General features: G+C 44.5%; 3 protein-coding genes across 15 annotated transcripts in view; all 3 read left to right on the forward strand.

Moving 5' to 3' along the window:
* The window catches only part of IPMK (inositol polyphosphate multikinase), a 14,635-nt gene extending 13,620 nt beyond the window's left edge, over window positions 1-1,015 (forward strand). For all 5 annotated transcript variants that reach the window (XM_061565353.1, XM_061565355.1, XM_061565354.1 and 2 more), the window contains one exon: window positions 1-1,015. This exon is cut by the window's left edge. The gene's annotated coding sequence lies outside the window, so the exon portion shown is untranslated.
* Window positions 1,016-6,241: 5,226 nt separating this feature from the next.
* On the forward strand, window positions 6,242-120,740 carry PCDH15 (protocadherin related 15). 9 transcript variants are annotated; one of them, XM_061565304.1, is made up of 39 exons: window positions 6,242-6,335; window positions 14,082-14,175; window positions 21,094-21,153; window positions 32,943-33,069; window positions 51,365-51,466; window positions 55,235-55,249; window positions 55,680-55,745; window positions 63,235-63,395; window positions 64,549-64,704; window positions 67,224-67,340; window positions 68,606-68,716; window positions 69,169-69,339; window positions 71,416-71,524; window positions 74,160-74,272; window positions 74,815-75,021; window positions 75,758-75,892; window positions 77,602-77,751; window positions 79,387-79,580; window positions 81,773-81,905; window positions 83,645-83,724; window positions 84,504-84,597; window positions 84,895-85,023; window positions 86,045-86,350; window positions 88,452-88,670; window positions 91,155-91,271; window positions 92,223-92,363; window positions 92,636-92,748; window positions 94,009-94,118; window positions 96,228-96,368; window positions 97,288-97,415; window positions 99,844-100,053; window positions 100,811-100,899; window positions 101,746-101,922; window positions 104,595-104,813; window positions 107,087-107,197; window positions 113,400-113,424; window positions 114,326-114,402; window positions 115,426-115,567; window positions 116,707-119,448. In XM_061565304.1, exons 5-39 carry the CDS (start codon window positions 51,385-51,387, stop codon window positions 118,801-118,803), a joined length of 6,645 nt encoding a protein of 2,214 aa, XP_061421288.1. In that variant the 5' UTR covers window positions 6,242-6,335; window positions 14,082-14,175; window positions 21,094-21,153; window positions 32,943-33,069; window positions 51,365-51,384; the 3' UTR covers window positions 118,804-119,448. The 9 variants fall into 9 exon arrangements, with proteins under 9 accessions (XP_061421288.1, XP_061421290.1, XP_061421296.1 ...); XM_061565306.1 differs by lacking the exon at window positions 21,094-21,153 and having other exon boundaries at window positions 116,707-118,830; window positions 119,272-119,411; XM_061565312.1 differs by lacking the exon at window positions 21,094-21,153 and having other exon boundaries at window positions 79,438-79,580.
* Window positions 120,741-126,821: 6,081 nt separating this feature from the next.
* Window positions 126,822-140,466, forward strand: LOC133350721 (voltage-dependent anion-selective channel protein 2). The gene is made up of 9 exons (XM_061565380.1): window positions 126,822-126,998; window positions 127,899-127,970; window positions 128,444-128,493; window positions 133,331-133,483; window positions 133,786-133,838; window positions 135,528-135,755; window positions 138,082-138,232; window positions 139,136-139,193; window positions 139,476-140,466. Exons 2-9 carry the CDS (start codon window positions 127,904-127,906, stop codon window positions 139,565-139,567), a joined length of 852 nt encoding a protein of 283 aa, XP_061421364.1. The 5' UTR covers window positions 126,822-126,998; window positions 127,899-127,903; the 3' UTR covers window positions 139,568-140,466.
* Window positions 140,467-144,179: the final 3,713 nt, after the last annotated feature.

A 144,179-nucleotide genomic window follows, 5' to 3' on the forward strand; every position in this document is an offset into this window, starting at 1 on the left:
TGGAGCCAGAGGGTGATGGTCTTGTCCTGACTCAGTGGCTGTGGAAAATGAGCCGAGTGATCTGGGGTATGCATGGCAGGAGTGCACAGATTTGCTGCAATGACAATTACCCCACAAACAGAAAATACAAAGCTTGCCAAGAGTGGTTGGTTTAAGGGTTTGTTTTGGTTGAGAATCTACTGTACATAAACTTTAATATGGATGACAGATTCGCTTATTCTTGTTGAGAATACTTTATTTGTGTTTGCAAATGTTTTTTAAATATTTTATTTTCAAAAGTGAATGTTTAAATGTGTGGCATTTAGTAAATATGATCGGGCAATTATTGGTGTTTGATGGTTCATTATTAATCGTGACGATGGTTAAGGATGACAGCCGTTATTTAAAGAGTTGAATCATTTGAGTGGATTTAATTCAATGTGTTTTCATTGGTTCTTCGCGGTGTGTCAGATTGCTATAATTCTACGCTAATGCTGATTAAAATTACCTCCACTATTTTATAAATGACTCAATTGAAATTGCCTCTTCACATGAGCAAAGGGGACGCACTCCACTTTAGTGGCCGCATACTGAGCCAGTGATGAAAATTCCGTATTCTCGTGGTGGGGACAAGTCTTTTCGGGAGGATGACCACTCTTAATTTTCCAGAGCGGTGCTCATTTTTATTACCTCCAGAGGGAGGACGATGGGTCGAGTCAAATGCTGGCTCGGGTTTGAGGCCTGTAAGCTGGCACTTAGCACATCGCCAGAGTCATTTTTATTTGTGAGGATTGTTTTTGTCGGTTATCAACCATCTACACCACTGCTGTCCACCATGCCGTCTTGCACGCCCCGTGAAGAACGATGCTGCGCCACACCGACTTTCACAGCCCTGAAGCATTTTACATTATAAGCAACAACAAAAATATATATTTTTAAAAATAGCAAAACATAACTGGAATGGATTTACTGTATTTAATATGCTTCTCAGTTTTATTTAAATTCGCAATCAAAAGTCAATAAACTATTTTAACAGTCTAAATGTGTCTTGTATTCCGCCTGAGATAACATAATGCCTGGTCTTGGTGACGCTGTTATTTATCTGCCTGGCGTGAGCGAGGAATGGGCAAGAACACCGACATATCGGTCACATCGGGGTTTAAGTTCCGATGGATCAATGTTTTAACATCGATGTTTATCCCTCCGATAATAACATCGTGACATCCATGTCGTCTTGATTCCCATGTTGTGATTTTTACTCTGAAGGAGGAGGAAAAAAACAAACTCTCACAACGTTAGTAGGAGGTGTGTGTGTGTGCACTGTCTATAGGTGTACCATTTATGTTCTGGAAAATAGGCGTACGTTTGCTATTTGGGTGTTGACCCTTGAAAAACAGCCTCCTGCCACTGTACATTTTCTTTGAAATGTATGTTTTCTTTTCATCCTGGAAATGAATGTAATTTTGTGCACAGTGTTCACCGAGTAACAGCAGCCTTCTATATTGGTATTACTGTATATGTTTTGTAATTTAACTTTTCACAATTTTTCCAACAAACTTTGAAGTGAAGGGAGCTGCCATGGTGTCGTGGTGAGATCGCTTGATCTGCAATCCGTAGGTCATCAGTTTCATTCCATCTCCTGGAGTTCATGTCCTAAATCATTGCATTCATGACTAACTTTCCACTGAAAACCCTTACCAGTACTTGACTTTCAGACCCGGTAACCCGATTATAAGAACGGTTACCGGTTAACTCTTACCGACTCTACTGAAAACGCACGTGCGTTCTAGACTGAGGAGCTGGTGTACCCGGACAACATTCTTGACGGGGGATCAAATCACGATTTTCACAAAGGGACGACAGCCTTCATTGAACTCTTCCAGCCAAGGCGAGATGTTTGGTATCCTCGTAGACCAGGGGTCGGCAACCAAAATAACAAGAAGAGCCATTTCTTTCCAATTCGGTACAAAATTCAGTATTTCAAGAGCCGCAATGCATCTATGTACTTACTGTACATACGTACATATCGTCAAGAAGCAGCCCGTAAAGAGCCGCATGCGGCTCCGGAGCCGTAGGTTGCCGACCCCTGTCGTAGACAGAGTACATACCCTCTAGAACGGCAGAGGAATGTCACTTCTCTTGTAAAGTCGGTCACTTCTCTGGCGATAAACTCATGAACACGTTGTCCCGGAACTGCATCATGGGTAAACAACACACGTGGGCCAGACAGACGGTGGTCGACTTGATCGACACGTCGCAGTCGCGTTGGAGCAAAATCACGGGAATGCGGTTTTATAGGGGCCGTCCATAAATGACGTCACGCGATTTTGGACGATTTTTGACCACCCCCCCCCCCCTTCGTCACACGGCGTCACAAAAAGTCAGACCCACCCTTAAATATGACGTCACAAAGCTCTGCCCCCCCCCCCAGCCATATTTCCATTTTGAAACTAAAACATGCTTCAAATCGCTTTAAACTATTGTCATTGTAGTGCGTATTTAATGTGGCGCTGCACTCTGATGTTGTCGGAGAAAACATTTATTAAAAAGTCTATTTAATTAAGTAGAACGTGTTGTCTATATTTAAAGTTGCCCATTTTGATGTGACGTCACATTGCTCAACCCCCCTCGTCACACATCGTCACAAATGTCTGACCCCCCCCCCCCCCCCCCATGTACGTGACGTCTTTATGGACGTCCCCTTAGCCAGAGCAACGTGCGCGGTGTGTGATGGTGCTGGTGGCGCGCATCGTGATGTGTCAACACCACTGGGGGGTGCTCCAGAATCGTTGAAGTGGAAGAAAACCCACACAACCATTGCGGTGTGAGCGATGGAAACGAGTTGAGAGTGATTCACGTTTTTCACGCCGTGAAATCGTATTCTCAAATGAAGCACTCGAGTTCGTTATGTTCCAAGCATGCACCCAGCAGCAAACTTATTTTTGAAACGATTGTTTCAGCAGCTGCCGAACCGGGAGATGGAATCGAACCGGCGAACTTCTGCGTTTCGAGTCCAGCGCGCTGCTGATCATTAACACCTCGGGAGCTCTCTTCGCTTCTCAGTTACAAGTTCAGTTTCATTAATTAGGTATAGCCCTGTGAGCCATTCGTCTCTTGAATCGGGTGCAACCGCAACAAACAAAAAACATGAACAAAAAACATCTTAAAGTGAATATGTGACTAAGTGCAAACAGAAAATCCAAGTAAAGACAGCAAAATATTGCAGAAAAAAATCACCGTACACCAACGCTGTGTGCAAAAATCCCAGTGGGATGCAAGTCAAACAACCAGACATTTCTTTGTGCGGCAAACCGGTAACCGTTTTTTTCCTCTCACGCGGTTACCGGTTATGCATAGAAATAAAGCGTTACATCACGACTCCTGCTGATGACAGGTGTCATAGGGTTATCGCCAGCATGTGCAGGATCACCAACATCTCTCCCAGATATACTTATCTCTAGATACACAAATTATTGTTCACGTGAGATAGGAATTCAAGCGATGAGGGTTAAACGTTACCCACAATTTTTCTGGTGCTCATTTAAATATTGAGATTTGACAACTGGCACCAAATGTTTCCCCTATGTCGTCGTGAAACAGCGTCGCGTTCCAAAGCTCGTCCCCATGCGCTCCATGCGTCGCCCACACGCGCGCGGTTTTGGTGCCCCGCGGATGTTGCAAAGTTAACAACTTATACATTTTAAATGTGGTAACGCATACTCTGGCCTATCGTGTCATGATGATACTGGTCTGGTTGTATTCCTCGATAACCATATTTGTGTGTACTGCACTGCATAATGCATGCACATTATAATGATACAAGTGAAGGGATTTTATTCACATTACACACTCAAAAGACTCCTTCCTGGACCGGATTATAAAAGTGTAGACGCCACCCATGAAGCATGGGCAGTTGTTGGGACACATTTTGGAGACATCTTTACTGAATGTTTACACAAAGCGGAGGACACCTCAATCAAAAAGAGTGATGAAACTGACTTCAATACCGGAGACCACAGCCTCTGATCGCCCATATACAGGTATCCCTCGATTTACGAAACGGATACGTTCTTCAAATACCACGCATGAAACGAATTTAATATAAAAAAATGAGGGATGTGTTTCGGACAGTCATTACAACTTTGCTCCGAATCGAAAACTATACGCATGTATCAGTTTTACAATCTAAAAATAATAACAAAAGGCAAAAAGATTAAAACGATTAAATAATGACTTATGTATAATGAAAATAAATAAATATTTTTTAAATCATTTTGTATTATGTAAGGCCCACTGAGCTATACATTATAGCTATTTTTCAGAAGCGACCTGGCCACAAATGACAGCTCATCCCAGTGGCTTATCATGTGGAAATTTATATCAGCCAAATACTCTGAACACATGTTTCTAAATGTGGATTGAAAACACCGAAGTGCCCGAAAAAAATCCACGCGACCACGGGGAGAACATGCAAACTCCAAATTTCCAGGCATCAGGGTCGGGATCGAACCAACAACCTCCTTTTCAGGGAACTCACCAAAAGATCTGCACGTTGGAATTATTGGAAATGTGATGTTGGAGGTGTTACTGTTGCACTGCCGGAATTCCGTGGCAATATCGCGAATGGATGATGCAGCCTCCCAGGTGCTGCTGCTTTGTTTGATCTCATGGCGCGTGCCGCTGTGACATTTCGTAAACGCGGAAATTCGATTTCGTTCAATAAAAAGTGGCCAAAATTTGTCAATTGCGTTCACTCGAAATTTCGTAAACCGAACGTTCGTTAATCGAGGGATATCCGTTCACATTGTTGCCGTGAATGTTGACGTCACAGAGAACAAGATACACACATAACTCGTGGATTGGGGAAAGAGGAGGGAAATTGGCGATGATGATACAACGACGATTATAACACATTGAATGTCTCTTGTATGCATATCGACCAGTAATTACATTGCTTCAGTTTTGCTACGCAGATGATACATTTTCTTATACTATTACGAATTGTTTATGCCAAGTTTGCTGCAGAATGGAATGTCATATCATCACAGTGGAAACCTGCAGTCACGTATTCAGCATGCATGCCCACGATGATGATATAGCACATTATGATTTGCGATTTCACACGCAATTCACATGAACACCGGTGGCACACTGAAAATCACTACTGACCGTGCATACACCTCTACGGTGTGCATTTGCATAGTGTGATGCTCGATATAACATGGCATACACAACACCCGTAAATTACATACCGCGCCTGCATGTTGGTCAAACAGAAAGAATTGCACGAACACATGTGTGACGCCTTATTGAAGGTCCCCCCACCCCATACGGATGGCCGTTTCCAGCGGATTGGATGTGCATCGACAGCACGACAGCAATCACCCTTCCAGAAAGGGGCCGCCTCGACGCTGGCCCGGGTTGTGTGTGTGCGTGCGGCTGCTGCTGCTGCTGTTACGCTGGGTGCCGGAATTGCAGACGCGGCTGGTGAATTGCGACTCGGCGCGTCTCTGGGGAGGGCAGTAAGTTACGCAAGCGCGGGTTGCATTGCAGCTGCGATGGGACCAGATCTGCTGAATAGCGTCTCGCGCGCGGCATTAACATCGTAACAACCTATTTGTTTTTTTTGTTCTATACATAAAGGGACGTTACCCCCGAAACGTTGTCTATTATTATTATGTATTTTAAATGTGATGCTTTATTTTTTTCCATTCTCTTTAAGGCCACGGTGCTGTTGACGAATGCGTTCGTGTGCGTTGTTGGTGTTTGCGCGCGCCGCTACCAGCACGAGCAGCAGCAGCACCACCACCACCAAATCATTAATCCGCAGCGATGGGCGTTTGGAAGTTTCCAACTAAATATTTGCCTCGCGACGACATCGTCGGCAGCGGCTTACATCCCGAATTGCGTCACAAGCGAAGCGGCAGCAGTCGTTAGCATAATTGATTGTGATGAGGCCCAGCATGCTCAACTGTGCAGGCGATCCCAATCAACTTTAGTGGACGCGCCAGCGGAACGGGGAAAGTGATGCAGCCCGGCGTTGCGCATCCACGTTTACATTTTAATGCTAACATTGAACAACAAATCCTTCTTTTTGTAAAGCAGCTTGTGGTTTAACCTTTGCAGAAAGGTTCTTGCTAACAGGCTCATGATTATTGCATGAGGAGTTGCCAGGCAACGGGGACTGTGCACGGCGTGCGGAGGAGGAGGAGGAGAGGGGGGAGGTGCTCTCGCTCTCCTCTCTCCTCCTCCTCCTCTCCGCTCTCACTCATCCGCTCTCTCGCTCTCTCCTCCGGCGTCCCGCGCCGCTCTCCGTGTGCCCAGACTGCCGTGCTCGGCGCCCTCCCAGACACAAGGTAAGAAGTGGCGTCCGCCCGCAGCCGTCGGCCAACATCTTCACCTCGGCACCGGTCCATCCCGTGTGATGCCCACGCCACGGCGTGCGGCACAACAGTGGCGGTGCTTTGATAGCTCTCACATGCCACTGCATCTCGAGATGATGGTGGTGGTGGTGGTGGTGACACACAGGGAAGGGGCATGCGCATCGCGGGCATGATACGGAGGTGTCTCTATCGCTAAAGGCGGGTGCCATGGATGTCACTTGAGAGCCACAGGCAAGAGGATTTTCGGGTGCTCGACCGTGCGGGAGGATTCCAGGTGAAGGAGAGCGACCTCTGCCAGAGTGGAGGCCGCTGCTGGTGGTGGTGGTGGTGGAGGGGTTGCTGGATCAGCGAAGGAGCACGTGTAAGGGTGTTGAGCGAGAAGCGAGAGGGAGATGGATGATTTCGCACGGTTTGAATCCCACAGTGATATCGACTACATAGGGTTGAAAACAAATTAGTTTGTTGCATTAACGGTGACGGAATAACGAACAAAATGTAACGGTAGAAAAGTGGTTACCGATTTGCCGCACATACGTGGATGTCTAGCAATGCGCATAGCACGTTTATCTCTTTATCTGAAGACAAAAAACAAAGCTGCCTCCACCACAGTTTATTGATCAACAGCGCACTGGAGCTGCGGTCCAGAGGTCACCGGTTCGATTCCATCTCCCGCGCGAGGAAGCTGAAACATTGGAGCAAGTTTCTTTCACCCCTCCCCCCATCAGTAGAAATACATTCACCACGCTTACATCGACCGCCCAGGTTAAATACCGGCCGATCGATGTTGTGGTGGGGTTCAGTGTGGACACTCCGGCCTCTTTCCAGATGCCCACTCAGCGTGGAAGAGTCGAACAGATGCCCCGCTCGAGCTCGTTCGCTGCCAGCGCCGGTGGCGCGCACAAGCACGTGCAGAGCTGCACCACCACCACCACCATTACCTTGCGTACTGGGGAACGAGGGCACATTTCACCACGCGGTGATTTAAGCCACCGTACGGCTTGTGCCAATTGGTGAGTCCGTGACTGACACTCCACTGGAAACGAGTTCGGTGCCTGACATTCAGGACGGGTAATCGAATCTGAAAACGGTTACCGGTTTACCGGCTGCTATTTGACAACCCGAGTCATATACTACATATGCATCCTGCACGCTCATCGCACCAGCATCATCATCCCACTCGCATCATCATCATCATCCCACGCATGCTGCCTCCATCTCCATCATCCCACGTCACTCCCCAAAGCTGCTTTGGTCGTCTTATTCAAAACAGATAATCTCACAATCCGCCTCCATCACATATCTGTTCCTCCGCATAAAACACGAGCATTTATTTTTACACATCTTATCAGCCACATGTCCCTCCCGGTAGTGCATCATTTCAGTAGAATCAGTTCAACAGAAACTCTGGAATCGTTTTTGACACTCAGTGCCTCATCAGCAGAGCGCCGTGTGGCCGTGTACAAAAAATAATTTTATGTTTGATGTACAGGAAGAGATATGGCAAGGAGGCGGAGTGTCTGCTGATTTATTGTGGTACTAAACTATATCAGGGCACATTTGGTAACATGCGATGTACATGCTGTTTATGCTGGTGTCGCCAAAAGATGCGTGTTTATAGTCTCAGTTCTACAGTCTGCAGCTTATCCGTTCTCTTTATGCGCGCAGTATTTTATTTACTTACCGTACTGCATGCAACATATTCCACCCTGTACACTTGAGTAGAGTGAGATGAGAGGGGGGAGGTATGAAAGTGCGTGAAGGGGAATAGAGTGAGATGAAAGGGAAGAGGCAGGAGAGTGCGTCGAGGGGAGTAGAGTGAGATGAGAGGGGAGAGGCAGGATAATGTATGAAGGGGAGTAGAGTGAGATGAAAGGGAAGAGGTAGGAGAGTGCATGGAGGGGAGTGGATTGGGATGAGAGGGGAGAGGTAGGAGAGTGCGTCGAGGGGAGTAGAGTGAGATGAGAGGGAAGAGGTAGGCATGAAATGACTATCTTGAAGATGGTGACGGTGCTCACGTAGAAAACAAAGACCCCCCTTATAGCCAATAACATAAGTGCTGTTTGCGAGCACCTATTATGGCCAGCACGGCACCCGAGGGGTTGAGTGACCAGCACCACGCCCATCTCTCTGCCTTTTGTCTCCTCATTTATGCTACTCATTTAAGGTGGAGTCGTCCTAGGGGAGGCCCAGATCCGGTTCAGATTTTCGCTGCTGAAATTGGCCATGGGCCACTGCGCTACGTACCGATGAGCGCTTCCCTGAACTTGACTCATTGACTCCTCCACCCGTGTTGAGTACTTGGTCTGAGACACTGCTTCATCTCATCCACCACCTGCAGGTCACAACAACATACTCATCCACTCACTCGCTCACTCAACCACTAACTATCCTACTCATTCACCCAACAACCCATCCACTCACTCACTCACCCACTCACTCACCCACTCACATATCAACTCACCCACTCACTAAATCACTCACCTACTTATCCACTCACCACACTGCAGGTCACCTCACTTATCTTTCTGCTTCTTACCTTGCGCTGCTCCACTTTGAATTTCCTCCTCCCATCACCGTCTCTTTCTTCCAATCGCTCATAATAATGATAACCTTGCTTAATACAAAAAAGCGTGTTCTTATCTTAACGTAATTTATATGACTGTCATCTGTTACAAATTCGATGGTGCTGTGTGTTGCTGGCCACTTGGCGTCTTGGGCTTTTGCTCAACAACTGTGTACAATAAATGCATATATATATACTTTATATAAAACACACACGAGTTGAGTTTGTGTAGAAAGTGGGGGTGATTTTCGCATCAATCGTGGGTGGAGGAGGCCCTGACTACAGACCCTGAGTGTGCGGGGAGCCCAGTGCGTCTCGGGGGGTTGCGAGTTTCGTGGGGGGGAGGTGGCGGGGAAGCGGGGGGGGGGGGGGCCCTGTAGCATTACCCACAGCCTGGGCTCGGTGTGTTTCCTACTCGCATTCAGTTATATGAATGTGAATGCGGAATTGCCGGTAAGAACCTCTCTTCTATTCTATTGCGTATGATGGACGTATGTTCAGGAGCTAAATGGTCAACGTCGAGGTCTGTTGGCCACGACGAGAGGGCTTCAGCAGATACATCGTGCAGGTTTGCTCTTCCTCCTCCTCTGTTGAAGGAGCACATGCCACAGTGGGCATGCCTAAGCCGCTTTGTTCGGCCGGATCGAGGAGGCTAAACGGGAGCAGCACGGGCTAGAGAAGAGATGGAGTGATGTGGTACAGGAGGACGTGGAGCTGAGTGGACTTGCCAATGACTGGTACCAGCGGTGTCAAGATCGGCCTCAGTGGAAGAGACTCGTGAAGGACGCAACTGGGCAGTTGGAGGCAGTCGCCCTCCAACAACAACGGGGGGCGGAGGAGCGACGCTCACAACAACGAGTGGAGCGCTGGGTGGATAAAGCACAGCAAGTTGGCGCAGTAGGGGGCACAGGTGGTGCATCAGCCACTCGTCTTGGTCATCTGTCAGTCGACCCGTGGCACCTGCCCCGTGACCTCCTGCCAGCGGGCGTTCGACACTTCACGTGGCCTTAAGGTGCACATGGCCTGGCACAAGCGTCGTGGTGACGTCACCGTCACTTAGTGGCGAATGGTGGTTGTTGTTGTTACTCTATGGCAAGGCCGTAGCCAGGAGGTCAACATTGGGGGGACCAAATCTTCCAGGGAGTCTGGGGTCCCCCTCCAAAAAAAAATCTAAATTTGAAAACGAATTTCCTGCCATTTCCTGCCTAAAATATAAAAAAAATTCAGTAACACATAGGATGGACTTTTTATTTAGTTTTTACAATAATGTCTAATAGTGTATTGTATTACATTGCTCTGTTTTTCTTTTTTACCTTTTCTTGTTTCATTGTATGCAATGGCAGAGATTAGGGATTAATAAAGTACAACCATAACCACAATCATGTAAACAGAAATCTATTTTATAGCAATATATTGGGGGGGGGGATATTTTGAGCATATTTGAAAATTGGGGGGGGATGTGTCCCCCCCAATATTCAATTATAATTACGGCCAATTATAATTACGGCCTTGCTCTATGGTCCATAGTTTGGGTTTCATGGCCACAGTCGCACTATTGTGGCTTGTGTGTTTCATTATTCTGGACTTCCTCGTTGTTCCACTCCGTTCGCCAGTGTTCTTCCTGCTGCTGCTGCTGCTGCTGGTGCTGCTGCAGCTGCTGCTGGTGCTGCAGCAGCTACAGCTGGTGCTGCTGCAGCTGCTGCTGGTGCTGCTGCAGCTGCTGCTGGTGCCTCTGCAGCTGCTGCTGGTGCTGCTGCAGCTGCTGCTGGTGCTGCTGCAGCTGCTGCAGCTGCTGCTGGTGCTGCCGCATCTGCTGCTGGTGCTGCCGCAGCTGCTGCTGGTGCTGCTGCAGCTGCTGCTGGTGCTGCTGCAGCTGCTGCTGGTGCTGCTGCAGCTGCTGCTGGTGCTGCTGCAGCTGCTGCTGGTGCCTCTGCATCTGCTGCTGGTGCTGCTGCAGCTGCTGCTGGTGCCTCTGCAGCTGCTGCTGGTGCCTCTGCAGCTGCTGCTGGTGCTGCTGCAGCTGCTGCTGGTGCTGCTGCAGCTGCTGCTGGTGCTGCCGCATCTGCTGCAGCTGCTGCAACTGCTGCTGCTGCAGCCCATTCTCACCGCCGTCTCCTGCGTTTGGTGCTTGGTCTGAGTCAGGGGTCGACAACTTGCGGCTCCGGAGCCGCATGCGGCTCTTTAAATAAATCTGTTTGTGGAGGACCGCCTCGTATTCGCGTGCATTGCGGCTCTTCAAATATTGAGGAGTTTTTTTTACCGAATTCGAAAAAAATGCCTCTGGTGGCCGACACCCTGGTCTGAGCAGTTGCCATTGCGTCTGCTTATTTGGCGATGTTGCTGCTGCTGCTGTGTTGATAGTGACTCACAAAACAAACTGAACATATTGGTCACCTTGCTATTGAGGAATGTGTAAGGCAGGGTTTACTGAGGAATGTGTTGGAGTTCCGTGTGGCTACGTGTTCTGCGTTACTATTCGCGAACGAGACCGCGGTGTTTTCTGATGCCTGCGCCGCGGTGCCGAGATGTTAACGACTTCGCCTGGTATATAGGTGGTCGTGATGTTCGAACCCGACCCAGACGCCTGCTGTATATTTGTAATGTGGATGTCTCTCTCTCACCGTGGTCGCGTGGATTTTTTTCCGGGTCCTCCGGTGTTTCCCTCCACATTTAGAAACGTGTAGAAACATGCTTTCAGAGTAAGTGGCTGCTATACATTTCCACACGATATCATTTGTGGCCAGGTCACTAATGAAAAAGAGTTATGCATTATAGAGATTACCTCGTAAAATACATTAAAAAATAATATATTGCCATGTTACTCGAAGTGGTGTTTCATGTTTTCCCTTTTTGGTTTGTACGTCACAGCAGGTAATATATGCTGATCAAAAACATTCTTAAATCATCATATACGTTGCCTTTCGTTTTCAAGATCAGTTCTCCCCAAACATGCCTCTTTATTCGATCCACTTCTGTGTCCCATCACTTCTGTCGTGTCCTGTCTGTCTGCAGCAGTTTCCTGAGCCGTGTCCCTCCAACAAAATATCTCCGATCGTTTAGGCAACTTGTTTGCTTTGCTCATTTATACCGGGCCCAATGTTGGAAGCCTTCTTTATTCACAGATATATCGATGTGTATGGCAAAGCGATTTTTTAAAAGGAGTTTTTTTTGCAGGTGCATTATCGATAACGCTAAGAAGAGACATTTACAACCCGATAATCGGACCGCACACACGTTTATTTACACGCAGGTCGATATAGAGTTCCGTTGTCTTAAATTCTAGAAGAAATTAAATCTGAAATTGATCACCTTCACTTCCATTAATACATCACCACCCACATCACCATGACCACCCACATCACTATCACCACCACGTAAACCAACAAAGACAAAGATCCCCCGTATAGCCTTAAAAGACGTTTGAGGCAAGTGGTGTTTCCGAGCGCCTATGAAGGCTGGCACGGCACACGAGGGGGTGGATGGCCAGCACCACGCGCGACTAGCCCACGTGAGGATGTTTACGCAGTGCACCAGGTACTCATTTTAGGCTGAGTCGACCTAGGGGAAGCCCAGGACCGGTTCAGATATTCGTCACCAATGTTGGCTGTGAGCGGGAATTGAACTCGGTTCGCCGGGTTCCTATCGCAGCGTACTGTCTGCTTTACTAACGCTCCCTCTAAATAAATCAACACTCCCACCAATCAGCACGGCCCCATTACTATCACCACCTCCATCAATATCACACTCATCACCGCCACCCACACTCATCACCGCCACCACCATCACCCCCTTCACCCCCCCATCACTATTACCACCATTATTATCACCACAACCACAACTCGCATTAAATCACCACTGTCACCACTGCCATCACTATCACCTCCCCCACCACCCCCATCACCATATTACCAACCCATCACCACCACCAACAGCCCCAGTACACGTTCTTGCTTAGTCAGCAGAGCTCAGCACTGTGAGTCACACAGCTTCATGGCTCACAGCGATGATGCAGTGGGGCTACCCCGGGGTTACTCCGTGAGTGGTTTATACATTATTTCACCAAATGACTTAGCAATACAAGATACATGACTTGTTAATAGCCCCCTTTGAGCCGCTTAAACAGTTCATTCCATGTGTTCACACAAGTGAGGATTTAATATGGGTAACATTAACATATTTAACAAATGGCTTGGTGATACTGCGTTAGCGGCGGTGCACAAGGTACACAAACAGAACAGTTCGTCAATAGTGCAGTGTACAACAAAGATGGGCCATGGTTATATATAAGGTCCCTCTGAAGGCAGTGTTTTTGGACGAATGTGTTGGGTTTTGTTCGATGTACATCAGGCCGCGTGGTTCAGCGGTGGAGTGTGCAGCTCGCAGTGGGAAGGGGACGAGTTCAAATTCTGCCTGGGGGACGACTCAGCCTATTATCACTCTGTGGTCGATAAAATGAATATGCCGCTCTGCGGGGAAGTCAGCAGTTGTCCTGTGGATAGACTCACCCCTGCCATAGGAATGTGGAAATTCCAGCACTGGCACAGGGTTGTAAACACGAGATGAGCAACTGCTTCGAAATTACTTTGGCTTGGGTAAGTTAAAGTAAGCAGTGTGCAGACTTCGTCCAACAATGGATTGACGAAGCTATGTAAATTACTCTGCCAAAATGTATTCTTACCTGGCACGTGTAGTGAATGACCTAGATATTGTCGCTAGCTGTAAATCACGTGCAAGCACATAGCGCATGATGCACATGTTGGCAGAAAGGCAGATTGTATCTTAATTATTTCAAAATATGGCCAAATTGCCATTGTTGTGTTTTACGTGTGGTTTGGCTTTTACTGCTGACTCCTTTGTAGAAACTGATTTTTTCAACACAAGAATCAGACGCAGGATGTCCCCAAACGCTGTCCACGGAGTAACGTCAATTAAATAACACCGCGCCTCTTCCCTGTGTATCTCCGTTATAATTTGTAAGCAAGCCGCGACCCCCTCCCCACTTTGCCCACATCTCTCTGCCTGGCATCGCGCCCTACCGTGTGCGTGAGTTGATCATTTTGCTCGCCCACTCCCCATCACGCTGCGATCGTGTATCACTGATCGATCATGTGTTGTGATTTTCGTCCTGACACTGACCACAGTCCCTCTCGTTGCAGAATGGTGGACATCGCTGCAGCGAGTTCATGTCGAGTGTGCTTTGTTTGAGCCGGCGAGGACGCAAGGGACCAGGGGACAGTCTCGCGAGCAATAGTGAGTCACCACAATAACAGAAGCAATAACACGACAATGACATCAAAACAAGAACAGCAATGCAGCTAATAGAAAACAGGGGATTTGAAACAACTGCATTACAGAAGAAATCGAAAGCAGTGCGCTAAACATTATACGTGAAACGAATTTTCTGAAATGAAAGTTGACTCGGACAAAATTACTTTAAACGAACCTTCACAGTAAAGTTACTTTGCAGAGACATCAGCACGGACTCGCGGTGATTATTGCGCCGAGTGTGCGAACAGACAAGGGGCACTCGTCAAATGGTACAACACGATACTGCAGTTGTGAAACGCATACAATGTTTGGGGGTGCTGACTTGGCCCAGTGGTGCTTTGTTCCCCTGCTTATTGCAAAGGCTCGCGGTTCGAATCCTGCAGTCTACCCTGGTTATTACCGCGGGTAGATTCACTATAAATCCACGCCGTCTGCTTCACAGTAAATGTTAAGAATCAAATTCCGTAATTCACAAGAATAGGCGATCGCGTGCCGGTGTCAGGGTCCAAAAAATAGAATATTGCCCGCACATCACTCAATTGGAATTTGCGTAGCAATCATCACACCTCTACTTGCAGACTCGTTCCCGCTCGCAGGTGCGGTGCCGAGTCACCTTTTGCCACACAGGGACAACTGCCACTGGGGGTGCCCTTGGAATATTTGAGATGAGACGCAATGTGCAGTGGGAACTCACTGGAAGGATGCTGGCAGCACAACTTGCTCACTGTTGTGTTTGCATTGCTCCCATTCCAATGTTCATTCGCTCATTAGTTTAATAAGAGGTGACATCCAAATAGTAATCGTGATAAAGGTTTTTAGGTTAGATCGCGTAAGTATAAATGTGTCGTTAACCCACCACGACCACCACCAGACACAGCCAAGCAGTGAGGTTTGTTCTGTAAACAAAGAGTAAATCCACTCTCCAACACACCGGTGGGTTGAAGTAGTAACTAATTGGCATGTTTTGTTTACGTGACAAACCTTACTGGTTGGCTGTGTCGGGCGGTGGCGGGTTCACATTTTCGTACGAATAATATTAGTCGTGAAAGCCTACGTGTCAGACTGATTTAAATAGTCAGTTTGCATCTTTAGGCCTTTGAATATTTTGCTAAGAATTTGTCTCATTTTTTATTTTTCACACAGAATGGTGTTTGTGTATATGTTGAGCGTCTTGCGATTCCCTTTAATAAGCTTTAACTTCTCTGGCGATGTTGGACTGTAACTGGCATTGCACCAACAAAACTGACACCTTTTTTACAAGGAGTCATGTTTGCATTGACCACAATATCTGCGGTCGGAATGCAAACAAAAAACACAACTCTGATAATATATGCACTGTCCTTGAAATTGATTGGTCCACACCCGAGACAGCTTTTCTTAGAGCCTAGTCTCACATGGTGTTGGACCAGATGACGCAAAGGAGGTTCCAATGGTGGCATTGCACCACTCTGTGGACATAGCGAGCACCGATGGCTATGCTCATGTGGCCTGTGATTCAGCACTGTGAAGGCCGTGAGGGTTGCTGGATCACACACACATCTGTGAAACTCCCTCCCTATCCGTGGGTCGCCATCTGCAGGCATGCCACAGGGTATGTTGGCAGTGCAGCACGTGGGTTAATTTCCATCTGGACGAGGACTGAGTGTTACTTCTTTCACACGCGCGGATTTCCCCTCGTGTATTAAACACTCATTCATGGAGTTGGCCAAACATCCAAATATATGACCACGGAGCTTGGGGGTCGTCCATGAATGACGTCACGCACCTAGGGGGGGGTCAGACATTTGTGACGATGTGTGACGAGGGGGGGGGGGTGATAAATGTGACCTCACATCAAAATGCGCAACTTTAAATAAACATAGACGACACGTTTTACTTAATTAAATCGACTTTTTCATAAATGTTTTATCCTACAACATCAGAGTGCAGCGCCACATTAAATACGCACTACAATGACAATAGTTTAAAGCGATTTGAAGCATGTTTTTTTTGGGGGGGGGGCAGAGCTTTGTGACGTCATATTTGAGGGTCTGATTTTTTCTGACGCCGTGTGACGAAGGGGGGGGGGGGGGGTCAAAAATCTTCCAAAATCGCGTGACGTAATTTACAGACGGCCCCTTGGAGACAATTACTGACAGTGGTTCTGGCTGCCTTCCCGCGTGAGTCTGTGATTTCCTACGCCTCTGAATTATTGCATCACTGAGCGTGAACGTAAACTGTGCACGGAACAAGTTTGCCATATTTATTTACGTATTGATCACGTACTGCGTCTCCAGCACAATGAGATTGAATTGCATGGACTCCGCGCGTTGTTAGAAAGCAAGAGGCAAATCGAGACTGCGTCATCTGCGCACCCAGGGATTCTGCGCACCCTTTGCTTCTACAACCACCCACCCAGCAGGACCGCGACTGTGTAATTTGAACATTGTGACCCTTAAATTTCGATTTAAAGCTTTCGTGACTGCAAGGATTCATATTCTTAGGTTTTTTCGGTAAAGTCACGTAGGTAAAAAATGTAAATTTATAAAAATAAAATAAAATTCACGACGTTTCGGAGGCAACACAAGCTTCCGTCTTCAGGTGGAACCGTCACAGCACGATAGCTGTATCAAGTGATAAAGTGATACAGCTATCGTGCTGTGACGGTTCCACCTGAAGACGGAAGCTTGTGTTGCCTTCGAAACGTCGTGATTTTTATTTTATTTTTTATATTACTTTTATTATTTTTTACCTACGTGACTTTACCGAAAAAACCTAAGAATATGAATCATTGCAGTCACGAAAGCTTCAAATCTGGGATTCATATTCTTGGTTCTTTCAGTAAAGTCACGTAGAAGGGAACCAATAAAATAATAAAAATATAAAACAATAAAATTCTCACGACGTTTCGACTGCAACACAAAATGTTCTTGCTGTGGATTTCACACCTGATGATGATTGCTTGTGTTGCAGTCGAAACGTCGTGAGAATTGTATTGTTTTATATTATTATTTATTGTTTCCCTTCTACGTGACTTCATCGAAAGAACCAAGACTATTGTGACCCTTGTTTTGTTGTTGCTATACCTCATCTGCGCTGGTCTGTTTGGGTGGCCGAGGATTCCCACGCGGCCCAGGGAACGCACCAGGATCAGGCAAGGCAGCCCCCCCCCCCCCCCCTTGAATTACCGATCTTCGCAGGGTTAAAGACTTCGGTAACTACGACGAGCGCAATTAACAGTTTCACTAACGCTACGACTGCAAGTGCACTACGGTGGCAATTACTTACAACCATAACAATGAATATCATCGCAATTATCAAGATGTGATATTTAAAATACATTAATGGCTTGACTTTACACAGTATTCTCTTGGTGCATTTTTCCCCCCGCAAAGTTCGTTACAATTTTTTATATATTTATTTTTTGCTGCCCCTCTTCTTTTCGTATCTTTCATTTCCCCTGCTCGCTTGTGCAAATAATCAATGCTACGCGAGTCAATATCTTTCCATCATTGTTCCCTCAACGAAGGCTGCATCCTCTCCCCTTGCTCAACCCCCAGATGCCGTTGTTCATGCACGTGCCCTGACCTTTTCTATAGCTTTTTCATTTTACCCTTTTTCCCTGTTGGACCCCAAGCACTTTTGGCACTGTCACAACAACAGATGTTTTAAATCCTTCCCACGGTACGTCCGCTTCAGACTCCTCTTTCACTGAGAGTTAACCTTTTAGAAGGATAAAAAAAACCTTCAAACCTCTGTCCTCAATGGGGCCGTCGCGAGGCCTGGATTTGCGAGTGGCGTCCCCACCTTTCCCGTCAAAACCCCTGCAATAATTCTGCAGTCAGCCTTGGTCGATATAAAACTGTGCAGTATTCTGTGTAATAAAGTTCATCACAACACCGGTACCAGATATTGGTACAAATCAGTTCCTGCCCCCCGGAACACACAGATGCCAATTCCCAGACACTTCAGGCCAAACCCGGGCAGATGGTAACCCTAAGTGTATTTGCAGTTATTAAACTGACCTCGCCGATGCCTTCCAATAACTTCCTCCAGGTGTCAGAATGTTTGCTCACATGGGTATTAAACCCTCCCAACGCAGCGGTCGATTCCAAGGCGCCACGGTCACTGAAGACAACATTGAAACGCCTTTTTTACATTCTGCCACAGATGCGTATCTATGCCCGAGGCATCGGCAGCCACCATCATCATCATTCCTTACCTCCTGTTGACAGTTAGCGAAGCCAAAAGGACCCTGGGATTCATGGGTTCGCAGACCCCTTTCATTTCTTTGTTGAGAAAATGAGCCACTCTGTGCTGTCGATATCCTGCCCCAAGAAGAGACGTGTCCACCCCACGTAATGGCAAGAGCTGGATAGAATGAGCACCAAAGAGAGAGAGAGAGATGTAGAGACAAAGGCAGCGATGCAGATACAGAACACCGAGAGAAGTAGAGACACATATACATATGCAGCACACACAGAGAGAGGTAGCGATATTCAGATACGGCACACAGAGAGAAGTAGAGACAGATATTCAGATACAGAACATCAGAGAGAGGTAGAGAGATACAGATATAGCGCGTGGAGAGATATAGAGAGAGATACAGACACAGTAGACAGAGACAAACGCAGAGATATAGTACAACTCACACACAGAGAGACAAAGAAGCAGCACACACACAGAGAGTTAGAGACGAACACTGGTGACGTGAGCCACCTAAACACGGCCTAAAAAAACTCAAGGTGTCCCGGATTCATGAAGAGATAGGCTGATAAGGGATGAACGAACCAGCAACTTGAATTCAAATTCCCCCCCAAAAAAACAATAACGTGAACTATCTTCTAAAAATCCAATTAGTCGCTCATCCATATCGTGTCTGGATCGCTCTCCTCTTGCGTAACACCACCTTTGTTTTGTGTTTCCATCTCTCTCTCTCATTCGCTACAACTCTGTCTCCGTCTGTATCTTCTATCATCTCACGAGGAGTTCATTAACAGAATTTGGACTCCCCAAATAATAAGTTCTGCCTCGGGCCCACCCCCCTAATCGGCCAGGACCACCTAGGGGTGCACGCACCCCCCGGTGGTGTGAGATGCCCTTTCTGGGGGTGCGAGACGTGTCCAGATTTTTTTAGAAGGTAAATTATCGAAACATAAATTAAGCACGGGCACGGAAGTACAACTACTTTGTTTCATCAAACCTATGTATTTATTAACATTATATATATGTTTTACGATTGAGATCCGAAGGGGTGCAAGGCTGCAGTAAAGGTTAAGAACCACTGACCAAGACCGTTCGAGTCGCTGAAACGTCGGACAATCCAGCGCTACCCCCCACGTCACGACGCTTTCCCAAGTGTCAGTCTTTCCCAAGTGACTCCAGATGATGCTCCGTCCAGCTGTGTAGACCGGCTTCATCGTGGTCACCCTCTCCTGCGTGCCCCGTGTCCTGGGGTCCGGCAGAAGGCTTCCTCTGCTCTCAGACTCAGAATCTTTATTCTGACCAGAGGAATCCGATGAGCTATAAAGCTCTTTTTTACAGATGTCCGGTAAGCTAAACGTACCCAAGACATTTCAGATGGCGGGCGTCCTCTAACGACGGAACATTAGCGCCGGTAGACCGGCTCATTGGCTCACGTGCTAAACAACTATTCAAAGTCAAAATTGTCTGCCTGTTCCGTTGAACATTGGACAGATAGCTAAGCTGCGTTGTCAGCCCCGCCAAACCAGCAGTGTAAGGGTTGCATTCTCACCCGTAGGGATGCAGGGATTGGTCTCTCCTCAGCGAAAACCACAGAGGGATTACCGACCAAGTCAATCCTTTTGGCCGGCCATCGAACAAAGACGGTTGATCGCATCGCGCGCTTTCAGATGCTGTCTGGAATGCTCTATTTGGAAGCCACTGGAGCTATGCACTTTTAAATATTTAATATTGAAAAGAATTTCTTTAGAACTGTTTTTAAATCCTTTATATTAAGTTCACTTGCTTGCTTGCTTGCGCGCTTGCTTGCTTGCGCACTTACGACCGTGCAAATATTTCGGTCGTTTTTTAACCCACTTCCCGTGATCCAATCGAGCTGACATTTTCCACACAGACTCGTTGTGCGTGACAATTAATTTTCGTGAATTTTTTTCCCCCAAATTTTACACTTTTTAGGGAAAAAAATGATATTTAATTACCAATTGCTTAATGGTGGCAGGCAATCATCTGACCCATAGGTGACAGCCATCTCAAGCCAGAGGACGAGAGGACTCTAGCCGCCACGCATATAAAGGATTTATAGTGAAGAACTTTGTTTTTACGGGTTAATTTTTTGTGTTTAATTTGTGGTCCTTCCCCCGCATCCTCCTATTACATGGTTGGCTACGTACGGTGCGAAAGAAGTTCAACCTACGTACATACAAACATACGAACGTGCACCGCTGCCTGCGTCACGCCGCACGTGGGTACAGGCGCGCATACACTGAGATCTTCTTCTTGAATTAGAATTGGCTCTATTAATGCAGGAATCGTTCATTTCTAAGCACGTCACGTGTTTAACAGTCATCGGGCGCGTGCAGTGTGCAACTAGTTAATTTATTCTTTGGTTTTTTCGGTAAAGTCACGTATAAAAATAAAATAATAAATTAAATAATAGCATACGACGTTTCGATTGCAACACAAGCAATCATCATCAGGTATAATGAAATAGCGACATAGAATATAACCAGAAAACTATAGACAGACATATAAGCAGACAGATATCACCAAGATACATAGAGAGAGCAACCCAGGTACAGAGAGAGGTGATCGTCTCTGTGGGGTGGCCTTAAATAGACAGAGGGGGGCGGAGGCAGAGAGAGGGAGTACTCATTGACATGTAAATGTTTTCCCTACCCCCTCCCTCTCTCTGCCTCCGCCCCCCTCTGTCTATTTAAGGCCACCCCACAGAGACGATCACCTCTCTCTGTACCTGGGTTGCTCTCTCTATGTATCTTGGTGATATCTGTCTGCTTATATGTCTGTCTATAGTTTTCTGGTTATATTCTATGTCGCTATTTCATTATACCTGATGATGATTGCTTGTGTTGCAATCGAAACGTCGTATGCTATTATTTAATTTATTATTTTATTTTTATACGTGACTTTACCGAAAAAACCAAAGAATAATTCCTGCAGTCACGAAAGCTCCAAAATTAGTTAATTTATGTTTGAATTGAGAGTAATTTGGTTCACGCGGATAGGCAAAGCGTGGTGGTGGGGGGGGGGGGTTCTTACAACCCACCACCACCACTCACCGAGTCTCAAGACTTATTTAGGTCCTGCCAAATTTTCCCAGTCGGGGGCAACTATTGCTACACGTATATATATTCCAATTTAGTAATTTGTGGCGCATTTTAATTATTTATTTCAGCCGTGATGTCGGCATATAATGTCCTCTTTCGAATGACGTCACTGGATATTGAAAATCCCACTTGGAAGCAGACAGTGCCTAATATTGCTACGGTTAATACACCCGCAAGTGTGGAAGCCAGCCATGAACCTCTGCAACGAGCTGCGAATTTTCTACCGCTGGGTAATGTCACCGGCCCTTAGGGCCACGGAGCCTGATGGTGGTTCCGGATGCCTTCCCCCGCCGCTAATTTGTGATTCTCATCGCCTCTGAATGATTCGCTCTCAGAGTGAACACAACCTGTGCACGTTCCAGATTCTCAATGATGGCTATCATGACTTGTGTAGTGGATTCAACTGAGTCGCAGACATACTCTTGGAGGCAACAGATTTATTTAACACCAACACACGGGGTAACGGCCCCTGAACAGAATAACAACCTGTGGTGGTGACCACCAGGCTGACTACATTAATTACAGCGTAACTAGCTACAACGGACCAGGACCAACAGCTCAGGTCCAGGTCCACGTGTTGGGGACTTGTAGAACGTCGACGAAGGTTTCTTCAGGATGAACAACAGCGCCGGTCCCTCTGGGGGACCCGGCTTATATTCTGGCTCCGCCCTTGGCCACGCCCACCTTCCAGAATCCTCCAACAGGATCTGCACCCCGACCACGTGACCACCCCTAGCCCCTGCTTGGGGCCCCGTGGTAGACTTAACCGGTCACGTGTCCTCTCGGGTCAACCAGAGTGCCACGGCCTTGAGTAACCCCATTTCCATGGACAGCACTCCCACACCCTATCCTGTAGGTGCCGGCACTGCACGCCGAGCGTGGTGCCATCCAGCGCTCCTCTAGGGCCGGTACTGCACCCACATCCTCGTGGTGTCCACGATGTCAGTACACCGCACGCCGTGCCTCTCTAGGGCCGGCATTGCACAGTGACATCCCGAGATGTCAACACACTTGCACCAACCGGCGGCCAGAATCACTGCTCGTATTGCGAGAGAAGTGAAAGACATCAGGCTCGTGTCGACTTCACAGCCGCCTCCTGTGGGATCGACTGCGCGAAAACAGGTGAATCCAATCGACCTGGGGGCGATTAAATAGTAACAATGCTCCCCTGATTGGTGGGAGAGGGCATTCGTTACCCAGGTTGTGGCTGAGTAATTGGCTTAGCTGATGCTGCTGCCGCTCTATAAAGTGGCTGTGGAAGCCAGAGAGGGAGAGAGAGGAAGGCAGCGAACTGTGGCTGTCTTCGCCTGCGTGTGGCTGATGTTGATGTACAAGGGAGGTCCTATTTTTTGTTTGTTATTTTGCTTACATTACATCAAACACCCATTGGTGTGCAAAAATATATTTGGAATTAGATGGGAGTGACAAGACATCTGGACCACCCTATAGAGCAGCAGTTTTAATTTGGCATGGATGTGGTTGAGCCTGATTATTGCGTCAGTAGTAGTGGCGTGGTGCAGCATCGCTGTGATGATTGTGGATCGGATCTGTGGAAAATTCAAAACTCTCCTTGCGGTGTGAGGCTACTGTGGTCATCCAGAACAGACACATAACGACTCGATGCGCCATTCACGAACACTGTGGCTGTGTGTTGCTGCCACTGATGCTGATCATGACGATGCTAGGTATGATGATGGTGATGATGTTTTTTTGAGATCATGTAAGTCATAAATTCAACTGCGCAACAAATTATGTTTTGGAGCTCGCGCAAAGGCACTAAAAAAACCGTTGCAACGACCAATAAGACGTGTAGCTAATGGCAGTGAAAGGAAAACAGCACCAATGTATAACATAAAATAATAGTTTGTACCATTGTGAACAGTGGCGGCTCCTGCAAAATCTCTCAGGGGGGGCAAATGTCTGGATGATTGATAAGGATAAGGTCCACCCATGCAACAGCTTAAGCATGTAAAGGCAACTTCACTTCTTTAATATTAATGAAAAATAAAGTGACTCTTACAATACATCTTGTTTGTTTCTATACTCACTATTAAAACAAACCACTAAAGTTTATTTTATTAAAGATTCCACTAGGTGGCCACAAATTATATTGTTGGATGAAACGTGCTTACTGTATGATGACGTAAGCACGTATGATGACGTAAGCACGTTAGGGCGAGCCCTCCCGGAAGCCATAGAGAATGCATTGGAGCGCCCCCCGGTCGAAAAAAAACATCTTTGAATGTAAGTCTATGGGGCCACTCGGGGCGATTCTCAGCCGGAGTGAAATCGCCCAAAAAGAGGCGGTACTCCACAGAACGTGACATGACGCTGATTGGACTATATCCAGAGGCACAGTGACGGCTAGCGTGACTCTGTGGTTCAATGACATTGGTGGTGCGTCGCCCAATCGCCCTAATGAAGAAACCGCCCCTGATTGTGAAGACTTTCATATCTGTCCCGCCACACAAACATCATATCAAGTTTTAACATATCTTGTCAGTCAAACTGCATTCTGAGAGCACACAATTCCAGAGTTTGCTTGTGCTGAACCAATACTCCTGAAATGAATTCACTCCCAGAAGGCTGTGCGGCTGATTGGATTAGTAATTTATGTATTTATTTTGTGTGTGGAGGGGCAGATATGGGAAGGAGACGCCGCCGTGGAAAGATGTTAACTACCTCGCCTGGTATACAGGAGGTTTATGGGTTCGATCCCGACTGACGCCTGCTGTATATTTGGAGTTTGCATGTTCTCCCCGTGGTCGTGTGGATTCTTCTCCGGGTCTTCCGGTTTTTCCCTCCACAATTAAAACATGCGTTTAGAGTATTTTGCTGCTATAACTTTCCACGTCATAAGCCACTGCGTTGAGCTGTAATTTTGCTTATTAAAAGAGCTATGTAGCTCAGTGGGCCTTACCTGATAAAATAAAACATAGTTAATAGTAATAGTTTTAAAATAACATGATTTCATGGAGGGGCAGTGGGGTAGTCTACCTGAGATGAGCGAGTGAACCGGTAATGAACGTGCCGGAGGTTTTGTAAAATCTCTGGACCTGACATGGGTGACTGCATTTGAGGACTGCTTGCCCTTCCCAAGTCATGATCATGCGTGGATTGAGCGGTAGGAACGCGTCCCTCGGGGTGTATAGAAAACTCTTTGTAACAGTACCGTTGGCGCTCGTTTTGAGCTGTAATTTACTATCGTACAGCAGCAGCTGGTGGATGTCTCATTTACCCATATTGTTGGAGGTGAAAAAATGTTTATATACAGTAATGCAAATTCGTATTTATCAAAGTGCATAATTGTTTAAAATACAGTCACACTGAGCGTAGGCCCAAAGGAGCAACACCTCAAGTGGCCAGAAACAAGCAGCACCATTAAAGTTATAATCGGTAACAGTTAACGCGTTTCTTGAATTAATTATGGTGCTTGGGAATAGAGACAATGGGAGGGAATGCCAAAGTGGAGCAGTGGGAGAAAAAAGAAGAAAGAGAGGTGAAGGGACCTGCATTGTGGTGAGTGAGTGGGTGAGTGAGTGAGTAGGTAGGTGAGTGGGTGTGTGAGTGAGTGAGTGGGCGAGTGAGTGAGTGGGTGAGTGAGTGAGTAAGTGAGTGAGTGGGTGGGTGAGTGAGTGAGTGAGCGGGTGAGTAGGTAGGTGAGTGGGTGTGTGAGTAGGTAGGTGAGTGGGTGAGTGAGTGAGTGGGTGTGTGAGTGAGTGAGTGGGTGAGTGGGTGAGCGGGTGAGTAGGTAGGTGAGTGGGTGTGTGAGTAGGTAGGTGAGTGAGTGAGTGGGTGTGTGAGTGGGTGAGTGAGTGGGTGAGTGAGTGAGTGGGTGTGTGAGTGAGTGGGTGAGTGAGTGAGTGGGTGAGTGGGTGAGCGAGTGAGTGAGTGGGTGAGTGAGTGAGTGGGTGAGTGAGTGAGCGGGTGAGTAGGTAGGTCAGTGGGAGTGTGAGTGGGGAGCGGTAGTGTCGCGGTTAGTACGCCGCGCTACGAACGCTGCGACCTGAGTTCCCATTCCCGCTTACGGCCAACACACCAGTGACCATTATCTGAATCGGTCATGGGCCTCCCCTAGCTTGACTCAAATGAGTACCTGGTGCGGCGTGTAAACATCGCCACTAGGGTGACAAAGGCGGCCGGGCCTGGTGCTGGCCACCCACCCCCTCGTATGCCGTGCCGCCCTTCATAGGTGCTCGCTAACAGCACTTGCCCCAACAGTCTGTCAAGGCTACACGGGGGATCTTTGTATTTTTGTGAGTGGGTGGGTGTGTTGTTGTATTGGTGGATCACTGTGTGGATGAGACGAAACAGTCAGTGCCTGGTAATTATATATTTGTTTTAAGCTGACTACATGTATCATATTTTGAACTGACATTTTTAATGTTTCAAGGGTACATAACATCTCATACCAGAATGTGTCTTAGGTTCAGCCATTATTAATCTCAAGTGATTCATGGGTGTGCATACATGAGTATACAATATATTGTTGCAAAACTATTTTAATAACCCACTGATGTCACCCGTGACTAGGAATCAAACCCAGGTTCGCGAGTTTCATAGCGTGGTGCACGCTAATTAGGCTTCCCACCTCTACGGGCTTTAGATGGACATCCCGTGAATTGGCATCCTTGTCCAGGTTGCAGGAATTCATTTGTACCGACATCTGATGGCACTGCGTTGAACTGCATCACGGTAGAACTGCACACTTCTGATTGACCTATGCTGACGGAGAAAACGCGTCCGCGTTTGATCTCCAGTGTAAACTGTGGCTCCGCTACTGATTGATCGGTGATGGGGAATGGCTCTTGAGGCGTAATTGGGCACTCAGGTGGAGACTGTTCTAACGGTGCGGCGAGCAGACATGTGCAGGAGAGACACTCCAAACGCAGCATCACCGACCCATTTGTGTCATTTTGAAGACAGCTTCTGCAGTCGTCGAGTCCCCGGCAGCTACAGCAGCGAAAAGCAAGCCTCTGAGCAGCCGATACCAGGCACAGCTTCGAGTTGTAATTGTAACGTCTGCACTGTTTGGGGAATTAGTCAGGACAAACAGCTCATGGTAGCAGGTGCACAATGTAAGTGACAGGCGTAATACGGTTCTGCGCTGAATGAGAATTAATCTCGTGGGCTTCGTGCAAGGTGGCGATAATGAAGTGGGTATTATTAGTAAGGCAAGGCCGTCGCGATGTGTATGAATAGATGTTTAAAACATTACTCATGGTGGTGCGGAAGCGTTGCGCGCACTTTTTAACAATCTTAGGCAAAAGGAACGGGGATTGATGCGTTTTTTTACGTCCACCAAATGCAGTGCTGAGAATTGTTGAAGTGCTCGATAAAATATTAGGCTGAGGAGGATTTACTGTGCTCTCCAAGTAACGGTGTAAGTCCCACGAGTAAGATGTGCTTACGTTGTGCATGTTGCGTCTGAACGCTTTGCAGCGGTGGAGGGGAGCCTCAATTAGGCCGAATACCCACATCTGACCGTGGCAAGGAAGTGTTGTAGGTTTAAACAGGAAGAGGAGCTTGTAATGGGTCGGGAACATTGGCGGACGGAGAAAGCAGGGCATGCAGACAGGCATCCAGAGGATGGAAACCAGGAGGGAACACGTGAACTCCAATGGCGGGAGACGGCAAAAGTGGACCTCGGAAGTTGAGTCAATTTTACAACAATTGCGACGGCCAGCAAGAGGGAGCAATGGTGAGGTGTGGTGGCATGAACAGCATTGAGCCTGATGACCTTTCCACCTTGATTCTGAGGGAAGTCAACCTTAGTACTAAGACATATGTTGAGACTACAAAAGAGCGTTTGGCCTATCACAACTCCTAAGGGCCAAAACGTCACGAGGCCAGCAACAAACTGCACTATCGACGTTGGAATAGATAAGTGTCGACACCTTCTTGGTTCTTTTGGTAAAGTCACGTAGAATGGAAATAATAAAATAATAAAATAAAACATAATAAAATAATTCTCACGACGTTAATGTTTAATTTTTTATTTAAATGTTTATTTTATTATTTTATTATTTCCATTCTACGTGACTTTACCGAAAGAACCAAAAAGATGAATCCCTGCAGTCACGAAAGCTTTAAATCGAAGTGTTGACACGTTTCCCGAATTCAGCAAAGTTGCAAAAGCTTGGGAAGAGATGATAGGGGAGAATACCAGAAATCCCAAAGAAACACAAGAAGCAAGTTGCATGTTTGGATTTACAGTGCGACGAGAGAGCGGTAAATTTCGATTTAAAGCTTTCGTGACTGCAGGGATTCATCTTCTTGGTTCTTTCGGTAAAGTCACGTAGAAGGGAAGTAATAAAATAATAAAAATAAAACATAATAAAATAATTCTCACGACGTTTCGGCTACTTGTGTTGTGGCCGAAACGTCGTGAGAATTATTTTATTATGTTTTATTTTTATTATTTTATTACTTCCCTTCTACGTGACTTTACCGAAAGAACCAAGAAGAGAGAGTGGCACCGGTGTCCTGCAATGTGGAAGCGGAGGCCGCGGTGAGTGGCCGCACATGCGTAGGATGGAGGGTCAGAATGGGACCTGAGGATCAGCAACCGAGGGAAGGCCCAACCGTAGGGCTCAATACTGTGAGTGGACCTTGCTGATAGTGTGGACTATAACAGCTGCCAGGTCTGGCAGCAATAAAGCATCGGTAGTGAAGTATGGAGGCACCAATGAGATTGGGCTGTGGTGACCTCTTCACCGTGATATCGACTGCATTGTAATTAACATGCAGGCGCTCGGCTGTGTTGATTTTGTTGATCAAAATCAGTTTTGCGAAAAGCACTGCATTCTGAACTCGTCTGCATATTTATTTCATCCGTTTGATCCCCATCTCAGTTCAATAGATACTAAGGTCTACACATTCTGCTGGGCTTCCACCGTTATCTTTACTCATGCAACTGTGAACAGAGAAAAAACCCATCGGCTCCGAAAATAATCGAATATTTTTATGACCGTTTTTATATATACATTTCAAAAACCAAGAAAGCTCCAAACGTTGTATATGTCTTCCAGGGCTTTCAATAAGAAATTCTGCATTAACCTTGACTTAAATCCTGAATGGCCATGCACATTTGCTATGAGCTGGCCTTTTATGCAGTGCACAGCAGCAGAGGCACATCATGCTTCTTCATGTTTCATTCACAGGATTGGGGGGAAAAGGCCAAATCCGCTGATGAAATGTCACGTTAATGTGTGGCGCTGAGATCCAAGGTCTCCATTGCAGGCAGCCGCCATCATTAAACAGAGTTCTCATATCTTGAGATACGTAAAAACGACGTTTATTTGTTGAGCACGGACAGATGATAGAAGGAATCGAATTTGTCTGCTTGTTTATTTTGATACCGGTATTCTCCACAACAATGGTCATGCTTATGTTTTTGTTATGTATTGTATAGTTTTTCTGTTGAACTTTGACCCCGTATCTAACAGAGAGGGTACTTGCCTATACGCGTGTGGCAGTTCACAAGCATTAGTTTGAAGCTAGCCTGTCTCAGGATCAGAATATTTATTTATAAGCAATTTTTCACAGATGTCCAGTAGGGGCGGTCAGAAAGTTACAACAACACACAATATGCTGATGGGACACTGAATGTCGATTCCGGTTGAAAATGTTGCCTTGCGTTGAACCAATGTTGTTGAAATTATGCACTCCCAGTAGGCCATGTTGTCGATGGTCAGGTGTTAAAACACTTTTATACCTTTACGTGGAGGGGCAGGCGTGTGACGGAGGCCAACCGTCTGCTCGTTTTATTTTTTTGTTCAAATGTGTAGCGAGTTGATGGTCCGATTGCCAAAGGGCTGCACGGAAAAAAAAATCCATCACATTAAAATTGTTTTTTGCATTTAATGTAGCGAAATTTAAGCTCTGAGAATGAAACAAAAAAACGAATATCGATTTGACTGTAATGCAGCAAAACAGACTCTGGGCGGAGCCGTGCGGGGAGTCGCAGCCTTGGGGGTAGAGACGTCCGCTGAGCATTCTCTTCCGCAGGCGTTTGGAGAAGACACGGCCAGATTCGCTCCGAGAAATTTCCGATGTTATTCGTCATCTCGTGGCAGAATGGCAATGGCGTGTTTGGAATACATTGGGGAATACATTGGGGACATTTATTATTATTTTTTTACCTGAAGAGGCCAAAAAAACAAAAAACCCTGTTACGATATCGGTTGATATCCCAATATTCGCATGAGCAACTGAATATTCTCAATGTATAATTAATTTAGCTGAGATTTGCAACATCCAATTAAATCTCTTTAGCGTTTCGTTCGATATCGGTTGCTATTCAATCAATGATTTATCTGGATATGGTTAAAAAAATTAAAGGTAAACATTTTGCCAGCTTGAATAAAAATACATGTTTTTACATTTGTCTGATATTCGAGACCTATTTGCAAAAGCAATGTAGCATGCATACGTCTATACAAATATTTTTAGTAACGTTTTTTTCAAAGTAATATAATCAATAATCACTTGTGACGTTAATTTAATTGTTGAAAATAGTAGTTTTATACCAACACAACGTATAATGCTGTGCATAACGAGAATCAAATTATCTCCTGCTCAAATCAGCACTGAGACGGTGATTAACTCCCGTGTACAGCCCTGAACCAACACTATAATTTCCGCAAGTCCATGGAACAACCACTGTTGACTTCTGCGCAAAGTGTTACTGTATTTATTTTGTCGACCGCAGAGGGATGATGGGCTGAGTCAACCCCCCATCCAGGGCTTGAACTCGCACGCTTCCCATTGTTTACTCGACCGCTGAGCCACCGGGTGCAACATAAATGTTTAAATATAAACTTAATTTGGAGCTTTCGTGACTGCAGGAATTGCTCTTTGGTTCTTTCGGTAAAGTCACGTATAAAGATAAAATAATAAATTGAATACTAGCATACGACGTTTCGATTGCAACACGAGCAATCATCATCAGGTATACATGAAATAGAAACACAAATCTAGTATACTTAGAAATGTAATGTAATACAACAGGGATTTTGCTAGGTTATTTAATTCAGTTTGTCTCTCTCCTCGTCTCGTAACCTCCCCAAGTTCCTGCACCGTGCCACTCATTGACAATGAGTGGCACGGTGCGTGGCACGGTGCATTACATTTCTAAGTATACTAGATTTGTGTTACTATTTCATTTATACCTGATGATGATTGCTTGTGTTGCAATCGAAACGTCGTATGCTAGTATTTAATTTATTGTTTAAATATAGTCACGTATACAGTGTATTCAACATATGTGTAGTACAGTGTTTGTGTTAGATTGGAAACTCATTTCTTTAGAACTGCTTTTTGTGCTTAGTCTGTTGCCCTTCCTACGATGAGCACGGCTGGTGGCTGGTTGCCTACGGTGCGAAATAAATACTCTTCGGTTTTTTCGGTAAAAAATAAGTTTAACGTGTGTACATATATAACAAAAGCACGTTTCTGTGTGTTGTTTGAAACACACATAACACGAACATTTACGGCTATCGCCTTGTGAACTTTCTGTTTTCCATCGGCATTTGTTCAACTGACATTCTGCCCTGACTTTTTTTTACTTTCTGAATTTCATTATCGAGAGTGGGTGCTGTAAACAGCGCCGCTGTGGGCTGCCAAATCACTGAATTCGGGAAACTCACTGCGATTGTCGCTCTCTTCCCTGAAAATGTAGGACAGGGGTAACAATACACTCGCTTGCAGGCCTGTGTGGGGTAATTGCAATTGTGCCTGTTTAGCCAAGAGAGCCTCGCGACTTTCAAGAGGGTCCTGCCAAGTGTTTCCCCCAGAAAGTAAATTGTCTGAACTCGCCGAGTCTTAAGCACCCGATTTGGCGCGCGGCTTTGTTGATATCGCATCGGAGAGGCAGACCCCCCCCACTCATCTGCCCCGTCTCACTGCCTCGCGTACAACATTCTTTTACTCGTGAAATACTACGTCCTCTTTGAGCTCCCATTATGAAGTAATTTCTCTTGTGTTTACACGCCAGCTCCGTGTAGACTCTGGCGTCATGGGGGGTAATTGATAAGCATACGGTGATATCTTCACGATAAGCAGCTTATGTTTACGCAGTAAATCAGGTCATTTAATGTCACTGAGTAAAGTCACCTCTGAATAATCTGCGTCTAAATAAAGACTGACGACTGTCAGTTGTATGCGGGCCCATATGTGTATAGAGAGACATGGGAATAAGATTGCTGCATGTCTGGATTTGACCCAGATATTGAGACTGTGCACCTATGCCTGGGCTTTTATAGACCTAGACTGATTGAGAACTATGCTTGGGTTTGGTCTATATGGAAGAAAAAAAAGTGTCAATTCTACTCGTAAAGCAAACATAGTTTCAAGTTTCAGATGGATTGTGTTTACCCAAGGTGAGAACTCAAGAGCCATGGATTCGCAAGAGTAACATGGGTCACCAAAAGGACAAACGCAATAACATAAAAAATATTGTAGAAATGATGTAAATTGCAATCGTATCAAAAGCAAACAAGCATATTTGTTTTACTATTTCAACATTTTTTTATTTTACCAGTTAAGGCCCACTGAGCTGTACAGCTATTTTCAAGAATCGACCTGGCCACACATGATAGCCCAGCAAAGTGGCTTATCATGTGGAAATTTATAGCAGCCAAATACTCTAAACGCGTGTTGATTCTAAATGTCGAGGGAAAACCCGGAGGATATGGAGAAAAATCCTCGCAACCACAGGTAGAGAGACATGCAAACTCCAAATATACAGCAGGCGTCAGGATCGAGATCGAACCCACGACCTCCTGTATACCAGGCGAGGTAGTTAACATCTCGCCAGAGGAAAAAATATAAAATTTTGCAGAAGAAATCAAACGGCGCATACATACGTATAAATGTTAATACATTTCTCGTAACAAAGTCGACTCAGGCAAATTACTTTCAAAAGTAATTGTAAAATTCGTAGTCAATTCATAGTCAAGTATCTGGTTATTTTTATTGCACGAGTGTGTGTAGTTACACAAGGATGTGTGGTCAAACACGTTCTTGTGTAGTGAGTGGTGGTCTAGCAGTTATATTCCTGCTCACGGCTAACACCGGTGACGATTATCTGAACCGGTCCTGGGCCTCCCCTAGGTCGACTCAGCCTCAAATGAGCCACTCCCCAGAGAAAGGCAACCGGGCGTGGTGCTGGCCACCCACCCCCTCGTGTGCCGTTCCGGCCTTCATAGGTGCTCTCTAACAGCACTTGCCCCTACAGTCTGGAAAGGCTACACGGGGGATCGTTATCTTTGTGTACCTAGGCTCACAAAAGCCCCTCGTCCTACATGTTACACTGTCCTGTACAACAGTCTTAAATCTGCTACTCCTTGCTTTTTTTCCTCTTGGGTCGGCTGATTCTCTGTACCCTATTGCCTCCATGTGAGATACTAACAATGCCTTATCACTTGCCGGTGCACGCAGGTGTCTCGGAGTATTCATTCCTACGCACTCAGCATTCGCTCTTGGTCGCGTGCTGAAATGGCGTAGGGGATCTCGATGCCTGCTTTTGGCTGCCACTCAAGGCACCTCTCCCCCGGGAACTTGATAGGTAAGATGATTCGCGCCTCAAACGAGTGCATCGTAATAATGCTGTTTTATTATAACCTGTAGAGTCATTCATGCAAATTGCATCTCTCAAATCGCTGGTGTGTATATTAATGCAAAACAATGTAGAATCCCATCTTTGCTGGGAAGGCTGCACAATAATACATTTGTCGTGATATATTAGATGACCTGACTTAAAGCTTTCGTGACTGCAGGAATTCACATTATTTGATTCTTTCGGTAAAGTCACGTAAATAGAAAAATAAAAATAAAGTGAATAAAAAAATTATAAAAGTAAAAAATAAACATAATAAAAAACAAAAAAAACATTAATGTAGACTGTAGCCTGGTTCTTAACCTTGCTGAGTGTACTGGCAGTCTATAATGTAGACTGTAGCCTGGTTTTTAAGGTTGGTGGGCGTATTGGCATTCTGTAATGTAGACTGTAGCAGTGGTTATTAAACTGAGTTATCGTACTGGCAGTCTATAATGTAGACCATTTTTATCTTTATTTTGTATTTTTTTATTACTGAAAGAATCAGAATAAATCTACATTATAGACTGCCAGTACACCCACTTAGGTTAAGAACCAGGCTACATATTCTTAGGTTTTTTCGGTAAAGTTACGTAGGTAAAAAAACATTAAAAAGTAAAATAAAATAAAAATAACGAAGTTTCGGAGGCAACACAAGCTTCCGTCTTCAGGTGGTACCGTCACAGCCACGACAGCTGTATCAAGTAAATGAGAGATTTCAGAAGCTACCACTCCGTTTATATAATGGTTGGAGAAGGTGGTGGGGCAAGGGCCGCATACTTTTATTAATATGGTAAGGTGAGGCTTAAGACTAAGAATAGACTGCATAACAAAGGCTGAGCCTTTGTTATGGAGAGGTGCGGTTTGTGACTCAACCTGTAACAGGGAGACCACCACTAGACATGGTAAAACTGTGATGGTTGTCTGTCAAATAAGATTGGCAAATAAGTGTAGTTAAATCTTTTTTGCATGGTTAATCACATCTTTCCAATGATTACTCAGTTTGTAACCGTTATCACGGTTGAAATTATGTCTGTGTTTGTATATTTAAGAAAGTATGCAGCCCTTGCCCCCACCACCTTCTCCAACCATTATATAAACGGAGTGGTAGCTTCTGCAATCTCTCATTTACTTGATACAGCTGTCGTGGCTGTGACGGTACCACCTGAAGACGGAAGCTTGTGTTGCCTCCGAAACGTCGTGATTTTTATTTTATTTTACTTTTTAATGTTTTTTACCTCCGCGACTTTACCGAAAAAACCTAATAATATGAATCATTGCAGTCAAAGAAAGCTTCAAATCTAGAACCAGGCTACAGTCTACATTTTTTGTTATTTTTTTATATCATTTTTATTTACTTTCTTTTTATTATTATTTTTCTATCTACGTGACTTTACCGAAAGAACCAAAGAAAATCAGATGACCTCCTCTACTCATCATGAGAACCACTATGATTATCATCTTCATCGCTATCATTCTCTTCAACATCGCCTTCATTTTCATCATCTGTAAATCGATTCTTTTAAATTCACAAAGCAGCTTTCGGTCAGGGCCCCCTTGCGCAATGGATGGAGCTCCGTTCTGAAATTCTACTAAAGCCTCACAGCCCATCAGTGGCCAGGGGAGCGTTGATGGCATCGGGGCCACGCGTGCCATTGTTGGCACGCGTGGCCCCGATGACGGACTGAGCCGGCCAACCAGATTCCTTCTCGTGCACAAACACAGACCGGTTTATCTCGGCCACACGTTGTTTTCGCCAACGTACTCGTAGCGTGCTGCCAGTCAGCCAAAGTAAAATAAAAAATAAAGTGAAAGTACCCATCGTTGAACGAAGGTCCTCTCCCCACCCCAACGCCCCCATCTCACACGTGACAGCCCCCCCCCCCCAAAGACCCGCATATTCCCCCAGTCGACCCCCCCCCCACCCTCGCATGCCCCCCACGCACCCCTCTAATTGTGTGCCCCTTCCCCTCTGCGCGCTGGGCGGCACGTTGCCAGCCAATAAAACTTTTTGTTCTCTCTAATATAGTACATACAGTTTATGGTGAAAGTTGAGCCCAGGACTTGCCCCGTCGGGCGATCACAATCGTTCCCTCCACGGGGAAACACATCAAACGCCTCCCCCGTCGTCTTATCCGTAAATCACGTTATCCGCCGGGGCCAGTGGATCTGTGATTTTTCCCATTATCATCGGAACCCCGGGGATTCGCAGGTAAGATTGTAGAGGGGTGAGACAAATGTTTGGTCATGACCATGAGAGCAGCTGTAATAGAACTGAGCTGAATCTTGTCTCGTTTGCAGACAACGGGAAGACAAGGTCTCCTGCAACGTGCACTTGACCACAGATTGTGAATAAGAGCAATGGCAATGCATTGTGGGGGATATCCCATTTTTATTTTAGAGTGAAATTCTTCAATTTTGTTGTGCTCATTGATTTCGCATTCCATGTTGAGGACTCGGTTTAGCAGACTGTGTCATCTCATCCACACTGTGTTCAAACATCACACTGCCAGTCACAACTCCTCTCTTTCTGCTTCTTCCCACGCACTGCTGCTCCACTTTGGAATTCCCTTCTATCGTCTCTTTTTCCAAGCTCTCATAATAGCCCTGCTCAATTCAAGAAATGTGTTACACTCCTTATCTGTTGAAACTTTGGCAGTGCTGTTTGCCGCTGGCCGTTTGGCGTTTTGAGCCTGTGCCCAGCAGCTGTGTTTAGAAAATGAAAGGTAACCCTAACCCTCAGGGTCCACAGGTATTCATTGGCACACCGATTGATGGGTTGTAGACGCGAAGCAACAACTACCATTTCACATTCAGGTGGTCAAGTCAGATAACCGCGTCAGGATCAGCGGAGTGTATCGCTGTGTTGTCACCTTAGTATTTGTGGATCGGGCATTGTGTTGTTAAACATTGTATGGTCTGATCTAGATGACCACAGTCGCACACTGGAGAGTTTTTTTATATTCCATTTGTGCAAAAAGTATGTCATGGTTTGTGCGGATGCGGTTATAGTGGACCATGAGCTTCGTGGAAGATCAAATCTAGCCATCTTCTTTGTTGGGTCTTTCAAAAGGTGTTTGTTTTGGGAATTATTTTGAACTCCATTCAGCTCCCCGAGCTTCGTCGGGATTGAACTCGCATTGTTGAAGGTGAAGCGAATGGTCCAAACGGGCTTCCGTGCCTTCAAGCGATGACAAGGGACGTTACTTAGGTCCTGATGAATCGGAAGGCGACTGTTTCCCCGAGTAATGAAAATAAAAATACATGGTCAGTTACTGCAATACATTTTTTTAAATGTCCCACTTGTAACTAGTTATTGTCGTCTGAACAAGTTGTTTACAGATTAATTGCTAGATCTTGACCATTTATTGACCAAGTGGTTGGCTTAAAATAATGTTGAAGGGTGGATTTTAATCTTTCAATTAGCCAATTTCACACACGAATGTACACTAAATATCACCACATATACAATGGTTACACATTTCAAGAGCAGTTTAATTCGTCGAAAAGCGACGCATTTGGGAAAGGGACGTATTTGGCTTTTTCGTGCCTTATATTTTCCACAACGATGCTAATTATTTCGTGTTACGTATCATAGTGTTGCATCGAACGATGGCCCAAATATATCAGAGAGAGATTCAGTACAGAATGCTATTCATATACCGTCTGGACCAATCACAGACCCCCAAACCGAATTGCGGGACTAAAACCGACACTTGCATATCATTTCTCAACGGGAAAAAAACCCCCACAAAGTGCACATTTTACGTGCGAGTCGTCTCCAGTTAAGCCCACACCGGTTACATTTGTACAATCCCAATTGGGAACCCTTGGGGGAAATGTTTCGAATTTGCCAAATTTGGACCAGAACGCCAGAACGCAATGGCCCACTCATTTCGAACGCTACCGCGTGATTTCTAACGTTCACTGGTCAACTGTCAGCGCAGCATTAACTATGGCGGCTTGCTGGTGTCGAACCGGAACCTCCGCCGGTGTCTCACGGCGCTCATCGTGTGCCGCCCGTTCAGCAGCAGCAGCAGCACCGGGAGCTCGAGCGCGCGCGTCATCTGCGAGGCGCAGTCGCCCCTCCGCTCCCGCATCTCGCTCCGCTGCTTCCAGTGGCACTGCATTATTCATTGACGTCTACAGTTACAGAAATGTAATTATCAGAGTGGGCGCAGCCTCTCGCTCGCGCGGGTTCATCCTGCGGTGCTGTAATCCGAGCCGCGTGGGGGTGGCGGTGGTGGTGGCGGTGGGGATGGGCGCGGGGATAATTATTCACGGCACTTTGGGCGACACGCGCGCCTAATCCGCTTACAGCCCCGAGCGGCAGCGGCTGCATTGGTGGGGGTCACGTCGCAGACAGCCATGGGCCGCGCTGTGGCGGCGTGAGTGGTCGGTGATGCCTCGCGCGTGTTGCCCTACGCCGCCGCTGCCACCGCCGCAGAGCGACCTTTGAGGTGAGCCCGAGGCGCGCCATGGGTTGCCGAGCGTTTTCACGCGATTCCACACCGGACTCAGGGCGGTCTTTTTCGCCGCACCCACAGCAGTGGGCTCTCTCGGTACGGTGATGTCAAACCGTTGCTCTGAATTACGGTGCCGTGGGAAATTATTTTTTTCGGGGGGGGGGGGTGTTTTTGTTGATTAATGAGTTAAGTGTTTGACCGGGGAAATCGCTTGAGATGGAACATCTCGTTTGCGAGGGTGTTACTTACATATTGTATTTGTTGAACTTCTTTCGCACCGCACGGAGCCAACCGTGCGTGCGTATTAACACATATACGCGTGCACGCATGCGCTCGCTCATCTACTCACTCGCAAACACACACATTGACCCACACACTCGCACACAAACCTAACGAAGACGTACGCTCACCTACCCACCCGCTCACTCAGTCACTCTCCCACCAACACATTACACGTACACCCGCACACGTAGCAAACATTATACAAACATAGTAAATCTATAACTGACACGGTATGCAATTGCGCAATGAATATCACACCAAGTCAAAATCATTAAGTCTGTACGGAATTTACCCAAGCGACACAATCGCAAAGTTGTGTGATTGTATTAGGCAGAAAACTTTATTCTGTTTAACCTTTGCAGTTATCCTTTGAATATGTTTAGCATCACATTTCCCGTGCATTTCCTTCAACCGCTGACACAATTGTAGTTAAGAGCAGACTAATTATGACGCGGTGTCACTGAAGTGATGCATTAAGCACTGCAGTGTGGATTCGCAGGTTTGATGGGCAATAATTAAATGTTGACGGCCATATACCATATGTTTGAGACGTCACATAACCAATTAACTTGGTAACGTTTCAACTTCAGGTCTGCACGTGATACGTGTGCCCCTGAGTTGACTGCGCAGATTATAAGAAATATAATAAATGAAGTGAATAAATGGCTTCTGGTACCATCTGTCGCAGGCTGCTTCTGCCCGTTGCGTTGAGGGCCTTACAGTGTTGGCATCGGACAGCCACCGATCGGATGCTGTTCGAAGTTATAAAACTGCAAATTGGATTAACACGGAGAAATGCACAACCGCATGTCACGTACACCCTTTGTGCTTTACAAATTTGTTCTCATCGACTCCACGGTCCATATGAAAGTGCCAATGATGCGTGGTTTAATCGTTATTTAGATCTGCCGGCCAGGTGTTTCAGAGGTAGAGCGAGTGGCTCGCAATCCAAAGGTTGTGAGTTTAAATCCGGGTTGGGGTTGGCTCAACCTACCATCCCTCTGGGGTCGATAAAATTGCCACCACTTTGTGGGCAAGCCAAGAGTGGCTGTCCTTGAGAGAGACTCGCCCCTGCCATAAGAATGGGGAAATTCCACCACTGGTTCAAAGTTGTGATCAGGAGATGACCACTACCGCAATGCTTATTTGAGCCGAAAATCACTCTGACTTTTATGTTGTTTTGTAATTGTTATTTAGTTTTGCAGGTGATTTGGTACGACAGCTACACTCCAAAGACAAGGACTCCCCGTATAGCCTTAACAGACTGTCAGGCAAGTGCAGTTAGTGAGTAGCACCTATGAAGGCCAGCACTCACACGAGGGGGTGGGTGGCCAGTACCATGCCCAAGCCGCCTTTTTGACGATGTTCACACATTGCACCAGGTACTCATGTGCGGCTGAGTTGACACAGGGGAGTTCCAGGACAGGTTCAGATGATCATCACTGGTGTTGGCCGTCAGCGAGAATCGTGTCTGTACATATGTGTGAGAGTGTGTGTCTGTGTGCATGTGTATCTGTGAGAGAAAGACAAAGTGGGGGAGCGGTAGTGTAGTGGTTAGCGCACTGCACTACGAACTTGCCGTTCGATTCCCGCTCACAGCCACTACCAGTGACGATTTTCTGGACCGATCCTGGGCCTCCCCTAGGTCGACTCAGCCTCAAATGAGTACCTGGTGTGATGTTTAAACGTCACCACTGAGGAGACAAAGGCGGCCGGGCGTGGTGCTGACCACCCACCCCCTCGTGTGCCATGCCGGCCTTCATAGGTGCTCTCTAACAGCACTTGCCCCAACAGTCTGATAAGGCTATACGGGGACCTTTGTATTTGTGAGAGCCGGTGTGTGGACGTGAGTAATGGCCAACTTAAGGGTGGTCTCGACCACCCTTAGATCTGTCGGATCTGTCGGAGCTTACGCAATTTCTCTTCCGTAAATCCCATGTGGAAATGGAGTTAGGACAATCTTCTAGAATTGCATAAGTCATCATGAGTACCTGATTTGTATTTTGCTGCTGTTTTCATGCAACTCAATGTGGTTCCTTCTCTATAAATTGTTTTTATTTATTTAGGGCTTGTTTTTGTTTAAATCTTCAGTCCATTGAATATTGTATTTTGATACTGAAAGCCAGGCATAATGGTATTTGATATGAATTTGTCGTTTTGTGGATTGCATTGTATGTATGCGGCGCAAAAACCTTTCCTTATATCCATCTTGCTGACATTATTGGCTGGCCTGTAACACGTTTGTAATTTGGTTCCCCTAAGGTCTTTCTGAACAATTAACAGAATGTGTGTGTGTGATAGGAAGCTAATGAAGGGTTAATGGGTCTCTAATTGAAAAATAGATGTCAAATGTTATTCCATATGCAATTAAAATATTGCTGCTGGCTTGCCTGATGTCCTAAGCAATGGCTGCATTTGTTTACCAGGCCTGATGGAAGTTGATACCGGTATAGCATTAACCTGTTTTAAATGCTCCTGGAAAACATTGATCCAGAAGACCAATAGGCTGATGGAATATAACATTTTATTTTTATTTGTTTAGGAAAATTATTGTGTCACGATGTACTTGTATGTTATGCACAATCCTCCGCTGGTGTATTTTTAGATAATGGAATGGATTTATTTTTTTATGCTGGCATTGGTGACTGGGCTTGAGATCAAATCGCTGCACTTGGGAACGTGGTTTAACCATGGATAGCTGCCTGGATTTGCACCCTTGAATCTCAGCAGTGCCAGCTCTAAGCACTGATATGGCTTTATCTTTGTGACATACCCACCCACCCAACTACATCCGTAGAATGGTTTTGATTTTCAATGCTATGTAAAAAACAACTTCAACGCATAGTATGCAAAACTAACAAAAAACACTGCATTTAACGTCCACGCACCACAGAAATGCCAATTATCCATCACCCTCCGGTCAAAAAATTATTTTATTGGCAGCCATCAGAGGATACATCTGCCCCTCCCTCCTCCCCCCATCATCTTGCACATCGCAAAGGACATGGGTGACAGATCAAACGTGCAATCACAGTAACTCGGGCAGCTCTGATGGAACCGTACGTGCCGCATCCTGCTTACTTACCAGCATAAAAAAGGTTGTCAGGGCCAGTGGATTCATGCGATTGGACCGTGGTAATCACTGTCACTGATTTTATGTTCAAATGATCATCGGGAATCGCTCTTCTCCTGTTTACAGGCCTGAGCTAGTGATGGAATTGACATATTCCTCTGGGCTGTGGGCTAGTCTATCCGTAGGACGGCCCCTCCTGACATTCTCACAGAGTGGTTGCTGTTTTATCAACCACAGAGGGATGATGGGTTGAATCAACCCCCAAATAAATATGAATTCGGAACCTTCCGAGTCCAGGATGCTCACTTCCGCTGAGACACCTGACTGGAGAGACGGGTGCTGATGAACACCGGTTGTGTCAAAGAACCGTGACGAGAGAGGTTCACGTGTGTTTTGTTTCCGTGAAAATAGATTGTTTAAAGTTAAATGAATGATCTGCAACTTTGCTTTATTTTAAGTTGGCAGCTTTCGAACTGGGACCAAAAAATACAATGCAATTTGGTAAATTGTCATCCCAAACAGTGGCAATCCAATCAATCATTGCGGTTGAGTAATGGCAGGCCCATGATCCATAATGGCTGTAGGATTCGTCTCTCGTGAATAGATTTGTTTTCAGGTAGAATGCGCAATCCATCGATAGTGGCCCTAGCCATGATGAGTCAATTCGGAAATTGATTCTTATTAATCGTGTGACGTGGCTGCGTGGGCCGTATGATCTCCTGCGGGTTCGTTGACGATGCAGAGATTGGGATGTGAGAGATGGCCCAGGATACTGCACACAAAAAGAAGTGCATTTATTTATTTTAACAGCGGACGCTTGCCTAGTACCATACGCTTTGATTACAGGAAGCACCTTTTACACCCCCTACCCACCCACTCCCGCCGTGTTTATTAAAGAAAAAGATGAGGCTTCATACCTGTCAACCCATACGGTTTACCCGTCTTCTTGTACAGGGAAATTGAGTTTTCAGGTCCAAAAGGCATACAGCCGTTTCAATTCGGGCACATTTTTTTGGTTTATTTGTTTGTGTCTCGCCCTTGTGATGGGACTTTGTAGGATGAACGTTGAGATTTATAAGGGCACGGGGTGACCAATAAGGTCTGAATTGGTCTGGAATAAGGTAGGGCACTGATAGGGGGTTGACAGGTTTGTCCATCCTTGTAGCCCGGCGAATGAATCGTGTTCCAAACGTGTTTTGTTTGGGCGAGGGTCAATGACTAGAGGTTTTTACCTAATTATAAACACTATCTATTTGCATTATGAATGTGTTCGAGGAGTCGTGCTTTTATCAGAATAATCTTTTAGAAGACGTCTCTCCCTGCGATCAAGCGGTGCATTCATAATCATCGCCTGGACGACGACTCTCATGGCACCGCAGTGTTTTCAGATATGAAACATGCGCTGGTTCCCTGCATCCATGCTGTGTTTCTAAACTTGTGTTTTGCTCCTTGTTTTATGATTTCCCATAAGGTTCTATTTTCTGGAAAATGTGTCCTATTTAAAGATGACCCCAAATGTATTGGTGTGTCGAGCTTTCTGGAGCCTCTTATCATCTGGACAATGAGGTAGCCTCTCATACACATGGGCACCCTCCAATAAGGGAGTTGCAATGGCAAGATGTTAACTACTTCGCCTGGTATATAATAGGTAGTGAGTTTGATCCTGAGCCTGATGCCTGCATATTTGGAGTTTGCATGTTCTCCCCGTGGTCGCGTGGATTTTTCTCCAGGTCCTCCGGTTTTTCCCTCATTTAGAAACATGCACTTTATATATGAATCCTGCAGTCACGAAAGCTTTAAGTCAAGATAGAAACATGCGTTTAGAGTATTTGGCCGTGAAAAATTTGCACACGATAAGCCACTTCGTTGAGCTGTCATATGTGGACAGGTCGCTTCTGAAAAAGGGCTGCATATCTCAGTGGCCCTTACCTGGTAAAATGAAAGTAGCTAAGTAGTAAGTAGCTAATCCCGTCTCCCTACCACGGCGTGCAGTGCAGCCTCACCTTGTGCAGCGTCTGAACACAGCGTTGCCTACAACCAAACTCGTGACAATTTTTTTTAAAATTGAAAACCTGATGAACGTCGATATAATATAACGAACTGAAACTAAATCATGTCTATATTACATCAACCAAGTGTTTAAAACTATTGGATTATGATGCTAAAATAAATACAACCAATGATATGAGAATAGGTTTTCCCCTTTTTCTGGCAACAAAACAGCTGTGTTAAGATGTTAAAACACCAAACTGAAACCTTTTACAAGGAATCATATCTGCATTAACCACGTATGCTTGTGGTCAGAATGCAAACAAAAAACATACTCTGATAGTTTATGCATTTTCTTTGAAACTGATTGGTCCACACCAGAGACAGCTTTCTTTCGAGCCTAGTCTCAAACGGTGTCAGACCAGAGGACTTCTAGCCATGTAATAATGCATAACCGAAATACTTTCATTGAAATCCGATCCAAATAGATTAGGATTGGATGAAACAACTGCTCCAGATCTTTGGAGTTGTTGATCTGGGATCACGTTTGATACAAACACTTGAATTTTCCAATGGACATGTCGGTGCGATTGTATCCAGAGGCGTGCAAACGGCAATGTCTTTTGTACTCTGTTGACAATACATGGGAGATATAATGCTCCAATGCTTCATAAAATTACTGCTGAATGAAGGTCTGCTCGTGCTGTGTTGGCCATGAGAGTTCGTTAACCATACTTCACCAAGCTGGTCCGTCAAGGTTGGTGAAAGCGGGGACAATCCTCCCAGGATCAGTGTGGATGTCACTTGCCAACGGTGCATTATGGTAACCTCTCTGCCTCTACCCTACACCGTTCTGTTACACATTGAGAAATGTCTGTAGCATATACACACGAGAATCACTGCAATGCATTTCTAATTTGAGGACACTTAAGCCCTATTATCCTGGGAATATCTGCCAGACCAATCACAGAAATTGAACTTTGGATATCTGCAGAATTGAGTTTAATATGGCACGACTGAAAGCCTTCTCCACAAATATAGAAGACGTGATTGATTTTCTGTCCTTTGAATTTTTTTCACAGCTATTGTTATACAATTTTGGTTATCAATGTTACGCAAATAATTAAACACAAAAGGGACTGCTTTGGCAGTGGTGCACAAGAGCAAAAACGTGTGGTGAATTTGTCATGAGTGCTTAGTGATGGACCATCGTAATGAGCTAAATAGTGGCAATATAAATTAATATAAATACGCAGACTGCGGTGCGTGTAACCTGCGCTTAAACGGTTCAGCGATGGCGAGCAGAATAATACGCTAGTCCACCACAACAATAATGGTAGGTCATGGGTGGTATTTGACAACTATCATTGTCTACCTGCTCGTTAGTTAATCACCCTACACATATTTTGATGTTTCTATAAGTAGATTTTTAAAAAATATCTATAAGTTTATTTTAATTTGAACGATTTAAAAATATATATTTGTCTGAACTAGCTTTTGTTAAAGGGAATACATTTTCACTATGGGAACCTCATTTGCCAGTAAAAATATGATAATTGGTTCTTTACCCTTCTATCTGGCAACAAAACTGACACCTTTTTACAAGGAGTCATGTTTGCATAGACCGCAATACCTGCAGTCATAATACAAACAAAAGAACATAACTCTGATAATGTGCACTGTCCTTGAAGTTGATTGGTCCACACCCGAGACAGCTTTCTTTAGAGCCTAGTCTCATATGGGTTGGACCAGATGACGCCAAAAGGCGCACAACTCAAGGACAATGCACCATCAGAGTATGAGAGCTCGGGGCAAGCATCTACACTATGGGAACCTCATTTGCCAGTAAAAATATGATAATTGGTTCTTTACCCTTCTATCTGGCAACAAAACTGACACCTTTTTACAAGGAGTCATGTTTGCATAGACCGCAATACCTGCAGTCATAATACAAACAAAAGAACATAACTCTGATAATGTGCACTGTCCTTGAAGTTGATTGGTCCACACCCGAGACAGCTTTCTTTAGAGCCTAGTCTCATATGGGTTTTGTTGCCAGATAGAAGGGTAAAGAACCAATTATCGGGAATACATTTTATTTAAAATTTAAGTAAATTTATTTTATTTATGGATGTGCACTGTTTTCCATTTATTTTTTGATGCAGGCGTCTTTGCTGTGATTTCAATTTACTTAATTGTTGCACTTTTCTTTCACGTTGGTTCTTTTGGTCATGTTTGGTGAGCCAGGTCACTGTCGCAAATGAGTCTCATCCTATCTCTTTTGAGTTCTCACCCGGCTACACAAAATACACTCGAAATTCGCATGGCTTCTGGCAAGTGCAGAAATAGTGTAAACGCTTGAGTGATATCTACTTTGAAGGTGGGTTTCCTCTGGGTACTGCAGTTTCCCTCCAAAATACAAAGCACTTAAATAAAGCGAGTCTAGGACTCGGTGAGACTCATTTGGGAACACTACTTCCTCCGCATGTGCGTCACTGTCCGCAGCAGTGTCAGTGGCAATAGCAATGCCGTTATTATAATGCTCTTCATCCGCATCAACATCATTTTAGTCATCAGCACTGTCATTTCCCTACGTGTGCAGTCCTCCATTCTGCAAGATTCCACCACTCTCGTGTGTTGATGCTGCAAAACAAGAGTGGTGTGGAGGTACAACCAGGCCACATTGCACGACGGTAGAATATTTATCCATATGTGGAAAACATTTCTGCATTCAGAGTCCAAAAGTTTAAGTGATTTCTTGAGACAGTGCTAATGTCCCAATTACAGCCTTAAACATTTGGTGGAAGAACTGCATTCCTTTGGGCAAAACATGTATATCCAATCACTGTTGAATTCCCCTCAAAATGGTCGTCAATTTATCGACCCCAGAGGAATTATGGGTTGATTCAACCCCAACCAGGATTTAAACTCGTAATCTTATGATTGCAAGCCGCTCACTGTCTACGAGGCCGGTGGACACTCACTCACTCACACCGCCAACTCTGAGCCATAACAATTGGTGCATATTGTGAAGATTGGCCACACTTGAATTTCAGAATGCAGAGCGAGTCCTTATTTCCATGAATACGACTGTTATTCCGCCAAAGTGTGGTATAACGACGAACAGAATGGCTACAATAATCGGGCCCTTGGGCAGTGAATTGCTTGTTATGACTCGGCAATGTGCAACTACATTGCAGTACAGAAACAATGCCGTGGCAGTGCTTTTACACGGGATGCTGGGCCACACGTTAAGAGGTCAACAAAGTTAAGTGTAGGTTGCCCCCATGTTGATGACTCTGTTTACCAGACACTGATCCATACGATGTTCAACCACCACACTGCAGGTCACAACAACACATTCACCACCCACTCACCAACCCTTTCACTCCCTCACCCACTCGCTCACCCACTTAATCACTCACACATTCACCACACTGCAGGTCGCCACACTTCTCTTTCTGCTTTTCCCTTGCCACTGCTCCACTTTGGAATTCCCCGCTCTCATCATCGTCTCTCTTCTCAATTTCTTACCTTGCCAAATTAAAAACACGTGTTAATGCGTATCTATTATAACTCTGATGGTACTGTTTTGTTGCTGGCCATTGGACGTTTGGGGTCTTTCGGATTTTGTTCAGCAATTTATTGTTAAAGCTAAAAAAACTACAATTTGAGCTTTAGTTATATATACAGTTTAGTGTTTGGTGATGGTTAATGGTACTGTTCAGAACTTGACTGACCATTGGAAAGTCGCAAGTTCAAACTCTGGTCCACATGCGCATCAAAGTGCAGCACTTAGCAGGAAGTCAGCATGCCATGGGAATGGTGAAGAGGCGTGCGTCACACTCCCCACCCACTACTCCGTTTGAACAAGAGGGACACTTTATTGATTCATATTAATGCATCATTCGCAGCCCTGCGTTGCGTCGCTGCTTGATGACAGCTGGTTTTTCAGTGAAACCGTTTGATTTTATTAGGCTTGTGTAGGTTCACCTCTGATGTGACCCAAATTACATTGGACCCAATCGGACATGGATCCAATGCTTAGCAATCACATTGGCCCTGTGTTTTTGTAGCTCCGATGGGCTAGGCCTAACCAATTGCACAATACTGTGTTACTACCATTGTTACTTAAGCAATACAGTAATCCCTCGCCACTTCGCGGTTCAAGTTTCGCGGCCTCAGTGCATCGCGGATTTTTCGAACTGATTTAAAGGCCTCATTATACCTGTGCAGTAACACTATCATCATCATCATCATTTATCATCACATTTATCGAACTGCACAGGTCTGTCATTGTCGTCATTGTCATCGTCATTGTCATCGTCGTCGTCGTCATTACCGGAGTCAAGTCTCAAGATACTACTGTCATTGGTGAGTGTAGAACACCATAATACGTATCGTATGAGAGAGAGAGAGAGAGTGAATGTATAATATTACGGTTTTATAATTAAATAGATTTAAGTAAAATATATATATAAAGTATAAATATACATATTTTAAACATTCTGGTACCCACACACACATATACGGAAATTCCTAGGGGGCCAATCCTACTTCGCGGATTTTCACCTATCGCGAGGGGTTCCGGTCCCCATTAACCGCGATAAACGAGGGATCACTGTATAGGGTTCACAGAGAAACAAATGCCTTGTTGCAAAGCACAATAAAACCCTCATTATAATCCGTGCTCCAGTAATCCGTGAAAACTAAAACTTGCGGCACCACCGCAGTTTGCAGCAACTCCTCCCAGAAGCCCCGTGCGATGATCCTAAGATCCGCGTGATTGAGGTTTTTGGGTCTTTTTGGAGGGTAACTAAAACCCCCTCCAATCGCCAAAAGTTCAAGGCTTAAGGCTTATCTGGGCCAATTCCTCCAAAAATGTGTACGATGCCGTGATGGGAGTGATTTTATTTTAAGCGCGGCAGGCTTGTTGTTTTCTACTCAAACAGAAATGCGTAATAATAAAATGAAAAAATGAATGATGGATTAATTTTCTGACTTGAACAACATTTAACCGTTCGCCACCGACTGCTGGATAAAAGCCTCCCAAAGCTGCTCCATCCCTCACGGAAACAGTAATATGTTGTGTTCCTGTTAAACCACACAGAAGTGACGTAAAACATGCTGCGCATATTGAAGTAAGATGTTTATCAGCGTGCACTGCTAGCTGTGAGACGGGGTTCAGAAACAACGTGGTCGTTTATGAAAAGCAGAGGACAAAAACTGAAAAAGCACAAAGCAGCATGAATATACGGATTAGAGAACAGGTGAATGACACCGTCCAACCTCTTAATAAAAGTCGTCGGAGGCTTGGGCAGGACACTTCACTGGAAGGAATGACGGCCGATGGTCAAGGTTAAGTGGCAACTCAGGGATGGAACTCGTCGTAGAGAGCATCGTTTGTGGAGGAGATGGAGCGATGGAATCAGTTAATGCGCAGCTGCCGGATGGATTGTTGCATCGCAATATTGTGAGAGGTGGCGGCAGTTTGGGGTGGCCCTAATCCAGCAGTGGATTGACCGTGCAATGTTAATACCACCTAACACTACACTTCTGTTGTACTTTGTTGGTGTCTGGGTCTGGTATAGAATATTTTTTCTAGAAAGCCGACCGATTCAAGAGCTCTCCCCGTCTGAATAAATGCACTGCAGTACTCGAATGTTGAAAGTACACCACTGATATCCGGTATTGCTATCCCAGTGCAGTTGTCAATGCAAAGCCATCAGCATTGACGCCCGGCAGTGGTGGCTATGCAAGCCTCTAATCCAGTGCTGTGGAGGCAGTGAGGGTTGGTGGGTCCCACAAATGGTGTGAAACTCCCTTCCCGTGGGTGGCGAGGAAGTGCCCTATCCTGGTTTTCCAGTAAAAGGCAATAAAGCGAATTTGGACTCTATCCGTTCCATACTTTTTTTTAAGGTAAAGTCACGTAGGTAAAAAATAAAATAAATAAAAATGAAAACAACTAAATTAAATCACGACGTTTCGGGTGCAACACAAGCGTCCGTCTTCAGGTGGGGACAAACACAGCGAAAGAACAACCGCTTAAGTAACTTCAAAGAAAACTTGAAATCTAGAATCTATCCGTTCCATCAGTGTGGGATAGAGTGTTGCCCCCTCACATATGCGGGCTTTCTCCAGGCACTCCGGTTTCCTCCTCCATGAATGAACATTCACTAATTGGCTGAAACATCTTAAAGTATAGAGGGCCGCAAGCTTGGGCAATTTCTGGCGCCGGCTCACCGTGTCGCTGCCTGCCAACTCATCTGTGCTTCCTCCTCGTGCCTTCTGAGTCATTCTGTGTTGTCGAGAGTGAGGCAATTCTGTGCGGCACCGCGTTACAAGTCGGGATTATTATTATGATTTAATTTTTTTTGTGGTAAGCACGCAAGCCCGGTACAACGCGGCGATGGTTTCTGGTGAAGGGGGGATAAAAACACGCGGGGGAAGTACTTGGAATTAATATGATTAACAAGGCCCCGTATTTACATTCATTTCTCGATCTCGGTATAATTGGATACACCCATACAAGTCTCAGAAGTAAGGCGAAATACGGGACGCTAATCGAAATACTTTTGCCAGCGTTTGGAGGTGGATGGCTCCATTGTGGTGTTTCTATCAATATGTAATGAGATTCTAATTCATCCTGAATGCCCATGGAAAAGCAAACCTACATGCGTATCGATGTACACGAGGCATTTTATAATTTCTGTCAATAGAGTTACTAAAATAGAGTTACTAAAATGGTTTTGGCCATAAAATTATTGAGGGAAATATGGCCTTGTAAAATTGCTGACTGGTGCACGCATAAGAAATCAACTTCTGATATTGCCTCTCGTTTTGCTGACAAACGCACACACATACACATGACGGAGCATTTCATGAAATAATTGCCGTTATCAAGAGCCCAAGGAACAGACGAGCAACCATTCAAGGTGACCTACAGCACGTGGCTCAGTTTTAACAGACGCATTTACAAGGGCAGACCCAGGGAACATTTAGCGTGTGTCTGCTGTTCAGGATTTTCTTGTCCTCTGCCAAAACGCCAACATATCATTATCACCTTTCTCTTTGTGGAGTTTGTATATTTTCTCCCTGTTCTGCATGGGTTTCCTCTGGGTTATTTCGCTTCCTCCCGCAGTTAAAACATACCATGTGTAGGCCAAACATCCCAATGTAGCCTGACCCTCTTAAAGAAGAGTGTTTGGGACTTATTGTGGCTTTCCTGACTAAATGAGTACAGTATGCTTCTTACAGTATCTGAAAGCACCGGCTTGAAACCTTTACGCATCTTGTGAAGTGTTGAGCTCTTTGGATTATCTCTCCTATGGATCTCTGCAGAAGAGATAAGATGCACGAGGATCCGTATCCAGGTGACAACAGAGGCGGATGAATTCCTCCGTTTTATTTTTAGCCGGGAATGTCATGCGCTGCATTTTATTTTCTCTGCACCACGGGTGGTGCGCTGGAGGCATGAGGATTCAATGTGAGCGTTTGCCTGGTGTCGCCAGATGGAAACATCTTTCATCTCATATGTAATATGTGTTGTAATTGTATATTTAGTATAACTGCCAACTTGTTACTTGCTTGAACTGCACGTTGTGTAAATGGTCACATCTGTGCAGCACCTGTGGTTGCTGTTACCTTTTAAACTTTATAAAATATGTAAATTGTAGTTGTGGACACGTGATTCCTAGCTTACTAGCTGACTATTTTATTTCAGCAGGTAAAGCCCACTGAGCCATTATCTTTATTTGAGAGGTGACCTGGCCACACATGATAGCTCGTTGAAGTGGCTTATCACGTGGTAATTTATGGTAGCAGGCAAATAATCTAACGGCATGTTTCTAAACGTGGAGGGCAAATCCGAAGGACACGAAGAAAAATCTACGCGACCGCGAGAAGATCACGCAGATTCCACAAATACAGGCATCGCCAGGGTGGGGGTTGAATCCATGACCTCCTGCACACCAGACGAGGGAGATACAATCTCCTCTACACCCGTTTATGTTGGCCTCCGTAAGTGGAGGTCGCTTCGCCTAGCGGCAGCGCATTTAGCATTTGTTGCAGGGTTTGCGGTTTGTATTCACCATAATATATGTGCCATCTGCTTCACAGTGGAAATTGAAGATCATGTGGCGTCATTCAAAATAGTAGGTCATTGTGTACTGGCATCATGGCCCACATTTGAAATATGATCTGCAAATTACTCGGTTTGAAACACGGCAGCAGTCATCACCCCCCTATCGGCAGCAATCTCAAGCCCACTAGCATGCCGGTGCTAAGTCACCTTGTGCCACACAGAGACGGCTGCCATGGGGGGTCCCCATCGAATGTTCGTGAGTTGCTGAGGCATATTAGCAACACCATGTGAATGTAAAGATTGCTATTATTTGAGGATTGCTGTGATAATGCTCCCCCGTATGTGCGTGTGGTTTTGTATTTTGTGTTGCAGGCTGCATGTGAACCCACACCATGCTCCTGCTGCAGCCACCAACGATCTGGTTACTGTGCTACTTCATTTACCTCCGCCTAAAACTCGCACAGAGTCAAGATGGTAAGATGTCCCATGCGCGCTCAACTACTCTCGTTAAATATAAAATGATTTACAAACTTGTTTGATGTGTATGTATGTTAAACCTCTTTTGCATCGTACACAGCCAACCGTGCTAATTGGAGGTGCGGAGGAAGGACAACAAACTAAACACAAAAAGCAGTTCTAAAGAAATTAGTTTTCAATCTAGATTTTAAAATAAATAGTTCCAGTGATTTCCTAATATTGGAAGGAAGAGCATTCCGGCCGGCCGCCCGCAGAAGTGCATCTTAAAGTGCTCTATGCGGTGACCATCTTTGTTCGATGGCCTAGCCAAAAGCTGCCGCGAGGATGACCGGAGTTCGAGTGACGTGGAAGCGAAACGCAGAGGTCGCAATGTACGTGAGATGAAAAATAATACAGGCAGTAGGGTTAGAGGAACATGTAGACTGACAGTAGCTTGGGACCTGCTCGTGAACCACAGCAGTAGCAGCAGAAGCAGCTCTGCAGTCCGGGTGCACGTGACCTGCGCTCGACGGTCGGTGTGCAGCGTTCAGTTGACTACCCTTGTCGTGTGCGGTGATTAAATATTGAAGCAAACTCTCGTGTTGTTTGCTGTTTGGAAACCTCTGCTGTAAGCAATATTTCTCCACGAGTCAGCACTATTTCCCTTGGCCAAGGGTCACTCTCTCATGAGGCCTAACTTTAGGAACTGGGGAAATGTTTGGTTTTCGCTTTTCCCCATCCAGGTAATAATAATAATAAAACTCACAAAGCCAGTACACATCTTGTCAACAGTCCGAATTGACAAAGGTAATGGTGTTTTAAAATTGTATATCGAGTCTGTCATGCAAGTTGCATCTCCAAACGCTGCTGTAGAATTTTGAACATGCAATGTTTTTGCACGGAGGCGTGGGGAATAACAGAAACGGTCCAGAACCAGTGCCAACAGTTGCCCAAGCTCTGTGGGCCTTCATTGGGATATTTGGCCAACGACAGTCATAGCTGTTGTGCGATGTGAGAGAAACTGGGGTCCTGGAGGAAACCCACGTGCACGAGTGGAGGTAACAATCTCCGTCCCGATGGACATGAATCAATTTGCTGTACTGCCATACCCTGAAAGTGAAGACATGGCGACCTTGTTGCCCACGGGAAGGGAGTTTCACGACATGTGCGTGATCCACCAACCGCTACTGCCTCCACAGCGCTGCATTAGAGGTGTGCGCAGCCACCAGCCATCATTGTTCAAGCACTGTAATGCTTCAGACGTATGCAATAGTTTTGTCAGGGTAATGGTCAAGACGTTCAGAGGGTTGCCACCTGCCTGGGAACTGGCATCCGTTTTCGGGTGGCAGGAATTGATTCGTATTGATAATCTGGTGTTAGTATTGTGTTGAACTTTAGTACGTGGAACTACACAGTGTTGATGAACCTGGGCGGCTGAGAAATGTGCCCAGGTTTGATTTACAGTGGAATAGGTGGCAACCTTGAACCTTTCCTGACATGGCGTTAATTGTCGCGTTGGTAGTGGTCAGAGGCCAACAGATTATCCTTACCTGTACAGAGGCCACATTAAGCCAAGATATAATCACGCCGTTATTGATACCATCACACCTCTCCAGAGCTTCCTTCTGTAACATCCCACAGCTTCTTGCGGTCAACACCTGATGTCTATAGTATCTCAAACCACATCACATCTTCTGTCTTCACATTCTCACTTCCTACTAACAATTGTGATGCATGTACAGAAGCTTCTCCATTGACTAAGTATTTGAATGGTTCAGTGTCTGTCCCAATGTCCCACCTCAGTACTTAAAACTGTGTGTAGGGGTGTTTGTTTGTGGCCAACATCAATGACAAATATATTAACGAGTCCTGGGCCTCCCCTAGGCTGACTCATCCATAAATGAGTATCTGCTGCGGTGTGTAAACCTCACCACTGGGGAGACAAAGGTGGTCGGGCGTAGTGCTAGTAACACCACCCTCTCATGTGCCGTGCCATCCTTCATAGATGCGAGCTAACGGCACTTGCCCCAACAATCTGTTAAGGCTGTATTGGGGATCTTTGTCTTTCCTTCAATCAGAACACACATACATTGTCAGCATTTTCCTTTCAGTGTGAGGTCGGGAAAGGTCCTGGCAAGGATTATTCAACACTGTCTTGCCAGGCACGCTGAGGAGAAGCTTGCGGAGCCTCAGTGTGGTTTCAGGCTGGGGCAGTCCTACACACGCACCATATTCTTTGTCCGTCCGCTCCAGTAGAGGTTTAGGAAATGTAAACAGGACATGCGTCTCTGCTGCCTGTTGCCAGGGCCCGCAACGCCTTTAAAAGTGCCGGGGCTGGTGGGGTTGCCCTTCACGCACTGGTGCTCCCCGAGCCGCCGCTGCTCACGATCACTGAGCACATTTACGATGTTGGTGGCGAGGCCCGGATCAAGCTGCGTGTGATGTAGAAATAACATTCTTACACGATATATCAAAACTGTTACAGTAATGTAATGACAATAAAACAATAATGAATACCCCACAACAGTAACATATCACATTTGCATATTTGAATTATAGAAATAAATTGCACGTTAATGTAACATGTCGGATTCATAATAGTATATTTGGCGATAATAATTGTGCATTAAAGTTATATAATTGATGGGTTTTTTTTAGCATTGCGTAGAGAATAATAATATATTTTAAGAATATACGTTCCAGTTATAACAGGCTTTGCAGTCACATATTCGCAGTTCGGCGTACTAACGATCAAAGTCTATGTAACACACATGTACGTAGTTAATGTGATTTAATTAAGTAACAGCAATAGCGGTTCTTGCCATCACTTCTGAAATTGGTGCCAGAGAGGGGAGGGCCTCGCTGCAACCTCTGGCCCAGCTTACACGGACGCTCTAGGGACCGTCACCTGCGCGTGCGTGCGCATTCACACGCGCGCGTAACACCTGCCAGAGAGCCTTCCACATTCCACGTGGCCTCGGTGCACCTAGCCTGGCACGAACGCCGCGGTTTCCTCGCCGTGTGAGCATCGGCTGTTGTTGTTGCGGTTGTCCGTGCAACGTGGAGAGCGAAGTGGCTCGTATGCTGCGCTACGAACACGGAGGCTGAAGTTCGATTCCTGCCCGTTAAACAACAAACAGTAACGTGGGGGGGTTGGGCCAAAATTTCCAGCGGCATCAACGTGGTGATCTGTGCATGGATGACGCTGATGATGGATTTTCAGCCAAAGAAGAGAACGCGCCCGAGAGGACAATCGCCGTGGAGATGGAGCTAATGGGGGATAGTTGAGTGTGCCAGAGAGACATGGATTGTGGTGTCACAGTGCTGCGAGGGATAGTGGACAGCACAGGAAGAGGTTCACCCACCAGGGATAGACCTCGTCTCATGGTGATGCAGGTGATAGTGATGGTGTCCGCTGTTTACGACGATGACAGCGATGGTGACGTTTATCAGTGGATATGAGTGACTGCCTGAAATCATCGCTGACGGGTGCTAAGTGCACACCAGACGTGGTGGCGAATTCCTGCTGTCCACGTTGTATTCGCACCTATTCGCACATCACCACAGATGAGTTTCACTACAACACCTGCTTCCTATACTCTGTGCTATCTTTTCAGATATCCTGCAGAACAATGTGATCTTATTTTTAAGTATTTCTTGCATGGAAGGTCTGGTCTGGTCCAGGTTGCGTTGCTCTTGCCAGCTGCTTATTCTCTTCCTTTCCTGTTATGTCCTCTCCTCCTCGTCTTCTTCACACCTCCGGCACACTGCCTCCTTTTCCACTAGCTCAACTCTACGAGGGTAAGCTGGTGCTAGATCACTGCCAGCTGTTTCACACCGCGACTGTGTCCTCCATTGGCCCTATGAACCCCGCTGTCTTTCCTTCGACAAGCAAACCCAGTCGCTCCAGCTTCCCGAGACATTGATATTCACCGTGTGTTTCATCGCTGGCCCTTTCCCCGCTGTCCTCTGTATCCATAGTGGTATTGCTGCAAACTTGGATGTAGACTCGCTTGACGCTCCCCAGTGTCTTTGCATTCGTATGCCTCGCCTGCTTATGCTTGCCCCGTTGTTATTGTGTTCTTGGATTGGAGTCACGTAGTTAAGGTCGCTTCCGTGACACCATAGCTTCAGAAACACGATTAAGACGTGCTAAGCAGTTGCATGTTGCCGCGTTCGATCGCGGAGGGAATGCTTTGTGCTTCAATGCAGATTTGTGGCTCTCTTTCAGATTGTCGCCTCGATCGTTCCGGACCCCCGGTAACCATCGTGACCATAGACGAGGAAAGCCCCGATGGTGAGCGTGCGGCTAAGATACTCCGAGTTATATTCGACAATGTATGTATGCTGAACTTATTTCGCACCATATGTAGCCAACCGTGCTAATCGGAGGTGCGGGGGAAGGACAACAAACTCAACACTTCCACTGCGGAACACACTGCTAACTCCACAGGTCCTGCCATCGTATTTAACAATGAGTATTCTAATCCATAGGTAAACTACACTGTTAAATTTCGATTTAAAGCTTTCGTGACTGCAGGGATTCATCTTCTTGGTTCTTTCGGTAAAGTCACGTAGAAGGGAAATAATAAAATTATAAAAATAAAACATAATAAAATACAATTCTCACGACGTTTTGGCCACAACGCAAGCAGCCGTCCTCAGGTGAAGAACAGGTCTGTCGGAAAGACAGCAGGAGAAAGAGCTCTTGTCTCTTGTGTCAGCAGTTCTCATGATGACGGTTGCTTGTGTTGCGATCGAAACGTTGTGATCTATTAATTTTTTATCTACGTGACTTTACCGAAAGAACCAAAGAGTATGGATTCCTGCAGTCACGAAAGATTCAAAAGAAGATTGTTATTTCCTAATTGCTTATGTCTCAAAAGTACAGAAAATAGCTATTATTCCTCCCAAACTTTGCTTTTGTGACCAGGACAGTGATACTTTGAAATGTACCTATTTTCAATGAAAAAACTGGCGAATTTGTGTCTTTTCGTTCACATAAAGTCAGAAAAAAACATATGAATCAAAATTAACATGTATATATACTAAAGTAATAAAAAAATTACTGCAAAATATTTCGAAGTGAGTAGTTTTTAGAGATTTACGATTATACTGTAAATCACTTTCACGAATCAGCCCCAAAATGTAGTCTCCGATCATGTTCTCGTTATACTGTCCTTGGTAGCGGCGTTCAAAGTCCAGTGTCCAGTATATGCTGGTGGAAGCGCTTGCCTTGCTCCTCCGAGTACGCTCCCATGTTCTCGTTGAATTTATCAAGATGAGCATCTAGGATATGGACTTTGAGGGACATCCTACAGCCCATTGTGCTGTAGTTCTTCAACAGAGTCTCAAACAGCTTTACATAGTTTTCGACCTTGCGATTGCCCAGGAAGCCACGAACCACTGCGACAAAGCTGTTTCAACATATCACTGTGCTGAACACAAAAGCAAAGTTTGTGTGGGGGAAAATAGCTAAGTTTACTCTCTGTGTGTCTCTCTCTGTATGTTTGTCTCTCTCTCTGTGTATGTGTCTCTCTCCGTGTCTGTGTTTGTCTCTCTCTGTGTGTGTCTCTCTCCGAGCTTGCATTCATTCACACCTGATGACGGTTGCTTGTGTTGCAATCAAAACGGTGCAATCCATTATTTATTTTATTTTCTTTCTACGTGACTTTACCGAAAGAACCAAAGAGTAATTTTCGTATACTTTTTAGGCATAAGCAATTACGAAATAACACTTACTACCCAGGAACAAAAATTGTGTTACATAGTGCTATCAATCTTCTACCGCCAAGCCTCCACCATTCACTCTGAAAAATTATTACTGCTACCATACAACGCACAAATTCGGCCAAAGTTTGAATCCTGTTGTCAGATCTCGGGTGGAGCCACCAAGTTCCGACCTCACTGCACGTTAAGAGATTCCAGAGTCAAGCAGCAGTCAGGGTTGACCTGAGGATCCAGCCCTCATTGATTCACTTCAGTCACTCAGTCACTGGTGGCCAGTCATCTCCTTATCACTCTTCTTTAGCTGCTACCATGGTAACTGTTCCCATTAACTCATTGATTTGTCCACCCACGTTGAGGATTTAGTCTACAAGATACTGGCTGTTTCGTCTCATCCATCAGTCACCCAATCACTCACTCACCACACTGCAGGTCACAACAACACACTCACTCACCCACTAACCCACCACACTGCAGGTCACAACAACGCACTCACTCACACATCACACTGCAGGTCACAACAACGCACTCACTCACCCACTCACCACACTGCAGGTCACAACAACACACTCACCCACCCACTTACTCACCACACTGCAGGTCACAACAGCAACAACAACCACCATTCGCCACTAAGTGGCGGTGACGTCACCACGACGCTTGTGCCAGGCTATGTGCACGTTAAGGCCACGTGAAGTGTCGAACGCCCGCTGGCACGAGATCACGGGACAGACCCAGTTGCCACGGGTCGATTGACTGAGATGACTGGCTGTGCTTTAGCCACCCGGCGCTCCGCTCATTGTTGTGAGTATCGCTCCTCCGCCCACCGTTGTTGTTGGAGGGCGACTGCCTCCAACTACCCAGTCGAGTCCTTTACGAACCTCCTCCATAGAGGCCGATCTTGACACTGCTGGTACCAGTCATCGGCAAGTCCACTCAGCTCCACATCCTCCTGTACCACATCACTCCATCTCGGACGCGCCCGTGCCGCGCCCATTTAGCCCTCTCGATCCGGCAAAACAAAAGCTGTTTAGGCATGCGGTGGCTAGGCATGCGGGCTACATGACCCAGCCAACGCAGCCTTGCCTGCCGGAGCAGCTCACCGATGGGACTTTGTCCAGATCTTTCAAGGATTTGTGAGCTCCTCACACAAGGTCACAACAACACACTCAGCCACCCACTCACCACACTTCTTCTTCTTGTTCGTCCATCAAAGTTGATGGTGACCATGGCACGTTTGTCATTATGTTGGGTTTTGATGAGTGCGCAGATGGCTGAAGAGGCCAATCTGAGCCCGGAATTCCCTGTGGCACACTGGACAGGTCAGGGAGGATGTAGAGCTCTGAGGTGCAGCCACACGTCCTTCCTTGGTAGATTTGCACTGCTGCCTCTTCAAGATGGCACAGGAGCGTCTCCTACTCTCACAGAGGACTGCACCGTCCTGTACTGTTCTTCTCCAGGCAGGTCGGTCCTGTGCTAGGGGTTCCCAGCTTTTAAGGTCGAATCCAAAGCTCTTCAAGGAAGCTTTCAGGGTGTCCTTGTAGCGCTTTTTGGGGCCACCTTGTCCTCGCTTGCCATTCCTCAGCTCGCCAAAGAAGACTTGTTTTGGAAGTCTCGCGTAGGGCATTCTGGTCACATGGCCAGTCCATCTAAGCTGTTCCTTCGCAAGCAAGGTGTAGATGCTGGGGATATTTGCCTTGCTGAGGACTTCCGTGTCAGGGATTCTGTCTTGCCACTTGATCCTCAGCAGTTTCCTCAGACAGCTCAAGTGGAAATGATTCAATTTCTTGGCATGGCGCTGGTAAACTGTCCAGGCTTCGCACCCATACAGAAGAGTTGGTAAGACAACAGCCCGGTAGACCTTCAGTTTTGTCTCCTGCTTGATGCCAGTCCTTTCCCATACCGAGTCACGTAGACGTCCAAAGGCTGCACTGGCCTTAACAATCCTGATGTTAATTTCATCATCTATGTGCACAGCACGAGACAGTGTACTGCCAAGGTAAGTAAACTTGTCAACGGCTGAAAGCTTTTGCCCATTCACAAAGATGGTTGGCTCAGTGTAGGGTTTCCCAGGAGCAGGTTGGTATAGGACTTCAGTCTTCTTTGTGCTGATTGTTAGGCCGAAGTTGTTGCAGGCTGAGGAGAGGTGGTCCATACTGTCCTGTAGATCTTTATTTGAGTCAGCAGCCAGAGCACAGTCATCAGCAAACAAAAGTTCTCGAACAGTGATTTCCTCCACTCGAGTTTTGGCTTGCATCCTCCGCAGATTGAATAGCCCACCGTCAAAACGGTAGATGAAGTTAATCCCAGTGTTGTGGTTCTGGAATGAGTCTTGCAGCATGGCAGAAAACACCATGCTGAAGAGCGTTGGCGCTAAAACGCAGCCTTGCTTCACCCCGTTTGTGATTGGGAACGGACCAGAGAGTTCTTGCTGGTCTCTGACACTGGCCATCATGCCATCATGGAGTTTGCGCACAATGCCAATGAACTTGTCTGGACACCCAAACTTGGCCATGATTTTCCATAGGCCCTCCCGGCTGACTGTGTCGAATGCTTTTGTTAGATCAACGAAAGCCATATATAGATCAACATTTTGTTCTTGGCATTTCTCCTGTAACTGCCGGGCAGTAAATACCATGTCTGCCGGAGGAGCTCACCGATGGGACTTTGTCCAGATCTTTCAAGGATTTGTGAGCTCCTCACACAAGGTCACAACAACACACTCAGCTACCCACTCACCACACTACAGGTCACAACAACGCACTCACTCACCCACTCACCACACTGCAGGTCACAACAACACACTCACCCACCCACTCACCACACTGCAGGTCACAACAACTCACTCACTTACTCACTGCACTGCAGGTCACAACAACACACTCACTCACCCACCCACTCACCACACTGCAGGTCACAACAACTCACTCACTCACCCACCCACTCACCACACTGCAGGTCACAACAACGCACTCACCACACTACAGGTCACAACAACTCACTCACCCACCCACCCACCCACTCACTCACCACACTGCAGGTCACAACAACTCACCCACCCACTCACCACACTACAGGTCACAACAACTCACTCACCCACCCACTCACTCACCACACTGCAGGTCACAACAACGCACTCACTCACCCACCCACTCACTCACCACACTGCAGGTCACAACAACGCACTCACTCACCCACTCACTCACCACACTGCAGGTCACAACAACGCACTCACTCACCCACTCACCCACCCACTCACCACACTGCAGGTCACAACAACGCACCCACCCACCCACCCACTCACCACACTGCAGGTCACAACAACGCACTCACCCACCCACCCACTCACCACACTGCAGGTTACAGCAACTCACTCACCCACCCACTCACCACACTGCAGGTCACAACAACTCACTCACCCACTCACCACACTGCAGGTCACGACTCCGCTCTTTCTGGTTCTTTCCTCGCACTACTCCACTTTGGAATTGCCTCCCATCGCCTCTTTTCTCAAGTTGTTATGATCATCAAATTTCTCAGTTCAAGAAACGTGTTTAACTCTTCGTCTATTTCAACTTTGAGAGTTATGTTTGTTGCTGGCCACTGGACATGTTGAGCCTTTGGGCCCTGTGCTCATCAATTGAATAGAACAAAAAATGTCTCCCTCACTTCACACAAATTGAAAGTTACTACCCTGGCTGGATGTGCAAGTGGCGGAGTCTTTGCCTCTAGGTTTGGCTCACTTGGGAGAAAGGTTCTGTCCTTTCTAAGATTGGAACATTCAGAGAATAGTCACAGTTGCTGAGCCGGATCCGTTAGTTATTTATTTGGTATTGCAACCTCTGCAGGTTGAGCTCAATGCCAGACACTGTCGCCCTTGATCTTTGTATCACAGCCTCACCCTGTGCAATTTGAGTCAGGATTCCTTGAACCATTACTGCTGTTGAACTGCCACATGTTGTCAACAAGGACCCTCTCTCTTAGATATGGGTCCTCGTTTGACACAAACGTATATAAGTTCATAACACACAATTACACTTGAAAAATGTTTACAGTTTCATTTTATTTTTGGCCAGACTCATACTGCATTACCATCATGTATTTTCAACCGAACATGAATTTGCCGCTTTATTCACGTAACGATTACATAGTCCCAATATTTCACACTTCTAATGAGGACTTTCAAGCTACATTGTATCCCTCATACCATGTCACATGCGTGCAGCGATGGTGAATAACTAAACCACTTTAAGTTCCGTAGACTTAACGACATAAGATCCATGCCCCAGATGTATTAATAATGAACATGAAACTAACAGCACGGTCACCACCGTCCGTCGCTAACAGTGCGGTAACATCACACCACACAGCACCTCAGCTGTGTCACCAGGCGCTGGGATCTCAGGGCTGTAACATCACACCACACAGCGCTCCCTTCTGCTTGGCCCAGTAAAGGCGCGGATGTATGGAAACATGTTTTATTTAATCATTTCCTTTTCACACTCGAGGGAGATCGTGACGTTTGGGCATGGCTCAGATGTCCTAAGACGCTAATGATTATCTTGTATAACGTATGATACAGTTTTGCGTTGAATTATTACCCATATCAATGAGAGGGTTCTTGCCTATAAACATCTAACAATTCAACAGCATCGGTTCAGGTAAGCCTGGCTCTGCTGATGAGACACTAAATGTTGAAACCGGTCCAAAGTGTACTTGTGTTGAAGCAACGCTGCTGAGGCGATGTACTCCCAGAAGGCCGTGTGAATGATGGGATGTGTAAAAATTGTTACATTTTGTACGTGGAAGGCGGATCATCTGATTGTTTATTTTGTTAGCTGAATTTGTAAACATGCTGATGCTAACGGATTATCTTGTGTTTTATACTGCGACTGTACATATGTATTATCAATGTGCAATTGATTGTATAAATTAACATGTTAAACAACATCAAATATTTACCTGATGTTCATAAATTATTAAATATTGTGGCTTGAGCCTCTACCATAAGATGTTAATCAGTGGTATAACGGTTAATTAGTATTTAACGTGTGCAAAATAATATTAGTTCGTAATTTATGTATTAATTTAGCTGAACGAGGCACACACAAACACCGACGGAACCACGGCCAGTGTTTTATAATTATTATGAAAATCATCCAAAATACTGAATTCAATAAACTAAACTAAAACTGAGCAATTTTTTTATTTCAAAAGTAAGGCCCAGAAGCGACCTGGCCACAATTGATAGGTGAACTAAGTGTATGTTTGTTGAACTTCTTTCGCACCGTATGTAGCCAACTGTTTTTAAATCGGAGGTGCAGGAGAAGGACAACAAACTAAACACAAAAATTAGTTTTTAAGAAATTAGTTGTTTGTTTATCGAGATGTAAAAGTGCATAGCTCCAGTGGCTTCCTAATATTAGAAGAAAGAGGGTTCCAGCATCTTAATGTGCGCGAAGCAATGGCCGTCTCTATTCGATGGCTCGCAAAAAGCCGCTGCAAGGATGACCAGAGTTTGCATGATGGTTTATGCTCCTTGATGATTAATAGCAAGATATTGTGGTTCATTATTGGCTCATCATGTGGGAATTTATAGCAGCCAAGTACTCTAAACGCATGTTTCTAAAAGTGGAGGGAAAAACTGTTTAACCCGGAGAAAAATCCACGCGACCACAGGGAGAATGCGCAAACTACAAATATACAGGCGTCAGCGTCGGGATCGAACCCACGTCCTCTCGCATTCCAAGCGAGGGAGTTACTAACTTGCCACCATGAGAAATTCACGCAACATGAATCAAGGTCCCATCCTGACAGGTGTGGACTATACAAGATTCACACATTGATCAGTGGCTTGCGGAGCCCAAATGCGATTAATCAAAGCCTTCAAATCCAATTATAGATTTTAAACGTGTGTGCTCGTGTCATTACGTGGCTGCTATGTGTATGTGTCACACTGGACTTTCTTCCAAATGAGATGTTCCATTTAGAGGGATTTTCCAGGTGAAATATTTTCATAAATAGAAGTGTGTATAAGGTTAATTGTATTATGTTTGCAGGTACTGTCCTGGTGGACAGCATGCACATCAAGGGCATAGCGTCTGGGCCTAGTCCTACCATCAGCCTCGCGCTGCTGTTGAACGAAAACCAGTGGGTTCGCTTGGATCCGGCCTTACAACGACTCTACCTCAACACCGCTGGCCGTATTTTCGATCGCGATGTGAGTAACGTCTCGCAGAACAGCGCTCAAATAAAATGGTTATTTAGAGAAACACATATGCCTCCGTAAAAAAAGATTCTAAGTGATTTCTTGCTCAAATAAGCACACGATGGGGCAAGTGTCTCCATAGGACAACCGCTGTTGATTTTCCCACAAATTGTTACTCCTTTTATCGACCACAAAGGCACAATGGGCTGAATCAACCCCTAAAACTCGCAGCCTTCCGACCATGAGACGCTCGCTCTGCTGCTGAGCCACCCGGCCGGATGCCTCGACGCTTCTGTTTATATACTTTTAATTAAATCTAGATCGTGCGCACTGCCTGCTTTGACATGGTTCAAAAATCATGATGTTCAGATAAAAATATCGACCAAAAACTTAAAAGTGCCCAACGACTTAAAAGTGCCCGATGAAGCATGGCAACGTGCATGCTCGGAATGGCATTGACGAGAATGAAAGAAGAACAGATGGTCAGGGAACACACGCAGGTTAATGACATCGCCCGAGTTATTTATAAAAGTGAGTGGGATTGGGCAATATGCGTCACGGCTAGAAGGCACGACGATGTCCGATAAACAAAAAATAATAACGGAGTGGCAGCCGGGGAATGGAACGTGTCCGAGAGTAATGCCCCCCAAGGAGATGGAGCGATGATATCAGTTTTTGCACCGGATGGATTGTCCGTGCTTGGATATAGATATTTCCATTCCAGTGGGCCAATGCCGCGTGACTCTACTTGTGTAAAATTCTGCGTCGAAGAAGGGAAGGTTCGAACTGTGGATAACAGGAGTCTTCCTCGATCGACTCAGGGCCACAGAGAACAGAAGCACAGATGCTGGGATTTCAGATAAGAGCAGTTCAGGTGAAATACAAGAGAGATTTCACGTACAAAAAATACATCGAACTCTCATTGATTACCATTCTAGCATTTTGCTAGCATGTTTATGGTGAATAATAATAATGAAAAGACATTTTTCCAGTGGGATTGAACAAACTACCTCATACATGGGTTATAATGCAATTTAACTTTGTTGTCGATATGAACATTCAAGGGAAGCATGAATTATTTACCAGTTAATTTTGAAATTCAACCGTGTATATTGATGTGCCAATCTCATCAACGCCGCAACCTCCGCATGTCCTTTGTTCGCAGCCGCCAATCAGCATCCAGTCACTGACGGTGATCGTCCAGTGCCAGAACCTGAACGTGGGGAGCACGATCAACCACGAGGTTAAAATCCTGGTGCGCGACATCAACGACAATCCGCCCATCTTCCAGCAGCGGTCTTACAACATGAGCGTCAACGAGGTCCGTTAAGAACGCACGCGCGTGCTCTGGCACGGAAAGTGGTAGCAGCACCTGGCCTCTGGCCGTTATGGGTCCATGCCGGCCACCCATTTGTACGGCAGTATGTATGTGTGTTGAACTTCTTTCGCACTGTACGTAGCCAACCGTGCTAATGGCAGGTGCGGGGGAAGGACAACAGAGGTTCTCAGCCGGTTTCCTCCCCCCCCCCCACAATAAAGACCACCGCTACCTACGCTTCCCCTCCAGTTGCAAAGCTTAACTGAGGTCACTAAGGTCACAACTCAGAGAGAGATATCACGTGTTCTGCCTCTCATCAACTTGGTGTTAGTAAGACGTGTGTCATGTTGTGCATTAGTTTTGACATATCACAAAAAGTGTACTGTTTTTAATAAATACATTTAAAACTAAGATAGATTTAATATTGCAGGGAATGTTTTGTTGTTGCAAAACTGTATATATGAATATATGGCCTGTGCATTGTGTAATACACATATACGTAATTACCAGGAATTGTATAAAAAATTATTTTGTATGTGTAAATGGTGACGAGATTTTTCGTGATTGTAGAATGGCCACGATTCCACGAATCACAAAAGTATGAATCACCGAATTATTCAGAATACGTTCTTTACAGCGTAATAAACATGCACCATCGGCAATGCAATTCAATAACAACCAGAAGGTTTCACAAGCTTCATTGGTATTGATTAACACGTGAATCCATTGCTGCTTGTTTTTTTTTGAACCACAAAGTAGCAAGTTTGTCTGGCATTGCATTTTACAACTGGGAAGTGGTGGGAAGCTTTGAAAGGCATGGAAGTGAGTGCTGTGTGCCGGGGTACGCGAGGCCACACACCGGGGCATGCGGGGCAATCTGCGTTCACAGTGAAGCTGCGGTCAAAATCTATTCGGTTATGACAAGCTACACGCGGCGCATTTATATAGAATATTTAAAATACTAGGTTTCAAAATAAATAAATCTGTCCATGAACCATTTCCACTTGGCACCCCCCTCCCCACCCTTGCGGCGTCTACAAATAACAGTTTCCCTCATCCTGTCACACCTGATAGAACGCAGCAGCAAGCAGTCAGGGTGATTGATGAGTCAGCACTCACCGATTCGCTGCGGTCACTCGCCCACTGTCAGTCGGTCGCCTCCTTGTGCCTCTTTTATCGCTACTAGAGTCATGGTAACTGTTCCCGTGAACTTCGCTCCTTGATTACTCCTCCCGTGCTGAGAAGTTGGTCTACCAGACACTGGCTGTTTCGTCTCATCCACACTGTTCAACCACCACACTGCAGGTCGCAACAACATACTCACCCATGCACTCACCCACTCTCTCAGCCACCCACTCACTCACCCACTCACCCACCCATTTACCCACTTATGCACTCAGCCATTCACTCATCTACTCACTCACTCATCCACTCCCCACACTGCAGGTCAAAACACTTCTCTTTCTGCTTCTTCCCTCACACTGCTCCACTTTGGAATTCCATCTCATCGTCTCTTTTCCCCAAGCTCCTATAACTCAGACTCAGACTCTGTGTCAGCCCTGCGAGACCCCATGCAGCTTAGCAGTTCTTTTACAAGGACGACCACAGCCCAAGACTGTCAGTAGTGGCAGCAGTTACAGGACATTTCAGGGTGGGAATTATTTACAAGAAATCTCAAACCCATTACCTTGTTCAATTCAACAAATGTGTTAACGCTTATCTATCACATATTTAAAAGTGCTGTTTGCCGCCGGCTGTATGACATTTTGCTGAGCAACTGTTAAAAAAAGAATGTTTGACACCTAAATCGATTTAAGTTTGCAGACTAACAGGAAGTAGATATGGTGATGCAACATGGCCCAGGAGTAGCGTGCTCAGTGGTTAGTGGTTTGAATATGTCAGGCCGCCCTGGTTAATACTCTGGGTGAATTCATCATGAAATACACACTGTGCTTCACAGTAGGTGTGAACGATTGCATGACGTAAATTGAAAGGAGTAGCTCATGGTGTGCTGGAGTCATGGTCCAAATGTTGTATATTTGAAAAATTACCTGCAAATTACTCAAGGGGGATTACACAAAGGTATGATCGCTCGCTACTGCCCAGATTGTGCCTCACAGGGTCAGCTGCCGCTGGAGGTGCCCTCCGGATGTTTGAGATGACACGTGATGAAGGCACTTTGAGTTTCTGAGGCATTCAAGCAACGTTATATGAAAAAAAAAACGCTTATTATATTCTAGATTTGAAGCTTTCGTGACTGCAAGGATTCATATTCTTAGGTTCTTTCGGTAAAGTCACGTAGGTAAAAGATAAAAATTAATAAAAGTAAAATAAAAATTAAATAAAAATCACGACGTCTGAAGACGGAAGCTTGTGTTGCCTCCGAAACGTCGTGATTTTTATTTTATTTTTATTTTACTTTTATTAATTTTACGTGACTTTACCGAAAAAACCTAAGAATACGATTATTATACTAACATGATTTAGTCTAATTTCATAATGGTGACGGTGTTGTTGTTCAGCTGGCTCCTGTAGGTACCACAATCTTCACCGGCTTTGCCACGCTTGGAGCAGTGGATATTGATGATGGAGCGAATGGGCAAATCGAGTACTCCATCCTTTACAACCCCCGGGATCCGGTGAGAGCCGCTTTGCACACTCACCCCTCGTGCCATGCTACGCCGCGCGTGGTATTCCCTTGTCATTTACAAACTTGCTCTCCGCGATTTTGGCTATCTGCGAATCGCGTTGAGAACCCTGCACGACTGCCTCGAGGAGAGAGAGGAGAAAAAAAGTGATGAGATACAGTAATGAGAGAGAATGTGATGCGAGAGAGCGATTAAATAAAGTATTATTTAATACTTTCAAACAAATGTAGTGACATAGAATCGGTCACTTAGCAGCATAGCGCTTGTTGCTGGCAGGGAAGGGGATCTGCACTTGCAGCAGCCCTGACTGACAGCAGGTCACGTGATAGACTAGACAGAGGGATGTAGGGGAAAGGTTACAGAAGGGGCACTTGAGGGAAGCCCGGGAACCCGCTAGTAGGTTCTAGAAAGGGGGCATGGCTGGAGCGGAGCGAGGCCACGCTGGGAGCATAAAAGGAGGCTCTGAGCGAGAGCTCGGGGCTGTCATTTGGAGTGGGATCCTGTCGTGCTGCTGGAGTCTTCGTCACCGTCTTCACCATCTCTGCGTCGTCAGTCAGTCAGTCTGCGAGCTGTCCTGACTGGGAGCTGTAGTTACAAGGGTGAACTGTTGAGGCTGTTAATAAACAGAGTGCCTCCTACTCTAAGTGTCTCTGAGTCAGTCACTACATACATTTTTATTTACTTTATGTTTTTTGTAAAGGAAAATTGTCGTGTATTTAATAGATTATTTATGTATTCATTCAAGATAATTCATGAAAAGGATAGATTTTCGTAGGCCAATATCATCATCCGTGAAATTTGCTATTCATGAGCATCTCCGGAACGTATCACTAACGAAAAACGAGGGAATTCTCTACTCTGCTATGGAGATGCCAGCCAGGCCACTCCATGGTAGAGCGAGCCTCTCACCATCAGAAAGTAGAATTGGAGTTGTAAGTGGATGTTGATTGTGGTGATTGCACACTGATTATGGTGAGTGCCTGGTGATTATTTGGTATCTGGTCAGAAGACGTTTTAGATGAATTGCGATTGTCTGGTGTGTTGTGAGCATTTGGTGAATGAGTTGTGTTTGGTGGGTAGTAGGTGAATGTAGTGAGTGGTGAGTGTCTGAGTGTGTGGAGCACGATCAGTGGTCTTCATTCAGGGGCCCGCCATAACAAACGCATGTTGAGTACTGTCTCCCAGGAATAGCTGAGAGTTGTGCCAAGTAACTGATAAACACCTGGAGGGGCCTTTGCCGTGTTGATTCTCTGCAGCGCTCCAACAACACGTTTGATATTCCGCTGACACTCACTGGTGCTGTGATCCTCCGCGAGAGACTCAACTATGAGGACTTCCAGAAGTATTCTGTCATCGTCCAGGCCAGTGTGAGTGTACTATGCGATACATGGGTCACTTCACCTACATTTGTACCTGATAGGTATTCTTGTCTGTTCATGTTATTAACAACCCCCACGTTGATGTCACCAGCATTGTGTGAAACACAAGAGATGAGACACCGAGCGTCAATACTGGTCCAGGCTTTGCTTGTGCTGAACCGATGCTGCTGAAATGAAGCACTCCCAGATATCGGTGTGGCTTTTGGGATGTGAAAAACACATTTTAATTGTTTACATGGAAGGACAGATGTGCAAAGGATATTAATTATTATGCTAATTCATGTTTTGTTTCTCGTACTTTCAACAGCGATGCCACCGATTATTTTGTTGTTTTAAAATACACGAGATTGCTAATGCTGTGTGACTATGATTTATAGTAGTGTCGTCTTTCTTGGCAGTGGGAAAAATAACCGCCATTTATAACCGCTTGCATTCACCAGGATCGATGTCCCAATGTGGCGGAGCGGAAGAGCAGCACAACCACGCTGAGCATCGAAGTTCTGGACGGAGACGATCTGGGCCCGATGTTCCTGCCGTGCATTCCCATCAGCGTGTCTCGCGACTGTCGGCCCGTCAAGTACTTTGCTGCCATCCCGGAGCTCGCCAGGCCAGTGAGTATTGCGGTAGCCAAGATTTACATCGGTGAGGTCCATTTATGCTGACACGGAGATGGAAACCGCCTCAGCAGCACGTGATCACAAATCACTCCATCAAAATAATTAAATCTAGTATGGAACAGGTACACAGGCTTACTGAGGTGTAGGAAATTTCAACAGGACCTGCATCTCTGCTTTATTGAATTGGTCCAAGGCCTTTCATACTATTCTTAGAGCAGGGCTGTGAGTTATCTTTGCGTCATTTTTCGTGCTTTTAGGGTCTCTGACCCTCTACTCACAATCATTCAGGATCTTCATGATGGTGAGCAGGTCTGGGTAAAGCTGCGTGACCAGGAGTCAGAGCCATTCCCTGTTTGCCTTGGTGTGTGACAACGGTCTTTTCTGACCCCGACACTATTTAACATCTTCTTTGACCATATAGTTCAAGATGCTTTCTATTACTGTAACTTATGAATTTCCATCGAGTATAGATACAATGGGAGCCTGATCGGTATCTGGGTGTGGTCAAGAGATAACTCGTTATTGGTCAACCATGCTATGTATGCTGATGATCTGGTAATTGCTGCTCACTCTGAGAATGAATTAGAGACTTGTGCTGAACCTGGAGTATGCTACTAAGAAATGGGGCTTTACTATCAGCCTCACAAAAATAACGCACCGGTCTGGGTCTTTTATATAATCAAATACTCTGATTGTCCCACTCCCCATGAGTTATAGGGCAACTGTGCAGAGTGTGGAGAGATTTACATACCTGGGCAGTGTGGTTATGACCAGCTCTGGTTTGGCAGTGGAGATCTCAAACCGATTCAGTTGAGCGGCATTACATGTTCATCAGCTAAACATATGCCCTCCCTTCTCTATGCTTGCGAAACGTGAAGCCCTTTAAAAGAACATCTGCACTGGTTGGAAACATTCAGGCTGGCCTGCCTATGATCTCTCCTGTGTTTAACCAGACTCTATCGTGTGAAGAGCTCACAGGACCTTGAAAGATTTTGTCAGGGCCCCATAAGTGAGCTACTCCGGCAGGCGAGGCTGCATTGGCTAGGTCATGTAGCCGACATGCCCATACATTTTCCGTTTGGACAGATAGAGGGGGCTAAATGGGCACGGCATGGGCTAGAGAATAGGTGGACTGATGCGGTAGGGAAGGATATGGAGCTGATTAGATTTGCCGATGATGGGTATGAGGAGTCTCAAGATCGGCCTCTGCGGAGGAGGTTCATGAAGGATGCTATTTGGCAGTTGGAGGTAGTCGCCCTCTGACAACAGCGGAGGGCAGATGAGTGATCCTCACAACAACAAGCAGAGCGGCGGGTGGCTAATATGTAGCAAGTTGGTACAGTGAGGAGCACAGGTGGTGCATCTGCCAGTCATTTCAGTCAATCCATCATAACACCTTGGTCCGTCCTATGTCCTCCTGCCAGTAAGCCTTCGATACTTCACGTAGTGTTAAGGTGCACCTGGCCTGGCACAAGCACCGTGTGGTAACATGACTGCCACTTAGTGGAGAACGACAGATGTTGTTGTGTGTTAGTGGTATGCGTACGTGTGTGTAAGTGGGTTTCTGAGCACTTTAAGTTCTTCAATAAACTCACTCACTCTCTTTTGAAATTCCACAGACATTTTCTTAAAATATTTACAAAATGTTTAAAAGTCATTCAGCATAACTGCAACTTACAAACAATGCCAACTGTTGTAATCTTAAAATACCTGTGATTGAAATCATCATCTTTCATGCATTCACGTAAAATTTGCTCTAATTCATCTGGCCAGGTGGTGGTAGAGCGAGCGGCTCGCAATCGGAGGGTTTGAATTTCAAATACAGGTTGAGCATTGACTTTACCCATCATATCCCTATGGTGAATAAAACGAGTACCACTTCGTGGTGAAATACGTGTTGGTAATCCTATGGAGATATTCACCCCCACCATACGAATGTGTCATTTTGCACCACTGGCTCACCGTGGCTGTAAACCGGAGATGAGCGCTGCTCCACTGCTCATTTGAGTCAGCGGGAGATCACTGAATTTGCTAACCCTAACATTTGTAATTCTTTTGTTTTTTTCCCAGACTCTGGTCAATCCAATTAATGTCACACCACCAATCGAAGCCATCGATCAAGACAGAAACATCCAGCCTCCCACTGCCCGGCCTGGCATCATCTACTCCATACTAATCGGTGAGTGCACACGTAGGTTTGGGCTCGCAAGAACAGACTGTGTAGGCGCGACACACGAGGGGATGGTGTGGCCACCGGGCCGTCTTTGTTTCTTTCTCACGCTGATGTGTACACTCCGCATCGGGTGCTATTTTAAGGCTGAGTCGACCTTGGGGAGGCTCAGCACCCATTCAAATATAATTTGCCACTGATTTGTACTGTGACCAGGAATTAAACTCAGGTCACCTGATAATAGGTGTTTTACCCTTTTTTCTGGCAACAAAACTGACACCTTTTTACAAGGAATCATGTTTGCATTAACCACATTAACCACAATACCTGCAGTCAACCAGGTCACCTGGTTTGTAGCGCAGTACCATCGTCTGCTCCACCACTGCTCCCCACGAAGAGTGACAAACAGTATCAACTTGAAGCCAGTGCGGCTGAAGTCTGCAAGATTTGGCCGTGATTTGTTCAGTGTGAGTTCAGCCGCAGATGCTCATCCGACGGGGGCGCAAACACAATGACGAGTTCGGATTTTCTGGCTCGCCTTTCAGTCATCGATGTCGTTCTGTCACTCGTGTCAGAATGTTTATTAAAGAGGACACCGTAAACAAGCACTGCTGTCACGTGGGCAGACCTAGCCTGTCAATGAGAGTGTCAATCAAATGTTTTGTAAATAAAATGTAAGCTCACGAATTCACCACCACTATCATCACCACGTCCAGCTTGAAGACATTTCTCTTTTCTTCTGCTTGTGCCTGCTATCTATGCAATGGCCTCACACCGTCACTTGGAATGTGTCAGTGGTCCCCATGGTGCGCGGCCTGCTGTGTGTAAAGTCTGGCGATGTGGCAGTCAAGTCGGCCGTTTGCCATGGTGGCGTTTGGACGGGTTCTCCGAATGTGCGTGTTTAGTTAGCGCGACGCCAATTCGTACCCATGCTATGCAATCTCCCATCGACTTTTTTTCCCAAGCCGTCATTGCAATAACCTTGTTTTAATCCAAGAAACGTGTCAATCTTATCTATTACACCATTGATAGTGCTGTTTGTTGCTGACCGCTTGATATTTTGAGCCATTGGGCCTGTACTCAGCAAATGTAACATTTTTTTAAAAAATGTAAATCCTTTTAAACTAATGGTCAGATGTGGCATTATCAGCATTGGCTACGACCTTTTAAACTGGAATGATTTGAACCACCGAGACTAGGCAATTGAGACAGACAGGACATGGAAGCTATACTCCAGACAAAATACAAAAGCAGACAATACGAATACTCATATTTGTCTCTTCACGCAAACATTGTTTTAGTTGGTTCAACACAAGCAAACCCTGGACTGGTTTTGACATTCATTGCCTCATCAGCAGAGTTGAGCTTTCTTGAGCCAATACTGGTTGACTGCCAGATGTTTATAAGCAAGGACCCTCTTTGATAGACATGGGTCCACATTTTATTTGTGTTTCACATGATAAAGGACAGCACAGCGTAAATATGACAGTACTAAAGAGGGAAATATATAGTCGTGATTTGAATCTTAATTGAAAATGGTGAGATTCAAATTGAGGGTTGTTGGGGATGAATCATTACCTGCCTCGCCTTCAGATTCAGGTTTTCAAGGTGACTTTGTCAAACCAGGTGAGAACTTGGAAAACCAGGATAAGTCCCATTTGAAAGAGAGAGGGGCCTCCTTTTGTATTGTATGTAATGTCCCTTTTGTATTTTACCGAATGCATGAAATAACAGAAGACTCTGTGTTAAAAAAAAATCCCAGTCCTTATTCTGTGTTTAACCAATGCTAAAATCACCCCGTGGTTTACCATACAAACTATCATATGATGGTGCATGTCGATTGTCACTCCAACCTCTGGCTGTAATGGCATCAATCACTGTGCATCGTGCTGATGGCATCAGTGACAATGTTCCACAGCTGCTATTGGTCAGAAATTCTAGACAATAACAATGCATTAGGTGCAAATGCGTTTATAGTATTTGGCTGATATAAATTTGCACGTGATAAGCCACTTCATTGGGCTCTTCCGAAAAAGAGCCATATAACTCAGCGGGCTTTACCTGATTAAATAAAGATAGAATTTAATAAAAGAGTGATATTTTTTCTCATTATGCCACACATTTTGTTATTTCTATGCAACATTTTGTACATATAAGTTGAAGGCATTGGCTATTTGATAACCCTCGTGTTCGGTTTTCAATGTTTTTTTTATGGTTGCTCTGGCATTCAGATGTGAAACTATTGACATCTGTGGTGTTTGTGCTGTGAGAATGACAGTACAATATATTAGAATAAGAGTACTGAGGTGGTGCTTATCTGCTGTTTTCATTCGTGAATCAGTGGAGGGAATTCGATATTTCTTATGGTGGTGATGAGTCTATCCATAGGATAACCACTGCTGACTTCCCCACAAAGTGGGATGCATTTTATCGACCCTGGGAGGATGAAGGGCTGCGTCAACCACCAGCCAGGAATTTAACTTGCAACCTTCCGATTGCGAGCCACTCGTTCAATGGGCTGATGCACCAGGCCAGATGTTTTTTTCATGTTATAAAATGATGATACATTATATAGCCACCCAAATCACCATGCGTTCTCGTGTGATATGGGTATCAATTCCTAGCATTTGTCTGTTTTTTTCAGGCGACCCTGGGAACTATTCTGATTACTTTTATCTGAACGGGAAAACAGCTGAACTGCAACTATTGCAGCCAGTAAACCGTGACATGTTCCCGCAGTTTGATCTTGTGCTGAAGGTAGGTGTGTGTACATGTGTGCACCTCTGCATCGTAGTGTGAATGCGAAACACATTTTTCCATTAGACTGAGGCGAAGAGAGGTGGACTGCTTGGCTTTGTAATTTGCACTTAATTTTCTGCCATGTTCTATCTACGGCTGGATAAAAGCTTCCCCATGTCACACTTGTATTTTCAGAGGTTAATTGTCCGCTTATTTATTTTGTTACTTATATTCTGTACAATAACATGCATGATTAGTTTGTGTTGTGTATGACTGCATGTAGCTTTGCATTGAACTCGGACCTATATCTAACAGAGAAGATACTTTCCTGTAGAAATGTGGCAGTTTACAAACATTGATTCAAGCAAACCTGACCGCTGATGAGACTTCATTTTAAAGCAAGTCCAGAGTTTTCCATGTACTGAACTAATGCTGCTGAAATTATGCACTCCCAGAAGGCCATGTGGGATGTCTAAAAACACGTATTTATTTCTGCGGAGGGACAAGCGTGCGAAGGTGAATTTTTTCTTGTTTATTCGTACCCTTTGCATTGCGTCCAGGCTGAGCAGGATAATGGGCACCCACTGCCAGCCTACGCTGCGCTGCACATTGAGATCCTGAACGAGAACAACCAAGCTCCGTACTTTGAGAGGACCATGTATCAAGGCTACATCCTCGAGTCTGCCTCCGTGGGCACTACCATCTCTAGCACCCTCCAGCTGGACAGCCCTCTGAGCATCGTGGCTCTGGACGCCGATGTTAAAGAGGTGAGTCAGGGGCAGGTGAGAAGAGGAGGATGCGGCCACCAGGGCCCCCCTCAACTTGTTGCTGTGCCACCTGCCACGGTTGCAGTCAGCCCTGCAGCACCCCCCATTTGATTTTTGTTCATTGAAATATTTCACCTGGACAATTCCCCCGATATAGAACATCAAATTTTCAAGGGTGTCCATGGTGCCGATTGACACACACATAGCAGACAAATAATGAACATGTGGACACATGTTTTAAATCTATAACTTATAGATTAAGTTTCTTATTAAGCTTATTATACGTTGATTATCGTACCAAGTCAATGAACGTTGAAACTGGTCCAGAGATTGCATGTATTGAACCAATGCTGCTGAAATGATGCACTCCCTAAAGACTGAGCAGTCTTCAGATGCACTTCTGCGTCCGTCTGGAACGCTCTTCCTTGCGATATTAGGAAGCCACTGGAGCTATGCACTTTTAAATTTAAATTGAAAACGAATTTTTGTAAAACTTATTTTTATGTTTAGTTTGTTGTCCTTCCCCCGTACCTCCGATTAGCATGGTTGGCTACATACGGTGAGAAAGAACTTAAACATGCATATATGGGATGTGTAAATCTTAAATATTTTGTATGTGCAGACAAACCTATGTGTGAAGGAGGCGAGTTGTCTCTGTTTATTTATATTCATCACTTGTATTCTCCACAATGATGCGAGCAATTTCCTTGCGCTGCGCTGTGCTGCGTCACGGCAGACAAAGGACCCACAGCTGCAGGTGTCGCTACAAGGCGCCAGCGCCGTGTTCGGGGTGACAAGCTCCGGCATCACGCGGTTCCTCATCCTGCTGCAGCCGCTCGACAGGGAGACGCGTCAGCAGTACTCGTTCACGGTAAAGCAGGGCGCTGGTGGTACCGGCGGTGGCACTCGTTGTCCCTGGTTCACCGTGCGGTGCTGGGGGGGGGGGTTGGCCGGGTCGAGGTGGCGCCGCGTTGTTGCCAGGGAGTGGCGTTCGGGTCAAGGTTCAAGATTGTTTCGAGTGACCAGGGTGAGAACTCGAGGGCATCGTTTGCAAAAGTGACCCGGGTCACTGTAACGACAAAAGTGATTCAAAATACATAAAAGTATAACAATGAAGCGAACAAAAATCTGAGCAAAATTAACTTTGTTTACAAAAAAACAGTGCACAAACACAAATCTATATCAATGTAATACATTTTCCATTACAAAGTTGGCTCAGAAAGTTTTATTTTGAAAACCAATCAGTGTAGGATTAAGCGACAAAAATATTAACATGGATTTTGGGTGGTTTTGGCACTCGTGTGTAAACTGACAAGGATATGCGTCAAATGCAAGTGAAGGTTGTGCGTGGTGTTGTGGTTAGTGAAGAGCCTGGCACGGACTGTGGGGCCCGTGGTGTTCTTATCGACATCAAGAGTGATCGATGAACTTGTGAAGACACGTTTGAGGTTAAGGTGCCTCATCCAATCAAACCGACAGCCTCTGCCGTCGCTCCACGGCAGTGCTCTGCAATCAAGTGCCATGGCAGTGATTGCACAACAACAAAAAACAAATGAAAAATCATCAGTCTCCACTTCCCTTCTACCCACACAACGATACCGGAGAATCTGTTTACGTTTTAACTACCTTAGGCGCTCGTCCATCTGGCTCTGGCTAGAGTGAGACGAGTCTTTGGAAAAGGGGCTTTGTAATGCCATCAGGTGAACTGCCAAACAGGGTTACCGTGCAAATGTTTTGTTTCTAACTCACAGGTTTGCAAAAGCAACATCATCATTAGCAGCTGTAGCCCCCTGCTTTTCCCTTTCTTTCTGGATTGCACAGACCCTTTATACATTAGCAGCAGCAGTAGATGAGCCGATTACCCAGGCACACCCTGGCTGTCAGTCGCATCCATATTCCTCTACTGCAAATATCATTGTAATTCTTGAATCATCCCCCAGCCCGATTGGATTAAACTGTTTCCAAAAAGTCTATCGCCTTCATGGCTTCCCACACCTTCGATTAACACGGTTGGCTACGTACGGTGCGAAAGAACTTCAACATACGTACGTATATGCACAAGCCAAGACCTTCCGCTTCTCTAGAAATTAAACCAGTGATGTTGACCAACCGGCACCTGTTTAGCTAGGGTGGTGGTGACTACACACGCCTGTAATACAAGTTTACGGATCGCGCAGATGTTGTAAAACTCCTTTGCTGTGGACATGGAGGTGCCATACCCTGACTTGCCAAGGGATGGGATAGAGTGTTTCCCCCTCGTGCACGTGTCTGTTTTCTCCAGGTGCTCCAGTTTCATACCACGTATAAACACTCATTGATTGGCCAATGACACCTTAATATATAGAAAACTACAGAGCTTGGGCAAATTTGGCACCAGCTCACTGCGTGACTGCCCTTCTGCTTGTCTGTGGGCCTTTCTCCTGCCTCTGAGCCATTCCCTCTGTATGAGAGTGAGAAAATGCTTTGCAATTATTACCGGTGCCCCACCCTGCTACAACCACAAGCAGCTGCAACACACTTGGTCCTGGTGGTGAGTCCTGGCCCTGTTGTTGGTGAGAATGTTGCGTGTGCCTCCTGCAGATGATGGCCTCGGACGGGGTTCTGCACAGCGGGCCGGCTAATGTGACGATCCTGGTGCTGGATGCGAATGATAACACGCCGGTCTTCACTTCTCTCTCGTATATTGCCAACGCCTACTCCAATATGATACCGGGTGACCCTGTCATACAGGTTTGTGTGTTTGCTATTGATGATCTAGCACTCGCTAATTCACTTGCTAATTCACTCCAGTCATTCGCTCTCTCATCGGCGGTTATCACACTGCTATCACTATTATCATGGTTGCCTTTCCCATGAACTTCACTCGTTGATGACATCCACTCATGTTGACGATTCGGTCTACCTCACGCTGACTGTGTAGTCTCATCCACACGGTGTTCAACCACCACGCTGCAAGTCACAACAACACACTTACTCGCCAAACTCACTCACCACACTGCAGGTCTTTCTGCTTCTTTCCTTGCACCGCTACACTTTCGAATTTCCTCTCAACGCCTCTTTTCTTCTAACAAACATACTCAGTTCAATAAAGACGTTAATTCTCATCGATTAGAACTTTGTCAGTGCTGTTTTGCATTGGCTGCTCGACGTTGTGGTGCTTTGCGTCTGTGCTCAGCAACTGTGTAACAAACCATGAAAATTATCTTTGTTGTTTCCTCTTGCATCCAGTCACAGCCACGGGTTGTGCAACTTGCATCAGCCAGACACACTCGTGGGGGTGTCTGTGGTGTGCATGATGGGTTTTCATCCAAACTTTGGGGAATGGATGGGGCATATTCCTGATCATTGTGTAATATTTTTTTATTTTCCAAAACTAATTATTAGGCAGCAGCAGATAATCATAATCGCCACAAGACGGTCCACTTTAACGTTTATGGCAGTCTACTGGTGTGTGTGTAAATTTCTTAGTTGTCATTTGGCAATTGAGAGTGGTGATGGTGTTATTGCCATGGTTACATGGCATGGTCTTCACAAGCAATGAGAATTTTATCCATAACATAATTTTTTTGTTTGGGTTTGATCACGTAAATATAAATGTGTCATTAAACCCGCCATCACCCAACATATCCAATTAGTAATGTTTGTCACGTAAACAAAAGTGTCAATTCGTTACTCTCCAACACACGGGTGTGTTGGAGAGTAAACCTGCGACACCCCCCCCACCACTCCCACAAATGTTTTAATCTCCAATAGACGGGTGTGCTGAACTAGTGAAGAACTTGCATGTTCTGTTCATGTGACAAACCTTACTAATTGGCTGTGTCGGGTGGTGGTGGGTTTAACGACACATTTATATTAAAAAGAGAATATTCTTGAGGCAAAGTTTGAAGTCTTGTGCCATTTCAAACCCCAGATTTTTGGCTTACCTTTTTCTTTTTGACATCGCTTATGTAGTAGCTGCTGCATCTCATACAGCCAATGTCAAGTGTTCAACTTGTAAAAAGTGGATAAATCACAATTTCAAGCATCATTTATTCCTCAAGTTTTGCCATTTATATGTTAATGTTTATGCATTTATTTGTTAAAACTGATGACACTGAATAATTATTTATTTGTCTGTGTCACTGATAGTCATTAATGGTTGTGAGTTGAACAAATGCGCATTTCAGCTGTGTACCAGGTCGTGTCTATGAATACAAGAAGTGCTTGTAAATATATACGGCCGTCAGGTGACATAGCTACAGTGTGCCTGGCTGCACACCTGATGAGACATACAGAAAGTAAAAAAAAACGTGTTGCATGAAACGTAATGTGACAGTAAACATTCCATACCTTATTCACACGCATACCTTGCTTCCTCCGCAGCTCGTAGCAAGTGATGCCGATTCAGGCGTAAACGGAAATGTGCACTATCAGATTCTGGCTGGAGACCAGGGCCAGTTCGTCATCAACAATGTCACGGGGCTCCTGAGCGTGGCGGGGCCCGGGGGCCTGCTCGTGGGACGCACCTTCACCCTGACGGTGCAGGCCAGTGACGGCGCCCCGCCTGCCGACAGAAGGTGCCTCCTGCCATCACGCTGCACATTCTCATGGCGCACTGCATCACGATCGGTCAAGATCATTCATCGAGTCGTGGGTTCCATCCCGAACCTGACGCCTGTATATTGCATGTCCTCCCCGTGGTCGCGCGGATCTTTCTCCGGGTCCTCCATTTTTTTACTTCCACATTTCGAATCAACATGTGTTTCGAGTATTTGGCTGCTACAAATTTTCACATGATGAGCCACTTATTTGAGCTGTCATTTGGCAGGTCGCTTCTGAAAATGAGCTATGTAGCTCAGTGGGCCCTACTTGGTAAAATAAAAAGAGTTTAGTTTCATTCAGTATTAATTCACCAATGTTTTCTCCCCTCCACCGGATCCCGCAGCTGTGCAGTAGACACGCAGCAACCTCCAAGCTCTGCCCCTCAATGTCTCCCACCATTTGGTATGAGGTCTTTTCTTCCCCGAACTCGTGCAGACCACTCCAATGTCTCTCTTAGCAACTGGCCCTCTCCCGTCCGGCCTAACCACATCAACAACTATCGCCTGTCATGTTCTCTTACGCAAATAACCATTGCTTTTCCTGTCTTGCCACCAAGTTCCCAGCATCACTTTTAGGCACCTGAGCTTAAATGCCAATCACTTATTTTCGAGCTGCTAAGTTAGGGGGCAGCTCTCTGATCTATACAGCAATACAGATGCCACTTCTGCCTTGAATGCACTTCTCTTTACCCTTAGACGTATCTCTTTCCTCTTCCTAAGTGATGTTCATAGCCCATCAAAAACCCACTTCATAGCACCAATAAAGCCCACCACACAGCCAAAATACATTTCAGAATACACTTCACTATGCTGAAAGTGTAAAATCCATATACATCTTACACGTGATGGCTGTATTGAGACCCTATACATCAGTTCGGGTGACTTTGATTGTTTACATGCTAAGAGATGCAGGTCACAGACACACAGTAAGTACATTATTAATTACCCATATGAGTAAAAGTTATTTCCTGCTTGAATGAGCATTGAGTCAGTGCTTAACTCCTATTTACAGCTCTGAACCAGTGATGGGTATTCCCCATTCCTGTAGTGGCGTAGAGTACATGCATCGGACAACCACTGTGGACTTAGGGGGTAACTCATTTCACCAACGCCAGAAATATTATTATTATTGGCCTTGTTTACCCAGGAAAGCCTCACTTGAGTCTCAACATTTTTTCAGGAGAGTACTGCCAAGTGTTTACAGTTAGGGGCAAAGCTGCTGCTGCTGCTGCGTGAGATCCCAATTGAGAAATGTGCAGGTAATGTTTTAGCATTGTGATGTTTGGTCAATACCAGTGCAATTGTAATGGTTTATTCGCTACGGGAGGACACCGGAGGAAACGGGGGGGGGGGGGGCGGGGGAAATATACAAACTCCACACAGAGAGGCGCCCAGGTTGTGAATTTAACTCAGGAGCTTCTTGCTGTAAGGCACAGGTGTGGCCGTTGCATTTCCTGGCCGTCCTTGATGATGGGCTGAGCCAACCTCCGGCCAGGATTTTAACTTGCAACCTTCCGAATGCGAGCCGCTCATTGTAACACTCAGCCATCTGGCCGGTTTTACTTGTACATCCGATATTAGTAATACAAATTTTGATTAAATATAACAAACACCACATTGCCAGAGATGTCTCTGCAAACAAACACAGGAAGCCAGCACAGACTGGTGTGATTCATTTTCCTCTCCATCAGAGCCCAAGAGAGGCCAAAGCTAATTACAAACAAACTCAAGACCGTTAACATCAAGCATCGAGGCGAGGAACACATTCACATGCCTAGAAAGGAAAGAAATATAACTCGCCATTCATGGGCAACCATGTTTGAGAGTTGAACTCAGGTCGCCAAGTTCATAGTGCAGTGTGCTAACCAGTGCATTACCACTCAAGCAGACTATATTTGTTATATTATATTTCAATAGGAGCCCAGTACAGAGCACAAACTGAGACGCGAGGGAGTGGGGGGGAGTACAGAGTGGGGTGGGTGTGCTTTAATATGGAGAAGGGAAGAAAACAACTTTAAAAAAGAAAGCGAAGGGTGCTGGGAGGAAGGAGGGGGGCAAGCATTGAATAGATTAATTACCCAATTAATTAACAACAAAAACCTCTCCGAAGCTGCTATGAGCGGTTGCCGTGCCGGAGTGACTGTGTTGTTGTGTTGCTCGTTGCTCAGGAGCTCCATTGCCACCGTGTACGTTGAGGTGCTACCCCCAAACAACCAAAGCCCTCCCAGCATGCCCTTCAGCTTCTACAGCATGGAGGTCAGCGAGGCCCTGAGTGCCGGTGCCTTCTTGCTCAGTGTGCAGGTAACCACAATACCTCGCTTGAACCACAATACCTTGCTGAACCACAATACAGTAAAACCTTGGATTGCGAGCATAATTGGTTCCGGAAACGTTTTTGAAATCCAAAGCACTCGTATATCAGTTGTGATCACGTGACACTCGGCAGACAAAGCGTATACGTACTACTCGTATTGCAAGACCTCGCTCGTTTATCAAATGAATATTTATTAAAAATGTTTTCTCGTCTTGCAAAACACTCGCAGACCAAGTTAATTGCAATCCAAGGTTTTACTGTACCTTGCTGATCTCGTCAAGGAGCATAAACCATCACGTGAACTCCGCTCGTCCTCACAGCGGCGTTGTATGCATGTTGAACTTTTTTCGCACCATTCGTAGCCAACCATGCTAATCGGAGGTGCGGGGGAAGGAAGGCTTTTGGCTAGCCATCGAACAAAGACGGTCACCGCATCACTTGCTTTCAGATGGGATTCAGCGGCCGTCTGGAACTCTCTTCCTTCCGATATTGGGAAGCCACTGGAGCTATACACTTTAAAATATAGATTGAAAATAATTTCTTTAGAACTGCATTTTTGTGTTTAATTTGTTGTCCTTCCCCCACACCTCTGGTTAGCACGGTTGGCTACATACAGTGCGAAAGAAGTTCAACATACATACGTACAACGCACTGCAACAAGTGCTCACACGCAGAGAGAGGGCTCGCACAGCCACGGCGATGGAGCCGGCACGGCGGTGGATTAACACCGCAACATTCCGCAGCGATCGCCCACAATGCAGGAAACACCCAATACGCATTCGAGTTAACGTGGAGAATATGAGAAACAGAATGAATTCGCGGATAATGAGCATGATTCTCATGTCGGTCCCTACACGTCAACAATGAAAGTATTTGTTTACACATCCCATCAGCCACATGGCCTTCTGGAAGTACATTATTTCAGCAGCACCATGATATTAAGCACAGGGAGACAGTGGCGCGCTGGTTACACACTGCACTATGAACCCAACGACCCGACTTCCATTCCCGGCGATGGCTAACAGCAGTGGCGAGTGATATCTGAACGGATCCTGGGCCTCCCCAACTTAAACCCACACTGACCTGCGTGTGAGGTTTAGTGAAAAACACAACATGGGCACAGACAGCCCCATGAAGGATCTTGAATATGGCTTATAGCCCCGAGTCAGGGGTGGAAATTGCACATTCCTAAGGCACGGGAGAGTATATCCAATATGGTGAGGGCAGGCTTGTAGCTGATATTAGACTGGAAGCCAGTGGAGGGATCTGAGGATTGGAGTAATGTGGTGTCACATACTGTATGGATGCAGGTGAGAAGTCTGGAAATGACTTTGGAAGTGAGGAATGGGGGGTTGCAATAGCCCAGATCCGACTCAAGGCATGAATAAGGGCATTACAGAGATGGAAGTTGGAAGTTCTGTAGACTTGAGAGGTGTGGAATCAATGCACCACAACTCCCATATCCGTCAATTCCGTACATCCTTTGCTGTCGAAGCTTTAACCCATGCCTGTAGCACTTCTCCCTTGATGACTGAAACATTTTCCTCTATTCCCCATGTATGTATGTTGAACTTCTTTCACACCGTACGTAGCCAATTATGCTAATCCTAGGTGCGGAATAAGGCCTGACCATAAGCGTTGTGATCATTCAGAATACCACCGCAGTAATTCTCACCCACACCCCCACGACAGATCAACCTTGTGGTCTTGTGTCGTTTATGCTCAGGCCATTGACCGTGAAAACGACCCGATCGTCTACAGCATCAAGAGCGGAAACCCAGACGGAGCGTTCTACCTCAACTCCAGGTGGGCGCACATTTATCCACACGATCGTCGCGTCGCAGCGATCTCCTGCGACTCGAGTGAGCATTGACACTGTACTCGTCCTCCTGCTTACAGCCCTGAGCAAGTGGTGCAAATTCCACATTTCTATGACGGGGGGCGAGTCTCTCCAGAGGACAACCACAGTTGATTTTGCCCCACAATACGGTATTCATTTTATCCACGCTGGTCGGACGCTGGGTGGAGTAGTCTCACTGCCAGGTGTTCAACTCGTGAGGGCCTTTCTGGCTGGATACATCTGCAAGCCACTTGGAGGGACCATTCTATTGTTGTATGTGGCATCAATATGTTCGGGAGAGAAATGCCCACGTTGTGGTCTGCTAGCCACGAGAGGGCTGAAGGTGAGAGTTCGTGGAGCTTTTCTGTTTCTCCTCCATTGAAGGCGTGCAGACCACAGTCGTTTACTACATGGTCTGTAGTTTGGGTTTCATGGCCACAATCGCACACTCCTGCGGCTTGTCTTTAATTGTCCATTTCATGAAGATGTGCACATCGTCTTTTTGCTGCTCTGATGCAGTTGATGGTTCCACCAGTGTCTTCGAGGAGGAATGTCAAAGCCAGGAGGTGTGACGTTTTGGTCTCGAATTAGGTGTTTATTCTGGACATCCACATGATTCCACTGTTTGCCAGCAGCGTTCCTCCGGATCTGGGTGAGCTCATAGGATGGTGACTGATGAATACTGTTGCTTTGTTCATCGTATGTGCTCATCTTAAGGGTTAAGCTGCCCCCCTTTGTTCCTCAGCACTGGAATTCTGTCCCTGTGGAAGTCTTTGGACCGTGAGACAAGGGACCAGTACCAGCTGATCCTAACAGCATCTGACGGACATCCTAATGGGGTCAGCGAGCTGTCTTATCCATCAGCACATAACCTTCCGGCCCCCATCACTACCCCTTCATTTATTACCTCTATTGCGATCGCATTTCATCATCATCACCACCCATTGTTTATCCACTGCTGGATGAAGGCCTCCCCACACCGTGTTTATCATTTGGCTGCCATTCTGTCACCAGCCTCACCCAGTGCTCATGATAAGGTACACAAGTGAGTTCAGGGCAGTACAAATGTAAATGGTTGAGTCGCTGTTGTGTTTGGTTTTACATGACATTGTGTGTGTGTGCGTGCGTGCTCACAGACCTCAACAGCTACGGTAGCGGTGCTTGTTACGGATGTCAATGATAATGATCCCACCTTCGATCCTCTGATGCCAACGAACTTCTCCGTATACGAGGGAAGAACTGGTGTCTTTGTTGGGCAAGTCCGGGTGAGAAGCGCTTATAAATTTGGGGGGCGGTGACATGGCCCAGCGGTGCCGCGTTGGCCACAAGTGGGTTCGCAGTTCGAATCTGGCAAGCCACCCTGGTTAATACCATGAGTGTTTTAACTATAAAATATGCAATGGTGCGAAGATGAATATGTAATTCACAATAGTTTTTCATCGCTGACTTTTGAGCAACCTTTTGATCAATTTGCCGGGTTGTGTGTAGTGTGAGTCTCTAATTGCAGCATAACTTAAGACAACATTTTGTTGATATAGGTTCATCTTTATGAGAGTCATTGTGCCCCCCCTGTAACAGATGGACAGAGCAAAAGCATTAACTCTGTCAACCTTCGTCAGAAAGGGTGAAAAATTATGACTTAGATGCTATTTGCACAAAAATATTGTTATCATTTTTCACACGTATGCATTTTTTTACAATTCCTGCCAGCATATGGTTTATTGGCATGATGAGAGCATTGTTATTGCAATTACGCACTCATTACACACACAGTTCTTTCCACAAATGAACCACAATACCTTGCTGATCTCGTCAAGGAGCATAAATCATTACGCAAAACTCCGGTCATCCTCACAACGGCTTTTGGCTAGCCATTGGACAAAAATGTTTACTGCATCGCACACTTTTAGATGCGCTTCTGCGGCAGTCTAGAACGCTCTTATTAGGAAGCCACTGGAGCTATGTTGTTTTAAATCTCGATTCTAAACTTTTGTTTAACTGCTTTTTATGTTTAGTTTGTTTTCCATCCTCCTTAGCACGGTTAGCTACATATGGTGTGAAAGAAGTTCAATATACATACATACAAAAGCCTCACTGAGTCTGAAGACACTTTTTAAGGAGGGTCTTGCCAATTTACCTCAGAAGGGGGCGATGTTACTATGTGTAATCCCAAATGTGTACTTTGTCACAATTAGGATGTTTGGCCAATGAGAGTTGAAATGCGTGGTTTTTTTTGCATTCATGTATCATTGTTCCTGTTTAGAAGCACGTTTGTTTTATTCTCAGGCAACCGATAAAGATGCAGGGATGAATGGTGAGGTGGTGTATAGCCTGGACAACTATGCGGCTGTGTTTGCGATCATGGCCAATGGAAGCATTTACACAAAGGTGGCCTTGGACCGAGAAAAACAGGAGACCTACATGCTGACCGTAGTGGCCAGCGACCGTGCGCTGTACCCTCGTCACACCAACCTCCCGCTCGCCATCTCTGTGCTGGACGTGAATGACAACCCGCCCATCTTCAGCCAGGGCGTCTATAATGTCACCGTGCCGGAGAATGGCTCTCCGGGTCAGGTGGTGCTGCGTCTCGAGGTGTGGTGAAGCTGTGAGCGTGTCCGACTACTAAGGCTCATATACGGTGTATTAAATGCCTTTGTTTATAGAGCCATGAGGATCAGCAGTAGAGCGAACAGCTCGCTATCGGAAAGTTGAGAGGTCAAATCCTGGCTGCCGGTTGACTCAGCTCACCATCCCTCCATGGTTGAGAAAATGAGTGGCACTTTGTGGAGAAGTCAACAGTGGTTGTCCTATGGATAGACTCACCCCATGCCATAGCAATGTGGATTTTCCTGCTCTGGCTTTAAACTGTACACTATAGAAAGGGGCACCGGGTGGTGAGATGTTATCTCTCTTGCCTGTGGATTTTATCCCGACCATGACACCTGTATAGTTGAAGTTTGCATGTTCGCCCCTTGATCACATGGATATTTCTCGGGGTCGACCGGTTTTTTCCTCTACATTTATAAACATGCGTTTAGATTATTCTGCTTCTATTTATTTCCACATGATAAGTCACTTCATTGAGCTATCATTTGTGGCCAGGTCGTTTCTGAAAAAGAGCTAATAGCTCAGTGGGCTTTACCTGGTAAATAAAATAGTTACGGTTTTAGTAAACAGATGAGCATTTGATCAGAAAAATGCTTTGACTTTTGTTTAGAAAACAATTTTTTTCTTTAAGTGGTTCCACTTGAGATGTGAGATACTAGTGGGAAATCCGCTGATATTAAATAGTGAGAAAATACTAGGACGGAGTTAATGTTCCTCGAAGCAAGTTGATTAATTTAATTTGATGACTCAAAAGCACACGATCAAACAATATCAAGTGTTGGTTCCTAATAAAACACAATGAAAACAACACCAACCACAACAGTATAAACAAGTAGGTTTGTGATTAAAGTGGCTCAGTTGCAAAATAGATATACACACACACAACAGTTATCTCTTGTATACGTTTTACACAGGGCTCATGCTGCGCTGGACTATCATAATTGGCAGAAGATTATTAACATCTGGGCTGATAATCCAAATATTGGATCCGAGCTCAAATGTGTTATAGAACCCTTTAACACATTCACAAAAGCCACTCACTTGAAAGCCAACAGCTTTCAATTGCCTCCTCGTTCATTGAAATTGCTGGAGCGGTCTCGGAGGAGTCCTCTGGATGCAGAAACACACACAGGGAGCTATATTCATAATAGAGATTTTTTTTGGGATTAGATGGCGTAAATATAAATGTGTCGTTAAACCCGCCACCACAACCAATTAGTAAGGTTTGTCACGTAAACAGAACATACCAATTCGTTACTAGTATAGCACACCGGTGTGTTGGAGAGCAAATCCACAACATTTACAATGTTCTGTTTATATGAAAAACCTTAATAATTAGCTGTGTCAAGTCGTGGCGGGTTTAACGACACATTTATATTTATGCCATCTAAACCAAAAAACGTATATTATGGATGATATGGGTCGCGAAAGCCTACGTGTTCAACGGAGCCATATTGGCTGATTATTTATGTTCTTACTTATTCCCCACAAATGCAAAAAAAAATGTCTTGTGTTGCATTTTTCATGGTCTTGTGTCAAACCAGGACCTGTGTCTATTCAAGTGGGTGCTTACTTATTAAACATATGGCAGTTTAACCAGCATTGGTGCAAGCAAGCCTGGCTCTGCTGATGAGACACTGACTGTCAATAGTTTTCTTGTGGTGAACCAATGCTGCTCAAATGATGCACTCCCAAAATGCTGTGTGGTTCATGGGATCTGTAAAACGTTGAGGGAAAGATATGTGAAGCAGGTGAATTATTTGCTTAGTTCTAGATTTGAAGTTTTCGTGACTCGGTAAAAGTCACGTAGGTGAAAAACAAAACAAAATAAAAATAAAACAACTGGTTGTCCCACCAGATGACGGAAGCTTGTGTTGCCTCCGAAACGTCGTGATTTAATTGAGTTGTTTTATTTTATTTTGTTTTTCACCTACGTGACTTTACCTAAAAAACCAAAGAGTATTTGCTTAGTTATTTATGTTATGACATTCAGGTTAGCTGCTTTGTATGTAGACTCGCTCTCTGGGTTTCCTGGCTATTGTGATGAGCTGAAGTGTTGTTCAACTTTCACTTCGTTCATTCGCAGGCTTCAGATGCAGATATGGATGCAAGCACCAGATACCAACTGCTAACTGCTGGGATGAGTAAGCTCTTCTCTGTGGATGATATCACGGGCCAGTTGGCTGTTCTCCAGTCCCTTGATTATGAGACAACACCAGGACATAAATACACGCTACTGGTCAAGGCTATTGACGCGTATAACAGCAACCTCACATCCCTTGCAACGGTCTACGTCAACATCAAGGTGTGAATTGCGCGTACGCACTCAGGGTAGCTATTTTTCTCCCCATAAAAATGGTCATGCACTTTTTGTAAAAATTTCTAATGATTATGCTGTTTAAAAATGTAATCTTCTGTATAAATAAAGACCTTAATCTGTATTTCTCAAAAACCTCTTAGGTACTTCCCGACAAGGTAGAAAGCTGAAATATGGTACATATGAAGCTTTTTAGAACACAAACAACAGGACAAATCTGCAAATTCGAGATTTTTCATTTTAACACCCCCAAATGTCGATTTTAAGTGCCCCATAAACATCTTGTGCGTGTCATTCAGAAACCGTAAAAATAATAAGTTTGCGTTTGCTTTCATTTGATAGAGCATTAAACAACAAATTATATTAAAGCGAGAAACATTGTTCTCTCTGATACATTTTTTTTACCCTTTTATCTGGCAACAAAACTGACACCTTTTTTTTTACAAGAAGTCATGTTTGCATTGACCACAATACCTGCGGTCGGAATGCAAACAAAAAACACGGACAGTGCATACATTATCAAAACACGGACAGTGCATACATCAGAGTTGTGTTTTTGATTGCATTCCGACCGCAGGTATTGTGGTCAATGCAAACATGACTCCTTATAAAAAAAAGTTTTCAGTTTTGTTGCCAGATAAGAGGGTAAAACATTTGTTTTTATCATATCTTGATACTGGCAAAGGAGGTTCCAATGATTGTTCTCTCTTTGATTGTTTTTGAGATATTTGGATGAAAGTGGGTTTGAATGAAAGAATACACATTTTATGATTTTCAAATCTGAATTATTCGAAAACGGTAAAAGATCAGAGTTTCCCCTCACAGAATATGAAGTTCATAAATTTTTTTTCTAATAAAAAAAGATCAGAATCATTAAATTCAGCGGTTTCCGATGGGTACGTCTTTAAATATAATAAATTTAATCAAGTCGTCAACTATATAATTTTTTGCGCAAAAAAATTACAAATCTTTGTAGCAGTTGTTTGTGTCTGATCGTAGATAAAAAAAATTTGTCAAAGATCATATCAGCTTAATTATTATATTTCTTGAAAACTTTTGCCTGCCAAAGACAGGCTTTATGAACTAGCATTTAAATATTTTACTTTCTCTTAATCAGATTCTGTGAAAATGCCCACGAAAACGGGACAAGCTGTATTGAATCTGTTCTAAATTATTTTTTGTTAATAATATTGCAAAAGTGCACGATGAAAGATTGCTTTGATAATGCTTGCATAACGACTTGTTGTGCCTTTGGGCCAATGCTTGGCAACTGTGCTTAAACTTAAAATCTCAATCACAGATTAGAGTGAGGCTGATTTATCACAACAGTTGGAGTCATTTACAAGCCTTCGTCGCTGAGAGCCTGCGTTTTAACCCGGGCCGATACCCCTAATTACAATAATATTCATAAGCGTCGTGGAAAATATAAGCAACCAAATATGACAGGCTATATGCCCCTTCCTAATATTTGTCTTTCCACATTGAAAAAATAAAATATTTTTTTTACACATCACGTCAGCCACATGGCCGTCTGGGTGTAAATTTTTTAAAGCAAGTCTGACTCTTGCCGAGACCATGCATGTTTAAACCGGCCCGGAGTTTTCTCCTCCTCCAAAGAGGTCCATTTTGACACCACTAGTACCAGTGTGGTATCATGGGGACTCTACGTTGCACGTATGATATGAATATTTTTAATCGTTTTGTAAAGTCTATATATTTGTTTGAGTGTGTGAGAGTGTGTGCACGTAATTGTTCGAGTGTGTTACTTTGCTAGGGAATGTCTATGTGTGTGTGCATTTGTTTTGTGTTTGTGTGTATCTATTGTGTGCTGTGTCTGTTCAATGGTTATATGGGGGATATTAATTATGTCTATTTGTGTACAATTGTGTCCACATGCACTTGTGTGTTGAGTGTGTGCGTGTGTTTATGTGTGCATGTGTCTGCATGTGTATGTGTGATGGCATGTGTCTCTGCATGTGTATGTGTGATGGCGTGTGTCTGTGTGCATGTTTTTGTGAGAGTGTGGGTGTGTGTGGGCATGAGTTGAGTAATGACTGACTTAAGGCTGCTTGTTGCTGCCCGTAGGCCGCCCGTAGGATCTCACGGAAATATACGCAGTCCCCTTGCGTAAATCCCGTAGGGAATCGGATATGGACAAATCTTGGCCTACGCAATGTATAGAATTGTGTAAGCAGTTTGGTACTCGGGCCCCTGACCACTATTTAGTTTTAATGCAAAAAATCTCCTTCTCCAATACTAATATAATATTCTCCAACACCGTTTTATTTTCTGTAACAATATTATCGATGTGCTCGTAATCAAATTTCGATTTAAAGCTTTCGTGACTGCAGGGATTCATATTCTTGGTTTTTTCGGTATTATTTCCCTTCTAATTGACTTTACCGAAAGAACCAAGAATATGCTTGTAATAATTTTGTAATCTAACTTGAAACGGTGTCTCTCTGGTGGCAGGACATGAATGACTTTGCCCCGAATTTCACGATGCTGGACCAGACGGGCCTGGTGGCTCCGGATGCACATCGAGGGACATACATCATCTCTGTGCTCGCACAAGATCCGGACCCTCCCGTACGTACGACTTGGAGCTCTTTGCTTAAGATCCACGTGCCATATTCAAGTTAGGCTTTAGCACTGACGTACGGCGAACCCCATTGTAGATGTGGGAACAGCGGTTGTAAAAAAAAAGGAATTGGTATCAGTGAGGTGAGAATAAATAGTAATTTTTATAATTTCAACTTGTAACTCACAAAGTAGTCGCTCGTTGTCGCGGTGAATGACTCGGAGGTGCGGGGAACCACAGACGAGCGGGAAGCCAGCAGCCACGCGGTGAGCCAAAACCAACAATTGCCCAAGCTTTGTGGCCCTCTATATATTCCGATGTTTTCAGCCAATGTGGGAGGAAACATGTGGGAGGAAACCTGAGCGCTCGGAGAAAACACACGCACACAAGGGGGGAACACTGTCCCCGTATAGATAGAAACAGATGGCAATTAGTCTACTTGCTGTACTGCCTTCTCCTGGTGAGCAGTACCCACGCTTCCTCCAGGGCCCAAAACGTCAGGCGGCCAGCAACAGAGAGCACTATCAAAGTTGTAATAGATGGGAGTTAATGTGCTTCTTCAATTGAGCAAGCTTTTTTTGATGATAGGAGCTTGGGAAACAAGACAATGGGAAGGAATTCCAAAGTAGAGCCCTTCCGAGTGAAAAAGGAAAAAGCAGAAAGAGAAGAGTTTTGGGCTGCAGTCTTGTGGCTCCAGTTCAATCCCAGCCATGGCTAACATCAGTGTCAAATATCTGAACCAGTCGTGTACCTCTCTTAGGTCAACTCAGTATTGAATGAGTATGTGTTGCGATGAGTCAACATTGACGCTGGGGAGGGTTTGATGCTGGCACACAAACATCTCGTGTGCCGTTCCAGTCTTAACAGGTGCTTGCGAGCAGCACTTGCCCCAACAGTCTGTGTAGGCTATTCGGGGTGGGGGGGGGACTCTTTGTCTTTGTGCACATGTGTGTGTCCAGTACGGCGGTATAGGTGTGATACAGTACGCAGTTGATGAAGCCCAGTCCAGCGGGTCTGCTGACCTCTTCATGGTGGAGGAGAACACTGGACGCATCCTGACCAAAGTCAACCTCAATGAGGACCCCAACACCAATTTCAAGGTGTGCCTCTCCACCAGGGTTTCTACATGAATGGGTTGGACCTAAGTTTCACCTGGACAGTCCAGGAATCGGCATCCGTTTTCAGGTGGCAGGAACTTATTTGTTCCGAGATCTGGCACCGGTAATGTATTTTTGAACTTAATAACAAAAAATCCACGCAAGTTCCGATAGACCCAGGCCGACTCAGAAATGTGTCCGAGTTTGGTTCATTGAAAAAGGTGGTGTCCCACGCTTTACTGTATCGCTTTACGTTCGTATGTGTTTCTCGTTAGCTGGTTGTGCTGGCTCTCGATGGAGGAGATCCCGTTATGACCAGTAGCACGACAGTCACCATTACTGTGCTGCAGCCCTCTGTCATCCCTCGCTTCACACAAGAGGAATACAGGTACACACCGATACCCATTTACCATCAACACACTGCAGCACATCATGGGTCAGAGATCTAGGGGTTTCATGGCGAGACAGGATAGGCAACGCACAAGCAGAAGAGAACAGATTTAACCCGTTGCTCGCAACCTCCCCCAGATCCATTCAGATGCTAAGGTAGCTGTTGCCAGGGCTGGACAAAAAAAACATCTGACCAGTCAACCTCACGCCACCACGCAAAGCTAACATCTCATACAATACACGACACAGTGTTTGGCTAAAATCCTGGGGCATTGTGTTAGTGCCAACCGACAAGCAGATGGTCAGGGCAGAGCTTGGAGGTTGCTGCGTGTCGATCGACTTTTCCAGTCATACAATACAGTGACCACACTGTATTGTATGACAGTGACCACACTGTATTGTATGCACTTTCAGATGCGCTTCTGTGGCCGTCTGTAACGCTCTTCCTTCCGACAGTAGGAAGCCACTGGAGCTATGCACTTTTAAATATAGATTATAAACTAATTTCTTTCAAACTGCTTTATGTGTTTAGTTTGTTGTCTATCCCTCGCACCTCCAATTAGCACGGGTGGTCACATACGGCGCGAAATAAGTTCAACATACATACATCGTGTAGCAGCAGCCGCGGGATCTAGCAGAGGGAAGGGTGTGCTGGTAGCGAGGAAGTGCGGCTTCGGCCATGATGACGTCTTGATCTTGACACCACAATTATCAAAATAAGAGGGTGTTGCAATAGGCTTAGAGAATATTAACAATTGTGGAATCGATTTCAATGCAGTGGGGGTTTTTTTCTGGCCGCTTGACGTTTTGCGCCTATGCTTAGCAAGTGTGTTTTTAAAAATATTAAAAACACTTGATTATCTTATGGGAAAATCTGTGGAGAATATTACACATGAAGACTAGTGTTGTGCCAGATTGACGCAGCAATTTGCTCAGTCGGTGTTAGCTGCTGAGGTCGTGACGGGTTATTTCATTCTCGTTGTTTTATTTTCTTTTACTATTCCCGCTCTGTTGTAATGTTTGACTGATGCCTATTTTATTGAGGGCGATATTGACACATAAAATAAAGATTGATTGAGCAATGGTTACCAAACTCGCAATGACAGAGGTTAAGACCAAACCCGCGCATTGTTTTACAATATTCATCATTCAAAACTCTACACAATGAATCACTTTATGTTTGACAAGTTTGCATTTATCTGTTTGTGTTGAATCTACGCCGTCTGACTACTAAATGGAGGTCTTGTCGTGTGTGTAGGTCGGAGCCCATCAGCGAATATGCTACTATTGGAACACGTGTTGTCGTGGTGACAGCGTCGGCCATTAACCAGACCATCACCTACTCAATCACCGCTGGCAACAATGGGGGTTAGTCTGCGCACATGTCTGTGTGTTTGTCTTTTGTAGAGCGGTAGCGTATCGATTAGAGCGCTGCACTACGACCCGAGTTTGATTCCCGCGAACGGCCACTACCAGTGTAATAAGAGATGCGTCATCCAGTGGTTGCCAGAGGGTAACTGGATACGGGCACTATCATGTAATCACCATCCAATCCTGAGAGGGAACAACATCTGGGCCAAAGGTGACAGGCGGAGCCGAGAGGGCCGCTTCAGGAACCATCGGGAAGGTTCCACGAGGGGGCGTGGCTGGAGGCGGAGCCTAGCTTGGCTCCGCCTCCAGCCACGCCCAGCCTCCGCCGGGGTGAATATAAGGAGAGTCAGGGGAGGACTCGTGGTCGGTGTGGGAAGCCTTGGGTCAGGACTGCGTCTCTGCTCGTCATCTCTCTATTCGCCACCGACCACGTGGCGGGTTCCCCAGCGAAGCCCGTCTCTTCTCTCCGGCACGCCGCCAACCAGCGGCGAGACCGGGGGAGCGGAGCGGACCTCGCTAGTGGACCGGAGAGAGACGCCTCGTCGTCCCTGGCGTTGTGAGAAGGGAAATTACCCAGAGAGAGAAGGAGCCGAGCTGTGCAGTGCTACAGTTAATGAAAGAAGCACCCTTACAAGAGTCGTTGTGGAAGTCGTTCACTACACCAGTAACAATTATCTGAACCGTTCTTGGACCTCCCCTAGGTCGAGTCAGCCTCAAATTAGTACCTGGTGAGGCGTATTAAAACATCGCCACTGGGGAGACAAAGGCGGTCGGGCGTGTTGCTGGCCACCACCCCTTCTTCGTGTGTCATTCTGGCACTTGCCCCAAAAGTCTATTCAGGCTATACGGGGGATATTTGTCTGTCCGTTAAAGGTTATATGGGGTATTTGTCTTTGTTTTTTAATGCTTTTGTCATTTTTTCCTGTGGAGAGTGATCGTGCAGTGTTTATCACACTACGATACGAACCCGACGACCCGAGTTCGAGTCCCACTTATGGCCAACATCAGTGGCAAACATCTGAACTAGTCCTGGACCCTCCCCTACTTCCACTCAGCCTTTGTGCAAACACCAAAACTGGGGAACAAAGGCGGGTGGACGTGGTGCAAGTTACACCTCCTCGTGTGCATTGTTGGCCTTGACAGGTCCTTCTCGCTGCATGCATCCAGGTTGCATTGTGTGAGGAGGTGTGTCCAAATGATAAAACAAATTTAACAGAGGTGACATTTCATGCCACGTGCCCATCTCCCGGCAGGTTGGCAGTACTTGCGAGCCAGACAGGAGGAAGGTTCAAGTTCAAGTTCATGTATTAGGTATAGCCCTGTGAGCCATTCGGCCCTTGAATCGGGTGCAACCGCAACAAACAAAAACATGAACAAAAAACATCTTAAAGTGAATATGTGACTAAGTGCAAACAGAAAATCCAAGAAAAGACAGCAAAATATTGCAAAAAAAGCAACATGTACTACCAAACTCTGCAGCCATAGCTGGCTGCATGAGTCACTCCACAACAGTAGGAGCATCAGTCGTAGTATCAACATTTTTCAATGCACCTTTAAGATCAGCACACTAAATCAAAACACAGATCATACTTTGCAGCGATCATCCGGAGCGAAACATTGTATTTTAGGCCACTGAATTGCAGTGGCAGCTAGGGGTGTACAACTAGTCAGAGGCAGGGTCTCTTTAAGAAGGCTTTAAGGCCGCTGTTGACGCAGCAGCAGAAGTTGTAGGCCCTCAAGTCAAATTAAGCTGTTGGCTTTTTAGCTGATATGTCCGAGATGGATGCTGGGAATTTCATGGCAAGACAGGAGAAGCAATGCACAGGTCCGGAAGCAAACATGACAGGCGAGTGTTGTAGATGTGATTCAATGGTTGCGTTGGGTGGAACGTGTTGAGGACGGGGGAGGATAGGGTAAGCAACTTGGAGGTTGGGAAGAGAACATGGCAGGTAAGCGTTGTAAATACGAGCGGCAAAAACAGCTGCGCAATGCATGTGAAGGTTACGTCTCGTTTCTTAACCTCCCCTCCCAATCCACCACTCAAATCGATTGCTGACGTTGCTTATTCCTGTAATATCTTCGGGTTTTTTTTCCCTTCCTCCGCAGACACATTCATTATTGAGAGCAAGACCGGAGTGATCAGAACGAACAAGCCACTTGACTTCGAGAGCACTCCGCAGTACCAGCTGGAGGTGCAGGCTGACTCGCTCCCCACCGGCCGCTCAGCCTTGCGCTCCACTTCTCGCTGTGAGGTTTTACATTTATTTGTGAAATATGATCGTCTGCATAATCAACACTCATTGCATTAATATGGCAGTTAACCGGCCAGTTGGCTTCGCGGTAAAGCGAGTGGCTCGCAATGTGAAGATTGCTAATTCACACCCAAGTTGGGGGTTGACAGCCCATCGTCCCTACCTCTGGGGTTGATGAAACAAGTACTGTACCACTTTGTGGGGAAGTCACCAGTGGTTGTCCAATGGGTAGACTCGTCACACCGTAAGAATGTGGAATTCCCACAATTGGCTCAGGGCTGGAAACACGATGGGCACCACCACAATGCTCAATTGAGCATAAAATCACTTTGATAGAGCGCTTGATGAGAAATGCCCAATGAACTCAAGTACTTTACATCACATCTTATCTAAAACATTGGAAAGGGGACCCGCAGTGACAGCGGTTCCTGTGTGGCAAAAGGTGACTCAGTACCTGGCCTGCAAGTGGCCATTAGTCTGTTCGTAAGGGTCGATGATTGATGTGTGTAATCACAATTGAGTAATCTTCAGGTATATTTTCAGCATTGGGATGTTTGGCCAATAACAGTTACAATTCATGCTCTTTAGCTATTGGAGGAATCTCGAGAACTGAGAGGAAACCCATGTAGAACAGGGTGGAGAACATAAAAACTCCACACAGAAAGTGTTCAGGAATTCAGGGATTTAACTCAGGAATTGAACCCAGGACTTCTGAGGCACCAATGTTACCACTGTGCCACCCTGTTGCCTCAAAGTTGCAAGATCTGGCAAAAAGATGGCAGCAATGATGCTGATGATGGTGTATAGTCGAATCAGCATGTACTGTAATGGCATTTTGATCTTGAATTCATGTGCAGTGCATTAAGGTTTACTGACTTATGTTGGTGACGTTGGCCTATTGTGTTTATTTCCAGCAAACTCGGCAATTGTGATCGTGTACGTGAAGGATGAAAATGACAATGCTCCCTTATTCAACCAGACACTGTATTTGGGAGGCGTTACAGAGGAGACCAGAACGTTTACATCTGTCTTGCAAGTCAAGGTGAGGGATCATATATGGAAGTCAACATCATAGTCATATTTTGTTTTCTTATCTTCCCAGAATTTCATGAGAATCTGTGCAAATATTGTTGCAATTTATGGAGCGTAATTGTATTCCCTTCAATAAGGGAATACAATGGAAGAAACATGATGAAGCTTACATTGTCAAAAATGATTTTACGGATAACTTTAAAAATATATATGGCCGTCATTCCATTCCACAGCCCTTTTTGTCACAAATGAGGCTCCATTCCACGATTAGTTTTTGATGGGGGTCCGATTCCCAACTGTGCAACAGCAGAATGCATCCACATTTGTGAGATTAGACCAGCGTTACGGTTGAGTAGCAAAACAAATAAGCAGGCACTATAACTCCTTCCCACATCCATATCTCCATATGAAAAATATCTATTTTTTCACACATCTCATCAGCCACACAGCCCTTCCAGGAGTGCATAATTTCAGCACCATCGGTTCCACACAAGCAATCTCTGGCGAAATGTCGACACTTAGTATCTCATCAGGAGAATGAGGCTTGCTTGAACCAACACTGGTTGGACTGCAAGATGTTTATAGGCAAGAACTTTCTCTGTTAGATATGGGTCCTAGTTTGACACGAAAAATTGTCATAAATAACACAACAATAATTCTAGTCATTGTGGACAATATAAATAACACAGGAGTATAGGACGGGGCTATAGAAGTGCCAAGGAAATGCGGACCTCACTATATTGTTGTAACTTATTCTTGGTTCTTTCGGTAAAGTCACGTAGAAGAGAAGTAATAAAATAATAAAAATAAAACATAATAAAATAATTCTCACGACGTTTCGGCCACAACGCAAGCAGCCATCCTCAGGTGAAGAACAGGTCTGTCCGAAAGACAGCGTCTGAATGAACACCACCAGGCTTGGTAGCGGATATTTAAGCTGGGTTGGAAAGGGGAAGAGCGCCCCGACAATGGAATTCGCATATCAAGAGGAATCTAGCATACCCATGGGAAATGCAGGTATGTGACCAGTACCACTTATGCCCGTGCATTATGCAGGAATAGCAGCATCAAAGGGAGGGGATATAGGAAATGCAGGTATGTGATTAGTACTACTTATGCCCGTGCATTATGCAGGATTAGCAGCATCAAAGGGAGGGGATATTGGAAATGCAGGTATGTGATTAGTATTACTTTTGCCCGTGCATTATGCTGATGTTGTAACTTGCTGACGCACGCCTACTGGGCATCTGTGAAAAATAGCTTCATAGCTCATCGGATTCCTCCGGTCTAAATCAAGATTTTGATTTTGTAATTCCGCCGCACAGTGGCAGAGGTGACGCCGTGTGACATGCTGTGGGCATCTCGCCACGCGCTCGTTATCTCGCCCACTCCTCCTCCAGGGTTTGGGCCTGCGACGCCTGCCAAATCCCCACTCTCAGTGAGGATGGGTTGGAGTGCTCTGGAACAATCCTTCAAGTTCTGGCAGTTGCTTGGAACAGAATGCAAAGAAATGTTCTGAACGAACATCGCATCATGCAAATGCATGACTATAGCACAGGCTGAGAGCATTTGCTGAAGTCCGATACGTTATACTGTACTGTATACGATAACTAGTACTACACAACAGCCACTTCGTAAAAAATGAGCATCTTGAAACTCACAATTAGAATCAGAATATTTATTCATACTGGAGGAATTCGATGAGATATAAAGCTCTTTTTCACAGATGTCTAGTTAGGGGCAGGTCAGAACGTTAAAACAACATACTCGTTGGTTCTTTCGGTAAAGTCACGTAGGTCACAGTCTGAGACCAGGACCTCGGCACAGCCCGGCACCTACGTGACTTTACCGAAAGAACCAAAGAGTATGGATTCCTGCAGTTACGAAAGCTTCAAATCAAGGTTAAAACAACAACCAATACAAAACCACGATAGGAATGCAAAGTATCGGAAGGGTAAACTAATCACTTACAAAAATATATATACAAATAAAACTAAACTTTATTTTTTTTATTTTACCAGGTAAAGCCAGGCAAAATTGAGCCTTCTTCTCTGTGGCTCATGGTTATGAAGTCTTTGTAATAATGCCTGTGGCTCGTAGAGCCAGACAAAGGCTTATTTAGTATTCCTGAGGTTCACCGTTAGTTCCGAAAGCTCGCAGAGGCAGTCAAAAGCATCCTTAGTCATAAAATGCAAAACAAATACAGTCAAAATGTAAAAATTTCAACAACTAAAAACTGAACACATTTTCAGTTTTAGTGATGAGCAATTGGTATCTAGAAATTTCATTTTTTTCAGCAATTAAATAAAATGAATACATTTTAAAATGTCAAAGCTATGCCTTTCTAATTTTATGGTTTCAAAGTATGTACCCAGCATGTTTTTTTTAAAACTTCTTTCATTATGTCTCATGTCCATAAATACATACATCTCAATCAGGCAGATGACCGGGACAGCGGCAATAACAGTATGATTGCCTACAAACTGCTGCTGCCATCTTCAACCAACGAGGGCTTCATCATTGAGCCTCTGACTGGCATCATCAAAACTGCCATGCTGTTTTATAACATGCGACGCAAGTACTACAGGTTCCAGGTGATGGGGGTCGACAGATACGGAGCTGGACTGAGTGGCACGTCTGAAGTGGTGGTACGTCAAACCCGTCGCGCATACTTTGTTATTGAGACCAGTTGAGAGTTGACATATGCGATCAGTGTGCAAGGATAGGGTTAGCTGCAATTTATATAATGTAGTTTTATATTTACGCATTCCGCAATGGAATGAAGTGAATCTTTCGAAGTGATTTTAGGAGCATAGCCCTGTTTAACCATCCGAAGAATGCCGTAAATTATTTGGTGAAATTGCATTCATAATATAGGTTTTTGGGTCAGATCGCGTTATTTATAAATGTGTCGTAACTCTCCACCACCCGACACGGTCAAGCAGTAAAAAATGTGTCACGTTTTTCAAAGGACAAAATAATTCACTTCTTTAGCCCACCGGTGTGCTGTAGAGAGGGGCGTTACGACACATTTATAAATAACGGGATGTGACCCAAAAACCTATATTATGAATAATATTGGTCGCGAAAGCCTACGTGTTAAATTTTAATTGCATTGTCAGTGGTGCACAAAAGCTTAACACATTTGTCAATAACACTGTGGCCTTAAAAGTAAAATGTGTAAAAATGTAGATGACAGGCAACCACAATTCTTGATGTGCTACATAGAAAGGGCATTTCCCCAAATGTCTCATATAACATATATATTTGTTTCCATTTATCGCCACACTATTATTGACGGATGCACTGCATTGTTACTGATGCTGCATACGCGCATTGCGCCAGCAGACAGCGATGTGCATCACGTGCGTGTAGATGGGCAGTGTTCGTCTCCTGTCCGTGCAGATCTCTGTTGTGAACGAGCTGGACATGCAGGTGATTGTCTCCGCCATTCCACCGGCAGTCGTGGAAAACAACAAGGACCAGCTGATGAAGTATGTGCTTTGTGGCTCCAACATCACTCACTGCGCTTGGCTCAACATCGAGTGGTTGCGCTCGACACGAATGGAATGGCTGCATTTGCATCTCACCTCGGGTAGCCACCTCTGTCCAAGTTTGACCAGGATTTGAGTCCGATGGGTTTGGGAATTGGCATCTGTGTTTGGGTGGAAGGAATTGATTTGTACAGAGATCTGGTGGCATTATTTAAAAAATATATATATACAACATAACTGGGAATTGGCCAAACATCTTAATGCTGAAGATGTACCTGCAAATAACTCAATTGGGATTACAAATAGCAACATCGCTCGCTCCCTATTGTGAACACTTGAGCGGACCCTCCTAAGAAAGAGTCTTGAGACCCAGCGAGGCTTTCCTGGGTAAACAAGTGCAATTCTAATACAATCATTATTTTGCATTCTATCGCAGTAATTGCACTGTTTGGTAGACCTAGGCTGACTAATGGTCTATTTTTGTTCTCTGGAAAGGGTAGCAACCCTAGCCATGATCAATCCACTGCTGGATGAAGGCCCCCTAAGCCATCACTTCCCTGAACGCATACTTAATGCTCTTTATTACACCTCCCAATTACTCTCAAGCATATAGTGTAGTACCTTTAACAAGGATGAAATGTCATGCCCATGCATGCTTCGTGGTGGTGCTGCGTGTATTGTTGTATGGGGAGGCCTTCATCGAGCAGTGGATTGAACTTGACTGATGATGCTGATGATGATGTTCCTGATTGAAACCATGTGAGACTGTTAAGGACTATCAACATGTTGCAGTGAAGTTTGATGGTGCTCGTTCTGGCTGTGCGTGCCCTCTGTGTTGATGTGTAGGATCATTGAGAGGTACATCCAAGATCAGATTCCAGGGGCCAAGGTGGTGGTGGATTCAATCGGCCCGCGGCAGTACGGTGAAGGCTACCTGCAGGAGGACTACACCAACTCAGACGTGGCTGTCTATGCCATTGACCCAATGACTAACCGTGCCATCTCCAGCAAGGAACTCTTCAAGTAATTCCCATGACTTAACACATTGCTTTCACTGTCCTTGTATTCATTTATATATGTTTGCATTATTCCAGTTGAATTCTTATCAGGCCTAACATATTATGTCCGGCCTGGTGGCTCAGCGGCAGAGCGGGCAACTTGCAATGGGAAGGTTGCGAGTCCACACCTTTCAACCCATACGGCTTACCTATATTCTTGTCCAGGGAAATTGAGTTTAAAGGTCCATACGGCGTACAGCCGTTTCAATACATGAAAAATAAAATGTCTATTTGTAGGATGAACGTTAAGATATATAAGGGCACGGGGTGACCAATAATATCTGAATTGGTTTATAATAAGGTAGGCACTATATTCTCTGGTTCTTTCGGTAAAGTCATATAAGTAGAAAACATAATAGATCACGACGTTTCGATCGCAACACAAGAAATCGTCATCAGGTGGGACAACCACAGCCGATTGAATCCACCATCAGCAGTTTTCTTGTTGTGGTTGTCCCACCTGATAATTCTTGCTTGTGTTGCGATCAAAACGTCGTGATCTATTATTTTTTCTATCTACGTGACTTTACCGAAAGAACCAAAGAGTATGGATTCCTGCAGTCACGAAAGCTTCAAATCAAGAAGGTCGGCATTGACAAGGGGTTGACAGGCATGTGAGTTCAAAATCTGGTTGCGGGTTGACTGAGCCCGTCGTCCCTCTGGGGGTCGATAAAATTAATACCACTTTTTGGGAAGTCAACAGTGGTTGTCATATGGACCTACTTGCCCTCATCCGAGGAATGTGGAATTTGAACCACTGACTCAAGGATGTAAACAGAAGGATGAGCACCGCTTCAATGATCATTTCAGCAAAAAAAAATCACTCTTACCTTCTGTTTACCATATTACACACATATGGTCCTATGTCATATAAGTTATAGGGTATAAGACATTTTTGTAACTTTTTATATATTTATTAAACGGATATTTTTTTTACATTACAGATGTGAGAAGTGGTTTATGAAAGTACCTTTTCAGAAGAAATCCAGCGAGAACTTGAATGACTGTAATTGGTTTTGCAAGGGATAATACGCATGTGACCAGCAACAAATAACGTTGTAATAGATTAGAGTTAATACGTTTTTATATTTGAGCTAGGTTATATAAAAAAAAACATCCAACTTAACGAGTATCAACCAAACCTCACAAAACATTTACTGCGAATTACTCACTTTTGGATCACCACACAGCGACAAACTTGGCAGGACCCTCCTGAAAGAGAATCTTAGGCCTCCGTGAGGCTTTCCTGGGTAAACAAGCAGTATAATCATCAAAAGGGTTTTGGAAAAAAGAGATTATGGGCGGCAGTAGTGCAGGCCTGAAATCCAGCGCTGTGGAGGCAGCGAGGGTTGGTGAATCACACAAATGTTGTGCAGTTTAAAACATCTAACTGAACTGGAAGCTGTAACCGGTGAACGGGTTTTACTGTTAATTGTCTTGAACCTAAACTGAAAACTGAATCAAAATTTATTGTTTTGCTCTGGAATGAAAACCCCCAAAAGAGGAGATGGTTACTGGTTTAAGCCAACATATAAATATTGCGATGATTAAGCTGCATTGTTAAAAGTAAAAAATGCCACAATGCCTCAACCAGTTTCACAATTATATCCAAAGAGGTTTGAAGACACGTGAGCCATGATCCCGCAGTCTCTCAGTTGTCTCTGCTTCTCTGTTTGTCCCTGTAGCTCCGTCTCACCGTTACTTGCACGTCGCAATACACAGACAAATCTTCTTGGTTCTTTCGGTAAAGTCACGTAGAAGGGAAATAATAAAATAATAAAAGTTATTATATATTATGTTTTATTTTTATTATTTTATTATTTCCCTTGTACGTGACTTTACCGAAAGAACCAAGAAGATGAATCCCTGCAGTCACGAAAGCTTTAAATCGAAACACAGACAAATGTTTTTGAAACGAATCAAGCATGTTTCTCTCTCTCTGCTTTGCAATTAACAGAGTGTGTTTGCTAAAGAGTAGCAAAATTAGCAGAACAGATGCCTCCCGTGAAGCCTACAATGCAATTTTGAGTAGTTCCACTTGCTGTTAAGTTACACGTCAAGTGCAAGAATGGTGTAGGAATTAATTTGAGCTGATGGCGGCGCATCACCAAATAACGTTCATCATCACATGGTGGCGTTAAGCTGAGTTTTGTTTTTTTATATTATCTCACGTAAATGCCTATACACATCTGGCAGTTCACCAGCATTACTCCAAGCAAAGCCTGACTCTGCTGACGAGACACCGAATGTGAAAAACTAATCCAGAGTGTGCATTTGTTGAATCAATCTTGCTGAATTTATGTGTAATAAAAATATTTACATTTTTTTACGTGAAGGCACAAAAAAGGTGTATTATTGTCCATCTATTTTGTACATTATCTTATCTAAAACCTCTTTGTGTATATTATTAAGCATCGTATGTAACTGAGATGCGTTTTAAGATCAAGGTTTTTCAACGGGAAGCTAGACATAGAGACAGAAAAGCTATCTGTGTCCATGTATATACTGGACATCTCTGAAAAAGAGCTTTATAGCTTATCGGATTTCTCCAGAATGTAACTTTTTTTTTATTCTGAGGTAAAAACACATGCCGTTATATTTTGAACACGAGAGTCTTTCTCGGGTTGATCTCTTCAGAATTTTGGACGGGAAACTTCTGGACATCAACAAAGAGTTTCAGGCGTCTCTTGGGGCCGGAGCACGGGTGCAGGAGATCCGCTCGCCGGCCGTGGTGCAGTCGGTGCAGAAGCAGGCCCAGGCTCTGGGCTACACGGAGGGCGCGCTCATCGCACTCTCCGTCATCATCATCATTTGCTGCATCCCGGCCATCCTCATCGTCATCGTCACCTACAAGCAGTGAGCACGCTCGTGCACGACATCCATTCAGGCTCATTTATTAAAACACACATTCGTAAGGTGTTATTTTTCTAAAGCTGTTTTAAAAATACCCAATTACCGACACCCGAGGCATTTGAGTGGTCTCTATGAGTTCGGCCACCAAGGGGAAGATCCTAACAGACGATGGCGAAGACGTCAGGGTAGAGCTAAGAAGGAGGTCGCTGCGTGTTGAGTGCGCAATAGCTGCGGGATCTGGTGGAGGGCAGGGGGTGCCGGTAGTGAGGAGGTGTCAGCGGCTTCGGCCATGATGACGTCTCGATCTTGATTTCTTTCAAAGTACAAATTTTAGGGGAGCGTTCATTACACTGGTCAACAACAAAAAAATATATATTTTTCTGGCCTGGACTTTTGCAGCTGTTTTAGACTAATTTCAGGGTGCTGATTCCAAATCTGATCTCAAATTTGCTCTATCACATCTCATTTTTAAATCCTTTATATTAAGTTCACTTGCCTGCTTGCTTGCGCGCTTACTACCGTGCAAATCTTTCGGTGGTTTTTTAACCCACATCCCGTGATCCAATCGAGCTGACATTTTGCACACAGACTCGTTGTGCGTGACAATTTATTTTCGTGAAAATTTTTTTCCAAAATTTTCCACTTTTTAGGGAAAAAACTATTTTATATTTAATTTCAAATACCAATGTGATAAAAATGAAACTCTTACTCAAGATAAACAGAAATGAATAATAAAATAAAACCGATGCCACGCATATAAAGGATTTATAGTGAAAAACTTTGTTTTTACGGGTTAATTTTTATGCTATCGGCATACCGCATTTTCATTGATTTTACCGAAATTAACTCTGTCACTTATGATTGCAAGTTGTTGCGAGTCAGTGACTGCTTTAGTGTAAAAAAATGGTGCTGTATTTTTAGGATAGTGTGTTTATAATATAATTTTATGTAGATATCCACATTTATTTAATATGTTTCTTCTGCAGTTTTTATTGAAAATGCAATATTTGATATCTCAAAAACCTGATGTGATAGACAAAAACTGATGCCAGATTTGGAATCAGCACCCAAAAATTACCTTAAAACCGTTGGAATACCTTATGCCAGAAAAAGTGTGTTGACCAGTGTTATTCAATGCCACGTGCACAGAAAGGGGAAAAGCTGGGCGTGAGATGAAGGATGAGCATCATTCGTGGGGGGTGGGGGGTGAGGGGCCGGGTGAGGGGCAGAGTTAACCCCTCACGTGTAGTTTAGGCGCTCACACTGAGTGTTGGCGAGAGGTTGGGGGTGGGGGTGTGAGCCCCCCATCACGGAGTCTCAAGACTCTTCTTTGGGAGGGTCCTGCTTCGGGATGTTGGACAAATTCCTTATTGGGGAAGTTTTTGCATGAATGGGAAAGGAAACCGGTGTGTACTCTGCAATGGTGTGTACCAGATCTCTTCCCGAAAGGAATTGGCCATGTACAGGAACACTGTATTCGATCCTTATGTACGAATACTGCGTAAGATCTTTAAGCCTGAGATGTAGCAATCGGAACCTGTGAGATTGCGTAGATGGGCATCACTAGATTCTGTAGATTCGCAGTGGTAACGTTACATGAGCGTTGTGTTTTGCCTCTGCTGTCTGGTTGTACAAAACGCTATTGATGTCAATGTGTTACTAATGTTGTTTTCTTTTGTCCCTGTGCATTCTCAAAGATTCAAAGAGTAAGTAACATATCTTTGTACTATGGTCACTTTCAATCATAAACAAGTCAAGTATAACATTGTAATGTTTTCTGCTTTTTAAATATAATCTACATATTATATTTTCCTATGCTTATGGGTATACAAATATAAGTGCGAACATAGGGTATGAAGTTGATGCTTCATTGTACTAGTAAGTGAATAACAAGTTAATTGAAATATAATACAAAATAACAAAGTATACAATGCACCTCCTTCCCATGTCTGTCTCTCTACATAAAACAAAAGTATTTTTCACACATCCTATCAGCCATACAGGCCTTCTGAGAGTGCATTTTTTCAACAGCATTGGTTCAACACATGCATGCCCTGCAAGCCATGTGATCACCACATTGCATGTGCAATGCTGTCAACCTTGTCCAGACTACCAGCTCAGGAGCTGAGGGTATAGCCACATTGTTATTATGACCGCTGACACAAGGTGATGAAAACGTGGCCATCCCAACAAACTTGCACACGTCAACTACACTTGCGTTCATCGTGCATTTGCTAATCGTGCACGCATCGCGCTCGTGTCCTCGTGGTGTGCAGACGCCAAGCGGAATGTGCCAAGAATGCGCGCATCCAGTCGGCTCTCCCTACCGGGAAGACGGCGCAGTCGCCGATCGCTCAGCAGTACGACGAGGCCGGCGACAACACGGGGTGAGTGATTTCCACGCAGCTGCCTTTCCTGAAATGATATTCACACACAACGTTGTTTCCTCACGGTAAGATGAGCCTGGGTTCGATTCCCGACTCGGGCGCATTTATTCATGGCGTTTGAGTGTTTTCCTGCTAATTCTAGATTTGAAGCTTTCGTGACTGCAAGTATTCATACTCTTAGGTTTTTCGGTAAAGTCACGTAGGTAAAAAATTAATAATAATAATATATATAACTTGAGACAGTAAATCTAGCTGTGACGGTCCCACCTGATGACGGAGACTTGTGTTGCCTCCGAAACGTCGTGATTTATTATTTTATTCCTATTATTATTTCAATTATATTTCTTCTTATTTATTTTTTACCTACGTGACTTTACCGAAAAACCTAAGAGTATGTTTTCCTGCTGTTCTGTATGGGTTTCCTCCCGTTTCTCAAGTTTCCTCCCACAGCTAAAAACAACACACAATGTAACTGGCGTTGGCCAAACTTCCCAACGCTGAAATATGTACCTGCAAGTTGCTCGATCGGGATCACATCACAGTAGCACTGTCCCCTACTTTGAAAACTTGGCAAAACCCTCCCGATCAAAGAGTCTTGAGACTCAGTGAGATTTTTTTTGGGTAAACATAATAATAATTAAGTTAACAATTTGCATCCAGGACTGTAACTGGAATCTTACATTCCTACATTCATAGGAATTGCAATTGTAATCCTTGCATTAGACTTGCACTCATAGTAGGTCCATTCATAGTAGGTTCGTTATCCGGCGAGGTGGCTCAGCGGGAGGAGCGAGCTGCTCTCAATCGGAAGGTTGTGAGTTCAACTCCTGGGTGGAGGTCGACTCAGCCCATCATCCCTCCACAGTCGATAAAATGAGAAACCACTTTGTTAGGAAGTCAGTGGTATTCCTAATGATAAACTCGCCCCTGCTATAGGTATGTGGCATTTCCCCCACTGCTTCATGGCTGCACATAAGAGATGAGTATCATCTCAATGCTCATTTGAACACGAGATCACTTTGAGTTTCATGAAAGTGCTATCTATGCAGTTGATTGTGAGGCACAGTTGGCAGATCATGCAGAGATTGAACATTATGAACAACTCGGTGTATGTAGTAGGTGGTACGGCATGTTGGTGCAAGAGCTACGTGGGTTTCACCGGATCATTTTCTTTCACACGTGAAATATTCCGAAGCAGGATTCTATTTGAAACTTGAGTCTTGAAAACTCATTGAGGCTTAGCTTCCTAGTTGAACATGGTTAGTATAGTATTAGTTCATCGGCATTGGTTCAAGCAAGCCTAATTGCTGATGTCAGTGGTCTAGAGTTTGCTTGTGATGGACCAATGCTGCTGGAAAATTCACTGGCAGAATGCCTTGTGGCCGTTTGGATATGTACAACATTCTTAAATTTCCTTTATGTGGAGAGAGAGATGATACGGAGACGTATTGTCTGTTTATTTGGATTTTATATTTCCCAAAACATCAACAATTATTGGGCGCTGAGGTGATCATATGTTATCTCCCTCGCCTGGTACACAGGAAGGCATGGGTTGGACCCCGACCCTGGCCATGCCTGTATATGTGGAGTCTGTGTGTTCTCCTCGTGGTCGTGTGCATTTTTCTCCGTGTCTTCCTGATTTGCCCTCCACGTTTAGAAACGTGTGTTTAGTTGATTTGGCTACTGCTATAAATACACAAATGTGATGACATAAGCCACTGAAATTCACTGTCATGTGTGGTCAAGTCACCTTGGAAAAACATCTTATAGCTCAGTCAGCTTTACCTTGTAAAATAAAATAGTAGTTTAGTTTGTTTGTTATTTTGTGTTGAGTATTATTATCTGGTGCACTCAATTACACATAATATATAATTCTGCATAATCAACAAGACAATATGCACCTTAAGGTAAAGATTGCACAACTTTCATCTAAACACTGCTTTTCCATTTTTATTTGTCATAAAGCGTGCTATGTTTTTTTTTCTCTCTCTTCCATTACCCTTCCATTTCTCTCTTCTTTCCCCTTATCCTGCATGTGCTGTTCCCTACAACGGTGCTGTGTGTTGGGATGCAGCATCTCCCAATTCCCTCAAGATGAATTTCACGAGATGTTTGGTCTCTGTGCAACCAATCAAGCGTATAAATACAACAAAGAAAGCCTCCGTCACGGTCTCCTACGATCGCACAGTCGTGCCACTGCTCTATCTGATCAGAGCCCCTACATCACCACCAGTCCTTTGCGCATTGACCCGTACATCACTTTGATGCAACAGAGGAGGCCGCTTAGCTTGCAGGAGCGTGTGGGCTCACAGCAAACACAGGGAATGTTTCCAATTATGGACGACGCAACTCGCGTGCGGCAGAACTGGAGCTTCCCACTCTCGCACAGACAAGAGCTGCTCATGCTGCCCCATATCGGTGCTGCAAGCCCAATGCAATGGCTGCTGCAGTTACCTGTGATGAACGGGGATGCTACAGAAGAGGTGGTTGAATATGGTCAGGAGGAATCTCGAAGCATAAAGTCTTCCCAAACAATTCGAGAATTACTTTCTTACAGCTTGTGCGATGCGTCGCCACCTCCGAACAGAAAACCGACTCCTCCCCCAGTACCAAAGTTTCATCAACTGCTGCCTCCATCACCTCCTCCACCTCCTCCTCCACCTCCTCCACCTCCTCCACCTCCTCCACCTCCTCCACCTCCTCTTCTGCCTCCACAACTTGTCCCTAGTTCTTATTCTCAACACATTCCACCTCCCCTGCCAAGTAGTGTGGATCCTCCTTCACACGATCTCAACCCTGTTTCCGTTACTCTTCTTGAAGCAAGCGCACATTCCTCTGAGCCCCCTTCCTCGCCCACTCTGACACTGCCCACTAACGAGACACTGCCCACTAACGAGACACTGCCCACTAACGAGAGACGCCGCAGGCCTCTCAAGGGAATCCTAAAAACAATTCCCAACCTGGAGGAGATTGAAAGGTCTGTGGCCAACATATACAGCCAGATAGATAAGTGCCATCTGCTGAGTAAAGGTCCGCAAAGAGGGCACACACTAAAATATTACAAGGAGCGCAATGGACACGTGGAGACGGGTCAGTATGAAGCCATTAATTCTGCCGACAGAATTCAGGGCAGCAATGGCACCACCGTGAGAGGGTGTGACGCTGACAGCCTTCTGCCCGTGCTAAGCTCTGCTGACAGCACTGATGTGCAAGATCACTGGGATGCAGTGTTTTAAGGATGCATAAATCTTATTACGGACACTTCAGGTTTTAATTACTGATACAGTAAGCCAAACATGTGTTAACTGTTGTGCAAGTAAATTGCATGGAAACTGTCAAAATGTTTATTTAGTTCTACTCTACGTACATGGATATGAGCACTAAGAATATTGGACTGCAATGATATATACCTGAGCAGAAGTCAAAATTATGACACGAAGTTTACACAATCAGGCCCATAGAATCGTTCGATTTAATGTGCTTTACATCATTGCATTTATTTTTTATTCATTCAAATATTTCACCTGGAAATCCCTGGGATTGAACATCTCGTTTGCAAGGGTGTCCCGGGTGTTGATTGACACACACACATAGCAAACCTGACATGACGCGATTGTAAACGGTCTGACTCACTCGTGGTAACTTAGGCTACAAGAGTTGTGCGTTTATAAATGTATTTACTTACACACGTTGTTAATCTATAACATATACGGCGTGCACTTATAACATGAATATCACACCCAGTCATTCACGTAAATAAAGATATCATGTAATGGTGCACACTGCTGGTTGATGTCGAATGAACTCTAGCTGTAACAGTTGAAAATCTTGTGAAAGTGTGTTTTAATTAAAATATTTAAATAAAACACAACATATCTTGTAAACTTAAATATCCCACGACTATGAAACAATAAGAGGCCTGTGTAGTCACCTGTCACGTGGAGAGCGGAGTTCGTCATTCATAGCAACATTCGTAGTTATTTTTCAAAAAAATGTTTTTGATTAATCAAGGCATAAACAGTTGTAGAAATATAAACCATCTCAAGATATTCTGATGATGTAGTCACAGTAACAACCAGTAGGTATGAACAACAGGAAATGGTTGAAGAACTTAAAAAAGAAGGCTGAAAAGTTGGGCTCAAGGTTAATGAGGAGACAAAAAGTTTTATACACTGCAATAAGTTAAATTTCGATTTAAAGCTTTCGTGACTGCAGGGATTCATCTTCTTGGTTCTTTCGGTAAAGTCACGTAGAAGGGAAGTTGTTTTATTTTTATTATTTTATTACTTCCCTTCTACGTGACTTTACCGAAAGAACCAAGTAGAATAAGTTAAATAAAGAATTGTAAATGCATAGTTAGGACTGGAATGTGTCATACAAATATGGATACAGACAGTCCCCTGGATACGAACGCCCGCCATAGAATGTTATTAATTTGAACCATTCAATTTGAGTCCCAGCATCCGGCGCGATGCACAATGACAGTGAACCGTTTGGCGCAAGGTAAGTGAAAATAAAACCGATTTTTTTTCCCCTTCATATTACTTTATTAATGTGTTTTACTTTACAGTATTTATTACAGTATTACGTGAGAATGTACAATATTTTTATTCTTATTTATGGGTTTAGCAATGCTTCCTTTTTTGTTGAACCATAAGACATTTTATAACACTGAGTGTATATACAATTAGATATTGGGTTTCGAGATACGAACAAAGTCACTTACGGACAGGTCTCAAAAACATAGCCGTTCGTAAGTCGAGGACGATATGTACTGAACAATAGGGATTGCATATGTGGATCATTGGCGAGAAGTTAACGACCTTGCCTGGTATACAGGAGGTCGTGGGTTCGATCCCGACCCTGACGCCTGTATATTGAATGTTCTTCCCATGGCCGCGTGGATATTTCTCCGGGTTCTCCGGTTTTTCCTTCCACATTTAGAATCAACATGCGTTTAGAGTATTTGGCTGCTACAAATTTCCACATGATGAGCCACTTCGTTGAGCTGTCATTTGTGGCCAGGTCGCTTCTGAAAAAGAGCTATATAGCTCAGTGGGCCTTACCTGGTAAAATTAAACATAGTTTAGTTTTTACATCAACATTGGCTGCTGACATTTGGGCTACGCCCATTTCGAAACTTTACAAACAGTTTACCTTTAGAAGCTAACCCCCTCTTCCTGATGACGAACACTTGTGTTGCGATCGAAACGTCGTAGTTTTTTGTTATTTCTTGTTATTTTCTTTGAACCTATCTACGTGACTTTACCTGAAGACCCAAAGAATATAGTTTTTAGTATAGTTTAGTTTCAGCGGTGTTTGGCTGTGAGCAATGTAGGTAAGAAGTGGAGATTAGTGTGATTCTGACAGTGTGAATATAGTTGATGTGTGTTTTGCAGGAATAATAACGTTGTATTTGCCGTTGCATTTGCCGGTCTTGCTTTCATAGCTTTCTGTTTAGCATCTACACATTTTCATGGAAAAAATCATTTGTACATGTCGGGTACATTCATTTTGTGTATAAATAAATACGTTATTTTTGGTTTTATGTTGGTTTTAAATTGCCTTGTCTTCACCGCCCGATGCACATGAGTTTTCAGTGAAACTGTTAAAATAATACAAGTATGTCCGCACAGCCTGCTGGGAGTGCATCATTTCAGCAGCATTAGTTCAATACCAGCAAACTGGATTGGTTTTGACACTGTCTCATCAGCATAGTCAGGCTTGCTTGAACTAAGGACGCAAATTCTTATTTTATGTTACGAATTATATTATTTGCATAATACTAGGACCCATGTCTAGCAAAGAGGTTCCTCGTCTCTAAGCATCTGACAGTGAACCAGCATTGGTTCAAGCTAGCCTGTTTCTGTTGACGGGACATTGAATGTCAAAACCCAGTCCAGAGTTTGCTTGTGTCTAACTGCTGCTACTGATATAATGCACTTCCATAAGGCAATATGGTTGATGGGATGTTTAAAAAACACTTTCATTTTTTACATAGAGAGATAGATGTGAGGAGGAAATTGTTTGCTAATTTATTTTGTTTCTCATTCTCCACAATGACACTTGATTATTCTGTGTATAAACAATGGTTTATTAGTTGTACAGTGATTATATAGAACAAATCATCATTATTGTTCTATAGTGGGTCTGGATAATATAGCTAAAATATATATACACGTTTTTGTTTATTTCCTTTTAGGAACATTGGATATGGTCAACAAGGGGTAAGCAGTTGTACACTGGAATGCTTTGTACCACCATTGCCATCACTCTGCTTTACCACCACCAATGCCTGTACCATTAACAAATCGAATAAAGTGCAAACACCTTCGAAGCAATTCTAATTGTTGCATAATGCTCACTCACGTGTACACAACGCATCAGCTGTGAATTGATCAATCGGAATTTGTAAATGTGTTGACTTGGCAGACAGCAAGTCGCAAAGAGTTTACAGTATAACCACGAGGCAAGGTCACCCAGGTCAACTCCTGAAGACGCCTGCGGTCGTAGTGCAGGCGAAAGCATGATAGAAACAAAAAAGCTTAAAATACAGCCCGACCTGGAAAACATAATTTGTTGACTATAAAGGGCAGAATTCATCTTACAAAAAAGTAAATTATGTGTATGCCTGTATGCACCTGTACGCCTGACATCACGCCTACACCTACCCTGCTGTCATCATGGTGGGTGGGTCACCTGAACGTGAGTGGTGCAGTACCAAAGTCGGGTATCTTCACCATACCACAGTAACCAGCATGGTGAAGTATGATTACATATATTTCTTCGCAGTGGTACATCAGCCTGAAACCCTGATCTCGGTCACTTGTACCTCTGATTTCACCATCTACGATGACAGCAGGGTATGTTTATGCGTAAGTGACGTTAGGAATTACAAGGTGAAGTCCAATGTAAACATAGCACACCTCCGTGAGTTGCCCAAGTTGTAGGGAACAGGTTGGTCCCTGCACCCTCTCTCCTCATGGCCACTCATACGCCATAACTCCCCACCTTGTCACTCTCTCTGCTCCAATCTACCACTACTGATCTGATGGTTTGTTTTTGCAAAAATGTATACCTTTCAGCATGTCGGTATTCTATACACAATGTCTTCTTAATGTGCCGCAGGAGCTCTCCATGGAGTCCGGTATTGATCCTGGTCAAGAATACTACCCACATGATTACTATGGGTACGAGGCCACAGGGTGAGTATCATCTACCGGGCGCTGGTGGTTATGCTCCATGTGGAGGCAGTGAGGATTGGGGGATCACACACATTTGTGAAACTCCCTCCCTACACAAGGGCGTCATGGCTGCCGTCTCCTGGCTCACCACTGTTGACCTTGAGCTTATATTCTTGGGTTTTTTCGGTAAAGTCACGAAGACGGAAGCTTGTGTTGCCTCCGAAACGTCGTGATTTTTATTTTATTTTTTATTTTAGTTTACTTTTATAAATTTTTATTTTTTACCTACGTGACTTTACCGAAAAAAGCAAAGAATATGAATCCTTGCAGTCATGAAAGCTTCAAATCTAGAATAACCTTGAGCTCTTTGTTTAAATATATTAAACACCTTTTCATCTTACAGTGACATCTGTGCGAATGACGTGCATGGAAAACGTGCATGCGCTCTTGACAGTCAAGACAGAGAGAGACGGCTATTGCTGGTATTGTTACCGAATGGCCGGGTTCTTGTTTGATACCAGCGATGTTGTTAAATAAAGACGTATTTGTTACGAGACCATCCTGAGCGCAATCGCCTTAGGCTACATAATCAGTAAGGTGCAGAGGAAGGAAAATATACAAGATGTTTCATTGCGTGAGAAAATATTTGTTAGATTTAAACTGTATTTTATTAGTTAAAATGTTTCGCCTGGAAAATCCCTTCAGTTGGAACATCTCGTTTGCAAGGGTGTCCAAGGTGACACACACACACGCACATAGCAGGAACATAATGACACATAAACCAATAATTTAAATCTATAACATATACAGTGTACATTCATACAATGAATTCCACACACCATCAATTGCAAAATTAACTATATAAATAATGAAATGGTGCACATCGCGGATTCATGTACAGTCACTCCAGCTGTGACAGTTGAAATGCTACGCTAGTGTATATAGGCGAATAAACAGTACGAACACGTGATAAAAAAAGGCAGCTGAAACACTGACATAGAATTGCACATTTTTTGCCGAATGTGTTTGCTGCGGTGCTTGTAGGTACGGCGTGGCAGGGTTTGGTAGCCGTCGCCGGCTGATTGCGGCGCCCCAGCGGATGTTTAACGAGTACGGAGAACCCATCGTGGAGGATGAAGGCGACTATTACTACGGGGAAGGTGGCGGTCTGGGTGACGATGGAGAGGTGAGATCGTTTTTTGTTACACCTCAGAACACACTCAGTAATGGTTACATGTTAGAGTTGCCACCTATCTGGGTTTGACCTGGGGACAGTCCAGTAATTGGCAGCTGTGATTGAGTGGCAGGAATGGATTTGTGCCGAGATCCCGCGAGAACTGTTGAACTTTGTGATTGTAAACTGCACAGTTCTTTTAGACCTTGGCCGAGCGAGAAATATCTCCTGGTATCTTTTGTGAAAGAGGTGGCAACCCTACTTACATGTGGTAACAATAATCCCCGAATTGACAATAATAAGTAATAGTAAACAATTCATCGACATTTTATATCACTTTTCAGTGATCCCAAGGCACTTTAAGTTCAGCCAAGAACAATACCATCAAAATGATAAATATATTCTTGTCTATGAGATTCACTCCATGGATGTCCAAGTGCTATTTGTCTCTGCAGTTGAATTGAAAACGACCACAATGAAGGGCTTTGCTTTTTATTGCCATATTTTTAACAAACAATTTGCATTCTTCCCATATCTGCCCCTCCACATAAAATAAAACTGTTTTGGATACATCCCATCAGCCTTCTGGGAGTGCATCATTTGAGCAGCATTGTTTCGACAAAATCAAACTCTGAACAGGTTTTGACATTAAGTGTCTTATCAGCGGTCAGACTTGTTTGAACCAATTTTGATTAACTGGCAAATGTTTATAGGCAGTTATATATGGGTCCTAGTTTGACGCAAACCATGCAATACATAACTTATATAGAAAAACGTGCCTGCAAATGTCACAATTGTTGTTTTCGTAATTGTTTTTACGTTTACAATTATAATCCTCGTTGGAGAGAAAATTGCGATGCTAACTGTAAATTGTGCTTTACATATAAAAGAACAAGACAAAACAAATGTTCTCTACCGATATTTATCAATATGCCTACACTTGTTAATAGAATTGTTTGGAAAGGTTGTAGAGCATCCACTGAAAGTTAACCCCAAACCATCATGTTTGAACAATGGTGTTGGTATTTTTCTGAATATTCCTATTTTGTCGTTTTGTTCAAAGGTATGAAGCTTTTTTTATTTGATCATTTTTATTCCATAATAGTGTCCATTAACTTGCATGATGTAACACGTTTCACCTATCATTTCAGCTTATGCATGAAGGTCACACGCAGGAAAAAGCTGTAGGTCAAAAAAAGAAAGGCAAGCATAAGAAGCAAGTGTCGCCTGCAGCTGCAGAGGGCCTGCCAGAAACGGGGCACTCTGGTAGTGAGAGGCCCAGCTTAAGGCAGGATCCCCAAATGGATGCGAGTGAAATAGAAACTGGAGATTCGAGCCCATCTGCTGCTATCGCTCAGGATTACGATGGATTGCCAGCATCACAGATGTCAGCAAGACGTGGAAGAATTTTACCATCGAACAACATCAGCCCAGAAAATCATGATGTGGAAAATCAGCCAATATTTAGCAAAATAGGACCCGATGATTTTTCAGATAAACAACCTATTCTTCAAACTCAAATGCATTGGAAGAAAGCTAAACTATTCCCCATGTTTTTTAGAAAGATAAAAGGTCAGGTCAGCAAACCTCAAGAACCCCAACAGATTTCCAATGGGCACTCTAGCAAGGCCAGTTCATCTTCCGAACTTGTATTAATCAATGGGAATTATTTCCAAAAAGCTCAAAACGGTTCAAAGCCAAAAACCTTTGGAATAGGTGGTGTTTTAAAAAAAGTTTCTAAAGGCACTGGGAAGTATTTAAAAAAGGGTTCTTCTATAAGTGATAAAAGTGTGAAAAGTGTGTCTGATACGAGTGAGGGCAGCATAAAAAAATCATTGTCAAGTCAGGGATCAATGTCGTCAACCAGAAGCAGAGATCATATGAGTGCGGAGACGAGCAGCAACTTGTCTGATCAGGGAAGCAGATCGAGGGCTTCCAGTGTCTCAAACGCATCGCTGAGAAGCAGGAGCCAGACCATCAGTAGGACTGCCAGTGTGTTTTCTGAAGAAGGAAGCGAATCTAACGCTACAACAAAAACCAACGATAATGAATCTGATGATCTTTCAGTGCTCAGTGAAATGTCTGATAGAAGTGCCTTGTCTTCGAGGCCAATGAAGTCTATATCAGGAAGTGTGTCCAGTAAAACAACTAGCACAAAGTCAAAAGTTAGCTTTGGTGACAGTGATGTAACTGAAAAAGAGTATGATTACAGTCAGAGAAGCAGTTTGTCTGAACTGCCAGAAAGAGATAACGTATCAGCGGACAGTATGTCAGACAGCGAGGATAACGAAGATTCTCAAAGCAGATTTAGTTCAGAAAATGGTCAAAAGGAGAGAAGCCAGCATAGAGAAGAGTCTGATTCTGAAGATTTTGAGGATGAGACACAGCAGAGTGAAATGTGTTCAGTGGATTATACATCTGATGCAAGTACAGTAGCACAGAGCAAAAGGTCTGTAATGAGCAGCATACATTTAAATAGATCATTTAGCAGAGGATTTTCAACAGACACTGATGCAATTTTGGATGATCAGGAAAGTTTACAACAATCACACGAGGATGAGAATGAGGTTGCGGATGTTGATCGTGAGGGTATGAATGATGGATTTGAACATCCTAGTGTCTCAGGAGATGAAACATCTAAATCTCGAACCAGTGTTGAAACAACAGAATTGGAGAATGAAAATTCTGAATCGGAGCATGCAGATGAAATGGGCTCCAGAAATGCAATGTCTATCGGCGGCTCAGAAGACATTACTTCTGTTGATGGTTCATCCATATATAGGTCGTTAGCAGAGACAAGCGACAATATTTCAGTCCATACCAGTGGAGCTTGTTCTACAATGAGTGTCGTCGACTCTGAAGCTACCGTGGAGAGTAGCTCAGCTCATACGGTTAGAACAAATGATTTCAAAAATATCAGCAGTGTTTCCTCCACTAGTGACTTTGCTAACAGGAGCTTGCCCATGGCCATTTCAGAATCTAGTGAGGAAGAGACTCAAATGAGCGATGTCCTGAGTGTAGCTGACACACAACGTTTGCAGACATCCAGCGGAGTCACAGATGCCCGGACTTCTGGACAAACAGATCATGAAAGTTCTCATCAGGATAAAACAGATTCCGAAAATTTCCCTTCAACCGAAATTGAAGAGACAGAGGGCAGTGATGAAGAAGAATCTTTCACAGGAGATACGGAAAACCAAGTTGGCAGTTCACTTCCAGAGAGTGACTCCACTGTCACCATGTTATAAAGCAGCACGCTCATCCTAGTCGCACTGGTAAACCCATTGCTTAGCATGGTCTGGCTGTGTTTGTTGGAAATTCTCTTTTGTCAGAATTATATCTGGTTCTTCATTCCACCTCTTTCTCAAATAATGTTACATGCATGCGGCTCTACTAACAGGAACTAACGTTTGCGTTTTCTCGTCATTATATTTCTACTAACTTGTTTGTGCTGTCATAATTTAAAATAGAGAATTGCTGATATGTTGAATGTTTTACCATTCAATTTATTACAATATAAACTATCTTGTGCCTTTTTTGTGACCTCATCAGTGGTTGAAGTGGAATTCTACAAGTGTCAGTGTGATTAATATGTTAAATGTCCTCAAAATACCAATGTTGTTTTATATTAAAATGTTCTGAGTTACTCATAGAGTAACATTTATATTCAGATTTGTATAATTCGTTTCTAATTTGGTTTGTTTATGTTAATGCAGGAGCACAAGGTTCAGCATTGGGAAAGTAGCTCAACAGGAGATGACGGTACCGTGGAGCGAGAAAGATTTTATATCAGCACCAGTGAGTCCAGACAATCGGGGCACGTTTATATCACCCAGAATGGGACGGTTGTCCGAACTAAATGGAATTCACACACGTCGAAGGGGAAAAATCCATTACTTTCCAGTGCTAGAAAACCACATAACTCCAAAGCGAAACGAGTATCGTCCAATGGGAAAACATCTCTTGAGAGCTACTTGCAGAAGTCAAACCTGGCAACGTCGTACGGGAAGACAGGCGACAATATGAACACACTGCTTCCGTCGAGCGCATCCTGCAGCTCCACGCTGACGCGCCCTCCCAGCTCGGCATCGCGCAGCAGCACCCTGCAGCGCCGCGGACGGCAGCACGTCTTCCACGAGATGGAGTCGTCCGCTGACAACGCGGACGAGACCAGGGAGACTATGCACTCCACCAGCGATGGAGAGTCGCCCTCGGCCGAAGAGGAGCTGTGGATGGGGCCTTTTGCTAAGCTGAGCATTCCAATGACGAAACTTTGACATTCAAATGTATGAAGCACAACAGATTTTAAAGACCGTTCATTATATTTTTAGCAAAAAAACCAACAGTAATCTGAATACAAAAATGCTCGTGCTCTATTTTTGTTTTATTGTTGTAGTTAGTAGACAAAATGGTTTGACAAATTTCCATGTTTGAATATGATCTAAAAATTATTCTAAAATATGTACAATTGTTTTGTGTTCTTAAATGTGTATAAAAGGTTGACAGGAAATGGGTTTACCATGCATTCCTGGGTTGTAAATCGGCACAATTCAGTTACATAAATGTAATTGTGCACGTTTTCATGACATTCTTATGAATTCTAAGAGAATATATTTAAATATAAACCAGACATTTCACTTGCAATATTACAGCTGTGTTGTAAATTAATGTCTTGCATTCATCTTCAGTAAAATCTTTAACGTTTTGTGTTGATAGTTAAAATACAAAAAAACATGTTTAAAAAAAATCTGGTACGAAGATAAACTAATGAGAAAATTATTTTTTACAATAAACAGGCACAGTACTTAACGTATAATCAGTGATATACAATGTGTTATTTACAGCACAATGGAAAAATACAATCCAGTACCTTGCATTGGTACACAGAATATGTCACATTTTGATATGAACTAACACTAGGCCACATTGGTAGTACTCTGAGGCATTGCAAGGTCTTGTCATACAAGCAACAATTATGTATTCCCACTGGGTAATGTGAAGCATACATTTGAAAAATCTCACTTTCCCGGTGAATTATTATAAATGTCACATGTTACAATTTCATTTGAATAATTGCTTCATAAAAATGCTATTCATCTCACCACACACACACACCGCTGATATGAAAATGCCCAGAACTATTTTGACGATACGTGATAATGTATAAAATTATAATAAAATTTGCTTGTGCTCACATACAAGGCTTGTAACATATGCTTGTGTACTTATGAATGTTCATATTGAAAATTCTACATGCTTCTGAATAGGAAATCGGAGCACTGCTGGGCAATCGGTTCATGGCTAAGAAGGAAGTTGCATGTAATTTTGAGTCAATAACATTCATATCAAAAAATATCTGCGAGCATAATTGTTAAGAATTTAAGAAACGAAATAGTCAGACGATCGGCCTTCATATCCATCCATATACAAAAGTATATGGTCATCTCTCGATGTATGGAACAGCTACATTCCTGACAAGTTGCCCATGAGCGAAATTAGGTATATCGCACCCTATTTTGTCATTGCCTTCCATTATACAATTGGAGATACGTTCCGACGAAAATTTTCAGTCCCAATATGTAATAAAAACACACTTAACAATGCAGAAACCTTTTTCAAAAACATTTAGTGGAAAATCGAAAATTTTGTGATAAAAAAAAATACAATTGCTTTCGAAATTAAGTTACTGTGAAGTATTTACCAGAAACTGGTAATCGTCATGTGAGGTTGTGGTTGCACCAAGATGTGGTAATTGCTTTAGGGTATCTTTTTGCACTTCTGCTATGACTTGCACTTCATAGCCTCAGACACCTTAACTTACGTTTCCTGAAATAAGAACGTTTGTAAAAGGGTGAAATCGTGCACTGTACAGCACCAGGCGTGATCAACACGAAGCACCAAACCGAAACGAGCCAAGGTCAGCCGGCACAGCGAGCGTGGGGAACCACCACAGTGAGTTTGTGGTAGCAGTGTCATGACATGAAATGCACGCTAGACCGGCTCCCCCCCAAAAAAATTATTTAGAGAAAAAAAATTCAGTAAATGTGAATGTAAGGTAACGCACATTGCATTCGTTCCCTCGCTTCAAGGTTACGTTACCACACCTGTCAACCCCTTATCAGTGCCCTACCTTATTACAGACCCAATTCAGACATTATTTCTCACCCCGTTATGAATCTCAACGTTCATAATACAAAGTCACATCATAAGGGAGAAACACAAAAACACTAAAAAGATTTTACTCAATTTCCCTGTACAAGAATACAGGTAAACCGTATGGCTTGACAGGTATACGTTACAGCGAAAATGCTACGAGTTTTCGCATAACGAGGGATTACTAAAACCTGTGTAAAAAGAGTGCTGAGTGATAGCGGAACAGTCTGGTTCCCCGGGACCATGGTTACTAATGGACGTGTTAATGATGAATTATGGGACGAGCGTTGACAGGGTCACGTGAGGGGAAGCACGGGATCCAATGGCGGGAAAGTGTCATTAGGGCGGTGTTTGACAAAGAGCAGGTGCAGCGAGGATAATTCGGGAATAAGGGCGTGGCCGGACCGGGCTAGGATAAGAACCATCGCGAGCCGGAGCTGTGGACTACATTACAGTGGTGTCAGAAGTGGCTATTGTAAAATGCCAAAGAAAGGAAATAGTAAGAACCCACCTGTAGCATCTTCAGAGACGGAGAAGGGAGACGGCCAAGGAGTTCCCGCAACAGCTCCGGGAGCCGGGAACCCGGTGACGAAGCCGGAGGGTGCAGGGGGTGTGGCACCTGCGTCGGAGGAGTGGCAAGCCCTGATGGCGGAGGCAGATCAGCTCCGGTTGACCGTCGCTGACTTGACATCGAAGAGGAAAGGGGCGACTTTGGGAGCCGACGCAGCTGGGGACGAACCGCAAAGTCGTGCGGGGTCCCCGCGCTAGAGACCACGCGGTCGGGGGTCGCCATTTTGAAGCCTACACAGGAGGCGGTGGAGGCGGTGTCGTCTCGGGTGGCAGAGCGAGGAGCCGTCGAGCAACCACGAAGGTTGCCATTGATCAAGGAATTTACGGCTGGACGGAGGAAGAGGCGCTGCCTGCTTTGCCTACGACTCTTGACGATGATGGCCTCACGGTGTTCTGGGTCATCCCTGAGGGGAAGAGGGCTACGCCTCAGAATGCCTACAAGGAGATGTCTGCTATATACCACCCACAATCTGGGCCGAGGGGTGCCTGCAAGCATGCAAGACCTTCCGAGGACGGCCTTGGGGGCCTGCATGGAGTGGAAAATCTCGGCGTGAAGACGAATGGACTGGCCGACCATCCAAGATTCTCGTGGAGCCGTCGGCAGGAAGAAACAGAGTCTTTGAGGGGAGTGACGGCGGCGGATCGTGGAGGGGACCGATCCAATTCGGTGCCTTCGTTGCGGGCGCCCTGGCTCGCCTGCTCTGCTGCGGCCAGCTTCGACCCTTCGTGCGGGGATGCCAAGTGTTGTGGGGACATCATGGAGCCCCTTGCGTCCACCGCCGTAGCCCAGCCCAGGCGAGTCGTGATGCACCAGACACCCGACCGCTAAAAATCACCTCACGCATAGGGTTATCGGGAATTCGTTGAGGCCGAAATTGGGCATGCAGTAGCAAAAGCTGGCAGCCGAGTAATAGTGGCGGTGGCTGGTTCATCGGGAATAGTATTTGTTGTGTATGGTGTGAAATTATGTGTGTTGTGGGATGAGTGCCTTGGACTTTTGATTTGGGAATCGTTTTGTCACGAAGCCCTTTAAATTAAGGGATCGTTGAGGTTCGCTGTGGTGATTATGTGTATAGCGGTGAATGGAGGAATGGGGGGCGTAGTAGCCTGTTTCAGAGTAGGGGGAGGTTGAGATATTGGATTTGGGATGCTGGCTGTGGCCTATCTCTGGGGCAGAGATCCTGACCAGGATGCCCCTGCAATTGTTGCATGTCCAGTGTATGTTCAGATGTCATGGGGCCACAAATGTTACGGGGATCCCCCCCATCAGCAAGCATTAGGGTTCAGGTAATATTCAAGAAATATCCAGAGATCCGCCTGACACGAAAGTAGTTGTACCGTCGCGTTGTGGCTGACGGTTTGACCTGACAGCCAGAGGGTGAGACCCTCAATGGCATGTCTAGCGCAGTGGCCTGTGTGCTCAGATTGTTCGAAGAGTAGTGGTCCCGTTATGCTGTGGCAGACGGCTTGACCTGACGGCCCGGAGGTCGAGACCCTCCGTGGCGCATCTGGAACAGTTGGCTGGGGGCTCACAGAGCTCGGGGATAGTGGTCCCGTTGCATTGTGGCAAACGGTGAGACCTGGCTTGGCAGGAGACTGGGGTTCTCCTTGGGCTGTCTTGAGCAGAAGGGCCGCGGACTCATACCGCTCTGGATGCTAACGCTGTTAAGTGGAAAGGGGGAACCGTTCCTGCAGATCCTATTCGGGGATATGGGAATTGCGGGGGTTCAGGCAAAAAGGAATATGCTTATGCGAGGTTAGCTTGATGCGACGGGTTCAGGCCGAGCGCTGAGATTGGACTGAGTAAGGACACATGCTGGAAAGCATGGAAGGGTGAGTTGTGGCAGTAACCCTAAATTGTTCGGGGTGCTTGAGGTTGAGTGCGACTCCTGTTGCATGCGGTTCCTGTTGAGGGAATGCTGGCCGTGGAAATTCATCCCCTATGGATGTCGGAGGGCATCCGGCCTCAGGAAGGGACAAACCTTCCTTGTCAGTAAATCGTCAGGCTGTGTGATGTGTTGGAGTGTGTGAGTCAGAGGAGGTGTAGTACGGAATAGAGCATGGAGTCAGTTGCGAAGTGCCATTGCTTTAGTCCCCGAAATTTGCACTGGCCAGCTAAATGGCCGGTGGAGGTTGTTGAAATTGGACGGCCGCGGTGCGGGCAAGGGCGAGTGAGATATTGCTGTTGAGTTGCCATAAGTTGCGCTTGGTGCCGTATATTGTCTTAGTCTTGCATCATTCATCCCCAGTGTTGTGCGGTCGGGGTTTGGGGTGTCAGACGGGCCGGAACGGGGGGCCAGAGTAATCGGATGCTGAGGGATGTGTGTTGTTCCACCCCCAGTTGCGAATCCCTGGCGTCAAAAGTGCCCGAAGACCTCAAACCCCCCTCCCCCCCACCCGGGCTTGAGTGCAAGCCCTCTTGGTCATTGTCGGCCACAAATCTGCCCGGGGAGAAGGACCTACGTCAAGAACTATACATTTAGTTGACGGATCGCCTTGATCTTGTTGGTTTCTTTGTGTGTTGTGGGCGTCCGTATGTTCAAAATGTCCGGGGTTGGACGGGATCATCGCGGGGGTTGCGTGCGTGTGTTGTTGTTCGCATTTTGGCGTTATTGTTGTGTTATGGGTTTGGTTGCGGTGGTCCGCATTGGTTTCTAAAGTGTAAGTTGTTCTTTCAACCCTTCCACAATTGTTACGCGTTGTGTTAAATTATTGATTCGGCCTGACAAGAAAGTGGTTGAAATTGTGTTAGCCAAGGACAGCTATTTTTTTAAGAAAGGGGGGGGGGGTGTAAAGACAGTGCGGAGCAATAGCGGGACAGTATGGTTCCCCGGGACCATGGTTACTAATGGACGTGCTAATGATGATTGATGGGACGAGCGTTGACAGGGTCACGTGAGGGGGAGCACGGGATCCAATGGCAGGAAAGTGTAATTAAGGCGGTGATTGACAAGAGCAGGTGCGGCGAGGAGAATTCGGGATTAAGGGCGTGGCCGGACAAGGCGAGGATAAGAGCCAGCGCGAGCCGGAGCTGTGGGCTGTTTGGTGTGGGGAACCGTTGTCGTCGCCGCCTTGGATCGGGTCGTCTCCATCGTCTGAGAGTTGTCTTGGGACTAGAAGCTATGTTGTCTCTGAATAGAGTTGTCTCACTACCCAAGTGTACAGTCACTCGCGGTTACTTGTTGAGTTGTCAGTGGACTTTATTCATAATAAGTATACAGAAGACAAGACGGTGTCTCTGAGAGCTATATTACAAATGTATACACATCCCATCTGCCGCACAGCCTCTGGGAATGCATCATTTCAGCAGTATCGCTTAAACCCAACCAAACTGTGGCCTGGTTTTAACATTCCGTGTCGCATTAGCAGAGTCATACTCGCTTGCGCAACAACAACTGCCAGATGTCTGTAAATTATGTTACAGTATACAGTATTTGTCAGAGTTCTGCACTTTAACAAAAGCCACTCGAGAGAATGCTAAGTATTTCACGGGAGGATACAGAATAGCCACAGCTGTCTGACTGCTGGTGATTAAATGTGTGTTGAAACCATTTCAGTTTGCTTATGTTGAACCAATGCCGCTGAAAATACGCACTTGGAAAGGCTCATAGGATGTTTCCTTTTTATAAAAATTGTTTTTAATGGGGCAGGGCTAGATATGGTAAGGAAGATGAAGTATGAATACATTTGAAGGTTAACATGAAGCGTGCCATCAGAGTAAATATGGTCAGAAATAGGAAGTTGCGATGAGTACGGGTACACGTGCAGGATGGACGATTGCAGATGAGATAGAGTGGGCGATCGAGGTACATACCTGTCAACCCCTTATCAGTGCCTACCTTATTACAAACCAATTCTGACCTTATTGGTCACCCCGTGCCGTTATACATCTCAACGTTCATCCTACAAAATCCCATCACAAGCGAGAAACACAAATGAACAAAAACATGTTTTGCCCGTATTGAAACGGCTGCACGATGTATGGACACGAACACTCAATTTCCCTGTACAAGAATACAGGTAAACCTTATGGGTTGACAGCTATGGAGGTATAGGGGAGGCATAACACCAGTTGTGTGGGGTCACGGTGCCACCTGCCCGGGTTAGACCGGACAAGTCCGGGCATCTGGCGTCTCGTGTTCCGGTGGCAGTAACTGACTTTGTACCGATCAGTCTTTATTTTACGTGCCAATATCACCCTCAATTCAAGTAGGCATCAGCGGGACTGTGTCAAGACATCGGATGGCATTGAAGTTTAACTTATTTTTTAACAGAATACCGCACCGGTTTTTTTTTGTTTCGACCTTGGGGCTGAGAAATATGTCCGTGGAAAAAGGGTGGCAAACCCCCAAAAGTGCCGTTTAACAGGTTCGTCTTTCGCGACCAAAACACCTTTTATAATGGACATTATTCAGGCTTGACGGGTGCTGCTTGTTGCAATCCGCTTGGCGCTCTGCTGCCCTTTAGACCTTGACGCAGAGTTGCGTCAGCGTCCTGGCGGTTGGCCAGACGTCACGAGGGGGGCGGGGCCCGACGTCACGAGGCGGTGCGGGGGGCGGGGCGAGGGCGTGGTCCGCGTGACGTCACCAGCCGCCGCGCCCATCTCCCCCCGCCCACCTTCGACTGCGTCTCTCTCGCAACCTCGCTCCCACCACACGCCACTTTCCAGCTCCGGCTCAAGCTGCTCGCGCGTCTCCAGCTCCTCTCCGCGCTCCTCCAGGTGAGGAAGAGGGAGCAAGGGGGAGAGTCGACGCGCTGCTCGCGTCCCTCACCGCCAGCTCCCCCGCCTTGCCCTCGCGGCCCCGCGGCTTCTCTCCGCCGCGCCGTCCCGAGCGCCATTGCGGCCTAGCGCGACAGAAAGCCTGCGCGTTATCCTGCTCGTGCTGCCGCCTGATGCTCGACCACGGCCGACGGCCGCGCGCGTGGCTCCTGCCCGAGTTTCCTCGAGCGCGAGGCCGAGGCGCGATGCGTCGTCTTGCGCGCCGAGCAGCGGCGGCGACGACGGGCGGCTTAGGTCGCCGTCGTCGGCGCCGTGTCGCGTCGCGCCGTCGTGTGACCTTGGCGCGCGGTTGGGCGGGCGGCATGGGGCGCGAACAGCGCCGCGCTATTTATACTGCCAGGGGGGTGGAGGAGGAGGCGGCACGGGTTGAGGTGCACGCGGGGAAGCAAGACGCGGCGGCTAGGGCTTTAGATGCCGCCTCTCTCGCACCTCCCCACACCGTGTTTGCAGTAGCGAGACACCGCCCGACAGTGCTGGGTGGTGGTGGCAGCGAGGAGCAGGGCAGGGGGGGGGGGGTTAATGCGCACTCGAAGCGAGCCGTCCATCTTGCACGCGGCGGCGCAGCGCTCTCTTCTCTCTCCCTTTCTCTCTCGCTCGTCGAGATGTTCGCTCAGCAGGCTTGGGTGAAACCCGGGACAGTCCGGCAATTGGGATCTGTGAGCGGTTGGCAGGAATCGATTTGAACCTAAATGTGGTGGGATTGTGGTGTACGTTATCCCGGAATATTTCGCCGAGATTTGATAGACATAGGCTGACAGAAATGTATGGGTTTGATGTGTGGAATTCGTGGCAGACTTGGCTCAAATACGTTATTCAAATGTGCCTTTTTCCCCCCTGCAGATAAAATGGCTGTCCCACCAACCTTTGTTGACCTTGGAAAGTCTGCCCGAGATGTCTTTTCGAAGGGTTTCGGTGAGTGTCTGCACGGTGGCCATGCGGGGCTGGGTGTGACTGGTGTGGTGCAGTTTAGGCTGCAGGCCGTGTGTGTGCCTTGCGAGATTGGAATGAGGTAGAGCGTGTCATTACCTGCATGAACCACGGTGTAAACCACTATCGTAGTAGGTTGCTGTTAATTGTTTGTAGCTTTATACTTACAAAGTCATTTTGTATATATTGATAATTTACTTATCTACATAGACCAGCAATATTTCAAGACGTTCTAAGTAAATGTCATGCAATTTGATCAACGCTCCCGCGGGATGTTTCATATATGATTTAACACAAGTCGCGACTTGAGTCTCAACTTTTGCTGTTATGTAATTTGTTATAAATTTGCCGAACAGCTCTTAATAAGTACGTGGCTTCTATACCATGAGAACGTTGCAAGTTCTAAGGTGTCGTGGAATGTTACGGTGGTTAATTATATATTCATGTTTTGCTCTCAGGATTTGGTCTTGTGAAACTTGACCTGAAGACAAAGACTTCTAGTGGAGTGGTGAGTTGTAGAATTATTGGCGAGGTCACGGTATTATTAATACAAATGCCCTTGTAAGAGGATAGAGCGAGTACTGCTTAAGTTCTTAGTTTACACTCTCGGTGACTGCATAGGGATTACAGTTGCAGGTAACGGGCACATAAAAATAAATCTTATTTCCGTAATTAGGTTTAGTCCACGTCTTAACATCTTCTTTGTGCATGTTAAATTCGCAATGTGTGCTATAGTCATCTGAAAGCCTAAGATAGTCTACTGCAACGGCTGTGCAATATAAGCCCTTGAGTGACGTCACCATAGGGCAAATGACATTGCTTCCAGGTCATTCGACGACGCAGCCATTAGAAACCAGATCCAATCCGTTCCTTGAGCTGCATAGTTGTGTGGGGGCGACCCTATTTTTTGCATAACCTCATTTCCTCAACCTCCATGACTAAGGGAGTGATCATAAAATATGTATATATTTTTTTTTGGTTAGCTTGTGATCTCCCAAGCTGTAGTATATTTTGTATTTTTCTGCTCCACTTTGAGAGAGAACGCGTCCCTATTCCACATTGACCTTGTAATGTCGCTACTCTTCATAGTGGTCTTGTTGCAATTTGCTTGACTCGGTAAGGCTGTTTTAGGTAACTGGACTGCGCCCTTTTGCCTGGTTTTAAAAACACATTGGGCGACATTTATATTTGTAGGACCACGCCATATATTTTTTTTTAGGGATCCACAATACATTTTTTTCAGTTTATAATTGTGACTGCACTCAGTATCTTAATTGGTTATCAACATTAATACAAGTTGACAAGCCAGTCCAGTAGTTTCCTTTTTTGTGGAAATTAAGTGCACCTCTTAATGATAATTTACATTGAATCCTAATAACGCCTTAGCATCCCTCTATCAGAATCTTTCGTTGATCTGAAGCTCTTTTTCACAGATGCACAGTTGGGGTGGGTCAGCAAGCTATTTGAAAAAAACACGAAATAAGAGCAAGATGGAGGAAAAAAAGCAAGTCACGAAAAATTAATATAAATAAATTATAGATGTACAAATTGCACAAGTACATAAATTCCTGCCGATTTGACACCAATTGCAATTTTGGGCAGCAAATCAACAGCCCCAGGCCACACCAAGACAATACAGTCCCTCGATTACACAGTAAAATGGGCAAGGTTAAAAGTTACAAATCACATGGGCAAATGTGGCTGTATTATTGCAGTAATCTTCTGCTTGAGGATATTTGTTGAAGGATAATTTAAAAGGTTGTTCCAAAATGTTGATGCTGCAATACCAAAGGCTTTGTCACATGTTCCATTTCTGGTTCTATGGATCGTTAAAAAGCAATTGGGTGGACTTATTAGGTTTCTTGGGTTTGACAATGAGGTTAAATATTGTGCAGATTTGAAGAGGGCCCAATGTAGATTTCTTATGGTATCATGTGATGTCAGATTAGGATCGAGATTCCACATAAGCTTTTAAATCTAAATATACCTTATTCTGACCCTTGGAACTCGTATGTTAAAACAATTGCACCAACGATTATTCGGCATTCAAAGTCTATCTTTAGTCCTTGCTGAATATCCATGAATCCAAAGGCTGCCCATCTGACATTCTTGAATGAAGGCACCACCCTGTGAATTACATCACAGTTAATCCATTGCCCACAACCCAGAACACCACTGATAAAATCCACCAAGGTTGTGATGATTGTATAAATTTGAGAGCTAAATGGGTTAAGTCGATCCTTGGCCATTTGCAATTTTCAACCTTTCGATTATGAGTTACGCAGTATACCAATGACGCCACCAAGGGCAATTGCTAGTAAATATGTGGTCGTAATAGTCTTCAAATTGTTCCTTTAACCCCGTTTAGCCAAAATGCACACCTTTAGAGTAAAACAGATTTTTGTCGATTTGATTAAGTAGAATTGACAAATGCCGGTAGACCTCGCTTAACATGACCCCGTAGAACATTGAATCGTTAGTGCTCTGTCCTGGAGATTTTTTAAGAATAAAAAAATTAAATCAAAACATTTATAAAGCGCTTACGAGCAAGAACACAGCAGTGCTAGCCACGAACTTAACGCCCCCATCATTCGCACAGACAATGAGAGAAACCTACGTTCTGAGTCAACCAGATCCCACCTGCGAGTCTTATTATCACGATTTGTTGTCGCGATTATATATCTATTTTTAAAGATATGGTTTTTCATTGTTAGACAGGTCAAAACTCACGAGACCAGTATAATCGTCTCAGCCTCCACGTAAAAGAAACCTCGCCACAGAAATTTAGACTTGAGGCCATCACTAAGATCATGGAGGTCCTGAAACTTCTCTCTGAGAATTACCCGGATTTTGGAGTGCAGTAGCTTCTCCAATGTCTGCCTTGTATTAGTACAGTGTAAAGCACTTGCGAGTACAGTACGTAATAGTGATGTTATAAAAAAAATTATGAAATGTTTACCATTTGTATTAGTGCTATCACCGATACCCCAATGAAGCCATCCATATATTGCTCGTACGAAATTAATAATGCTGTTAGGATAACATTCCCTAAATATACCATGGTACCCTGTTCACTGCTGATTTGATTTGCGCTCACTTCAGGAACGCAGCTTGGCGAAGTCTGCCTGCAATAGCACATCCCACTCACCATTTATCCTGTACACTCGTACATAAATAATGCACCATTAAGTAAGCAAATGTGCTCTTAAGACAACAATTGTGTGAAAAGCTCTTGAGAAAATGACATGGGACAGATTAGGGGGTTATGGTTTGATAATGGGGTGGATGGATTCTACCATATGCACATCCCATTGTCATAATCCTCGTTTTGTAGCGCAAACCACTCGATTACTGAGGTCTGTGCATTCCATTGAAGCAAACCTCATGGACTTACGAGTTTCTAGTTCATTGTGAAATGCTAGCAATAATAGCATATTGGGCACCTTCCCACGTGTATTTCACATCAACCGATACATGGATAAAAATACCCAAAGCATCATTCATGACACCACATAGGGTTTACATGCACCTCAACCAATATGGTTTATTGCATCACGTGCACATTCTGCTGCCTCCACTCCATTGGGAAAACAGCTAAATGCCTCAGAAATAGATTTGCTCAACATCTGTCAGCTGTCATGTAGACATATCCACACCAGTGGCTCGTCACTTAAACAGCGGACACCACAGCCCCAGTGACATGTCAGTGTGTGGCTTGGTCTTTATCTGTGGTGTTAATGCGACGAGAAATAATGGACATTGCTACCTCTTAAACTGATTTTTTATCGAATCTTCCTTCGTATTCCTTAAACTGACTCGTTCAGCCAAGCAGGACTGAGTGAATGCGTCCACACTGAAAACGTAACTTTATTATTGAGTGCAAGAGAAATTTGCCTTTTTAATTGCGTTTTTGGTTTCATAGTTGTACTTCACATTTCTCAGATTGTGTAAGTAATGTAGGGAAGTTAAATTTATTTTATTGAAATGGTAGTTGGACTCATTAATGTACTTTCGGATTTGTTATAAGACCAAGACTTCCCACAATGCATTGTCAGCCATTTCATAAATTTACTTTTAACATAAGTTAGTTTATAAATATTTTTCATTTTTGAAGTGTTTGTCTAGTACTCAATATTTCATAACCCTTACAAACTCGGTCTCTGACAGATGTGTTCTGAAGAAGGCCCATTGCCCAAACGTTGTTATTCACAAATATGATAATCTTTATAAATGTAGAGGACGTCCGGGTGGAGGGACCGCTTGTTAAATCACAGACAGCACACAGGCACGGTATGGTTTCACTTCCTCTAAAAGTAGCCACATCCAGGTAAACACGTTTTTACTGAGCCACTGATACTTAACTCCCAAATACAATGAAGACACGTGGCCCGCCAGCCTGCAGGCCGTTTTCCACTTTTTTTTGTGACCGCTGCTGTAGCTGCGCAAACCAGCCGCTTTTCCCGTTGGGAATCTGCAGCACAAGAGATCCGTGACCCCGTGACGTCATGCACTCATTAGTATGCGGGTTGATTCATTTCCTCTGGCATAGCTCTGCAGAACTACGCAATGCGTTTTCCTCTTCACTTTTTCGTGCGCTTAAGCTTGCCAGGTGTTGCACTACAAATTTGGCAACCAATTCGTGCGGTGATAATTACGTGTTTTATTTGTAACATAAAGTTTCGGTTTAAAGTAATGTTTTGCTTACCATTGGACATCCACTCTTCTATTGAAATGTAAAAAAATTACATTCTATAACAATGATGTATGTAAATTGCTGTATTCATATTATATAGCACGGTGTTACAACAGTGAAAATGAACACAAATTAATTTAGATTTTGCTGCATTAACTGGTTAAGTAGAGTAGTAATGTGCTACATGTAACGTTTGTATACATTGTTTTAGGTGTTAGTTTTATTTCAATGAATGCCGTTGTGAAAGTATGATGTAATAAAAGCTGCAGTATAGCTGTCACCATAACATTTCCACACTATCAGATATTAATATAACAGTATTTTATATCTAATTATGTTTTTAGTTTATTTACTAGATGTTATAACTCATTGTGTTTAAATATAAAACCATCCCTACCTGTGGTGCATGATGCTGGATCGTCATGGTTTGGCATTTTTAAATAAAAGTTACATTACCAAATTAGTTTTGGGCTGCATCCTTTAACTTTCTTTTGCAAGTTTTGGATGTTTTTGTATTCTATATTCAATAGTTTCTGAAGACGAAATTATCCCGATGGTTCAGTGGTAAGTGTATGGCTTACATGTTCTATATTAAATAGCTGCTCTTGAAAACCACTGTTTTGGTTGCTCGGGTTTTGTGTTTGTGCTGCAGGAATTCTCTACGAGTGGATCATCTAATTCTGAGACTGGCAAAGTGAATGCCAGCTTGGAGACCAAATACAAGTGGGCAGACTATGGCTTGAACTTGACGGAGAAGTGGAGTACTGATAACACGCTTGCGACCGAGATATCAGTGGAAGATCAGGTATGTGTACCACACAACATTTTCTATCCTAATTCAAATGGTTAAGTACAAATGCATTCTAATGTTTCTGTTATTGCCAAGTGAGCAAAACGTGAAGTCATTTAAACCTGTTAAGCTTGTGTTTATATTGAACTTAAATCATTACATACTCTCCAATTATAAATTATACTTTTTTGGAGGTAAGGATTTTACTGTACCTGTCTTTTGAGAACAGAAATAATGGCTTATGAATCTTTTTTATGGCAATGTATCAATGCAAATGTGGTATTAGTGGCCGTGTTAATAATGTACTCTCTGTGCAGCTTGCCAAAGGACTTAAGCTGACATTGGACACCACATTTGCTCCTAACACCGGGTAAGCATATGATATACCAATACGTCATGTATGCATATCAACTTTTGACCATGACGCCAGCACACAACGGCCTACTCAATTCAAATAATGTCACGGGATCTTTAATGACCACTCTGAAGGAGATGGTACATTTTTCAGTACTACTTTTCCAGTTATAACCGGGATGGCCTATCGGCTTCGAAATCTGAACTTCTGCGGCGAATGCCCGACTGCTGGGCTATGGCACCACCTCACACTGGCAATACAATATTTAGTACATTGAAGGTTTTTAAACTACACTCAATATTTACAATCGTATACTGATAATATATTTTGTATTTTGTTTTAGTAAAAGGTAGTTTTTATATTGTAAATGCAGTAGGGTAGGTATTTTCTTCTGCTGTTTGATGTATTGTTTGATTTGTTATCTTGGAAAACCATTGCATACTATGAATATTCTTGCATGATATTCTTATCGACATCTGCTTTTGGTCAAAATCGTATCCTGTTTAAAATTTACGGTCTGGATTTTATCATTGGATCTGACGTTTTCTAAATTTGTATCGCGGTGTGTACATGTCCAGCGCTTTTATCAATCCACGGCTGGGTGAGGGCCTCGCCACACTGCAGGGTCTTCGTGATTATTGACCATACTTCATGCTGGGTAGTGCGGCATGATTAAGGCGGAATAGAAACATTGAAGCATAAACCTATGATTCAACGCTGGATTTTTCTGCACTGCCATCTGGTGCCCACCACGTAGATATATCGCCTATGATCTGTTGTTCATCATGTCGCCCATCCAAACTCCAGTTTCAAACCGGATTTGCTTCCAATATCCAACAATGTGTATTCTAGGTGATTTTGTCATAGGAATTATACTGTTCAAAAAATGTAAGTGTGGAGTTAGTTTGTTTACTTGTACATGAATTTTAATTTAAGGCTTTTGTGACTGCAGGGATTCATATACTTGTACATGCTTTTGTAGAGTGTATTAAACACACTCTACACAGTGTTGTACATTTATAGTGAATGCTACTCCCATATTTTAGTGTAATAAATTGGGTGTACTTCCCCACAAACTACACATGGAATACATCATGGAATTTAACATCACGGGTTCACTGGTGTGTGGCGTTGGATGGCTTATAAAGTACTAGCTTTACTACCCGGCTTCGCCCGAGACTTGGATTCTTGTCTTGGATTAATACATGGCCTACGTGGAGGGCGAGGGGGGGGGGAATGCGTGACGTCAGCAGGCACACTGCGTGACGCTCCCGCGTGCAGGTGACATCACAGACGTGACGTCACCGCTCACTTGCCGTGCAAAATATATCCATTATTGCGCCCCCCCCCCCCCCCCCCAAATACAAAAGTCTATTTTTATACTCTTGCATTGTGTACAGTCTGGAAGCTGCTCACATGCCAAATTTCAAGTTTGTTGCATGTTGGGAAGTATGCTAAACATTTCGAACAGACACACATTCACAAATTTCCCTTTTTTATATATAGATAATCCACTCCCAAAATATCAGATTTAACACTTGAGTTGCAATTATTTTTCATTATTACCAAAAATCTTACAGTAAGTGTCTCATAAATGTAAATGTACTGTTAAAAAAATGTATTCCTTAAAATAGTTGCATATTTTTAATGACGAGCAGCTGTTGAATCATGTACACTTGTTTGCGTTTCATGTGTGCTGTGCAGGAAGAAGAGTGGCAAACTGAAGTCGACTTACAAGCGGGAATTTTTGAACTTGGGCTGTGACGTGGACTTGGACTTTGCAGGCCCAACTGTGAATGGCGCAGCTGTGGTTGGCTATGAGGGATGGTTGGCTGGCTACCAGCTGGCATTTGACACAGCCAAGTCCAAGCTGACCCGTAGCAACTTTGCCATTGGATACAAGACTGCTGATTTCCAGCTTCACACTAATGTGTAAGTACCTGCACATTGTTTTACAGAATCTCTGTAATGTCGACGCAGATGGTTCCATATTGTATCTCTCCATGCTTCGTTGTGCACTTTCAGTTTTTATTTCATCTCCATTGTCAGTTAATATGTCACAGCACATAATATACACTGACAACGTTGAGGTATATTGGTGTCGATTTTTATTATCACGTTGAATTTTACAGAAGCACACTAACCTGCTCTCGATTGCCAGTTTCACAATGATCCTGCTGTGTTGTTAATGACAACTTTGATCATGCGAGTTCCTGTCATCTTGGGCCTGTGCGCAGCAAATGTGTAAAAAAAAATGCTCCACATATTTACTGTTTTGTTGCTCGAACAATTTTATTTTAATTCATGGCACACATAAATGATTGATATTTTACTCATTTATCTCGAGTCCAACTTTGCAGCCATCTTAACTCAAGTAATATATGAATTTTATTTTCATAGCTTGTTAAATGAGAGTTACAATGAGAGGGGTAATGCTTTTAGCATTCATATTTGTCGTCATTTCTCTATCATTTTAAAAATATATATTTGAGTTTTGCTGTGAATAGGCTTGGTGAAAGCAATCACCAAGGCTGCTGAAACAAGAATAATTATCATTGGCATCCTTGTGGAGAATAAAGTATATCGATTTTTATTAAAACTATAACCCATATCTAACAGAAGGTCCCTTGTCTATTAAAACATCTGGCAGTTCAGCATTGGTTCAAGCAAGCATGACTGCTGACGAGACACTATGTCAAAACCAGTCCAAGTTTGTTTGTATGACACCAATGCTGCTGAACCTCACAGAAGGCTGTCACTCATGGCGTGTGTATAAAATATTTTCATTTTGATGCAGAGGGACAAATATAGTAAGGAAGGTGTTATTAATTTGATCACTTTATGAATGGTTTGATAACAAAAATCAGAGCTTTGGTTTGTGACAGTTTGGATGACTGAATCCACTGAATCAAATCCCTACTCAGTCTACAAGAGATTGACCTAACATAAATTGTTATTAATTTGCCTTCACTTGAGTGAGATTGATTATATTCGGTCACTAGAGGAAAATATAGTTCTAATGAGCTTAATGTCATGGTTGGCACCTAGTATGACATTAAATACATATGAAGAGGGGAAATGGGTGTGCATTTGTTAAATCAGCTGTTTCCCTTTTTGCATCGAATAATTGAAGCATCATTTTACATTGGCGATATATAATGTGTAAAGCTTTCCGTTTTTCAAATGTCAAGTTTATTTTGTATAACCACGTGAGAACTTGACTTGGATAGTGGCATTTTCAGAAGTGAACTGGGTTACCAACATTATATAAGCCTTAACATAAAAGCATGTACAACAATTAATCAAATAGAAATTTGAGCAAAATTGAATATAATTGAGCAAATGTAACCGAATTGAACAATAAATATAAAACGGTGCAAAAATATAATTTTAAATAAAAACAGTTGGCCACGACAAAATACTAAAAAAAACCCAGTAAAATCAAGTTAGGAATGGCCAAAATACATGTTTTAGTGATTATTTTACACAGGCAAGGACAAATACAATTGCAATTAAAGTTATCCTACAAAATTGAAAGCATCAATTTTCTTTTCAAAAATGACATCCAGATTTTTAGGGCTTGAACAGAGAATAAGAACTATGTGAGTTGTTTGTCCTCTACATATGATGAAGGGCAGTTTTCTGGGAGATGGGACCAGAGGTTTGTCATAATATAAAGGTGTGACCACACTGCAATGCGGTTCTTTGATTTTTGCTGAAGATCCCACGAAGTGGGTCTTCGTGTCTGTGGGTGTAACTTCGTGTTTGTGAGCCGATCTCTGCGGGCTCATGGTTGCGAGGGTCGGTTTTTCCCCCCAGTCCAACCCTGAAAACACCAAATGTCATGTTTCAACAGCTATGTTCACGATTGATATTACCTCCTTGACAAAATCTTAGGCATCATCCCTTAGTGTTGTTGTCTGCTAAAGCCCACAACTCTCTGCATCCATGTCATGGACCTCCATGTGTTCTCTAACAAATTAAATCATTTCGAAGACAAGCACATGACATGTTGGAAAGTGAAAATATATGCATATCCTTCGTATGAATGTTTGAATATGTATACAAAGCAATTGCTGTTGAATATAAGCCGATAAACGTTTGCATCTTGAGGTTTTGAATGGATCAGGGCTTGTGGAATTATGATGCTCTTTATTCAGATATTACAGTGACACGTGGTTTGATACCTTTTTCCACCTAAGTGTTCTTTTTCATGCGGCTGCCACCATCGTGAACTTAAATCACATTTTTGTTGCAGGAATGATGGAACGGAATTTGGAGGCAACATCTACCAGAAGGTCAATGACAAGCTGGAGACAGCCGTGGATCTGGCCTGGACTGCGGGCAGTAACACGACCCGCTTTGGTATTGCTGCAAAGTACCAGCTGGACTCAAACACTACTATCAACGTAAGACTGCCGCTACAAACATCTAGGCATTGGTCTATCCTCGCACTGTTCAAGAGGCTTTTTTACATCACCATTTTTGCTTTACCAGAATGTGATTGTGTGTAGGGCATGCTTTGGATTTTGGTAAAACACATCCACTTGGACCATCAACCATCTGGAGTAGTTGAATGATTGTCTCGGTGTGTTGGATCCAGGGTGGACACAATTTATTTTTAGTTGCCACCATTTTAGAATTATATGGGACATCCCTAACAAGAATTCAGAGGGCAACCTTTTCAATTATGCACATGGTTGATGTAGTATTAATCAATTTTTGTCAAGAGCGTTTCATATATTTGTATGTATGCCATTTAAAACGGCATTGCAACCAAAATTGGGAATAGACTTTTACAGATGAAACAATAGCTTATAGGGCTCAAATAAATAATGCCTGAATATTATTTCCCTAAACGTCTACAAGCATAAAGGCAGGGCATTTGGGATTTCTTACAGCAGGAGTTAGGGGTGCACTTACTCCCCATGCATTGACAACTTCTAAAGTTGTACAATTTATTTACGTCACATCGTAGAATATTACTCATTAGGTTTCATGTTTAACGTTTTAGAAAAAAATAAGATTGATTACATTGTCATTTTTAAGATGTAAAGTCACATATCCTTTGCACTATTCCAGGAAAGTTGGTGCCTTTTGACAGCCGCTTGCGGCATGTGCACAAATATGAATGTTGTGGCGTACACTTTTTTGAGATTTCAAGACTCGGGGCAATACAAATTTTCCTGTTTATGTATCAAGTTGAAAATTGTTCTGGAAAGCACATGTTTGTCTTTTTGGAAGCTTGTATAACTGCCTTCATGTTGAGTTGTTAAACAGTAACTAATACTTAAATTGTTTTTATCTTTCAGGCCAAGGTTAATAACTCCAGCCTCGTTGGCTTGGGGTATACTCAGACACTTCGGCCTGGTGAGTACAAGATTAATCATGTTTTAATATTCGTAATTTCATTGATTATACGGTTATGACGTTTGGCAACATTGACAAATTGCTGTAAGATGCAACAGCTTTAGTGGCGGTACATTCCATATGTTGCTAAATTCTAAAGTTTATTTTTTCAGAAAATTGTCATTAATTTTCTCAACATTGTACATTCGGTAAAAAACATTTTAACATTTTTTCAGAAGAGGGTTAATTGTGGTTTCAAGTCACTAATATGCATTTTCCACATCAATGTTGTGTGTGTTACAGGTGTCAAACTTTCACTGTCCGCCCTGCTTGATGGGAAGAACATCAATGCTGGTGGCCACAAGCTCGGCCTGGGCCTGGAGTTGGAGGCTTAAAAGAGTGGCCTACACCAACTTGAGCTGTCTAGCAACGTTCTGCTGTACTTTACAAGGCAGTCATTATTTTATATCTGTGCAATTAGCTTCAAATTTAGTTATCCCATGTTACCTAGTGAACACTAGTTAACCTTAATTCCCATGTAACCCTAACCGTGTTTATTCACGTATGCATTGCGTATATGTATCCATGTTTTAGATTTCTTTAAAGCATTTAAGTCCTTGTGTTCTTTAAGTTTGTGTAAATGCATAACCGTTTTTGGGAGCCTCTTGTATATCTTGGGAGTTATTTTTTGCCTTTTTAAAATATGCACCTGTGGTTCATTTGTGCATGTTTCACTTTTCTGTTCTGTTATCTGGTGGCATAGTAAACTGCCAGGTGACCCTAACTGGCCTTCGTAGTTCTTTATAATTCACCTTGACTTGATAATATTAATTGCACACGTTATAAAAAAAATCTGCCCTGTAAGGTACAGCATTGTCATTTTACCCAAACATTTTGCCAATGCTGTTTCTTTGCTCTCCTCAGTTGGTGTAATAAATTAACGAACCTAATTGGTAACTCTCTTGTGTATTTTTTTGAAAGTTAACCTGAGGCTGGTTGTCACGAAGCCATAAGCCACAACGTGTATGCTTGTATGTTCACAATCTATTACGTTTAAGTAACCAATTTGCACATGAATTGGTCTACATTTTGTGAAGATGCATTGCTTGCTGAAGTATTGCCAATCTCTTAATTTTTATTGCAAAGGTGTTTAAATTTGGGTATGAACATTTGCCCTGTAAACATTCAGTGGTGGAATAAAAGCTGTCTTGTGTAAAATTTAAGTTCCAAATTCCTGTGGACTGTTTGGGAGCTTGTAACCTCGGTTAACTTCACAATAAAAAATAAAAGTGCATGTTTTGCTGTTTCAGCTTCTTTTGCTTTTATCAAAGAAACGATTTTAACATGAACTTTAAATGTGACCGTTATATTGGCTTCATGTGGGTAGTAGAATATTTTTTCACCTTTAACATGTGTAAGGTTTACCTCTGACCCATGCATGTAAAATTCATCCCACTTGGCACCTCAATGAAGAACTGTTGTATGATCAGCTGATTCTATGGCAATAAATACAATCTTAGGGATTTCCATTGTCTGCATTGTGTTGAGTCAATATGCATGCCAGTGTTTTTATAATGTCTTTTGAGACATCGGTCCTTAACATGGTCAAACCACTGGTACATCTTGGCTGTGCTGTTTTTAAAATGCAGCTACTCTTAAATATACCGTGCAGGCAAAAGTGATGATGGTATTAAGACGATCACAAGGAATTGTAGGTCTGATTAATAATATGCCGTTTATGTCACTGGGAACTGAAATTGCTGAAAATCACTACCCAAATTCATTCACGATGTGTTATTAAAAGGTAAGTAATGGATTGGTTGTAACAGTCATGATTGTAGGGTTAACATTTTTGCTTTGCTTTTTCCATAATCGAATAAAACATTTCCGGATTTATTTAAATGACAAACTGAACTGTTTACATGTTTAACAGCTAAATTGTGTAATTTTAAATACCCATTGCCTTTACATGGGTTCACTACTGTTGATCGGCAGGGTCGCATGTTTTGGGGGTACGGTCGTCTCGGCTCTTACGGTATTGACGGGATGAAATTCCACACCGATGCAAAGGATTAGGTGGTGTCCTCATGTGGACATATATGGTACTGCGGTAGAATGTATGGCTGTCTGAATGCACCTTGTGCATGTGTTAACCTGAAAGCTCCCTAACCGAAACCAGAACCCCTGAAATGAGGGGTAGGTAACCAAAATAACAAGAGCCACTATTTTCGAATTCGGTATAAAACTCGATGCATGTGAATAAAGTCTCAGAGCAGTGCTTAAAGAGCCGCAGCTTGCCGACAAATGCCTTTGCTGGACATATGCAGACCTATAAGGGGCCGTCCATAAATGACGTCACCTGGGGGGGGTGTGTTAAGAAATGTGACAACACGTTCTACTTAATTAGATATACTTTTTAATAAATGTTTTCTCCAACAGAGTGCAGCGCCACATTAAATATGCACTACAATGACAATAGTTTAAAGCGATTTGAAGCATGTTTTTTTTCTTGGGGGGGGGGGGGGGGCAGAGTTTTGTGACGTCATATTTGAGGGGGGTCTGACTTTGTGACGCCGTGTGACGAAGGGGGGGGGGGGGGGGTCAAAAGTCGTCCAAAATCGCCGTGACGTCATTTATGGACGGCCCCTGAGTTATAAAATACGGCTAAGTGAAGCAGATGGTTTTAGTGTGCTTGAAGCTATTGCTTTTGTTTCAAAATCTTCCATTTACCAATTCCCTATCACTGGAGACAAAGGAGAGCCCATTGCTGCTCCTTTTGTTTATAAAAGTCACCTTGCCACATAGCTACCACCTTAGTGCTGCGTGGAATAGAATCATCAAATAATACATTATTTAAATGATAGCCTATAAAGGGCAGCGTACTTCACCGTTGAAACGGGTATTTTAATACACACTATAGACAGGAAGGACAAGATCAAAGGGCTCACATAATGCGCATTCATAATGTATGTTGACTGATGAAGCTAGTTGTAATTACTGGCAAAACGTCGTACTCAGATTATTAATGTTGTGGCTTAGCTCTCCAACACACCGATGTGCTGTACTAGTGACGAATTGGCATGTTCTGTTAACGTGACAACCGTTACTCGTTGGCTGTATTGGTGGTGGCGGGTTTTTACGATACGTTTATATATTTACGCGATCTAACCCCCCAAAAAACCTCTCTATTATGGAAAACGTATAGTAATGAATAAGGCCACTCGAGGGCATAAAGTAACCACACATTTAATAACTTATAGTACTGAATATGGCCACCAGAGGGCATAATGTAACCACACATTTAACAACTTATAGTACTGAATATGGCCACCAGAGGGCATAATGTAACCACACATTTAACAACTTATAGTACTGAATATGGCCACCAGAGGGCATAATGTAACCACACATTTAACAACTTATAGTACTGAATATGGCCACCAGAGAGCATAATGTAACCACACATTTAATAACTTATAGTACTGAATATGGGTCTGACATGGGTTCAGGTGGGTGGTTCATGGTGGGTCCGGGATGGGCCTTCAGGGTCAGGAGTGGGTCCGAGGGGGTCCGAGGGTTCCTGGGTGGGCCTGGGGTTCCTGGGTGGGTCCAGGGGGGCGTTTCGCTTGTGGTTCAGGGCGGGCTCCGGGGTGGGTCCGGAGTGAATCCGGGATAGATCCGGCGTTGTCCAATGCGGGTTTGGGGGGCTGCGGTGGGGGGGGGGTCTTTTTGGGGTGGGTCCCGGGTTGTTCCAGGGGCGGTTCTGGGTGGGTCCGAGGGGGGTCTGGGGTGATTCAGCGGGAGGAAAGCGCAGTCCGTGATGGGTCCGGGAGGGGGGGGGGGGCTTCCAGGGGGTGTCTGGAGGGGTCCGGGGTGGGTGTGAGGGGTCCGGGTGGAATCCAATGAGACGTCGTGACTCCGTGACTCAATAGAGAACATTCCTTGCTCAACTTAAAGTTGTGCTGATTTGCCAAATTAGAAGAGGAAAATAGGGGACTGATAAGAAACATTTCGTGTGACTGAGCAACAGGAGAGGAACAAGTGTAGCATGGTGTTAATCGGCACCATGCTAAACTGAGGAGACACGGGGGCCGGTCACTCTCGATGTTCTTTGAACCTGTTACTACAGGGAGCTTACGAGCTGTTTGCCGAGGTGAATCTTCCAGTATCTATGTTGTGTCTCTCTCTCTCTGTGTGTCTGTGTTGTCTCTCTCTGCCTGTGTGTCTGTCTGTGTATCCCCGTGTCTGTGTTTTGTCTCTCTCTCAAATTTAGTTCTACCTGATGACGGTTGCTTGTGTTGCAATCGAAACGTCGTACTCTATTATTTAATTTATTTTCTTTCTACGTGACTTTACCGAAAGAAATAAAGAGTACCATTGGAACCTCCTTTGCCAGTAACAAAATATGATAGTTGTTTTTTTACCCTTTTGTCTGGTAACAAAACTGACACCTTTTTTTACAAGAAGTCATGTTTGCATTGACCACAATACCTGCGGTCGGAATGCAAATAAAAAACACAACTCTGATAATGTATGCACTGTCCTTGAAATTGATTGGTCCACATCCGAGACAGCTTTTCTTAAAGCCGAGTCTCACATGGTGTTGGACCAGATGACGCCAAAAGGCACACAACTCAAAGACAATGCACCATCAGAGTACGAGAGCTCGGGGTAAGCATTTACACCATTGGAACCAATGGTGCAAATGCTGGTCCAACACCATGTGAGACTAGGCTCTAAGAAAAGCTGTCTCGGGTGTGGAGGAATCAAATTCAAGGACGGCGCATACATTATTAGAGTTGTGTTTTTTGTTTGCATTCTGACCGCAAGTATTGAGGTCAAAGCAAACATGACTCCTTGTAAAAAAAGGTGCCAGATAAAAGGGTAAAAAACAATTATCAAACAAAGAGTACTTCCAGTATATACTTGTGCCCTGGTGCGAGGCAGTACAAGAGGTGACATTAGAGTCACGTCCTGGCTGTGTTTTTATTTCTCTTCTTTACACGT

The sequence above is a fragment of the Lethenteron reissneri genome, chromosome 34, assembly GCF_015708825.2.
Source record: "Lethenteron reissneri isolate LAM-NWPU_2019-01 chromosome 34, ASM1570882v1, whole genome shotgun sequence".
Taxonomy (NCBI): Eukaryota; Metazoa; Chordata; class Hyperoartia; order Petromyzontiformes; family Petromyzontidae; genus Lethenteron; species Lethenteron reissneri.

Coding starts and splice junctions, on each gene's coding strand:
- PCDH15 (XM_061565304.1), top strand. CDS start 51,385: ATGCTCCTGCTGCAGCCACCAACGATCTGGTTACTGTGCTACTTCATT. Junction 69,340..71,415: donor TCCCGGAGCTCGCCAGGCCA/GTGAGTATTGCG, acceptor TTTTTTTCCCAG/ACTCTGGTCAATCCAATTAA. Junction 85,024..86,044: donor TCTTTGTTGGGCAAGTCCGG/GTGAGAAGCGCT, acceptor TTTTATTCTCAG/GCAACCGATAAAGATGCAGG.
- LOC133350721 (XM_061565380.1), top strand. CDS start 127,904: ATGGCTGTCCCACCAACCTTTGTTGACCTTGGAAAGTCTGCCCGAGAT. Junction 135,756..138,081: donor TTCCAGCTTCACACTAATGT/GTAAGTACCTGC, acceptor TTTTTGTTGCAG/GAATGATGGAACGGAATTTG. Junction 139,194..139,475: donor TACTCAGACACTTCGGCCTG/GTGAGTACAAGA, acceptor TGTGTGTTACAG/GTGTCAAACTTTCACTGTCC.